Below are 144,179 nucleotides of genomic sequence, written 5' to 3' on the forward strand. Positions count from 1 at the left end.
GGTGACTTCAAAGGAACCCTTTCAAGTGTAGCACAAACCCCTTTCAACCCAGCCCTGGCTCAAGACATCAGCAGGGGGTAAATCAGCCCTTTGTGTGAGGCAGGGACACAGACTATTGACATGTAAGGTGTGAACAATTTCTCCTGCTCTCAGCCCAGAAGACAATAAGTATTTAGATGGATGCAGATGCCTCTCTTGCCATACCCAGAAATTCCTGTGTTGTGGCTGTCTGAAAAGTGTAGCCAAAATGTAACTATCACTCTGCCCTAGACGTGGATTGGAGTTAGGCTGCAAAAACAGAAAGCACAGAAAAAAAGCCTACTTTCTAAAAGTGGCATTTCTAAAATAGTAATGTAAAATCCAACTACACCAGTAAGCATGAGTTTTCACTACCATTGCAAACAAACCAAACATGCCCATGCTACTCCTTTCAGATCATAAATTATCACCTAAATGTATTTAAGGTAATTCCCACTGCTAATTTATGCTATAAGGGCACATATAAAATAGATTAGAATAATACAATGTAGATTACACATGTCTATTTATAGTCCTATTTGAATTCTGCATATGCAACGTGGGGGGGTTCTGCTCATCAAAAATATGAGTTAACTTCTTATTAATTGTGAACTGCGCATTTGTATTAATCTATAGTTCTGTACAGCACATTGATTTTATCAGAGTCCCTTAAACAGAAAAACCGTTTTAGACTGAAATTAAGTTTATAAAGCAACCTCAGTGTGGCTCAGCATCATGGGAGTAGCCATACAAATAAAATATCCCCCACTTTGAACCAAAGCACATATGGCACCAACCAAACGAAGCAAGTCATCATGACCCTCCAGCATCTATCCATTCTATACTTCCATCCACCTGCTGATAGCCACAATTTCACCTCTACATTCTGAAGTCCATTCATTCTTTCATTTAGTCTTTCAATAGACATCTGCCCATCCATGTCCAAACCTATGCACTCCTCTCCAAACCCATCCATCCATCCATCCTTTCAGTTATCCATCTCTCCACCCACCCTTTCACTTATCCATCCATCCTTTCAGTCATTCATCCTTCATCAATCTTTTCAGTCAATCATCCTCCATCCATCCTTTCTGTCCTCTATCCATCCATCTATCCATCCTTTCACTACATCCTTTAATCCTTCTACTTTTCATTCTCCCTTTTACTCATTCATCCATCCTCTCACTCAGCCATCCAAACATCCATCCTTTTACTCATCCTTTCACCCAACCACTCATCCATCCATCCATTTACTCTTGCAATCATCCATCCATCCACTCCCTCATCCATCCATGCTTTCACTCATCTGTCCATCCAGAAACCCTTGCTTTCACTCATCCATCCATCCATCCATTCAACAATCCACCATCTCCTTCACTCACCCATTCTTTCACTCACCCATCCACCTTCCATCTATCCTTCCACCCTCCCTTTCGCTCATCCACTCTTTCATTCATCCATCCTTTCTCTCATCTATCTATCCATCCTTTCATGCATCCATTCATCCACTCTTTCACTCAATCTATCTGTGCATCCTCCCTTTCACTCATCCCATCCATCAATCTATCCAACCTTTTTTCACTCAGCCATCCATCCTTTCTCTCATCCATTCATCCATCCATTGTCTCATCATCCATCCACCATTTCACTTGTCATTCTGTCTATTCATCCATATGTCCACCCTCCCTTTCACCTATCCATTTTTTCACTCATCCATCCCTCCATCCATTTATCCACCCTTTCACCCCACTCATCCAGCTACCCTTTTTCATCATCCATCCACCCTTTCACTCATCCATCCACCTTTTCATCCATTCACCTTCTTTTCCATTCATTTATCCATTCTTTCACTTATCCATCCACCCCCTTTCACTCATCCACCTCTTCACTCATCCATGGACCCTTTCAATCACACACCTATCCATCTATCCTTTCACTTACTCAACCAACCCACCACCCATTCTTTCACGTTATTTATGAGCCGAGCTGCAGAAAGAAGGGGCCCATGAAGAATTCCACCCCCACTTTATCTGCCACAGCGAAGGGGGGGGGGGTAACAATGCCCCTGCCGAGCAGTGATAACAACAAGTAGCTGCAAATGGAGAATATGTCACTTTTGAGAGACGAATCTGCTATTCTTAACTTCCCAATGGTTAAAGCGGCTTTTATGTCAGTTCAGATATGAGTGGGCAATCACCGACAGTCTTTTTGACGATCTCACTCACCTTGCTCCTTTGTAACACAAGAAGAGATAGCAACATTCAAAACTATCCAAGCTTCATTGAAGAGAACCTCATCAAGCTTTGAGAGCAGTTTATTTGCCTCTTTTGTTGAGTTCAATTACTTTTATTAGGTTATCGTGACAACAAACAGGTACATAACAATGATCAAGAGGGTACATGGTGATGAATAGCGATAAGTAATGATTCAAGGTCAACATGTCACTCAAAAACCTACGTGGTGCATCACTGAATATTTCGATATGAAACTTGACATCTTTAAACAAGTTAGTAAACTCGAGTAGAATAAGGATTGATTTCTTGACTGTGATGTGTTCTGTTCAGACCTCAGGTCGTTGATTATTATATTGTGTATCACTTCTAGCCTGGAGAGTGCAGAAAGGAATGTGCAACCAGATAACTGCGGGGGATTTAAGTTAGCTGGGTGGAGAAATACTGGGGTGGGCGCGGTGGTAAGTAGGTAAGTATAAGTGACCTGATTTGACTTGGTAGGTTGACCTTTGGTGGGGTGTACGTACGATTTAGGATTCTGTTCCGGTAAAGTGGTTTAATTTGCTTTCTATAAAGTGGTTTAATGTGCGCCATATTGCACTTGAGGTATTGGGCATAAGGTACATCGTGTCAGTTTATTTGTGCCTCTAAGGTATGTTACCCTTCCCACTATGAATAGGGAGAGATATATTTAAAGGATTTCCATTCTGATAGAATAGCTTTTTTCGCTATTGACAGAAGGAGATCCAACATAGTCATGCCATTTTCAGTGAGATTGAGGGTCTCTGGGCTGCTGCACCGGCCCAACATAATTAGTGACTGAAAGGAGTTTCAACATCTATGTGGACAGGAACTTTAAGTCATGCAATGCAACTGGATGCATAAAGACAGCAAAAATGGGTGTGAATGATGCAGCCATGAATGATTTAAAACCAGCTTAAACAAGGCACTAAAGATAATCGAAGACTTGGACACAGAATCATAGCTAAGTACTGGGTGCGATAGAGCTGTTGACTATTGTAACTGCTAGATGGCTGTAGGCGGCAAGAAAGACCATTATTTGTTTTCATACTGATGGACTATCACACAATCACATCGTTGCCAAATGATCTGTCAATAGAAAGAGTTACAAAAGTTTAGGAAATAGGAAAAGCGTTCAGTTATACTACAGTGAAAGAGTAATACTGTGATAATAACACAAATAAGGATTGACTAGCAAATTAGGCCGGACCTTAAAAGGCAGAGTCTTTGGCTTTGTAATAGATTATTTGCAGTAGCTTGAAATAATTCCGAAATCATTACTGGTGAGTGATAATGCATGCAGTGGTCAAGACTTTATGGTATGAATGCCAATGCCGTCCCCGTGACTCCCCGTGAGTCCAACTAAACCTATTGATAGAACATGCACTATTCATGAGACTCTGAGGGAAAATGTGGCACCCCACCAGCCTGCCAGTGTACCTTTTGGCCATGCTCTTCTTCTTGGAGGCACTTTGGGAGACAGCCTCAATGTCTCCTTACTGCACTTTCTTTTTTGTCCGTGAGTCCTCTGGTTAAGACCTCTAGGATTAGTTATACTGCCCTCTGCAAGTTTGTGGCTCTTCCATTGATCTCTATAGGAATGGCACAATCCCATGTGATAGTCTTAATCCCTATGAGGTTTTTCCCATCCAGTACCTATTTAAGGAGGGATTTCTTTTTGTGCCTTGTATCACAATGCTTCCAGGTCTTCTGTGGTGGGTTCCAGTTCCCCTCATACTTCCTTCAGGATTTGTCTGTCTCCATCCTGTTGATTTGCTGTTTTCTCAAATCATCTTCTGCTGGCTGGATCCTTATTTGCATTCACCATGGGTCCTGACCTGAAGTCGATTCAGCTCTCTGAAGTCACCTTTGAGGTATCTTGCCCTCTAGATTTTCTTATGCAAGTAGCTCATAGGACTAACCACTGGAACCTAAAAGTAAGATGACAATCACATTATGAGTAAACACAGCAGTAACCAACACAGAGATTAGGAGCCGATGGTAGCAGTCGGGTTCTAGCAACATGTTTGTAGTGATAGTATACTAAAGCAAAGTGGTGCAGAGGTTATGCAGGACATCCCAAGGGTAACCAAAGGGAGAAACAAAAACATAAAGGTTAAAGAGAAGGCTGGAAGTGAACTGCTACAACAGTGAAGTAAATTTAAAAAAACACACAGTTGTGAGGCATGGGGCTAGATTTACAGGGCCCTATCGCTACCAGAGCATCACTTTTTGTGATGCTCTGGTGGCACAATGCTCTGTGCCGCATTTACAAGGGGGCGATAAGTCACTTTTGTTGGCCTGATGCAACCTTGAAAATACGGCCCTGTTCACCTGCACCACTTTGCGTGGAAGGGGCATGAAATGGGTGTTGCTGTAGGCATGCCACAGCAACACCCATTGCATATTTATGCTGCCTCAGATTTATGATATTTTGTAAATCTGAGGTAGTGCCAAAATCTAACGCCACCCCAAGGGGTGGCCTTAGCATGGTGCAATATACAGAAATGCTTTCATTCTGCAGCACACATAGAAAGAGCTAATCACCATTTAAGATTGTTTTTGTGCAGAAAGATGTCCATTCCTGCACAAAAACAATCTCCCCCTCAACGCAGCCATCGTTGCACCATGGTGCAAGGGTGGCTGTGTTTGCACTCCACAGCCAATTTAGCACTGGCAAAGGGCGAAGCACAGGGGGTTGTGCCATATTCTATTAAATACGGTGCATCCCTGCATTTTGAAAATGATGGAGCACTGCCGAATTTGGCACAGCACCTCGCTTTGTCATTTTCTAGTAAATCTGAGCCCAATTGTTTACAGTTGGCCTAAGTTAAATACGGTTCCTTTCCCACTTGACCACGAAGTACAACTTGCTCATCCTAAATTGGAAAGACATTGTACTATTAAATTAAATATATATGAAGATGAAATGAGGAGCACACCAACATTCTAACATCTTCAGCACCTTTAGCATTGTGATATGGGTCTCCACAGTCTCCTTGTCATGTTATCATGTCTGTGAAGTCTGATATGTCCCAAAATTGGTTATTACTCATTCTAACACTTACAGTAGATGCATGGGCGGGCATCTTGGAATGGGTTTTGTAATGAAGTAAAACCATTTCAAGATTGCCACTGATACATGCGTATGCAATGCAATGCATTCATATCCATATATTTTGATGCATAGCCAACAGCCATTTTAGAACAGCAAATTCAAAATGAAAGCAATAGACCACAGGAGCTTAGGAAAAAAGCATTGCAGAAAGAAATTAAAATGAGACACGGGAAGTTTGAAGGTAAATGGATGAGGAAATGAGGAGACCATCAGCCCTGTGCATCTTCTGGGCCCCTGTAGGATATAATTAATTAAAAACGGGCAGGGAAGGGCATAGAAGGGCATAGAGCAACACATTTAAGGCAAGCAGCTTGGCAGCAGTGTGCTGCTGTCTGGCCCTCACACAAGCAATACTGAAAGAATATTCATTATGAAAAGTGGGTGCTGAGTGGCGAGGAGCAATGGATGAGTGGTTTGGTGTATTAAGAGGTGAAAGACAGTGGTAATAGAGAGGAGAAAGACAATGAACTCCCAAACAGAGCAGAAACTAAACTAATTAAGTTGTTGCATCATACCAGCAGAGGAAAGAAACAAGTCAACCAATTAGAAACATGGCTAAGCAGAAACAGTCCAAGAGGAGAACAAACAAACAATAAGGGGCAAATGGCATGAGATAAGGGGCAGGGAACTGAGAGATGAGAACACCATCCAACTGTGAACAAGGTGTTGACCCAATGGCCACTTTATTTAGTGTACTGTAGACAATAGGTCATTGACAAGCGACAGTTAAAACTGTCTATAGGTGAAACACAAAAAAAATTAAAAGACTAAGGTCCTCATTACAACCCTGGCGGTTGGTGATAAAGTGGCGGTATTACCGCTAACAGGCCAGCGGTCAAAAAAATGGAATTACGACCATGGCGGAAACCACCAACACAAACAACCACTTTAACACTCTGACCGCCACGGCAGTAGAAACAAACACAGCGGTGGTAACCACCAACAGACAGGCAGAACATAATGTACCGCCCACACTATTACAAGGCACCAATCCGCCAGCTTTTCCGGGGCGGTTCCAATGCCATTAAAAGCACAGCAGAAACAGGAATTGGAAGGGAAACCACTCCCCTCTCGACACTCAACGATGAACCAGGACACCATGTTGTTGTATCTATTCATACATGATGAAGTGGAAAGAAGGCGGCGGCGGCGACCACAGTGAGTACTGCACCTAGCTCACAGGGGAGGGGAGGAGGGAAAAGAGAGTGACACACACAAGCAAAACGCAACACCTCCACCTCCCACCCACAACACACACACATATCCAAAAACATCACAGATACACCATGTCACCCCCTGGAAGAATGCAAGGTCAAAAACAAAATAAGTTGAACTAGTGTAATATACAAATATTCAGATATAGGAAGAGATAATCAAGATATACAAATATGTACAGCAAGTAAACAAGTCCGTAAACTGTCCCATGAAATGGCTGTGGACCAGTGGTCCCAAAAAGCATGGGCGAAGCCCACACATGACACCTGCCTCAAAACAGAGAGAACACTGCAGGGTCATCAGGTTGAAAAAAAACAGACACCTCAGGGGGAAGGGGAGGGGGGGCACCTCAGCGGGATGATGGTATGACGCCACTGATCCTCGAGGGGGCTCCATGCCCACTGTTTGGTCCTGGGGAGTGCAAAGCCACAGTCTCTTAAGTCTCTCAAGTGGGTGGTTTGCCCACAGTTTGGTCCTGGGGAGTGCAAAGCCACAGTCTCTCAAGTCACTCAAGTGGGTGGTTTGCGCACTTTTTGGTCCTGGGGAGTGCAAAGCCACAGTCTCTCAAGTCACTCAAGTGGATGGTTTGCCCACTGTTTGGTCCTGGGGAGTGCAAAACCACAGTTTCTCAAGTCGGTGACATGTTCCACTGGTTCTGGAGGGGGTTTTGTGCCCGGAGTGCTTCATTCTGCCAAGGACTGGGTTAGTGGATGCTTTTCTCCACTGGTTCTGGAGGGGGCTTTGTGCCCAGAGTGCTTCATCCTGCCAAGGACTGGGTTAGTGGATGCTTTTCTCCACTGGTTCTGGAGGGGGCATGGTGCCCAGTGATGCTGCACCTGGGGTGCGGCAGTTCCCATTCCCTCACCTGGGTGTCTGAGCTACGAGATTTTCAGGGAACAGGTAACATGATACTCCATGGAGGCAGAGCCACACTCCACCCTGCGGCGACTTAGGGTGCAAACTGCTGGTAGTGCCAGTGCTGGTGCCTCATGTAGTGTGTGCAGGGTCCATGGCGTCTCCAGCAGCCTCGGACAGCTGCCCACTGGGGATGCTGCTGATGTCCGCAGTAGTGGCACTGGCTGGGCACGTGGTGGTGGCTGCGGCAGTGTCAGTGGCAGAGATGCTGCGGGTGCTGCCCGTGGTGCAGGTGTCTGTAGTAGTGGAGGCGAACACCAGGCCGTCTCCAGCAGCCTCGGACGGCTGCCCACTGGGGTTGATGCTGGTGACTGTAGTTGTGGCAGCTGCCGTGCAGGTGGCTGTGCAGATTGCGGTGCAGGTGGCGGGGCAGGTGGCAGTCGTTGCGGTGGTGCTCACTGTGGTACAGGTTGCTGGCCTGTCATGAGAAATGGGGGTCACCAGTCCCTCACCAGGAGGCTCTGTGCCCTGAGGTGACTTTCCTTTGCTTTTGTGTCCCTCCCCCACCTTGGTACTCGCTGCTGGGACCTTGCCTCTCCTCTTTGGTTCTGGATGAGGCCTTGCTGGGTGGGTGGTGCGTCTTTTCCCTTCTGCATGCTGGCCCCTTCTTTACCTTGGCAGGTGGCGGAATCAGGTGGTCCTTAGCTTCAGTAGTTGGCACCCTGGCAGCCCTGATGGGTGCCCCCTTCGATCCTCACAGACTTGCAGGGACCACAGTGGACGCCAATTTGGTGGCTGAGGTGCTGGTCTGGGCTCTAGACATCCTGGCCATAGGGGAAGGAAGGGGGGAGGTGTAGGGAAGAGGTCAATGTTAGCCAGGAAAGGTTTCTTTGACACACTGGCACGGGAAGATGGAGGGGTTGTGGGAGTGGAGGAAGAGGAAGTGGTTGTAGGAGGTGTACGTCTGCTGAGTTTGGGTGAAGATGCATGGGTTGGAGGCTGTTGTGAGGTGGATGGCTGTTGGGTGGGTGTGTGCCTGCGTTTGTGTACTTTGGAAGGAGGGCTCACAGACACACTGGGAGAGGACACAGGGGACGTGTGCATGGTTGTGGGGGTGGTGATTGCTCGTGAGTGGTGTGTTGTGATGGGCGTGCTGGTGATGGAGGCAGTGGCTGATGATGTAGTGCATGCAGGTGTGAGTGGAGACGAGACAGGGAGGTAGGTGGAGGACGTGGAGGAGGTGGACACAGGGACACAGTGGAGGAAATAGATGTTGGTGTGTCAGCATGGGTATGGTGCTCGTGTGAGTGCCTGTGGGATGTGTGGTGCTTATGTTTGCCTGAGCCACTTTTGTGTGTTGATGTGTGTGCATGCTGGTCTGGAGGTGTGCTTGGGATAGGCAGAGGTAGAGAGGGTTAGGTCTGGGTAGTGGAAGTTGGAGGGGGGAGGATTGACACAGGGACAATGGCTGCCATCAGTGCTGAGGCCAGAGCCTTAAATGCTCTCTGTTGGGCCGCCTCGCCAGAGTGAATGCCCTCCAAGTATGCATTTGTTTGTTGCAAATGCCTCTTGACACCTTGGATGGCATTCAGTATGGTTGACTGCCCAACAGTGAGGGATCTCAGGAGGTCAATAGCCTCCTCACTGAGCGCAGCAGGGCTGACTGTGGTAGGGCCTGAGGTGCCTGGGGCAAAGCAGATGCCCACCCTCCTGGGTGAGCGGGCACGGGAAACTCGATGATGAGCTGCTGGGAGGGTAGTGCTGGTGGGGGGGGGGGGGGCGGCTGTACCTGTTGTTGGGGTGGGCACAGAGGTGCCCGCCACCGCAAGGGAGCTCCCATCAGAGGAGGAGTCGTTGGTGTCCCCTCCTGTCCCAATCGTGGAGCTCCCCTCGCCCTCTGTCCCACTGGTGCCTTCAGCCTCTGTAGATTCACTCTCCAGGGCCATGTGGGATGCAGCTCCCTCCGCCTCCGGTGCCTCTGCTCCTCCGCTAGATGATGCTAATGCACACAAGGCCAGGGTGACAAAACAAGATGGGGGGGGAAAGACAGAGGAGACACATGGTAAATGCCAGCAACACCACTACAGTTTGCGGACACAACACACAGGGAGCAGCACTCCCTATGCACTAGGCCATGCTCTAGCAGTTAGTAGGAAAAACCCTGCCCATGGGGGACTATGCCTAACCCCTTTTGCTGCACACCTGGAACCCACAGGAGGCTGATTACTTGTAGACGGCCACTACCACTATTGGGGTTGGAGTGCCACAGAGCCTGGCTAACAAGGGACGTACACTACCAAGTTCGCCCTGGCCTAGGGGAACCAACAGCCCACATCCCCCACCCAGACACCTCGTAATGCGCACTGAGTCAGCTGAATGAGACTGTACTCACCCCCTTGTGGCTGCTGTGATGCCTTCAAGCACCCATCCAATTCCGGGTATGCCACCACCAGGATCCGGAACATCAGGGGGCCATGTTGGGATGCCATCCCCAGTTAGGCCTTTGCTGTCTTCTTGCTCCAGCGGCGTAGGTCCTCCCATCTCTTGCAGCAGTGGGTGCTCCGTCTATGGTCCGCACTTCCTTGGTGATGGCACACCAAATACCCTTCTTCTGGTGGGCGCTGACCTATAGGAAAGGTAAAGGATGAAAGGAAATTACTCCCCCGTCTGGTTCATCATACTCATTGCCCACCACTTCCCACCCATGCCCTGACACACATACACTCACCATCCTCTCATGCAGGCCTCAGCCCCCAACCCCACATGTATCTTCCATCCACACCACTCCATACATTCATGTCCCATGCATCATGCTCACAGTGTACTCACCTGTTTGTCTGGAGGACCGTAGAGTAGCATGTACTGGGGGAGGACCCCATCCACTAGTCTCTCCAACTACTCCGAAGTGAAGGCAGGGGCCCTTTTCCCAGACACTCGAGCCATTGTCGCTTCCAAGACACAGGTCACAGCAGCACTTGCCTTGTAGGTCCTCTCCTGTTGATAGTCAGGTATCAAGTGAGTGAACAGATAGAAAATGGCTGTCACGTCCGTGGTGGTGCGTACCGCCACCGCCGGCATACATCGTCATTGGCTCCTGGAACCCATAGTGCCCAATGATAACCAATGCTGAATTGCAAGGCGGTCTTTGACCGCCTACCGCGACGCTGCACAACGCCAGCGCAGTTACCTCATTTCCCCTTGTCCCTCCTTACAGGTCAGACAGCCGCCATTTCAGGGTGGCACATAGCATGGCACCTAACTGCATCACCGCACATTTGGGCAAAAATACGGACAAACAATGCCACACACGAATTTACTCACATTACAGCAAAAACACTTGTGCAACCTGTGTGGTACATGACCCTCTGCTCACCATTCTCCTCCATAGGGCACATCCGCTGGGGCAGATGATGAGATGGAGTCATCCTCCAGTGTACAGACCCCTGGTGGACCTGTCAACAATGGAAGACAGACACATCATTACCACCTACAGACTTGATCGTGCCACAATCCAAGAACTGTGTGCCCAACTGGAGTCTGACCCAATGTCAGCTATCCTCTATCCCACAGGTATACACCTCTAGTGCAGGTCCTGTCAGTGCTCCATTTCCTGCCAAGTGGTTCCTTCCAAACAACAGTGGCCATGGCATCAGGGATGTCTCAGCTAATGTTCTCTAACATGTTGACCAGAGTGTTATGTGCCCTGCTGAAACACATGCGCAGCTACATCGTTTTCCCCCAGGTGGAGGATTTGGCCACAGTGAAAGCTGACTTCTATGCCCTGGGACATATCCCCAACATAATTGGTGCCATTGATGGTACACATGTGGCATTTGTCCCCCCCGCAGGAATGAACAGGTGTACAGAAATCGAAAAAGCTACCATTCAATGAATGTGCAGATGGTGTGTTTGGCAGACCAGTAGTCTCTCATGTGAATGCCAAGTATCCTGGCTCTGTGCATGACGCTTACATTTTGAGGAATAGCAGCATCCCTTATGTGATGGGGCAACTCCAGAGGCACCGGGTGTGGCTAATAGGTGAGGCCAAGGTCCCCACACAGTATGAATAGGTGTCTGGGTACGGTGTAGTCCTTAATGGTTAGTGTGTGTCTCAAAGATTTCCCTCGACATTTGCAGGTGACCCTAACCTCTCATGGTTACTGACACCAGTGAGGAATGCCAGGACAAGGGTAGAGGAACCCTACAATGAGGCACATGTGTGAACTAGGTGTATTATTGAGCAGACGTTCGGCCTCCTGAAGGCCAGATTCTGGTGCCTCCATCTAACAGGTGGCTCCCTATACTACTCAGCGAAGAAGGTGTGCCAAATAATCGTGGCATGCTGCATGTTGCACAACCTGGCTTTGCGACGCCAGGGGCCTTTTCTGCAGGAGGATGGGCTTTATGATGTTATTGTGGCAGCTGTGGAGCCTGTGGACAGTGAGGAAGAGGAGGCAGAGGAAGAAGATAATGACAACCGAAACAACATCATCATGCAGTACTTCCAGTGAGACACAGGCAAGAGACTGGCACTGCTCATCTCACATCTGACTACTGTAGGACATTGTATAAGTCAGCTTCTTAACCTCTGTGTATGGGCCCTGACAGTTTACTTTGGCTTTCCATTTCACAGATCTGGGTACCTCATTCTGCCTTCTGCTATGTTTACTGCTGCCCAGCAACTGTCATACATTGGTATGTGCAAATGAACATTAACATTGATATATGTGGAAGAAGTTGTAATAATACATTTGTGAAAGAACAGACTGACTACAGATTGTTTTGTGATTCAAGGGTGTTTATTTAAGTGCTAATAAGTAGAGGGGGATGTGCAATGGACTGGGGATATGGTGAAGGAATGTCCATGGTAGAGTCCAGTCTCTTGGTATCACAGGTGCATTGTCCAAGGGGGCATAGGAAGTGGAGCAATGGCAGTTCAAGGTGAACAGGGTCACAGAGTGGGACATAAGGGTGACAATCAGGAGAGTCTTATTTCCTGGCGGGGTCTTGGCAATGTTCTCTGTCTTGTGCCTGGATTGCAGGGACCGTTTGCAGGGTGGTTCTCCTTCTGCAGGGGCAGGGGTGCTGGTGGCCTGTTGGACCTGTGGCAGGACTTCCTCTCCACTAGCGCCGGCGGATGTGGAAGGCTGTTCATCGTTCGGGCTGGTGTCAGGGGCCCGATGGTATGTCACTGTCTCCCTCATGGTGTTGGCCATGTCTGCCAGCACCCCTGCAATAGTGACCAGGGTGGTGTTAATGGACCTCAAGTCCTGCCTGATCCCCAGGTATTGTTCCTCCTGCAGACGCTGGGTCTGCTGAAACTTGGCCAGTACTGTGCCCATGGTCTCCTGGAAATGGTGGTATGCTCCCATGATGTTGGAGAGTGCATTGTGGAGAGTGGCTTCCCTGGGTCTTTCCTCCCCCTGTCGCACAGCAGTCTTTCCAGCTTCCCTGTTGTCCTGTGCCTCTGTCCCCAGAACTGTGTGCCTACTGCAACTGACCCCAGGTCCCTGATCATCCTGTGTTAGTGGGTTTCCCTGGGGTCTCTGTAGTGGTGGACACTCTGCTGATTGACGTGTTCTGGGGACAGTGGCATGGGCCCGCTGGGTTGGTGCTGTGCTGGTGTTTCCTGAGGGGGGAGGATCAGTGGTGGTTTGGGATTGTTGCAGGGGAACCGACTGTCCAGAGGTCCCTGATGAGCCGGGCTGGTCATCTTGATCTAGGCGTGCAGAGCTGCTGTTGTCACTGTGGGCCTCTTCTGTGGAGGGACTGGATATGGCTGGCACCTCCTGTCCGGTGACGTTGTGTATGGGTCCTGTTGGGGTGTAAATGCATTGTTATTGTATCTGTGTGTGCCATCTTGTGCAATGCATGTGTTTCCCTCTACTACTGTGCTTGCAATATCACCTTGGACCTTGTGTGAGTGGTGATTGGGTGCCTTGGGTGAGTCTCTCCCTTGGACATACCTTGGTGATGGGTGTCCATGCAGGTCTGTGATGGGTGTCCATGCACTGTTGTCACATGCAGGGCTTGGTTTTGGGATGTGTGGGTTGTGATAGTGGGGTATATGTAAGGTGTTGGAGTGATGGGTGTGAGGACAGGGGTTGGAGTTCGTGATGGCATGCAGGTAGGGAGGGGATATCATAGTTAAGATATGACTTACCAGAGTCCAGTCCTCCTGCTACTCCTGCGAGACCCTCAGGATGCATAATCACCAAGACTTGCTCCTTCCATGTTGTTAGTTGTGGGGGAGGAGGTGGGGATCCGCCGCCAGTCCTCTGTACAGCTACCTGGTGTCTGGTTATCACAGAATGTACCTTCCCCTGTAGGTCGTTCCACCTCTTCCTGATGTCATCTCGTGTTCTTGGATGCTGTCCCACTGCATTGACCCTGTCGACAATTCTCCGCCATAGCTCCATCTTCCTTGCAATGGATGTCTGCTGCACCTGTGATCCGAATAGCTGTGGCTCTACCCGGATGATTTCCTCCACCATGACCCTGAGCTCCTCCTCAGAAAACCTGGGGTGTCTTTAAGGTGGCATGGTGTGGTGTGAGTGATGTGTGAGATGATGTGTGATGTGAAGTGTGGGGTGATGTTTTGGGGTGTGTGGTGTGTTGTGCGTGGATGGTGTATAAGTGATGGTGGTGTGCCTCTGGATGCTGTTGTTTCTTTTCTTTTCTGTCTCTCTTTTTCTTCCAAAAATTTCGCAGTAAAGCATTGTGGGTAATGTGGGTGTGTGTTTTATAGTGGTGTGTGAGTGTGGTGTGTGTATGTGTGTCAGGTGTGTGTATTTTGAATTTTCCAATGTGGTTGTGTTTTGTAAGTGTGTGTGTATTTTGAGCGCGGCAGTGTGTACCGCCAATGGTTTACTGCGGTTGAAAGACTACTGCATTGGTTCGTGGGTTGTGATAGTATGGGCGTAGTCCTGTTGGCGTGATGGTATGGGTTATGGTACCGCCAGTTTATCACTGACCTTTGGTGTGGTAGACTTGTGTGGGTGTCTGTATTGTGGAGGATTTCTAATTGTGGGACATAATACCTCTAGCGGATTTCTGCCGCCGATACGGTATATTGGTGGCCGTCAGCACGGCGGTCAGTGGACGTTACCGCCAGGGTTGTAATGAGGGCCTAAATTACATATCCTAAGGTGTTCAACACAAAGAATATTGGTCAACCAATCAAAAATAGAGAGGAAATATAAAAAACAGGAATATTAATGGCATAATGGCATTCCAGAAGAAACTAAGAAAATACATTGCTGCAAAGCCATGCTAGATTCCACTTGAAACTGCTGAGCTTGAAATCTCATATTAAAATGATAATTCAGCACACTCACAAATAGAATGTATGATGGAACAACACATGCCTTAACAACACGATCGGAACAACAACCTCATTGTCACCACTCATGCCTTTACCACGCCTGGCTTAACAACAGTTTTTCGTTTTAAAGGTATACCATTTGTGGGAACAGCATGCGTGGTTCTATCATGCCATAAGGCCCAAATGTACCCCACCCCTAATACTTAAACTACCCTGACCCCCCACCTGCCCTAAAAAACAAAACTATATGACCCCCCACCCCACCCCTAACAACAGAACTACCGCCACCTCCCACCGCCCTAAGGCCCACAAGTACCCCACCACTAATTCTTAAAATACCCCAACCCTCCACCTGCCCTAAAAACAAATCTACAATGACCCCCGCACCCCTTAACCCCTAAAAGCAAAACTACCCTGACCCCCTCACCTGCCCTAAAAACAAAAGAAGCCCAAAAAAAGCCCACCCACCCTAAAAACAAACCTAGCCGACCACCTCCCACCCACCCCTAAAAACAAAACTACCCTGGCCCCCCCACCCCTGCCTCTAATAACATAACTACCCTGACACACCCATCTACCCTGAGCCCTAAAACCTTCCCTGACTCCCCCACCCGCCCTGAAAACAAACAGCCCTCCAAACCCCTAAATATAAAACTACCCCAACACCCCACCCTCATCCCTAAAAACAACACTATGCCAACTCCCCCACTGGCCCTAAAAATTAAATTACCCCGACCCCCCAACCCTGCCCCTAAAAAAAATAGTACAACCCCCCCCAAGCCCTTAATCCACCCCACCCCTAAAACCTGCCCCCAACCCTACCTCAGCCCCAGTACCTAACCTTGCCCTCTCCCAATCCACCCTAAAAAAAAAAACCATCCCGCACCACACCCCAAAAAGAAATAGCCCCCCCAACCCAAGCCCTTTATCCACCCTACCTCTAAAAACAACATCAACCCTGACCGACCCCCCCCACCCTGAGCACTACCCTTAACAAAATCCCAAACACCCCCACCCCACCCCTAAAAACAAATAACCTAACCCCCACACCAAGCCCTTTATCCACCACCACCCCTAAAACCTACCCCCAGCCCCACTTACCTGACCGCGTCCTATCCCAATCCTCTCTGCCTTTTTCTCTGCCCTCACCACACATATGTGTATTTCAGAACATGCGTGGTTAAGGCAGAGAAAAAGTCATGTGTTGTTCCGGTAAGTGTGGTTACGCTTGTGTAAGAAATGTCCACGTTGTTCTCAATGCGTTGTTCAGGACGTTTCCCTCACAAATAGCATTCCAGATGATCCATTCAATTCTCTACCTATCCTTGTGTACAACCAAAGTGCCATCAATTCATCCATGAACATAACCAGCCTCTACCTCTGTTTTCAAGTCCCTGTACCTCAAGATTCTTATTGTACATGTGTGGGCACATATGCGTATTGTTAATATGCCTGCATGTGTTTTTAAATCCCAATATCACTACAAGGAATCCAGGTCGGAGGGTCCAACTGCTGACAGGGGTTACTGGGCCTGAATTGTAACAGAGAGTGACCTTTGTAACTTTTGTCCTGTATTTCCATTACTGAAGGACTCCAGCAGGGAACTATGTACCCACTTTTATAAAGGATATTAAGGCGGAGAAGTCCAAGACTTGCTGTGGGCTATTGAGTCAGAACTTAGCAAGGGAACAAACAACACTCAATAATTTGCTGTCCAGCAAATAATTTTTCTTATAAAAAGGACTTTAATGTACACACTACTAAGTACTATACACACATAAACAAATATGTACAAACCTGACAGGTGGAAATCCCAATGGTAACACCCTCTAAAGAGTCTCAGCCACAACCGACCGGGCATTCACACAAAGGAAAAAGCCCACATATCAACTAATCCTCTTAAGGCACCTACACTGGAAGTATCTTTAATGTTCTGTGCATCAGCAAGCCCAGAATCCTAAAAATCTATATGTCCCAAAAGACTAACACAACATGAGGAGTGAATATAATACAAAATCAGGCCACCTGTCTAGGACAGGTTGATGCCAAAATAGTAGTTAAAGGCATATTTATAGAGTCAAAACAAAGAGTAATCAATATTAGGTTGTCGGTATGTCCAGCAAGATATAAGGGGTCCCGCTTCAAGGTTACCTACCATGCAACCTTGCCTGCTGCTCTCTCTCCTCAGGAGTCCCCAGCAAGGCCATTCTCTACTGTTCCCTAGAAGGAGTGGCATGGCTAGCGTTAATGGCCCTGGAGACACAGGTACAACAGAGTCCAAGTCAATACTAGTCTAGAGTGTCTCTTACCTCAAGATATGGGTTTTTCCTTACAGGGTCAGTCTATCATTGTTTTCAGAAGATTCCAGCACTCCGCAGAGTGCACAGGTTTAGAAGTGGAGGTAGTGAGTTCTAAAAAGTAGGCATCTCTGCCCAAGCCACAGATGCCATATGACCTCCCTGAGCACGCTTATTCACCTCTCTCCTCTGCATTTTGGAATTCTGCAAAATGGTGAATTCAAGCTTTGGTCAAGCCTAGCTCAACCTGTAGATCCCCCCTTCCTCACACATATGTGTCACAGCAAGCTGACCTTTTCCCTCCAAATCCACATAGGGCACCCCCTCCTGTTAATGGTGCCAGAGATCTGGCTGCTGTCTATTGTCACTTTGAGAAAGTACATACCCAGGCATGTCAGTGTGGCTTCATTGGTCCATGCATATTTTTAGGGGTGGGTGGAACTCCCAGAATTATACTTCACGGAATTCCGCTGGGTTACCTAAAAACTCCATGGAATTATGAGGAGTTCTGCATGCAGCAGAATTCCGGTCCGCTGTTCTGTTACCTCAGTGACAATTGCTCCTAGTCCTCTTAAGCATTTGTTAGGAAGTAGTGCACTTCTTTCACGTGTACTGACAGACAGTAACTCACACAGTAATCCTCACTCTTCTGGGCTCAGTTATTGAAGTTCCTTTCTTTAATGATGGCTCGACCAAGCCTGCTTGCTGCTACCTTTTTCTGGCAGCCCACCGGTTTCTGTGGACTGACTGCCAGACTGTTATCAGGGTGGGGGTGATTCTTATCTGCCCGCAGGCTCCCCAGACATGGCCCTAGGCTCTTCACGTGCTCCTGTGAAGCCCTAGTTGTCAAGGCCTGGCCAGGTTTGTTTCGTGCTTTGGCAGTGTATTAACGGTGGTCACAACTCAGCTCGTTTCACTAGAGGGCTTCTGGGCGCACCGAAAGAATACCGGCAAACTACGTACCCACGGGCAGGACCTCGAAGCACAGTAGCTGCAACTCTCTGTCCACACACTCCCCATAGTTCACTGCCGAGCCCTAATAATTTTTCCCCACCCTCTTCTTCTCCCAGGATAACACTTAATACACCACAAATGAACCTATTGTTTGGAGGAGGTTTTACCCTGCCTGCTGGCCTTCAAGTGAGCTAATATCACCTAGCATGACTGTCCAGAACGTGCATGTTATTAGGGGCTGTCTCAGGAAAATACTCAGCACTCAAATCACATTCCACCTGGGAACATTTTTAACTTATAGCGAGAAAAGTTCATCTTTTCTATAGGTTAAGCCAGTGGTTCCCAACCTTTTGACTTCAGTGGACCCCCACTTTATCATTACTGGTACCCGGGGACCCCCACTCAATCATTATAGGAAACCGAGGACCCCCCACTGAGTCGTTACTGAAAGCTAGGGACCTAATCTGTTAATATTATTCCATTTTCCAAGCAGTCACGGACCCCCTAAGGAGGCTTCGCGGACCCCCAGGACCACAGGTTGGGAACCACTGGGTTAAGCCAATACAAAGTTGATATATTGGTGCAGCTTTCACGTACAGTGTGAATACAGTAAAAACACTACATACTACAGTGAAGTATTACAGGCTCAAAGAAAAGTACTTCAGGTCGGCCTGTAGTGAAATATAGTCTATTTGGATGGCCACTTTTAAATATTAAATTGTGAGGCCTGTACAGGCCACTAGCAATGTATTACAGGCCTCATCTGTGAGCGACCACCTTTCTGCGGACACTGGGCTAACTTAGACATTAGCCTGCTCTCCATGCCCCCACATAGCTGCTCAGCCATGTGCACATGTGGGCATCATTAACCAGTGCAGATGCACATATTCCAGCTGCGCAGCAGTAGACATTATTTTAAGAAGCGGACATGGCGGTTAATACTCAAAGCCCTTTTACCTGAGTTTAAAGTGAATGAGACTTAGTGAACCTCACAGAGGGCAAGCCAAAAACATGGTGGCCCAAAATAAAATAAACTAGAATGGGCTTGAACCCAATCCCTCATTATTATCACATAACAATATAAACGAGTTATAACAAAAAAATGCGACAATCCGGATCTATTGACAATGCTTGCTTTTGCTAGTGCTTAGTTTTTTTTGTTTTTACAAAAACGATTGTGTTGGACAATCTTTGTGTGTGTGTGTGCATGTGTGCGTAAATGTGTATGCGATGTGCTTTCAGATTATTTTAACATTTAACTTTTATCACAGTTTGGTGTTACATTTGTCGTTTAACGTTGGTGCTACAACATTCCCTTTATATTCCCAGATAGAGTAATGCATGTCAAATTAGTAAGGGTTGCACATGCATTATAGAAAAGAAACCGACTTATTCAGAAAAAAACGAATATATCACTTTTTCTATAGAAAACTTGCATGCTCATTTCGACAAAACTATTGTTTCCAATAATCTATGTGTATGTGAGCTAAGAGCTTTCTAAGAAAAACGCCTGTATTCTTCTTCTGATACACCTGAAAGGTGATTTATACATCATAGGATGCCACAAAAAGCCACACGACTCCCTACGACATAAATGTATTTAACTTCGAAACATAAATGTAAAGGCTTAAGCCCGCTGCACTGTTATTAGAACTTCAAATTGAGATAAAATGGAACCTGCTGTCAATCCAGGTGATGATTAGATGTTTGAATGTTCTTGTCAGTCTTGTGTTTTAGTGTCATATGCGCAAAGAGGGGGTATGTAAATTGGTATAATTGCACACTTCCTGGAATCAATTACGTTTTCAGATTTCAACAGGAAAATCGCTCTTGTCACACACATAATATTATACAGCCCTGGTTCTTGCCTTGTACATCTCTGCAGAGAACTGTCTGTCTTGCCAGAAATCCAAAATGTCTGGAGAGTCTCTATGGAAATATGCGCAGCGCTTCCTCCAGAGCTGCAGCAATGAACAGAAATCACAACAGGCTTTTTTCTCCTCCGGGCCCAAAATACTTACAGCACTAGGACCTCGTATTTAACCTAAAAAATGACTCAAAGTTAAAACCTTTTTTCATGTCTCGAGGACAGCTGGTCAGGACTCTGGGCTATGCGCATGTAGTTTGATTGCTAATAAAAGCTCAGTTATAAATATGGAAAGTTTGTTCCAGTAAGTGAGATTTATTTACATGCTCCCTGAAATTGGAAGTCTAGGATAGGGTGAGGTTTTCTTCCAGAAACTGGAAGGCATTGAAACATTTTGTAATAATGAGATTTGTTTTCTGGTGAATGCTATGAATATTGAGTGACTAGTGTGATATTTATGTCACCAAAACCGATTTAGAAATATGACAACACAATTTTTCTTCTGGTCAATGCATTCTACTGGAGGCTCGCTTTTAAGGTAGCGATGCAGCTAGCAATGCGGCACCAGGTGTAGCCACAAGGGGGTTCAGCAGTGTGATGGGCTCACCGCACCCTAAATAAGGCAGCATTTCACTACCCAACACGGACGGTGAATGGGCTCACTGCACCCTAAATAAGGCAGCCTTTCATTACCCAACAATTGTTGGAACAATTAATTGCATTCTTCTCACGCTTTTGGCTCTCATAATTATGATAATCAGCTTTAATATAAACCTTTCCCGATTTCTAAAATCTAAATACATGTATATCTCCACTTACTAAAAATCATATTCTAGTCCTCCAAAAATACGTTACTAACATATATAACTACAGCAAAAAAATCAGAACGTTTGCTCCTGTTTTTAAACATAGACAAACAATACGACGACTGACTTCAACAAAATGTAACCTGCGACGTGTCCTTTTTAAGTCTCAATAAAGACAACTTAAGCTACCTATAGGCAAGACCTATTAATTCCAATATACTTAGGATATGCTTTGAGTCTTCTCCTTGCTCTTGATTAGATCTGGGTAGAATTGAAATTACAATGGCATAATTTACCTAATAGCAGGAATTTTACTATATTCGTATTACGCAAAATTCCAGGAACTATGGTATTAGCCCACTTCACATAATTATACGCCATAAAAATTTACAGTGAAATGCACCACTTGTGGAAAAAGCTTACTGCAAACGCAAGCGAACAACAGAACGTGAGCGGCTGTTGTTTGAAGGACTTTGTTTGTGCATCCTTATGCCAAAAATTGAGGCAAGGATGCATAATGAGATATTATGTAGGTCCTGCCCTCGAGGATGTAATCCCTCCTGCATGGTGAGTCTGGCGAATCGCGGGGTTAATGTGAGAGCGATGAAGCACAAGTTACATGAATTGGGAAAACAAATATATTAAGGGCATACCAGTGGTGGGGAAGAACCATTACAACTGAACTGTCTCTAGGTAATGGCTCATAATTAAACAATTAGGGCCTGATTTGAAAAAAGTGATGCTGCACCCAGTGCAGCGCCACTTGTCTTGCGCCCCAACGCCACCATGTGTGTGCCGTATCTAAGATAAGGCACACCATGTTGGTGGTTAGGGATCTAGCGTCAAACATTGTTGACGCTAGTTTGAAGTTTTACAGGACTAGCGTCAAACATTTTTGCGCTAATCCTGCAAAGCCCATTGAGGCCCATTGTAAACAATGGTGTGCCTCCTTTTAATGCCTGCTCTGAGCATCTTTTAGTAAAGTTGGTTTTGAGATTATGTGTTTGAAAATGCCGCTTTTAGAAAGTGGGCATTTTCTTACTTAAAGCATTCTGTGACTCTCCCTGTTAGTGGATTCCCTGTCTGGGTCAGTTTGACAGTTGGGCTGTTTGCACCTTTCTCTAGACAGTGACACAAAAGAAGCTGGGGTGTAGCCTGCATATCCTGATGAGCCATCTGTGTTAGGAGGGAGAGGAGGAGTGGTCACTCACACCTGAAAGGACTGTGCTTACCCTCACACAATGCAATCTCCAACCCCCTGGTGTGTGTCTGAGTCCTGGCCTGGGCAAGGCAGGATTTCACAAGCAAGAGGGACTTTCCTTTGAGGTAAGCCTACTTCAAAGGCCAAAATGGGTACGAGCACCCAAACTCAGTCATCAAGAGGAACCTCTGCCTGGAGAAGGGCTGAAGAGCTGAGGAGAAGTGCTGCCATGCCTGAGACTATGCTTTGTGGCGCTATCCTGCAGTTGCTGCTTCTGGCTGTGCCAGGGAACAAAGACTGGAATTTGTGTGCCTTCCTGCTTGTGAAGAAATCTCCAAGAACTTGTCCTGAGCTTGCCTCCTGTTGTTGAAGTCTCAGGGCCATCAAAGACTTCTCCTGCCAGCACATGGATTCTTTGCTGAGAGTCCTGCCCTGCCAAGTGGTGCCCTATCCAGTTCCTGTGGCTTTGGAAGGGAAAGCTGGCAGACCAAGACTAAAAATCCATGCACACACCGGCGTGCGGGAAAAATATGGATGCACCTTCCGAGGCGCGGCTGAAAAACAATGCGCCGCCGGCTTCGCGGCAGAAATCGATGCTCCACCTGCATCGCGGCTTGAAAATCGATGCACGTAGCTGGAAGAACGACGCGCAACACCCGCGGACAGAAGCTGATAACGTCGCAACCCACATTGCGTGGTTTCGCTGATATTGTGTGGCAGGATTTTCAACGCAAACTTTGCTGGGTGCAGAAAAACGACAGAATGCCTGCCCAGACCCGAATGCTGCCTGGATCGATGCATCGCTCCCCTGCGGGGAGGAAAAACGACGCATGCCGACCCGACCGGAGAAGGGGAAACGACACACAGTCTTGCTTGTGGGTGAGAAATCGACTCTCCACTTACCTTTTTTGACGCACACTCACCTGTGCGTGTTATTTTGATGCTACCGAGGTACTTTTCAATGATAACAGTGTTTTTACTGTTTTCTCAAGAATTTAAGACTCTTTTGCTTTTAAAATTAATAACTTGACTTGTGTATGTTGGATTTTTGTCATTTTGGTCTCTTTTTGTTTAAATACATATATCCTACTTTCTAAACATGTGTTGTGTCATTTTGTAGAATTGGGCACTTGTGGTGTGGGAGACTGAGTCTGACCCGCTACAGGTGACACCTGTTGCTCCAATCCGGGTTTTGCTCTGGCTAACTAGCAGTGGCATGCCTAGTATGTTGAAAATAACGTGCACGGAGCTATAACTAAAATGACTACACAACACCCTCTCCTTGTCGGTTGAAGGTGGTTCAAAGCCTAAATATGTATAAAAGCTATTAAAAACTCAATCTAAGATATATATGTAAAAAATGTCAATAATGACAAGTTAAAGGGACACATGAGCATATATAAAAGGACAATTTTAAATGTTCACATGTGGCATAAAAAGGACCGAATTTCAAGGGTCACAGTTATTTTGAGTATTTCCAATCGATTCCGGGACAATGGAGGACAGGAAATCTTTCACTTCGTCTGGTGTTAAAGTTGGAAAAGCTTTGCCGAGAAGGACCAACATGCAGTTGTGTTCCATAGCCTGAGCCTCAGCCAAGGCAGCAGCATTCCGTGGTGTGCGTTATGATGAGTTAGGAGCCACATCCTCCAGGAAGGGCAACTCATAAGTAGCTTCCCGTAGCAAATGCACACTCAACGCGCATGACTGGTAATGAGCCCTCAGCGAGAACATCAACAGATCAGCGTCCAATGAAAGCAAGCGCTGCCTAGAAAGACAAACTTCCAGTGCATGTTCAAAAGAGCACCAGAGGCACCAAAACATGGACTGCACACAATGCAAGACCGGTCTGAATGACCGAGACCAGTCACACTCCAATTGCTCCAGGAGTGTTGCTCCAAAATACTGCATCATGCGTTCACGACACAGCTGCGCCGATGGAAGTGCTTTCATACCTCCTTGATGCGCCGGGACAGCAATTGTGCTTAAAAAATAACAACAGCAAAACGCCAACTATTATCTCCAAAGTTATTGGAAATCCCCCGAATATACTGGGGAATATTGAGTGGATGGCTGATGGTATTAATCTGACTATGGAGGAAAAGGTGTGAACGAAACCAGAACCAACAGCCTTAAAGACATTTGTGATTCCAGTAGTACTGGATGCATTAAATATTCATCCCACAAGTTCACCAAAGTGTCTCAGAAAGTTGGTACTTAAAAGGGACTATGGGGGTCATTCTGACCCTGGCGGTCCATGACCGCCATGGCGGAGGGCGGCAGATGCACCGCCAACAGGCTGGTGGTGCTTCCTGGGCGATTCTGACCGTGGCGGTAAAGCCGCGGTCAGAAAAGGGGAGCCGGCGGTTTCCCGCCGGTTTCCCGCTGGCCCAGGGTATCCGCCATGGCGGCGCTGCTTGCAGCACCGCCATGGGGATTCCGACCGCCTTCCCGCCAGCCTGTTTCTGGCGGTGTCCACCGCCAGAACCAGGATGGCGGGAACGGGTGCCGTGGGGCCCCTGGGGGCCCCTGCACTGCCCATGCCACTGGCATGGGCAGTGCAGGGGCCCCCTAACAGGGCCCCACAAAGATTTTCACTGTCTGCTTTGCAGACAGTGAAAATCGCGACGGGTGCCACTGCACACGTCGCACCCCTGCAACTCCGCCGGCTCCATTCCGAGCCGGCTTCATTGTTGAAGGGGCTTTCCCACTGGGCCGGCCGGCGGTCTTCTGGCGGTCGCCCGCCGGCCCAGCGGGAAAGCCAGAATGGCCGCCGCGGTCTTTTGACCGCGGAGCGGTCTTTCGGCGTGAACCGCTTGGCAGGCGGCGACCGCCGACCGCCGCGGTCAGAATGACCGCCTATATTTTTGCTGACGACCTTGCCACCTGAAGTGCATAGGTCTTGTGTACAGATGTGAGAGCCACATGCTTTTGAAACAATAAAGCCTTGAGTCTGCTCAACTTGTCAAAATACACATTAGAAGTAGCAATATGAGGCCAAATGTCTGCTACCTCTTTTATTTTAGTGGGAGGAAAAAGTACATTCCTGCATCATGAAATGAAATAAACTATTCCGGCTCGCATCCAACAACAGGCTTCACCATTGAGGAGAACATAGCTGCAGTTTGAAAGCACCTCAAAAGTATGTCTAATCAAGGGGACTCGAACTCCCTTCAGATAACAAGCCAAGTTTGCTGCAGAAGCGTTGCACGCCCCATGCAAGGACAGCTGTTTACAAACCATTGAATGGCTGACAGAAGTCTTGCATTCACTTCCGCTAAGAAAGACTTATTTCATGCCACTGAGACATTTGTACGAGAAGGGAAGCTCCCACATCTCATGGATGTAACTATCTTCCAGCCTTTCATATCTGCCTACCGGAATGTGTTTTTAACAGGAGGTGAATTGAAGTGTGGAAATAGAAAGATTAATAACCCCGTGTATTAACCCCTCAGCAGATGGTACTTCAGCCATAGTAAAAGGCAACTTTTCTAACTTTTCGATGTTTAGTCACTTCTTTCTTAGCCGTTAGTTGTTGTTGCTGCGTTAAATTAAAGGTAGATTTTTTTTTGCCAGGGAACGCAACCCGCCTTCAGTGTTTGAAGTGTCCAACCTAAATGCTTAATGGATCTTACTTGACTCTGCCCATGGTGTAATGAAGACATCTCTGTTTGTATAATGTCTGTTGCAGAAGAGACAATGTTATTTAGGGTGTATATTATGTCGGACAGGGTGTTAATCCCGTTATCCACAACAGCTAATGCCTTCTGTAAATTTTCCTGGTCTATTTGCCTTAACCGGGCAGCAGCTTCTTGTTGTGAAAGCTTCCAAATTTCATTATATACTTCAGATAAGAAGCACTTTCTGCGTTGTTTTCTGGGGCCTAACCGGAAGTCCTGTAAGTCAGTGTTATTAGACAGGAGACTGAGGTCTTCTCTAACCAAATCTAGTGAGGAACTCTTCAACCATTGCTGGCATAGTTTCCCTACACTGTATGTTGTTACTATAACCGCATGTTTGCTTCAGTCGGGGCGGCACCAATAGATGTATCGATGTAGTTGGTCAAAGCTATTGATTGGGAAGTAAAGGAAGTGATTAAGGATCCTCATGGCAGGTGGCTTTGGCTGATGGTAATGGCCCATGGTTCCCCCCTCAATTTGGTGAACTACTATGGACCTCTTAGTGATGAGATCGAGCCCTTACTATTCATCTATAATATTTCTATGGGGCAGAGGGCTTGTTGATCTTGGGAGCAGACGTTAATTTCATTCAGGACCTTTTTTTTAGATTCATCTATGAGGCTAAAAACGGCTCAATCCCAAGGTCTAAGAAAGTGATTTCTGTGCTAAAGAAGGATTTTAGGATTGTGGATCCTTGGAAGCCTGCACATCCTAATATGGCACAGTTCACTTGCTTCTCCTAATGTTTTAAAACTGCTTCCCGTCTTGATTTTTCCTTGGTCTCCCAGTCCCTTAAGAGAGGTGGGTCGGTCCCTTGGTTAAATGCTTTCTCGGGTCATTCAGTGGTTTCAATTTCTATAGAATTAATTACCCCCACAAGATCAAAGCCTAGGTGGCAACTTGATAGGCCTAGTGAAAAATTAGGAACGGTTGCAAGACAACCATGCATTTATATCTGAGTTTTTCGTAATTAATAGAAAAACGGCCTCGCTTTTTCTATTTGGAAAGCTTTCAAAGCCACGGCACAAGGGCGTATCATCACTTATAAAGTCAATCCGAATTAAGAAAGCAATAGGTAAGGGACCCTCAGTGAAAGATTTGGAGAAGATGAAACAAAACCTAAAAAATGTTTTTATATTAGAAGAAATTAATAATTCCAAAACCAAAATCAGAAACAATGTTATGAGGAAAGTCATCAAATAAAAAAATTCATAGCTTGGTGCACTCGGAGTAAGCAAGATAAACCAGTGATTAGGAAAATTGTGGAGCGAGTCACGCAAGGCATGGCATTAGAGAAAGATGGCGTGGCTTTGGTCTTTTATACCATTATTGACAGCTATAAGAAACTACATTTCAGGTCTCCTCCTTTTGCATAGCGCAGTATTTTAGTTTGTTAACTCTACCACAACTCTCTGACTCATTGGCTAAGGCAGTAATGGGGAAAATAACAGAGTCAGAGGTTTTTAAAGTTTTAGCTAGAATGCCCAATGCTAAAGCCTGTGGTAATGATGGCTGTTCCTCTGAATATTATAAGCAATGTGCACAGCAGCTGGTGCCTTTTCTAACTTTGCTATTTAACTATATAAAGGAGGGTGGGGCAGATCCCCCCTCTTTTAAGGTATCTAGTATTGTCAGTTTTCTTGAAAAAGGTATGTCTCCATCGCATGTCAACTCTTACAAACCCATTAGTCTGCTTAATGCTGATTATAAGCTTCTGATTAAATATGATCCACACTTATCACCTCCGCAGGCCAAGCATTGATCCACAAGGATCTGCAGCTGCATTGCCAATAATCTCATTGATGTGAACACAATTTTTTTCCTAATGCAATACATTATCTTACATGCAATCAAATGCCTGCAGCAGTAATTATGGTTGACGCCGAGAAGGCGTTTGACCTGGTCAACTGGGATGCTTGATTCCTCAGTGCTGAAGAACGCGTACCAAGGAGTGCAGGACAAGGTAGTAGTCACTCCAGGGTAGTAGGTAAAGTGTGAATTAATGGGGGAACCAATCAGGGATGTCCCCTGACCACTGCCTTTTTTACCCACTCATTAGCACATAAATTACGTAGTGTACCTGGGATAAAAGCACCGATGGAGGGGATGTTCAAATTAAAGTTTTTGCAGACAGTATGAGCCTGTATCTCAAGTCTGATAACGCAAATGTGGAGGAAGCTTTTGATCTACTAGATGAATATACAGGCATTGGGGGTCAAAAGGTGAACCAAAGTAAGACAAAACTTTTGCTTTTTAATGTATCGCTGAAATAATAACTGGTATTCTTTCAACATCTGGCTAGGGCTCAAGCCAGTCAGGTATTTAGGTATATATGTTACTAGTAATTCATTCCAGCTATTCCAGCTAAACTATGTTGTTATGTGGAGAAAGGCACAAGAATTACTGGATAGATTGTCTCTCCTCCCATTGACAGTTATTGGGAGGGTGACATTAGTTAAGATGCCAATATTACCCTTATTTCTGTTTTTGTGCTCCAATATCGCTATCAAAATTAATAGTAGATATTATCAGGACCTAGATTCCCTTTTCAGAAGTCTCAAGTTGAATAAAAAGGCCCCAAGGGCTAAATTTGCCATTTTACAGCTGGAGAACGCTCAGGGAGGCCTGGAGCTTCCGCATATGCGGTCGTTCTATCAAGAAGCATCTTGATTTAGTTGAAAGATTACTGGAAGGTAGTGGGGTTCTTTTCTCCAGATTCTGGAATTTAACCATTTCAGCCTATCTATCGAAGGTCGTGGTGTCATTTTGGGTATCTCACAGCTTTAAGGAGCTAGGAGATTTTTCTATAAGAGGTAATTTGATAACCTGGGTCAGGGTTATGATGAGGTCCGAGGACCAAGGTAATAGTTTTACGTGGAGCTTTATTAAACTAACCCATTTTTTAAAATTCTATGATTTAAGTCAGGAACCACACAAGGCTATGCATTCATTGATCAAGAGTAGCCGTACAGATACTGGGAACTGGTACAGGTTGCTGGGCAGCACGTCGACCTAGAATATTACTCCTAGATTTCTCAAAAGAATTTATGTGAAAACTCAATAAAGACTTATAGAGGATGATTGGTACGTTATCTCCGTGATGGGGGACAAGTCATTGAGAGCAGCAAATTTTAAGAGAATTGCCTTTCTCTCTAGATGTTTTTGCTGCCAATGGTCTCAGATGCCAACTTATTACTATTTTGGGTGTTGAATGAGAGTCAGGGAATCAATAAGGCAGGGCAGTTGTTTATCTCAACAGTGCTAACAGTAGCCCGGTCCTTAATTCTTTAAACTTGGAGGCTTAACCTGGTCCCTGTATTACAGAGATGGTGGAAGAAAATGTCAAGAACAAAAATATTCGTAGAAGCCTATTCATAATTTGTTGGGGGCTCTAAGAGGTTTGCAGCAACTTGGTCCCATTTTGAGCTCCTTGAATCTTTTTTGGGCTGTTCAAACCTCACTTCTCTTGACCTATATCAGATCAGGTTTGAACTGCCCCGTTAGGAGCTCCTGCCAAGTGTTCGGGCACAACATTTCATTTCTCCCTAGTAACATCCAGTACATCGCACCTGAACTTCCTTCATGCTCGTTTGAATACAAGTAGCAATTTAAAAGCTCTGGGGAAATCATGTGGCACATGGCACTTTATTCTACTAAATTTTAATCAGAACTTTGATCGTTAGCTGTATTCTTAATCATTGTGATGGTTGCATTTTATTGTAATTAATCATTTGTCGACTTATCTGCACATAGCACAATGGCAATTGCTCCTAGTTGTTAAATAAGGTTTTTCAAAACCATTCTGGATTCCTTGATGAATGTTTTTTTCTTGTATGAACTCAATAAACAAAAAGATTTGCATCTGAGTAAATACACATCATTTTACTGAACGTTTGCATGAAATTGTGAAACAAATTTGCCTGAATTTTGAACCCCTCTTTGTCTTGATTGTACAGCATTGATGTCTTTTACAGTTGCCTACTGCTGATTCAATAGCTTTCCTCCCTATTATTGTGTTTGTCTGAGGGGTATCATTTTCTATGTTGTTGATTGTACTTCAGGTGAGTGCATTTGTTTCCTTACTAGGGCACCATTTTCCTCCCTGGCCACCTGCATGCTTTTGTCCTATTCCTATAAAGTGCTGATGGGTTATTTGCTTTTATATTTCCCCCATGCCTACCTGCCCCACCCAATATTATTTTTTTGTATCTTTTTTACCAGCAAATGGGCAAATACTTCACTTTTTTGCACATTTAGCACCTTCTTTTACCTTTTTTAAAATGTTAATTTACCAATCTATGAGGCTGCTTGCCATGCTATATAAATACATTTAAATGGCTGCCAATGTTATGACTCACATATAGGCCTATATTTATACTTTTTGACGCAAACCAGCGCCGGCGCTGGTTTGCGCCAAAAAGTTTACCGCCAGCTAACGCCATTCCTACGCGCCATGCGGGTGCCTTATTTAAGGAATGATGTTAGCCGGCGCTGCAGACTGGTCAGAGTCAAAAAAATGACACAAACCAGGCAGCTCCGGCGTAGGGGAAAATGGGGGTTGTGCGTCAAAAAATGGTGCAAGCCAGGTTTGAGCCAAAATCATGCCTCAAACCGGACCTTCACTATTTCTTGACGCACAACCCCATTGAAATGACTCCTGTCTCAGCAAAGACAGGAGTCATGCCCCCTTGCCCAATGGCCATGCCCAGGGGATTTCTGTCCCCTGGGCATGGTCATTGGGCAAAGTGGCATGTAGGGGAGCCCAAATTAGCCCCCCCCCATGCCACTTTCCCCCCAAAAAATACTTACCTCAACTTACCTGGGATGGGTCCCTCCATCCATGGGTGTCCTCCAGGGTGGGCGAGGCTGGCAGGGGGTGTCCCTGGGGGCAGGGAAGGGCACCTCTGGACTCCTTCCAGACCATGGAAGTGAGCCCAGAGGTCCCTTAATGCCTGCCCTCTCCCAGGTGTTCAAAAACGGCGCACATTAGGCTGTGCGCCATTTTTTAAGGCCCGCCCCCTCCTGTGCGTCAAAATGACGCACAAGTATAAATAAGGCGCACAGGCCTTAAAGTCATTTTTTGGGTGGGAACGCCTACCTTGAATGTCATTAACGCAAGGCAGTTTCCCGCATCCAAAAAATGACGCACACGGAGGAATTTTGACGTCCGCAACATCAAAGTTTAAATATGGAGCACAGTTTGCGCTGAATGTGCGTAAAAAAATTTGATACACATTCGGCGCAAACAGAGTATAAATATGCCCCATATTTTGTGTGTATGTGTGCCTGTATCATGAAACACCTGTCATGAAGCATATCAAGCCCTATCTTGGAATAGGTTTTTCTTTAATAGAAATAGACAATTTATTACAAAACCCATCCAAGTATTGCCAGCCATGCATGTGCATTCATGTAATTTGATAACAAGCATTGACATATGAAAAGGCTTAGGCCCTCATTACAACCCTGGCGGTCGGTGATAAAGCGGTGGTAATACTGCCAACAGCCTGGTGGTAAAAAAAATTGAATCATGACTACGGCGGAAACCGACAACACAGACAGCCACTTTAACACTCCGACCGCCACAGCGGTAGCAACACTGCAGCAGTAACCGCCAAAAGCCAGGTGGAAGACAATGTACCGCCCACTGTATTACAACACGCCTATCTGCAACCTTTTCCGGGGCAGTACCACCGACATCAAAAGCATGGTGGAAACAGTACTCTGAAGGGAAATAACTCACCTCTCAAAACTAAAGGAAGAACCACAACGCCATGGATCCCGAGCTGCACTTCTTCCCAATGCTGGTGTACCTTCTCTTACACCAGGGACACGAACGCCGGCGAAGACGACCACGGTGACTACTGCACCTAGCACACAAGGGAGGGGGGGAGGAAAAAGAGAGTGACACCCCCACCCCCACCCCTAACATCATACACACAAGCAGATGCAACAACATTACATATAAACCCCGTAACCCTCAGGAATAACAGAAGGACAAAAGGAATGGAATAAAATGAGTGTAATAGTACAGTTTTAGAAAAATACATACTAAGATCAATAAGCAGTATGTACAATACTTACAATATATACAAAAGGAGGGACAATGCCCACTCCAAAATGTCCATGGCCAACTGGGCCAAAAGACATAGGCCAAGGCCACACTTGGCTGCTGCCTCAATACGGAGAGAGCACTGCAGGGGCATCAGGTCGAAAACACACAGGCACCTCAGGGGGACTGGGAATGGGGGGGCACCTCAGCCAGAAGATGGTACAACACCACTGCTCCTGGAGGGGGCTACATGCCCACTGCTTGGTCCTGGGGAGTGCAAAGCCACAGTCTCTCTAGTGGGTGGGTTGCCCACTGCTTGGTCCTGGGGATTGCAAAGCCACAGTCTCTCAAGTGGGTGGGTTGCCCACTGCTTGGTCCTGGGGAGTGCAAAGCCACAGTCTCTCTAGTGGGTGGGTTGCCCACTACTTGGTCCTGGGGAGTGCAAAGGCACAGTCTCTCAAGTGGGTGGGTTGCCCTCTGCTTGGTCCTGGGGAGTGCAAAGCCACAGTCTCTCAAGTGGGTGGGTTGCCCACTGCTTGGTCCTGGGGAGTGCAAAGCCACAGTCTCTCTAGTGGGTGGGTTGTTCACTGCTTAGTTCTGGGGAGAGCAAGGCCACAGTCTCTCTAGTGGATGTTTTCAACCACTGGTTCTGGAGGGGGCCTGGTGCCCAGTGTGTTTCATCCTGGCAAGGAGGGGTTGAGTGGATGCCTTCTTTCACTGGTTCTGGAGGGGGCCTGGTGCCCAGTGTGTTCATCCTGCCAAGGAGGGGCTGAGTGGATGCCTTCTTCCACTGGTTCTGGAGGGGGCTTGGTGCCCAGTGTGCTTTATCCAGGATGCGGCAAGGTCACAGTTTCTCACCTGTGTGTCACACCAACAGGTGTTGCAGGGGCCAGGATGCACTGCAGCCCATGTAGTAACCACTACACACTGCACCCCAGAGGTGACAGCTGCTCAGTGGATTCCAGTTGTGCTGCAGGTGGCAGTGCTGGCAGTGGTGGTGGTTGCCTCCAGGCCTTCACCTGCAGCCTCGGATGGCTGCACACTGGGGCTGCTGCTGCTGGCAGTAGTCCTAGTGGCCCTGGTGCAGGTGGCGTTGCTGGCCGCGGTGCATGTGGCGGTGCTGGCCGCGGTGCAGGTGGCGGTGTTGACAGTGGTGGTGGTTGCTTCCAGGCCTTCACCTGCAACCTCTGACAGCTGCCCACTGGGGCTGCTGGCAGTGGTGTAGGTGGCCGCGGAGCAGGTAGCGGTGCTGGCCGCAGTGCAGGTGGCGGTGCTGACAGTGGTGGTGGTTGCCTCCAGGCCTTCACCTGCAGCCTCGGACGGCTGAAGTGCCATGGCTGGTGTTCTGTGCCCCTTCCTGCCCTTGGCACATGGTAGTGCCTCCTTGCTTCTGCCAGCTGGTGCCTTTTTCTTGCCCTTTCTGGCTGGTGGTGCCTCCTTCCCCTTGCTGGCTGGTGTCCTCTTCTTGCCCTTGCTAGGTGGCGGACCCTTCTTGGCCTTGGCAGGTGGTGCTGGCATACTGGCTGGGATGACGGGTGCCCCCTTGGAGCTTCTCACACCTGCAGTGGCTGCAGAAACCATACTGGCTGTGGACTGGGTGGCTGAGGTGCTGGGCTGGGTTCTGGCCACCCTGGCCCAAAGTGAAGTACGGGCGGGGGAGGGGTAGGGAATATGTCTAGGGTGGCAAGGAAAAGCTTCTTAGGGACACTGGGGCAGGAAGATGGTGAAGGTTTGGGAATGGAGGAAGAGGGAGTGGTTGTAGAAGGTGTCAGTCTGCTGTGTTTGGGTGCAGGTACACAGGCTAGATGCTGTTGTGAGGTGGATGGCTGTTGGGTGTCTGTGTGCTTGCGTTTGTGTACTTTGGGAGGAGGGGTCACAGACAAAGTGGGAGGTGACGTGTGGATGGATGTGGGGTGGTGACTGCCAGTGAGGGGCGTGTAGTGATAGGCATTCCAGTGATGGAGGTAGTGCATGCAGGTGTGAGTGGAGACGCTACTGGGAGGTAGGTGGATGAGGAGGAGGAGGGGGACACAGTGGAGGCAGTGGATGTTGGTGTGTCTGCATGTGGATGGTGCTTGTGTAAGTGCCTGTGAGATGAAGTGTGGTGCTTTTGTTTGCCTGAGCCACTTCTGTGTGTTGATTTGGGTTATTGATGGTCTGAAGGTGTGCTTGGGATAGGCTGGGCTGGAGGGGGTTAGGACTGGGTAGAGGAAGCTGGAGGGGGAGGCTGGAGACAGGGACAATGGTGGCCATCAGTGTGTTGACCAGAGCCTGGAATGCTCTCTCGTGGGCCGCCACATCAGAGCGAATGCCCTCCAGGTATGCATTTATTTGCTGCAAATGCCCTGCTACATCCTGGATGGCATTCAGTATAGTTGACTGCCCAACAGAGAGGGATCTCAGGAGGTCAATAGCCTCCTCACTGAGGGCAGTAGGGCTGACAGGGGCAGGGCCTGAGGTGCCTGAGGCAAAGGAGTTGCCCAACCTCTGGGTGAGCGGGAACAGGAAACACACTGAGGAGCTGCTAGGAGGGCGGTGCTGGTACGGGGGTGGTGGCTGTACCTGTAGTTTGGGTGGGCACAGAGGTGTCTGCCACCGCCAGAGAGCTGCCATCGGAGGAGGTGTTGCTGTTGGTAATGTCCCCTCCTGTCTCTGTCGTGGTTCTCCCCTCCGCCCTCGGTCCCACTGGTGCCCTCACCGTCAGTGGATGCGGCCTTCAGGCCCATGTGGGATGCAGCTCCCTCCGTCGCCGGTGCCTCTGCTCCTCCGCCAGATGATGCTAATGCACACAAGGACAGGGTGACAAAACAAAAAGAGTGGGGAGACAGAGGATACACTTGGTCATTGCCAGCAACAACACTACTGTTGGCGTACACAACTCACAGGGAACAGTCCTATGCACTAGGCCATGCACTACCTGTTACAATGCTAGTCACCAGACCATGGGGTACAATGCCTTACGCCATTAGCTGCACACCTGAAACCCACATGACCCTGCCCAGTAGTAGATGCCCACTAACATTATTGGGGTTGGAGTGCATCTGAGCTTGCCCTGCCATGTTCGCTCTGGCCTAGGGACACCCACAGCCCACAGCCCCCACCCAGGTAAAACATGCGCAAAGTCATGATTCTGAATCTGTACTCACCCCCTTGTGGCTGCTGTGATGCCTTCAAGTGCCCATACAACTCCGGATAGGCCACTGCCAGGATGCAGAATATCAGGGGGGTCAGGGTACGACGGGCACCCCTTCCTCATTGGGAGGCCAGCCCCAGTTGGGCCACCGATGCCTTCCATGCCCAGAGGCACAGGTCCTCCCACTGTTTGCAGCAGTGGGTGCTCCGCCTGTCAATGACCCCTAAGGTCCGCACCTCCTTGGCGATGGCACGCCAAATACCCTTTTTCTGATGGGCACTGACCTTCAGAAAAAATACAGCAGTAAAGGTATTAGTCATACCGTCCGGACTGTTATACTCATGGCCCAACGTATCCCCCATCCCCTTACGCACATACATTGCCCACCATACATGCAGCACTCTGCCCAGGACCACTCAGACCCCACCCTACACGAGGCTTACACACACAGTAATCCATACATTCATGCCCCACTCATCATGCTCACAGTGTACTCACCTGTTTGTCTGGAGGACCATAGAGTAAAGTGTACTGGGGTAGGACCCCATCCACCAGTCTCTCCAACTCCTCCGAAGTGAAGGCAGGGGCCCTTTCCCCAGACATTCGAGCCATTGTCACTTCCAGACACAGGTCACAGCAGCACTTGCAGTGTAGTTCCTCTCCTGTTGAAGGTCAGGTAGCAAGTGAGTGCATAGATAGAAAATGGTGGTCATGTCCGAACATCGCCATTGGCACCTGGAACCCATAGGGCCCAATGATAACTAATTCGGTGTTGCATGGCGGTCGTCAACCGCCGACAGCAATGGCGCACAATGCCAGCGGAATTACCTCATTTCCGCTTGGCTCTCCTCACCTGTTAGGCAGCCGCCATTTCAGTGGGGCACAGGCCATGGCACCTAACGCCGTCACAGCAGACATTGGCACATCAACTGACTTACGAGTACACATACTGTTTCTGTAAAGCAAAAATTGCATTTGAATTTTGACATATGTGTGAATATGACCTTCTGCTCACCGTTTTCCACCCTAGAGTTCAACTGCTGGGGATGAATAGGAGATGGAGACTCCCGTGTACAGACCCCTGGTTGACCTGGCGACAATGGAGGACAGGCACATTATCCTGACATACAGACTTGATAGGGCCACAATCCAAGAACTGTGTGCCCAATTTTACCTGATTTCAGCTATCCGCCACCCCACAGGCATCCCCCTCTAGTGCAGGTCCTGTCAGCGCTCCATTTCCTGGAAAGTGGTTCTTTCCAAGCGACAGTGGCCATGGCATCAGGGATGTCACAGCCTAGGTTCTCAAACGTGCTGACCAGAGTGTTGTCTGCTATGCTGACACACATGCGCAGCAACATCGTTTTCCCCCAGGTGGAGGGTTTGGCCACAGTGAAGGCTGACTTTTATGCACTGGGACATATCCCCAAAATCATTGGTGCCATTGATGGTACGCATGTTGCATTTGTCCCCCCCTGGAGAAATGAACAATTGTTCAGAAATAGGAAAAGCTTTCACTCACTGAATGTGCAGATGGTGTGTTTGGCGGACCAGGACATCTCCTGTGTCAATGCCAAGTATCCTGGCTCTGTGCATGATGCCTTTATCTTGAGGAACAGTAGCATCCCATATGTGATGTCTCAATTCCAGAGGCACCGGGTGTGGCTAATAGGTGAGCCCATGGTACCCACCCAGTTGATGTAGGTATATGGGTGTGGGTTGGGCCCTAAGGGTGAGTGTGTGGCTAACAGGTATCCCTCGAATAGTTGCAGCTGACTCTGGTTACCCCAACCACTCATGGCTACTGACCCATTGAGGAATGCCAGGACAAGGGCAGAGGAACGTTACAATGAGGCACATGGGCGAACAAGGAGGATCATTGAGAGAACCTTTGGCCTCCTGAAGGCCAGATTCCGGTGCCTCCATCTGACAGGTGGATCCCTGTACTACTCACCCAAGAAGGTCTGCCAGATCATCGTTGCATGTTGCATGTTGCACGATCTGGCCTTGAGACGCCAGGTGCCTTTTCTGCAGGAGGATGAGCCTGGGGTTGGTCGTGTGGCAGCGGTGGAGCCTGTGGACAGTGACAAAGAGGAGGCAGAGGAAGAAGATGTGGACAACAGAACTACACTGATTCAACAGTACTTTCAGTGACACACAGGTGAGACACTGTAACTTCACTTTCCATTGCAGTTTTGTGTTTGACATTGAACATGGCAGCCTGATTTCCCTATTTCTATGGCTACTTACTGTACCCTTTGGCATCTCTATTTTCAGATCTCTGTGCCCCACTTTGGCTCTTGGTTTGTTTACTGCTGCCCACTACAGGTCATACCTATGTAAATATTACAGAACATTTGAATTGCAATGTTTACAGTTTGTGAAACTAATACATTTGACAAACAATGGCCAGACTCCATATTTTATTTTTTTCCAAGGGTTTTTTTTCTGTGATAATAAGTGTAGGGGTTATTACAATGGGCTGGGTTGCTGATGGAGGAAAGTCTAAGGTAGAGTCCAGTCTTTTTGTATCCCAGATGCATTGTCCAAGGGGGCATAGGAAGGGGAGCAATGGCAGTTCAAGGTGGACAGGGTGACAGAGTGGGACAGAAGGGTGACAATCAGGAGAACCTTATTTCCTGGCGGGAGTCTTGGCAATGTTCTCTGGCTTCTGCCTGGATCACAGGGGCTGTTTGTGGGGTGGTTCTCCTTCTGCAGGGGGTGGGGCGCTGGTGGCCTGTTGTTCCTGGGGCTGGCCTCCTGTCCACTAGCGTCGGTGGAGGTGGAGGGCTGTTCTTCGGTTTGGCTAGTTTCAGGGACCCGTTTGTGTGCTACTGCCTCCCTCATGGTGTTGGTCATATCAGCCAGCACCCCTGCAATGGTGACCAGCTTGCTGTGGATGTTCTTCAGGTCCTCCCTGATCCCCAGGTACTGTCCCTCCTGTAGCCGCTGGGTCTCCTGCAGCTTGGCCAGTATCTGGCCCATGGTCTCCTGAGAATGGTGGTATGCTCCCAGGATGTTAGTGAGTGCCTCGTGGAGAGTCGGTTCCCTGGGCTAGTCCTCCCCCTGCCGCACAGCATTTCTCCCTGCTTCCCTGTTGTCCAGTGCCTCTGTCCTCTGAACCGTGTGCCCACTGCCACTGACCCCAGGTCCCTGATCATTCTGTGTTTGTGGGGTTGCCAGGGGTCCCTGTAGTGGTGGACACACTGCTGATTGACGTGTCCTGGGGACAGAAGGATGGACCTGCTGGGTGGGTGCTGTGGTGGTGTTTCCTGAGGGGGAGGCTCTGTAGTAGGTTGGGACTGTTCCTACGTTGCTGACTGTCCAGAAGTCCCTGATGGGCCAGGTTGGTCATTGTGATCCAGGCGTGCAGAGCTGCTGTCATCACTGTGGGCCTCTTCGGGGGGGGACTGGATGTTGCTCGCACCTCCTCTCCGGTGAAGTTGAGTGGGGGTCCTGTGGGGATGTAAATGCAGTGTTATTGTATCTGCGTGTGCCATCTTGTGCATGGAGATGTTTCCCTCTATGCTTGTTATTAGCAAGTCAGCTTTGGCTTGTGTGAGTTGTGCTTGGTTTGGCTAAGTGATTGTCACTAGTGTGCATGCTGGGGTGATAGGTGTCCATGCAGGTCTGTGATGGGGGTCCATGCATTGATGTTGCATGCAGGACTTGGTATTGGGGTGGGTGGGTTGTGATGGTGGGTTATATGTGAGGTGGTGGGGTGATGGGGTGAGGGTAGGAGTTGTTGTTTGTGATGGTATGTAGGTAGGGTGGGGGATAAAGTAGTAAAGATTTGACTTGCCTGAGTCCAGTCCTCCTGCTACTCCTGCCAGGCCCTCAGGATGCATGATCTCCAAGACTTACTCCTCCCATGTTGTTAGTTGTTGGGGAGGAGGTGGGGGTCCACCGCCAGTCCTCTGTACTGCTATCTGGTGCCTTGCTACCACAGAATGTACCTTCCCCCCTAGGTTGTTCCACCTCCTCCTGATGTCATCCCTTGTTCTTGGGTACTGTCCCACCTCGTTGACCCTGTCCGTGACTCTCCGGCATAGCTCCATCTTACTTGCAATAGATGTCTGCTACACCTGTGATTTGAATAGCTTTGGCTCTACCCGGATGATTTCCTCCACCATGGCCCTTATCTCCTGCTCTGAGAACCTGGGGTGTCTCTGTGGTGCCATGGGTGTAGTGTGAGTGGTATGTGTTTGGGTGTGTGGGGTGATGTGTTGGGGTGTGTGCTGTGAGGTGCACGTGTATGGGTGATGGTGTTTTGTGGCTCAGATTCAGTGGGTGCTCCTGGCTTGTCTCTCTCTCACTTGCCAAAATCTTTGGGTCATAAAGGGTTGTGGGTACTGTGTGTGTGTGTGTGTTTTATATTGGTGTTGGTGTGTGGGTGTGGTGTGTGTATGTGTGTCAGGTGTGTGTATTTTTAATTGTCCAATGTGGTGTTGTTTTGTTAGTGACTGTGTATTTTGAGCGCAGCGGTGTGTACCGCCAATGGTTTACCATGGTTGAATGACCACCGCAGTGATTCGTGGGTCATGATTCCATGGGTGTATTTCTGTTGGCGTAACGGTATGGGTTTTGGTACCGCCATTTCATCACTTACCTTTGGGCTGGCGGACTTTTGTGTGTGTCTGTATAGTGGCGGATTTCTATGTGTGGGTCATAATACGGGTAGCGGTATACCGCCGCGGTCACAGTATGTTGGTGGCAGTCAGCATGGCGGTAAGCAACACTTACCACCAATGTTGTAATGAGGGCCTTAGTATTTTAGAGCTGGGACTCTGGGCAATACCGTTGCTATTTCTGTCATTATAGATGTTGAAGGCAGGGGAACTTCTGAAAATAAAGTAGACCTTGAAAGCTCTTTTTACTTTTATAGTTTCCATTCATTGCCCCTCTCCTATCCTATTATCAAAACATAAGATTCTGTTTGGGTTCTGAGGATGATGCAAGATTGGTCTATGATGTCATCAGTGGTCAAACATTACATATGATGGGTTTTTCCCCCTAAAGCATGTTGATGAGTTGGCATCTGTGCAGTCCTTAATTTATATAAAAAATGGCAGGTTCTGCCATGCTCACATATACGTTTTTTGTCCCGGTGTTTGTGAGTATGCTTTAAGGCCTTGGATACTGACCCCATACCTAGCCCCAGAGTACCAAAAGGAAGGAGGTACAACATTGCTCATCAACGCTCCAGGGTGGTGATTGAAAGAATATATGGCATGCTCAAATAGAGATTTTAGAGCCTGCACAGGCATGGAGGTGCACAACAGTATGCCCCTGAGCCTGAGACAGCCTGTTAAATTAGGGGAAACTTGTCATGACAAAGTGACCAGGTGCAAACTATCAATCACTTTTGAGGACAGATTCTGAAGATGAGGATCCAGAACTACCTCTTCAGCAGCCTGAAGACCAGAGTATAGCAGTGGAGGGGGGATGCTAATGGGATCACATTGCAACCAATTATTTCTCAAGGTAAGTTCTAATGTGACACTACACTCACTTAAATGATGAAAGCAGAGTTAATGCAGAAAACTAACTCAGTCTTTAATGCCAGGCTACTGTATCCATAGTTTAATTTCTTAACTGTGTAAGAAGCAAGTGGTCAGTAAAGTACAAACAAATGTTGGTTCTATCAACAAAATAACTACAACCATGCAAATTCAATCAAAGTCAATCAAATCAGAATTTATAAAGTACAAATACTCACCTGTAAGGGTCTCAAGACATGCCAATATGAAAGACAAATTTGGTGGAAAGGAATGGAGGAAATACACCCTGGATTCGGTGAAAACTCTAGGATAAAAGCCTTTCCCTACCTCGGAACGTATTTAGTGAAATGGTTCATGGGCCACTTTTTTAAAAGCTAAAAGGAATGCTAAGGCTGGGGCAGTGGCCTTAGTGTTTGACTTTGCTATCCATTTGGAGGCCAAGCTTATCAAGGCATTTATCAAAATTGACCATTTTAAATGTATCTCCTTGGCATCTTACAGCAGTGATATCAGGGGCTATAAAGAGGCCCCAGTGTTACGGATAATCGAGAATACGTTTTTCTGATGCCTACTTTCGATGCCCCAATCTGCTGCTTCCTTTGTTGTGTATGATGAGTTAGGGGTGAGATACATCTCTGATCTGTTAACTTTGTGACCCTTACTTAAATGGATCTCAATATGGGTAAACCCAGAGCTGTAGCTGAACAAGGCAACCTTGAAGGCCTATATGCATCTCAACATGGATGATCAAATTCCATGGCTAGGTTATATTGGATCAGCTTTTAGGAATTTGGGACAAGCAGATTTATATGATGGCCCTAATAAGATTTCCCAAAGAGATCTTATGTGGGTTAAAAAACATAATTTTTCTGTAGTGCAAGCATCCAGGGAGAGCAGAAATTCATGGAAGCCGTCTTTACGTGTACATGTTATCACACAAACTTGTCGGTATATAGAGCCCTATCTTACATTTGTCGCAAATTCTCATCATTTAGGATGAACTTGCTACATTGGACTTTGGCTGAGCCAGAGGGCTGGAACATAGTTGAAAGTTTTTGCCCATTTGTAGTTGTGATTGTTTTTCCAATCAAGACAGAAAGCACTTTGATTTATTTTGTGAAACTTTTCTACTACTCATATCCAAATGATTTTTCCTTTCGTAAGAGGGAACAATTTATGTGAGCTAGACCAACCCTAACCTTCTTACATATGGTGCAAATTAATTATGTTTGTTTGAATGTAGCCAACTTTGTATTAGGTGCAAATAGAGTTAGAAAGAGAAGAGGATAATAGTGACTTAACAGGCTAAATATTTTAGTTTTTAAGACAATGTTGATTTAATTGTACTTTTGTTTTATTCTTAGCCCGTATCAATTTTGAAAGGATTTTAGTATGATTACCTCATTTTTATTGTTTACATGACTTTGCAATAATGTATTGTGCTTTTTGTTTGTTTCTTTTATTGTTTTAAGTAACCTAATAAACATTTTGTTGATGATGATGATGATGATGATGGCATAACAATATGATGTGTCCATCACAGCTTTCTGTGGCTACATCCAACATGGCCAGTCTCTGCTGGCTCTCCGGCAGGAGTATTGCTGGTGCTGCATTGCCTGGCACGTGCATCACTGGCAGTGATGCTGCTATCACTTGAGATCCTCACTATCCTGTGGGTCATCTCGAACATCACCTGCTATCTGTGAGTTTTGTGCTACTTCAACTGCAGACGTGATCTGCCCTCTGGCAAGGTCACCACTAAAGTGTCCCATTTTCACTTGTAGTGTAACTGTTCTACTTGATAGAGTGGAAGTGGCATTTGGCAAACAACTAATGGAACGTGTTAGGGCTTCCATCCTAGCCACAGTGCTACCATCACAATGCCTTTGATGGACATGGTCAGACTCCATGTGCTAGCATAATTTCTGTATGTTGGATGGTGTTCATGGTTGCCAATTTTGTCCCACTGTTATCAAATCCAAATGATATGCATTGCTGATTTTCATCTGCTTGTGTTGCAGACTTTGAAGTTGGATAAGGACACCTCAAGGCCATCCAAACAACTGTGCATCTGAAATGTAATATGCCTCACGGCGTTGACTGCACCCATGTCCTGAAACATGCGGATGTTGTTGCCTCACACGTAGGTACTGGATGGTACTGGCCTGCAAAATGACATTGTCTTCCTCCAATGATGCTGCCTGTGATGACAGTGAGGCAATGCCACCTTGGGCTGGTGTTGTGTTTGGTTGACTAGGAATGGGAATGGGTTCCTCAGCTGCCATGTTTGCGTCCTTCACTCCTCCACATTGGTGTCAGCTGCCTGTCCCTCAGGGAGATCTGTGGGAAATAATGAGATTCTCTTCACTTATTGATATTATGAGATATTAATGTGTACCTTTTGATAGCACCACCCCAATACATGTGTACATGTGACTTCTATGCTGAAGTTTGACTCCATGCTCCATAATGCACTATAATGGTACTTTTTCAACTAACTTGGGAAACAACCACCTGATGTATGCTGCAGTTCTATGTGGACTTGGCCACAAGGTCTGAGATGTGACTATGTTGGAAAATGGGTTACTGGTAAGGGCAGGTAGGTACCTACACTTAGCAATAGGCCACTAACCTCCACTAAGGTCCAGTTAGGTCTCAGTAAATTAAACCCAGCTCAACCCTTGGTAGCTTCGCAACGAGCGTCAAGGCTTAACTTAGGAGACAGAGTGGGGAAACATCCTTTTTTACGACTTTGTTTTTACGAAAGTCGTGGTTAACGAAAGCGCAATAACGCTTTTTTTAACCACGACTCCGTTATTTTGTGCCTTAACTACGTATGTTCTGAACAACGAACATGCGTGGTTAAGGTACAAAGAAGGGAGTTGGCGAAGGAGGACGACGCAGGTGAGAAGGGGTCGACTAAGGTAAGTGGTGGGTTTAGGTTTTGGGGAGGGGGTGGGGGGGTTTTAGGTTTTGGGGTGGGGTTGGGGGGGTGGGGCGCTTTTGGTTTTGGGGAGGGGGTAGGGGGTTAGGGGGTTTTAGGTTTTGGGGTGGGGTTGGGGGGGTGGGGCGTTTTTGGTTTTGGGGAGGGGGTGGGGGGTCAGGGGGTTTTAGGTTTTGGGGTGGGGTTGGGGGGGTGGGGCGTTTTTGGTTTTGGGGAGGGGGTGGTGGGTCAGGGGATTTTAGGTTTTGGGGTGGGGTTGGGGGGTGGGGCGTTTTTGGTTTTGGGGAGGGGGTGGGGGGTCAGGGGGTTTTAGGTTTTGGGGTGGGGTTGGGGAGGTGGGGCGTTTTTGGTTTTGGGGAGGGGGTGGGGGTCAGGGGGTTTTAGGTTTTGGGGTGGGGTAGGGGTTGGGGCGTTTTTGGTTTTGGGGAGGGGGTGGGGGGTCAGGGGGTTTTAGGTTTTGGGGTGGGGTTGAGGGGGTGGGGCGTTTTTGGTTTTGGGGAGGGGGTGGGGGGTCAGGGGGTTTTAGGTTTTGGGGAGGGGTTGGGGGGGTGGGGCATTTTTGGTTTTGGAGAGGGGGTGGGGGTTAGGGGGTTTTAGGTTTTGGGGTGGGGTTTGGGGGGGTGGGGCGTTTTTGGTTTTGGGGAGGGGGTGGGGGTTAGGGTGTTTTAGGTTTTGGGGTGGGGTTTGGGGGGGTTGGGCGTTTTTGGTTTTGGGGAGGGGTGGGGGTCAGGGGGTTTTAGGTTTTGGGGTGGGTTTAGGGGGTGGGGCGTTTTTGGTTTTGGGGAGGGGGTGGGGGTTAGGGGGTTTTAGGTTTTGGGGTGGGGTTGGGGGGGTGGGGCGTTTTTGGTTTTGGGGAGGGGGTGGGGGGGTCAGGGGGTTTTAGGTTTTGGGGTGAGGTTGGGGGGGTGGGGCATTTTTGGGTGTTCCGACCTCGTTGTTAAGGCACTAGTTGTTTAGGAACCGACAGAGTGTAAAGCATTCAAATATCACAAAACAGTAATTAAATAAAACACAGGAAACAGTTTAAACATCCAAAACCAATTTATAAATATAGATTATATTTTTATCTTTAAAATGACGCCAAAACGAATAAAATCAGATAAGGGGAACCGGAGATATGAATTTTTTAAGAATTATTATTTTTTTAGCACCTAGAAACAAAAAGCGCCAATCGGGTCATCTGGTTGCACCTCGACCTAGGCAAAGTAAAAGTTTCAGGCCGACCGCCATGGAGCCCTGCTCGGCTACAGGCCGCGGGAGGCCTCAGTTAAAAGTTTACCTTCACACTTAGGGGGTCATTCTGACCCTGGCGGTCATGGACCGCCAGGGCCAACGACTGCGGAAGCACTGCCAACAGGCTGGCGGTGCTTCCATGGGCATTCTGACCGCGGCGGTACAGCCGCGGTCAGAAACGGGAAACCGGCGGTGTCCCGCCGGTTTCCCGCTGCCCCAGGGAATCCTCCACGGCGGCGCTGCAAGCAGCGCCGCCATGGGGATTCCGACCCCCTTCCCGCCAGCCTGGTTCTGGCGGTTTTCACCGCCAGAACCTGGCTGCCAGGAACGGGTGTCGTGGGGTCCCTGGGGGCCCCTGCAGTGCCCATGCCATTGGGCATGGGCACTGCATGGGCCCCCTAACAGGGCCCCACATAGATTTTCAGTGTCTGCGTGGCAGACAATGAAAATCGCGACGGGTGCAACTGCACCCGTCGCACCCCTTCCACTCCGCCGGCTCCATTCGGAGCCGGCATCCTCGTGGAAGGGGGTTTCCCGCTGGGCGGGCGGGCGGCCTTCTGGCGGTCGCCCGCCAGCCCAGCGGGAAACTCAGAATGACCGCCGCGGTGCGGTCATTCGGCGGCTCCCGACGGGCGTGCGGTTACCGCCGCGGGCGGGAGTCGGAATGACCCCCTTAGTCTCTTTTTCGAAGATTTTCTTCAGCGGGAGGAACCTCCCAGTCCAATCCGACCTCCTGGAGCCTTTCTCCGGATACGCGATGCTGGAATCCTCGGTGGAGATTTTTACCTTCGGACGTAGTCGTTTTTTCGAGGTGAAAATCCTTCGACCGGGGTAAACCTGGATCTTGATCCGACGTCCATGGAGCCCTCCTCGGATACGCTGGCTGGGAGGTCCCGGTCAACTTTTTACCTTCGGACTTAGTCTCTTTTTCGGAGATTTTCTTTACCGGGACGAACCAGCAAATCAGGCCGGGTCGCGGTTGAGCTTTTTTTACAAAAGTTGTCCAAACTTCTCCAAACTTCTGGGGCTTCTCCCAGATGTTCTTTTAAGGCTCTTTTGAGGTCCACAGCTCACCCCAAGAGTCCAGAAGTTCTGAGATGGTCCTTGGGGGGTGCGGACTACAACTCCCAGAATGCACCTGGCGCAAACTCCTTTTTGGCCACTGGACAGTGGTCAGCTGGTCGCTTTCTTCAGGAGTTGGTGCAGGGGACTCTGGATAGCATTTTTTCACCTGTAGCAAACAGGGAGTCCCTCCTTGAACCAGTTGAAGCCAGGCAAAGCCCTTCTTGTGGTGAAGCCCAAGTGTGTAGCTGGTGCAGTCCTTCTGAGTGCAGGTTCCAGGTGCAGGCCAGGGGTCCAGCAGGGCAGTCCTTATTCTTCTGTTGTTCTTCTTTGTTGGATGTGGTAGGGAACTGAGGTGTGGGTGCAGGTCTGCTAGTTTTATCCTTGCTCCTGGCTGAAAAGCAGGGGGGTCCTGGTTCTCCAATCAGGTGCAGGGTCCTTCCCCCTGTGATGACCACTTCCTGGGAAGTGTGGCAAAAATCAATCCCAGGAGGCAACATTCTCCAAAAATCCATCATGGCTGAATCTGATTTTTTGAGGTTACATCTGGCTGAGCCCACCCACTGGTGTGGCTAAAAATCATAAACACACCCCTCTCCTGCCCTCTCCTAATCTAATCAAGGGGGCACCTAGTTGTCTGGGGTTGCAGGATGTGGGGGTGTTGCTGGTTGCTCCAAATGTCCTTCTCTGTCTTTGAAGACCAGTTTGGCACCCCTCCCCCTTCCTGCCTCACCATCTGCTGAGGGGAGATTCCCTCCCACAGGCACATTCCTTTGTGTGAAGCCAGGCCACTTCACACCTCATCAAGGCAGCCTGGCTAGGCTTGCTAGAGGCTGGCCAATCAGAGCACAGCAGCAAAAACAATGCAGGGCTGAAATTGGCAACTTTTCAGGTAAAGTTTAAAACTCTTTACCTGAACAAGTTATATTAAATCCCACAACTGGAAGTTGTGGGATTTAGTACAACAATTAATTTGATACCAAACTCTTGGTAAGCATCATTTAAGGAGACTTTAAAAATTAAAAGAAAGTCTCCCCATTCTAGCCTATGAAGGCCATTTACTACAATGAGGGAAAAACGAATTTGGCTGTTTTTACCTCACCAGGGCTTATAAAACTATTTTTATAAGGTTCCTGCTTATAGTTACATGGCACCCAGCCCTAGGGGCACATAGGGCACACCTTAGGAATGACATATATGTAAAAATAAGGTAGTTTAAGACTTTGGAACTACTTTTAATTCCAAAGTCGAATTTGCATATAACTTAAATTTAAAAGCAGCCAGCAAGGCAGGCCTGCCTTTAAAATGACACTGGGCACCTCTGCAGTGCACCTATGGGTGCACTACCTATGCAGTGGTCCCTAAACCTACATGCCCTAGCTTATAGTAGGGACTTATAGGTAGGTTAACTTAGCCAATTATAATTAGCCTAATTTGCATATCCATTTTACACAGAGCACAGGCCCTGGGACTGGTTAGCAGTACCCAGGGCACCATCAGAGTCAGGAAAACACCAGCAAAAAGTGGAAAATGGGGGCAAAAAGTTAGGGGGCCTCTGCAATCAGCCCTGTTCTCTCACACAAGCCCCCCCCCCAGCCCACACGCCCAGGAGACTCAGCCCAACCATGGGAGAGTCTTCCTGGCTTGTTAGGCGAGGAAAACAGTGAAGAAAACTGGCTGTCCCTTTGCAGGGCCTACTCTGCCTTACATCCTCCTGTCATGGTCACTCCCTCTGGGTAGTGAAGGCATCCCAACAGTGAAAGGACCCATCTCAAACTGAAACTTCCCTCTATGGGGGTCTTCCTCCTCTCTCTCTGCCAACTTGGGTAGTGAGGTGCCCACCTCCCCTACTCCTAACTTTGCTAGGGCAACACCTAGCTTACCCAAAGAGGTCACCCAACACTTGAGCAACCCTACCATGACCAACAGGGTCAGGGGGCCTACTTTGCTTTTGGCCCTGGGGTCTGCCTCCTAGGCCAAGTGCAGTGCTGCCAGGTAGGCTAGCACCCAGCAGAGGCTACTGACAGCTGTCAGTACCCAGAACCACACCCTAAGCTCTCCACTGACAGGTGGCTGAGCTGCTTTAGGAGCAACTGTGGGGTCCTGGCACCCCTCTTGCTGTCTAGAGTGGGGGGCTACCACCTCCTGTGGCAGACCCTCCTTCCACTCTCACTTCTGTCAGTGCAGGGGCAACACCCTGCATCTGGACAGCTGCCTGACTACTCAGGACTTCCTTGGGGTCAGGTGAGGCCTCACCAGTGCCATCTCTGGGCTCCCCCCCACAGGGGCAGAAGGCCTTTGGCTCCCTGGAACTCTCTTTAAGAGTGGCCTACCCTTCCTTTTCTTCTTTCCTTTTCTTGGGGACCCCTGTCTCCTAACTGTAGGGACTGACTCCCCAGTACTTTGGGTAGAGGTGGCGCCCTGGGTGACCACCCCATCTGGGACCAGACTCACCTCTGGGAGGTCATTGCCCAGGATACAATCTAGGGGGAGGTCAGCACCGACTACCACCCTAAACCAGTCAAGGATACCCTCCCTCTCTAGGGGCACTATGGCTACAGGTTTGGAGGTGACCTCCCCTGTGGATAACCTGATTTTCCTGGTCTCTCCTAGAACATACATGTCTGGGGTCACTAACCGGTCACTCACTATAGTGTGACTGGCACAGGTGTCTCTCAGGCCAGTGGTAGGGATCCCATTCACCTGAATGGGGTGAAAGTGCCTACTCCCACCCTCAGGGATCACCAGCTTACCATCTGGTCCTGTCTCCCAGCTCAATGCTAGGAGGACTTCATCATCTGAGGAGTCCTCCTCCATGTCTACAATGGACAGCCCAGTGCTAACCACCTTCTTTGGACAGGCTGCATCTCCTCTGAAATGACCTGTCTGCTGACAGTCAAAGCAAGCCTTACTGTCCAAGAGCTTTTTTAACCCTGGGTCTCCTTGTCTCTGCTTGTCAGAGTGAGAGTGGGATTTACTCTCCTCCTTCTTAGGGTTCTGGGGTACAGAGGGAGTCTCTGTGGTGGGCTTACCACCTCCCTCCTTAGGTTTTTGGGGACCTGACCCCGCTTCTTGGAGTCTCCCCCCTGGGACTTGAGAACCACCCTGGTTCTCAACCACTCATCAGCTGCCTCCCCTAGCTCTCTAGGGTTGGTCAGCTTAGAGTCCACTAGATGCTGGCGTAACCTTTCTTGGGTACAATTGGTCAAGATGTGCTCTCTCATGATCAGATTGTATAACCCCTCATAAGTATTTACTTTGTTACCAATAATCCAGCCCTCTAGTGCCTTAAGAGAGGTGTCTACAAAGTCAACCCAAGACTGGGTACTGACCTTCTGGGTGTACCTGAACTTCATTCTATACTGCTCTGGGGTCAGACCAAACTTCTTGGTTAAGCACCTCTTCATACTACGGTATGAATCTGCCTCCTCCCCCCTTAAGGTCAGAAGCCTATCCCTCCCTGAGTTGGGGACCAACTCCCACAAAAGGGAACCCCAGTATTGAGGCCTAACCCTTCTCATTTGGAGTGCCCTCTGAAAGGCCTCCAACCACTTGTCTATATCATCTCCCTCTACTTAAGCAGGAACCACCCCCTTGGGTAATCTGGAGCAAACCCCCCCCACCCATGGACACCTCAACTTCTCTGTCGCTGCCACCATCGGTTTTTTCTCTCTTTGCCCACTTTTTCTTTTCTAGGGCCAGCTTCTGTGCTTCCAAAGCTATAAATGCTAGCTGGGCCTCCAGCTCTCTTTCTCTGAGGGACAGGTTCTCTCCTCCTGAAGGGACCCCCTTCCCCCAACTAGCTTTGGGACTGCCCCTAGTGACTGTATGTAATGAGGACCGGTCTTCCTCATCCTCACTTAGGCTCAGATGCCCTCCCTCCCCTGAGTGTTTAGAGCTAGCATCCTCCCCTGCTTCTCCCTCCTCTGGAGCTTCCTCTGGGTCTACCTCTTGGGCCTCAGCCCATGCTGTCAGGGATTTGATCAGGACATGCTTCCTGAGGTCAGTGGTTGCAGGCAACCCTCTTTCAGTACACAACCCCCTAAGCTGGTCTACTGTCAGTGTGGGTAGGCTAGCCAGATCAAGCTCCATGGTTCCCTAGTTTTGTGTCAACAAAAACGTTTTGCAAAAATTGGAAACAAGAATTTAGAAAAATCACAAAAATTCAATAATTGAAATTAATCCAAATTAAAAATTAAAAAACAATTTTTGCACTAGGACAATTTAAAGGATTTTTAATTTGTTTTACTTAAAACTGTAACGTGATACTGACACAAGTACAGGATCCCAACACTGCTCACCAAAAATGTTGGAAAATGGGTTATTGGTAAGGGCAGGTAGGTACCTACACTTAGCAATAGCCCACTAACCTCCACTAAGGTCCAGTTAGGTCTCAGTAAATTAAACGGAGCTCAACCCTTGGTAGCTTGGCAACGAGCGTCAAGGCTTAACTTAGGAGACAGAGTACCTAGAAACAAAAAGCGCCAATCGGGTCATCTGGTTGCACCTCGACCGGGGCAAAGTCAAAGTTTCAGGCTGACCGCCATGGAGCCCTGCTCGGCTACAGGCCGCGGGAGGCCTCGGTTAAAAGTTTACCTTCACACTTAGGGGGTCATTCTGACCCCGGCGGTCTCAGACCGCCGGGGCCAGGGTCGGCGGGAGCACCGCCGACAGACCGGCGGTGCCCCGCAGGGCATTCTGACCGCGGCGGTTCGGCCGCGGTCAGACTAGGAAAACCGGCGGTCTCCCGCCGGTTTTCCGCTGCCCTACAGAATCCTCCATGGCGGCGGAGCGCGCTCCGCCGCCATGGGAATTCTGACACCCCCTACCGCCATCCTGTTCCTGGCGGGTCTCCCGCCAGGAACAGGATGGCGGTAGGGGGTGCCGCGGGGCCCCCGTAAGAGGGCCCCACTTTGTATTTCAGTGTCTGCTTTGCAGACACTGAAATACGCGACGGGTGCCACTGCACCCGTCGCACCTTCCCACTACGCCGGCTCAATTCTGAGCCGGCGTCCTCGTGGGAAGGTTGATTTGCCCTGGGCTGGCGGGCGGCCTTTTGGCGGTCGCCCGCCAGCCCAGGGCAAATCCCAAAATACCCTCAGCGGTCTTTCGACCGCGGAGCGGTATTTTGGTGGGGGAAGTCTGGCGGGCGGCCTCCGCCGCCCGCCGGACTTAGAATCACCCCCTTAGTCTCTTTTTCGAAGATTTTCTTCAGCGGGACGAACCTGCCAGTCCAATCCGACCTCCTGGAGCCCTTCTCCAGATACGCGATGCTGGAATCCTCGGTGGAGATTTTTTAACTTCGGTCGTAGTCGTTTTTTCGAGGTGAAAATCCTTCGACCAGGGTAAACCTGGATCTTGATCTGACGTCCATGGAGCCCTCCTCGGATACGCTGGCTGGGAGGTCCCGGTCAAATTTTTACCTTCGGACTTAGGGGGTCATTCCGACCCTGGCGGTCATGGACCGCCAGGGCCGGGGACGGAGGAAGCACCGCCAACAGGCTGGCGGTGCTTCAGGGGTAATTCTGACCGCGGCGGTAAAGCCGCGGTCTGAAAAGGGAAACCGGCGGTTTCCCGCCGGTTTTCCCCTGCCCCAGGGAATCCTCCACGGCGGCGCTGCAAGCAGCGCCGCCATGGGGATTCCGACCCCCTTCCCGCCAGCCTGTTCCTGGTGGTTTACACCGCCAGGAAGAGGCTGGCGGGAACGGGTGTCATGGGGCCCCTGGGGGCCCCTGCAGTGCCCATGCCACTGGCATGGGCACTGCAGGTGCCCCCTAACAGGGCCCCATTAAGATTTTCAATGTCTGCAAAGCAGACACTGAAAATCGCGACGGGCGCCACTGCACCCGTCGCACACCAGCAACTCCGGCTTCATCGTTGCTGGGGCTTTCCCGCTGGGCGGGCGGCCTTTTGGCGGTCGCCCGCCCGCCCAGCGGGAAAGTCAGAATGACCGCCGCGGTCATTTGACCGCGGTACGGTCTTCTGGCGGGGGAACTTTGGCGGGCGGCCTCCGCCGCCCGCCAAAGTTGGAATGACCTCCCTAGTCTCTTTTTCTGAGATTTTCTTTACCGGGACGAACCAGCAAATCAGGCCGGGTCGCGGTTGAGGCAAGCCGGCTAGAGTTGCCGTGGCGGGTCGGTCCCTCTATGGAGCTTTTTTTTACAAACGTTGTCCAAACTTCTCCAAACTTCTGGGGCTTCTCCCAGCTGTCCTTTTAAGGTTCTTTTGAGGTCCACAGCTCACCCCAAGGGTCCAGAAGTTCTGAGATGGTCCTTGGGGGGTGCGGACTACAACTCCCAGAATGCACCTGGCGCAAACTCCTTTTTGGCCACTGGACAGTGGTCAGCTGGTCGCTTTCTTCAGGAGTTGGTGCAGGGGACTCTGGATAGCAATTTTTCACCTGTAGCAAACAGGGAGTCCCTCCTTGAACCAGTTGAAGCCAGGCAAAGCCCTTCTTGTGGTGAAGCCCAAGTGTGCAGCTGGTGCAGTCCTTCTGAGTGCAGGTTCCAGGTGCAGGCCAGGGGTCCAGCAGGGCAGTCCTTCTTCTTCTGTTGTTCTTCTTTGTTGGATGTGGTAGGGAACTGAGGTGTGGGTGCAGGTCTGCCTGTTTTATCCTTGCTCCTGGCTGAAAAGCAGGGGGGTCCTGGTTCTCCAATCAGGTGCAGGGTCCTTCCCCCTGTGATGACCACTTCCTGGGAAGTGTGGCAAAAATCAATCCCAGGAGGCAACATTCTCCAAAAATCCATCATGGCTGAATCTGATTTTTTGAGGTTACATCTGGCTGAGCCCACCCACTGGTGTGGCTAAAAATCATAAACACACCCCTCTCCTGCCCTCTCCTAATCTAATCAAGGGGGCACCTAGTTGTCTGGGGTTGCAGGATGTGGGGGTGTTGCTGGTTGCTCCAAATGTCCTTCTCTGCCTTTGAAGACCAGTTTGGCAGCCCTCCCCCTTCCTGCCTCACCATCTGTTGAGGGGAGATTCCCTCCCACAGGCACATTCCTTTGTGTGTCCCTGACGGGTACATAGTGCGCTTTATAAATGTAATGATTGATTGATTGATTGATTGTGTGAAGCCAGGCCACTTCACACCTCATCAAGGCAGCCTGGCTAGGCTTGCTAGAGGCTGGCCAATCAGAGCACAGCAGCAAAAACAATGCAGGGCTGAAATTGGCAACTTTTCAGGTAAAGTTTAAAACTCTTTACCTGAACAAGTTATATTAAATCCCACAACTGGAAGTTGTGGGATTTATTACAACAATTAATTTGATACCAAACTCTTGGTAAGCACCATTTAAGGAGACTTTAAAAATTAAAAGAAAGTCTCCCCATTCTAGCCTATGAAGGCCATTTACTACAATGAGGGAAAAACAAATTTGGCTGTTTTTACCTCACCAGGGCTTATAAAACTATTTTTACAAGGTCCCTGCTTATAATTACATGGCACCCAGCCCTAGGGGCACATAGGGCACACCTTAGGAATGACTTATATGTAAAAATAAGGTAGTTTAAGACTTTGGAACTACTTTTAATTCCAAAGTCGAATTTGCATATAACTTTAATTTAAAAGCAGCCAGCAAGGCAGGCCTGCCTTTAAAATTACACTGGGCACCTCAGCAGTGCACCTATGGGTGCACTACCTATGCAGTGGTCCCTAAACCTACATGCCCTAGCATATACTAGGGACTTATAGGTAGGTTAACTTAGCCAATTATAATTAGCCTAATTTGCATATCCATTTTACACAGAGCACAGGCCCTGGGACTGGTTAGCAGTACCCAGGGCACCATCAGAGTCTGGAAAACACCAGCAAAAAGTGGAAAATGGGGGCAAAAAGTTAGGGGGCCTCTGCAATCAGCCCTGTTTTCTCACAGACTATAGTAAAGAATTAATACTTACTTTGTGAGGTTTCAGGTGCTGATCTGTCAATGTTCCCTATTTCCACAACAGCCTCGGCCTCCAGGGTGGTCTCACCCACGGTCTCCAGTGCAGCGGGTGGGTGGGAATACAGTGGGTGTGGGGGTCCACCACCTGTTGTCTGGGATTCAGACAGTCACATTCCATCTTTCTTTAGTGCGCGACCTCAGGTCATACCACCTCTGACAGATCTCAACTATACATCGGTGGGTGGCACCAAAGGCATGGAGTTCAGCCTGCATTTCCTGCCAGATCTCTTTCTTCAGTTAGTACGAGACTGCCATGGATGCCCTTTCAAAATGTACCTCATGGCTCTCACAACACTCCTCAGTCAGGATCTCCAACTTCTTTTCAGAAATGTACATTTTGTTTTCCTATCTCCAGCATCATGTTCTCCACTTTGGCTGGTCACTGGTGCAGATGGAGCTTCTTTGTGTTTTTAATACCTGTGCTGGAAATGGCAGCTGCACTCCACCTCTCCTCCACATCCACTCCGGCTGGCCTCCAGGTAGGTACTGTGATGCACCTCCTGGTTCAGAAGTGATTACCCATGACCAGCAGGTGCTTTTTCTCTCTTTACAGTCGTGTTCACAATTCATGATTCCAGTTGCAATTTTGGAAATCACAAATCCAAAACTGCAATGTGACTTAGTAGCAACTTTTAATTTGTGGGCTCAAATTGTGCATACATATGGAATTGCAATGTCCTATTTGCAATTAGCAGAAATTCACAATCGGGAATTGCAAATGTATTCATTTGTACATCTGGCCCAAAGTCTCCCTTCTCAAACTGCTGAAAATACCATACACACTGCCTGACATTAATTTTACTCATATAATGTGGGTAATATGCTCAAAACAATGGAGGAACTGTGGCATAATGGCCAGAGCTGCCAAATGTGGCAAAAGGTAAATCCAGACTTGAGTTTAAGCATTGTTGCACCATTCTGTGATACTGAGCAAATCTCTTTTTCTTCCTGTGTCAAAAACAAAACAAATATGAAGCTGACCTTGCATAATGTAATCTGGTGTTCATGTAAAACACACTAAGGGCCTCATAATGACCTTGGCGGTCTGGCCGCCATGCCAGTGGTGGCGGTAAATACCACCATCTGTCATGGCGGGCCAGACCGCCATATGATGACCCGCCCAAAACCCCACGGCGGAATACACCGTCAGCGGTAATGCTGGCAGGGGCAGTGTATTCCAATCCGACAGGGCAGCGCTGCTCTGGATAACGATAGCCATTCCGCCAGCCTTTTCCCAGCGGTTCACCCTACCAGGGAAAGAATGGTGGAATGGGTATCTTGGGGCGATTTGGGGGCCCCCTGGTGGCCCCTGCACTGCCCTTGCACCTGTGCAGTGCCCCATCGTGCGGGCACTGATCTGATTATGGGGATGATTTTTACCAAGACTTCTAAATGACATCAAATAGACAACAAGAGCCACTTTTTTATTACCCATCTACAATTTTATTTTATGTATGGTCCCCAAAAGCATCTGCCCCTACATTCAACTACTATGAAGGGGCATAGAAGTAATGGGAGAGCCATAGATAAGATGACCTCTGTTTTGTGTCCAAAAATATAAAAAAGCACTGATTCCCAAAGCGCTCTGCCACCTCTTCTCCAGAAGCTGTGCTCTCTCATTTTTAGCACTGCTCTGACAGGCTCTTAGAGAGCCCAGCCAGAGCATCTTGGAATTCTCCTATGATGTAGTAACAGTGGGTAACAGCTTTTGTTAAGAACTGTTGCTAAGTCATAGCAGTGAGTTATTGCTTTTGAATCCAATTATTCATGTTAGTAGAGCTCTACGAGAGCCATACATAACATAAGGTATTACAATACTGGCTAAATCAGGACTGATTGCATTGTTTTACAAATCTTGGGTGTGAGTAGGGTAAAACAGGAGGCTGAAATATTTGAATCAAACCAATCTTGTTGAACATTTCCAAGAAGGATCTGTTGGCTACATTTTGTGAAACCTCAGTACAAAAGCTAAATGTGTTTTCTACCAACAAGCTCAAGCATGCAACAGCAGTAGCAAAAGCAAGGCTTGAGTATTTTTAAATTACTTTTTTCATGTGTTGAGCAGATGTGCAAAAATATTGCTGTCATTGTAGAGTGAAAGATAAAGCTATAGACTCATAAAAAAAATTATATGTTTACACTGGTTATTTAAAACCTAGAAAGGGTCCAGATTTGCAGCGTTTTCAATTCGTAAGATTTGCTGGCAGAGGTCTTTGGTCCTGTTTGCAGAATTCATGGGCTGGATGCCATGTTAATGATTTGTGAAATTGCCAACAATAGTTAGTTGATAGAGTTAGCATATATATATATAGTATAATAATGCTGCCACTTGAATAAAAGCTGAGGGTGATGGTGAAATCAGGCTTCAGTCTTTTCTTTTCTTGTAATGGTGGGATATGAATGGGTCATTCCATCCCCCGTGGTCTGAGGCCGCCCTGCAGGGTTTGAGGCTCCTAGAAGATGGAAACTCATGGTTTGGATGTAATTTATGGAGCATGACCCACCTGCCTTCTATGTTGTGAAATGGATTAAGCCAGTTATTTAAATACATGGAGGTGAGCAAGGGAGACGACATGGGAACTTGGCCCCTGTCGATGATTCCACTTTACCGAAGCTTGTGAGCTACAATGTGTGACAGCAAATCCGAGCAAAGATTATAAAGAATGATTTAAATAATTTTCACACGTGGTTATTGAAATAACAAAGATTTACACATGCATCTGAGGACAGTAAATGACATTTCAGATGCATTGTGGGACTTTTATACTATATAAAATCAAGTGTTGGAGTGAGAACATAAATATGAAAATATCTGGCTTACCTGTGAACAAGGTTGCAGATGAACAGCCGAAACGCGTAAGGAAGTGTAATGCTGCCACTTTAATAAAAGCTGAGGGTGATGGTGAAATCAGGCTTATAGTCTTTTCTTTTCTTGTAATGGTGGGATATGTACGGGATGTTCCGTCCCCCATGGTCTGAGGCTGACCTGCAGGGTTGGAGGCTCCTAGAGGATGGAAACTCGTGATTTGGATGTATATATATATATGTTTTAGCTACAGATATATTTGATCAGAACTCCTCAGTGCCTATTCAGAAATTGCATTTCATAGTACTACAGTAGTACTACTAATGTATTACAAAATGTTCTTTGCAAACCTATGGACAGAGACCTTCATCTGTGCCTGGACTATCTTCCTGTGCTGATAGCCCCAAAATGGTGGCTAAAATCTCCACACACACAGATATGCATTTCAGTAGTAAAATGGGGTGACAAGAGAGAGTGACTGGAAAATAGGGAATTCCTCTTAGGTATTAGGGGTTTAGGGAAAGTTAAGGATTGGCTTAGGAAGGGACATGCTAATACAAACACAAACCTATAAATAAGAACATTGCTATTCCCAAATTACAATTCTAAAGTTTCTCCAAGAGTGCAGGTGTCAAAACAGATACAAGTGTACTCCTTCCCAGCATTGTACTAAGTCAGTGGCCTCACATGGGCACTCAATGGTGCTACAACACACTCCCTTAGAAAAGAGTGGAGGCAGGAAAATCGAATGACACTCCATAGAAACTAATGTTCAATTACTTATGTATATTTTCTTTACTGTTAGCAGTATATAATTATTAAATAATATTATTATTTGAAAAATGAATAGCAAGCTAAATACAATTAGATTTAATTTTAACGTTTATATTTAAAACCTTAAAACTCATTAATGTTCACTAAACCCATCATTAACAAAAATTGCTACATATTATATTAAAGAAATTCTAATATATATATATTTTTAACTATGGTTTGACAACTATTATTTATAAATTAAACTAATATATTGAAATTAATCAATTATTTAGACAAACATAGTGGGTGTTTTAGAAATAAGGAAAGGCGCTCACCCACCCAAATCACAGCAATCAATTGTTAGTATTTACGGTGCTCCTGGAGGGGAAGAAACACCCCACTCCCCCAAAATTCCAAATAGGAAAACTGAAGCAAAAAATGTCCAAGGCACTCGTATATATTAAAGATTTTCAGTCCACAGATCCATAGATGAAAAGTTATCTTGTATTTATTGCAGCTTCCTTCTTCAACCTCATCCAAAACCAGCCAACACGTGTTTCGTCACGCGACCAATCCTCGCATTGACTTCATCAAGGCTGCAATTGATCAATTTAATTCCTATATGTTATCAAAAGCAAATAACCAATACAATTGACGTTTATAATTGTGCTACCCAGTGCTCACGCAATAGTACTCGTGATACAATATCCAATTATAAGTGCCACCAATATAGCAAAACAGCCAAGTGTGAAGAAAAAATGGTGGGTAATGAAACCATTAATGGTGACAAATAATGATTACAATAAAAAGCCACATGTATTCCAAAATAGTGCAAATTATTGTCCATGTGCTGTATCCAAGAAAAAATGCCACCCACTAAACAAAACCAATACACCCCCCCATGTGTGGAACTGAACAAAGCACAAGTAAAAGAATACCATGTAAACTTGCCTCTACTGATTGAAATGAGTCAATAAACCATTGATTCCAAAATTTTCTCATAAATCAATTCACCAGTCTCTTGCAGAACTATGTAGTGTGTAGTCAGTAAAAATCGATTTAATACCTAAAGTCCATATCAAAATTATATAAATGTGAACTATGTTAAAATCAAATATGATAGCGTCATAGAAATGGTTCTTCAATTAAGTAATAACAGCAATATAAAATTCCTCTAAGAATTACTAGTATACCTACTCTCAATGAAAAAAGAACCCCACATCAAATTAGCACAAACATAGTATTCGTAAATAAACAAAGTACGTTACGTAAAAAACACTAAAATATAACCTGACCCTCAATGTATCATAAACTTTATTAGTATGGAGTGGTCATTGTCATTCGACCATGTGTATTAACAAAAATATACAATAAACCATTAGAGCATTAAAAGTACCGGAACTCATGTTTAAATCATATGAAGTCAATATACGTGAATGACAAAAAATTGATTGTAAGCTAGATTAAGTCCATTAGAAACAACCAGTCGCTTGATCAATGAAGATCGAAGCAAGATGCAGAGGCTCAGCTTAACTCCAAAACGGTGTCAGTAAACCGTATCTCTCAAACCAACAGCGTGCACGCTACAATATCCGTCAAATCGCACTCCCCACGCATCCACTTATACGTGTGAAAGCAATAAACTAGAAAGCGGACTGATCGAACAAAAAATATCTGCCATTATTGTAATTCCTAATTCATCGTATCAAAAACGCGATGTATTTAAGAGCAAAGTAACTAAAAAAAGGTATAAAAAATAGTTCAAAATATGATTCATTCGCAAAAAATATCAATCCCTATTAAGTACATTCTCTCAGAACCCATAAAGTACATTATACGATCGGACAGAGGTCCGTAGAACAAACTATCTCCTGCAAAAAAATCATAAACCTAAACAAAAAATACAAGCCACAGCCATGAAAAATAACAGGGGAACGAACATAAAATACGATTACAAACCACAAAACTAATTTAAAAGGTTGGTTACCATTCTCCATGGAAACAGCACGTGTAGCATTCTCTCATAAATACATAATGTATTCAACCAGTATAATGACAATATAGTCAGTTCTAGTAGCATAACAAAAGCAATCAATATTCATATTGCGCAAATACATTCAGCCCCCAATTAAATGTGTCATGATCGTACAACCAAAACCAATATAAAATACATATTAGTCTCCCAAAAGAAACTCCAATTCATGGTTAGTATTTAGACCTTCCTCAACCGTTCTAAGTCTCAATCTCCAAACACATTCTCTTTTACTGAGGCATAATTCCCTATTGCCCCCGCGAGGGTCCGATGGTACGTGCTCCAGGCCAAAAAAGTGAAAATTTTTGGTATGACCTTGTGCTGGACATTGTTTCATGTGTGAAGTCATAGGATACCTGACATCATCTTGTCTATCAGCCCTATAGTGTTCACTAATCCTCAATTTCAAAGCTCTAATTGTACTCCCAACATACATTCGATCACAATTACAAACAATCGCATAGACCACATATTTACTATTGCAAGTAATATTTGATTGAATCTGAAAATCCTCCCCAATACTGTTTTTGAATGAGCAAATTCCATTTCTTGCCCACCTACACATACTGCAGTGCCCACATTTAAAGAAACTTTTGTTCCTCATTGTCAACCAGTCGTTGGGATACAGTGTCTTGGGGTAGTTTGGACAAAGTATATTTTTCAAACTCCTACCCCTACGATAAGTGAAACATGGACGATCAGAAAAGTATTTACTTAGATTTTTGTTTGCACGTAATATGTGCCAATGTTTGTACATGCATTTAAGTAAATCACTAGATGCCTGAGTACAATCTACTACACATCTTATCAGATCATTTTTAGTTTTCGGAATATATGTAAGAGTATCCTTCCTGTCCACTCGCAGAACCTTCTTACGAGCTTTATTGATGATCGATATCTCATAACCCCATTGTACAAAGCGTCTACTCATATCCTCCGTACATTGTTGAAAGTCCTCATCCTTGCTACAGTTACGTCTCGCACGTATTAGTTCCCCATAGGGGATTGAATTAATTTGATGCTTGGGGTGTGCACTTGCCACATGTAACAAAGAATTGAATGCTGTGCTCTTGCGATATAGAAGATTATGAATTTTCTGATCATCCATATAAAGTTCTACATCCCAAAATTTAATAAGTGTACTACTGTGCTCACATGTAAATCTAATATTGGCCTGATTTGAATTCAAATAATCACAAAATTGATTTAATTCCCAAAGTGTCCCTGTCCAGATCATCAAGAAATTATCAATGTATCTGCCCCAGTATAGAATGTGACTATTCCATTTCGCACCCCAAGGGCCCCAAATTAGCTCTTGCTCCAAGTAATCCATAAACAAATTAGCATAGGACGGAGAAAACCTCGATCCCATCGCTACACCCTGTTTTTGCTTATACCAATCAGTCTTAAAAAGAAAGAAATTGTTATGAAGTATTATTTCTGTCATAGTTATTAACATCTTCATATGTTCTAATAGACTTGCAGACCTCTTATTCAGAAAGTATTTGAGAGCCGAAATACCCAAGTCGTGTTGTATACTAGTATACAGTGAGTCTACATCCAGTGTGACCATGATCATCCCTGGCTCCCAATTGACATCCATCAGAATATTCAAAATGTGTTTAGTATCCTTTATAAATGAAGGAAAATTACGTACAAATGGTTGTAAAAAAATGTCCTCAAATTGTGACAATTTCTCAGTTGGGCCCCCTATACCTGATACTACTGGTCTACCCGGTGGAAACTGTAGGTTTTTATGAACCTTAGGCAATGTGTACATGCATGGATATTCTGGTCGAAAGACCAATAGGTACTTATATTCTTCTTCATTAAGTAAACCTCTTTCAAACCAACATTTGAGAAATTTACTGATGGTACCTGTAAGTTCATATATAGGATTATGAGTACATTTTTCATAACAAACTTGATCTGCTAATTGCGCATAAATTTCTCTATCATAATCCCATGTATTCATGATTACAATGTTCCCACCTTTATCTGCTTCCTTTATGGTGACATCATCCTAACGTTGCATACTTTTTAGAGCCTCTCTTCCTTGATAACTAAGATTTCTATTTGAAAATCGATTCCTATATCTTGCCTTTTTTTCAAGCTTATCAAGATCATTCTAAACCAGTTTATAGAAAGTGTCAATGGAGTTCCCACTAGTCAGGTGAGGTGTCCATTTGGATTTAATTTTGAGACCACTAGCAGCTGCACTAGTATCGATATCTAAATCTGAAAGTAGTTGCGGAATAGTAATAGAGTCATCATCAAAGTCCGTTATGGGCATCGAAGTCATAGTATCAAATAAATCCTGGCTGGTAAGGTACCAATGTGATGTAATTGTTGTCTTAAAAAATTCCCCCCCTCTATCCAGCACATTAGTGTTAAAATGTTTCTTAAGTTTAAGACGTCTAATGAATTTAAATAAATCAATCTTAGATTTGTAGAATTCCCCCCTATTCTCAGGACAGAAACCCAAACCTTTATTGAGAAGTGATGTATTACTGCTAGACAGTGTCTTGTTGGAAAAATTAATTATATTAATGGTATCATCCTCAGTACCTACTGTTTCCCTTGACCCCAGATCTTGTTCTCATTCCTTTCTTTTCTCCCGTTGTTCCCTCCCTTCTTACCCATCCTTGTTCTACTGTATTGTCTCTTCTCCAATTCAATTCCCGATGTCCTTGTTTGATTCTCTGCCCCGTCCTTAAAAAAGAGGGAACAGTCTCACCCCAAGGTATCAGATGCAATGAAGTACCAACATTATCTGAATCACCATCACTAGTAGATGGGGCACTCATCGATGTCACTTCTGAACTTGTCAACACTGATCCTGTGTCTGATTTCTTAAGGTCTGTTCTAACTAAATGGTCATATTTTTTAGAAAAAGTAAATATTCTACCATTTTTGTAGTCTAACTCATCTCTTTTTAGTTTCCTGGCTTTCTTTTGTGTGATTTCACTCTGATGTTTATCAATTATGTCTTCTAATTTTGCATAGTTCTTGGTTGTTGGCTCCACTAAATTAAGTTCCTTAATTTCATTCTCAAGAGCTGAAATTTCTATATGCAGAGCAGATACTTTTCTATCCGCACTTCTAATTAAAATCTCTATCAGTCTCATGGAGCTCCTAGTCAATTCATTTTTTCAGCAGGCCAAATGATCTGCATCCAAGTCATCAAAGGTAGGGAAAATCTGGGACCTAAGCCCCCTTGGTATACTATTGAGTTTGACATATTGGCGCAACATTGCTCCAACCCAGCATTACGATATTTCCTGTTTCTTCAGTCTCTCCAAACGTATGAATTTGTCTCTTAAACTGTCCTTTGCTTTATATATTGTCAACTGATTTCTAGCCATCATTTCATCACCTCTCTCAAGACTATTAAAAAGTGCTTCTGCTATTTTAGAGCGATCCATAATTAATAATCAATACGGTGTACGGAGCTGCCCTCCTAATAACCAGATAGACAAACAAAGTGGGTGTTTTAGAAATAAGGAACGGCGCTCACTTATATCCCACCCAAATCACAGCAATCAATTGTTAGTATTTACGGTGCTCCTGGAGGGGAAGAAAACACCCTACTCCCCCAAAATTCCAAATTAGAAAACTGAAGCAAAAAATGTCCAAGGCACTTGTATATATTAAAGAATTTCAGTCCACAGATCCATAGATGAAAGGTTATCTTGTATTTATTGCCGCTTCTATCTTCAACCTCACCCAAAACCAGCCAACACATGTTTCATCACGTGACCAATCCTCGCATTGACTTCATCAAGGCTGCAATTGATAAATTTAAATTCTATAAGTTATCAAAAACAAATAACCAATACAATTAAAGTTTATAATAGTGCTACCCAGTGCTCACGCAATAGTACTCGCGATACAATATCCAATTATAAGTGCCAACAATATAACAAAACAGCCAAATGTGAAGAAATAATGGTGTGTAATGAAACCATTAATGGTGACAAATAATGATTACAATAAAAAGCCACATGCAATCCAAAATAGTGCAAATTATTCGATTAAATTGATTTCTACAGACTACGCACTACATAGTTCTGCAAGAGACTGGTGAATTGATTTATCTGAAAATTTTGGAATCAATGATTTTTTTGACTCGTTTCAATCAGTAGAGGCAAGTTTACATGGTTTTCTTTTACTTGTGCTTTGCTCAGTTCCACACATGGGGGGGTGTATTGGTTTTGTTTAGTGGGTGGCATTTTTTTATGGATACCGCACGTGGACAATAATTTGCACTATTTTGGAATACATGTGGTAATATATACAGGCATGTATACTGGGTATATATTCTGGGTCAGTGACCCCCCTCAAATCAGACACTTCTGGACCTCCTACTGGACTCAGTCAAAAGGACTGCAGTGCTGTCCACATGACTCATTTGGACTGCTTTACTGAAAGGATTGCTATCCTGCTTGCTGGTAAGACTTTGTCCCCTCCCTATAAATGATCTCCAAGGACTTCTTAGCTTGCCTCCTTTTAAGATGTCTTAGGGCCATCAAAGACTTCACCTAAGAGAGAAACTCCACTGTGCCGGAAAAATCAACGCAATACCAGCAAAATCAATGCAGTGCCTGTCTCACAGCTGAAAAACCAATGCAGTTTGGAGCATTACCTCCCCATGCCAGAAAAAGTGATGCATTGCTTTACTTTCCGATGCCTCATCTCTTCTCTAGCCTGCAGAGTTGTCATTTTTGATGCACCCCAGGTACATTGTGCTAAAGATATACAGCCATTAATTCCTATAGATCAAGGGGTAGATTATGAGTCTGGTGGTCACAAGACCACCAGACTCATGGTGGCGGTCGGACTGCCGTGGCTATGGCAATCTGACTGCCACATTATGAGGTTGGCAGGCAGACCTGCAAACCTACACTGTCCCCATCAGGATCCAAGATCTCAACGGGCTGACAGCGGTCCCAGTTGTAATCAGCCAGGGTGGCACTGAACTCAGCGCTGCCCTGCTGATTACAACCTTGTTCTCTGCCAGCCTATTCATGGTGGTTTCACCATCATGAAAAGGCTGGCGAAGAACAACTGCCCTTGCCTGTGGCATGGGCAGCACAGGGGTCCCCCTCCCCAGCGCCCTCAAAATGTGCACTGTCTGCTGTGCGCATTTCAAGTGTGCTGGTGTACCTTGCATGCAGCAACATCTCTGCCGGATCAATTATGAGCCAGGAACAATGCTATCACACCTTTCTCACAGGGCTGGCTTCCGCTGGTCAGCCCAGTGGGAAAGTTGTAATAGGGCCAGTGGGGAGACTGCCAGAACTGCGGCGGTCTCCTTGTCAGGAGTTTAGTGAATGCATTTTTCCATCCACCAAACTCCTAATGACAACCTAAGACTACTTAGGGCCAGATGTAGCAAAAATAATAATTGCGACTCGCATTTTGCGAGTCGATGCGACTCGCAAAATGCGAGTCGCAATTTGGTATGCCAGGAAATTAACCGGTCCGATTTTGCGACTCGCAGCCGGACTCGCAACGCTGTGTGCGAGTCCGCAGATTGCGAGGTCGCTGTTTGCGAGTGTGCAAAAAACGAACTCGCAATTAGCGAGTGGTTGTCGCAAATTGCGACTTCCTTCAAAATTGCTTGCAGGTGCAGCAGAACACTCCAGAAAGCACACCAGAACACTCTGGAAACACTTCCTGGCACATGATGATGACATCACAGCCAGGAAGTTTACAAATACACCTGGGAGGAGGCTGGACCACACCCTTTTATAACTGCCAGTCTTCACACTGAACAAGCAGCAGCAGCCATGGAGGGAACCCCACGCAAAAGGAAAATGAAATTTTCTGAGAGGGAGCTTGAGGTGCTGACCAAGGAATGTTGTCAGCACCATGATGAGCTCTTTGGGAGAGCAGCCCTTACTGTTCCTGAGGCCACCAAAAAGAAAATCTGGCAGGAAATGCAAGACAAAATAAATTCCCTGGGTGTCAGCCACAGGACAATTGAGGACATAAGGAAGAGGTGGTATGACCTCCGCTCCCGGACCAAGGAGAGGGTGGCAGAAAGGCTCCGGGAGATGAGAGGCACTGGAGGGGGACCATCATCTGTGCCACCACCCTCACCCCTTGAAGAAAGGATTGACGAAACATTTGAGGTGGAGGCAGTGTGTGGATTTGGGGACCTGGACACCTCAGAGCCCAGCACATCAACCGGTGAGTACCATGTGATAAGCCTGTACCCCTATCAATGTCATACCCCACCCACCATGTACACAGGTGCATGCACAACCAAATTAGCTCCATTTCAGGGTAGAAAAAGCCAGAATGATGCATTTTGGGAAATGTAGTCAAATAGGCAGGTCATAGGCAAATGTTTATTAGGAATTGTGCAATAGATACTAGACACTGACAGTGTGTTCCCCATGTCCCACAGGTCTCAAGCAAGACACCCCCAACACCCCAAGCACCCAGGCCCAGGAGGACACCCAGGGACCCTCCAGCACCCCCACCTGCACAGTCAGCAGCATTCCTGCAGTGGTAACGCCTGCTGCAACAACAACGCCAGGAGCTGCCCCAGCAACAGCCAGGGAGGATACAGGTGGGAGCACAGGGCAGCCACCACTGCGCAGGCGTCGCAGGGCAAGAGCATCTGGATCCCGGATACTTCCTCCAACCAGCAGTGAGGCACATCTGCTGCGGGGTCAGCGCCTGCAGAACACAATATTGGGCAGGATTAGTGGGGTGCTGCACCGCTTTGTTAGACACAACCATGCAAGCATGCAGCACCTCAACAGACGCATGGACCTGATGTGCCAGAACACTGGGGACATTGCCTTTGCCATCAGGGAACTGGCGGCCGGACTGCTGGGCCAGGCAGAGGCTGGGCGGCGCAGAGATCGCCAGATAATGTTAAGACTGGACAGGATGGCCTCATCGATCGGCAGGCTAGCCATGAATACAACAGGCCTGTCGAGGAGGACAGTTGGCCTGCAAATAGAGATGGGCCATTTTGCTGGGGATGTTGCCAGGGGCCTGGGACGTCTCACACACATTATTGAACTAATCGAGACACGGGAGATGTCGAGGGCCACCGGGGAAACACCCCAAGACAGTGAGGAGGGCTCCACAGTGAGCAGTGTCTCTGCCACTGACAGTAGGGTGCTAAGGAGTGGTAGGCAGAGCACCATGGACGCAGCAGGGACCAGCCAGGCTGGCAGGAGGGGCAGGAGATCTTAGAAAACAGCCAGGTGGAATAAATGTAGCACATGGCGTTAATGTGCCACATGACTGGTTGGCATTTTCCTGCCCATGGACAATTTAATCTTGTATATAGTTCATTCATTACATTAATAAAACAGTTATTTTTCTTCCACTTAACAAAAGGAGTGTTTGGTTAATGGGTGAGTATGGTGGGAGTTTACACGTACTGTCCAAAGTATTGGGTTGCAATGTGGTCCCGTCTCAGTCTGCCTTGATTAGCTACACTCCTATCCCCATGATGGCGATGTGGTTGTTCTTGCTCTTCATCATCCGGATCTGGGTCTGCAGGGGTGAGAGGTAGCCCACGTCTGGTGGCTATGTTGTGGAGGATGGCGCATGCGACCACTAATTTGAAAGCGGTAATGGGGGTGTATTGGAGGGCGCCTCCACTGCGGTGGAGGCATCTGAATCTTGCCTTCAGGAGACCTAAGGTGCGCTCGATCAGGTTCCTGGTCCTCTTATGCGCACTGTTGTATTGCCTCTCAGATTCAGTTCTTGGGGTTAAAAACGGAGTCATGATCCAAGGCCTTAGGGCATATGCACTGTCACCTGTTGGGCACAAAAGTACACTGTTAGGAAGTCCAGATAGTCGTGCACATTTACCTGTGTGTATGTCTGCAAGTGTCTGTGGCTCTACCTAGGAGGTAGCCGTCTCCGAATTCCCCACGTTCCAGGCGTTGATGTATCCCACTATGCCTAAAAATGTATGAGTCATGGGTACTGCCTGGAAACTTAGCTACGATGTCCGTGATGACGTAATGGGCATCACAAACAACCTGTATGTTGAGTGAGTGGGTACACTTTCTGTTGCGGAAAATATGTTCCAGATTAGCAGGGGGGCATATTTGAATGTGTGTCCCATCTACACATCCAATGACATGGGGAAAGTGGGCAATGCGGTAAAAGTCCAGCTTGGTGCTGTTCATTTCTGCCTCATTCCTTGGTAAGTATATGAAGTGAGACATCTGCGTGACTAAGGCATCTAGGAAGGCCCTGAGGAACCTTGACACTGCACTTTGGGATACCCCACCTGCCACAGCAATGACCCCCTGATAGCTCCCTGAGGCCAAGAGGTGCAGTGCGCATAGTACTTGCACATGCGTAGGGATGGCGCAGCCATGCAGAGTCTTGTGTTCTAGCTGTGGTTTGAGTAAATCTATTAATTCTAGAATGGCTGCGCTGCTAAGGCGGTATTTATCATAGATCTCCTCTTCAGTTTGCTGAAAAAGAGTCTGCCTGGTTCTATATATCTTCTCCTGTCTGTGGCGCCTCCTCCTCCTCTGCTGGGCTGCGTAGACTCTCCTCCTCACTGCTATCAGGTATATGTCCGCCATGTTGAGTAACCCAGATGGCTTCTGGGTCTCCTTTTATACTTTGGTAATGGTTACCACCTGCTCTGAGTTAGTGGTAAATGGGACATGCAAACGGGGCTTTTTGCGACTAGTCGCAATTTGCGAGTTGCAATTGCATAAGGTTTGCGACTCGCAAATTGCGACTTGCTAATTGCGGGTCACAAAATGGGGTCGCAACAGATGCGAGTCGCAAACGGGTCCCATCGCTTTTTGCGAGTCGGAAATGGGCTTTTTGCATCCCATTTCCAATTTTGCACTGTCGCAAATTGCGAATCGGCCCGTTTGCGAGTCGCAAACGTTTGCTACATCTGGCCATTAATCCTTTAAAAAGTGGAATCTTGACTTCTTAATATTGGATTTGTTTCATTTTGGTCTTGCTTGATTCATATAAATAATATATCTTTTCCTAAGCTGGTGTGGTGTAATGTTTGTGGTGTTTTCACTGTGCTACTGTATGAGTTAGTGCAGTAATACTTAACACATTGCCTACTAATTTATGCCTGCCTGCTCCGTGCCAAGGTACCTGAGGGTAAAAAAAGGATAAGTTAGGTTGTGTTGAGGCTTACCCTGACTAGGATTGCGGTCTCTACTGCATACCTCTGCCAACTAGAGACCCAATTTCTAACAATGCACATTTAATTTGTGGAGGTACTGTGTATAACATTTTATTTTGTTACTTTTAGGTTGAAAATAAATATTTAAAATGAATTTATATTTATATTTTACATGAAAAACATGCAATAACTTTATATAATGAATATAAAAGTATAATACGTTTCACTCCACTGTGCCATAGGCAGATTACCCCCACGGTTGCAGAGATGTCCACCTAGCAGTGCAAAGTTACTAGTAGTAAGCTTATATTTGTATAGTCTGTTGTCGGAGGCTCCATCCACTGATCTGAGGTTTGGGGGTATTGGGGCGCTGTAGTGTAATCCCCGTCAAAGAACCAGCTCTTCAGTCTCTTTCTAAAGTCTGCCAGTGAGGGTGCAGTTCGGAGACTGATGGATTGGTCATTCCAGGTCGTGACAGGGATGTAGGAAAAGGTGTGCCTGCTGCTATGGCTGTTCAGGATATTGGGTGTGTGTGCGAGGGCCAGAGAGGAGGAGCTCATATATCTGGTGTTTTGGTGGAAGTGTAGAAGGTGGTTGATGTAGTCCAGTCCTGGATCATGTAGGGTTTTGTTGGAATGTGTGAGGAGCTTGAAATGACATCTCTTCCGGGTGGAGAGCCATCAGAGGATTCTGAGGTGGGGTTATGTGGGTGCGCCATGGAAGATCCAGGATGAATCTGGCTGTGGTGTTCTATATTGTCTGGAGTCTCTTTAGGAGCTGGGAGGATATACCAGCAAAGAGAGTGTTGCTTTAGTTGAGATGGCTGGTAACAAATGCCTAGGTGGTAGTTTACCTGTGTTGGCTGGCATCCATCTGAAGATTCTGCATTGCATTAAAAGGGTGTGGAAGCAGGAGGAGGTGAATGCATTGACTTACCCCTAAATGGTCATCTCACTGTCAAGGATGCAAGCATGGTCTGGTGGCATGGGCGTGGGTCTGAGTTTAACTGACCACAATCTAAGGTCCCAAATGGAGGTGTTTTTCACTGAAGATCAGGACTTCCATCTTGTCAGAGTTGAGCAGTTAGCGTTCTTCCAGTTGGCTATGGTGGTCATGGCATTGCGGACGTTGGTTCTGGAGGTGGAGGGGTCTTCAATAAGTAAGAGGATCATTTGAGTATTGTCTGCATAGGAGATAATGGGATCGAGTCAGTGGGATCTAATAATGTTAGACAGGGGGGTCATGTAGGTATTGAACAAAGTGGGGCTGAGGGATGAACCTCAGGGCACGCCGTAAATGATGGTCTTGGGTGCAGAGGTGAAAGGGGTAGTCGAACGCTCTGAGTGCATCCCATCAGGAAGGAGGCGGTCCATTGAGGGTTTTGTTTTGTATTCAAATGATGTGGAGTCTGTTGATGAGGGTGTGATAGGAAGTAAGCCTACATCTAGGTGTAACCCTGCACTCAGAAACGGTGAATAGCAAAACAATGTTGACTTATATCTAGGTATAATAGTAAATATAAAGGAGTACAATACGTATGTATAGTTACCTTTGTGAATAAGGCCTCAGTCTCCCTTCATGATTGGTTTAATGGACGTACCACACACAGCATGCAGGTCTTTACACCATTGTGAACCCTTCGTGAACAAAAAGGTATGGGGTATAAGTCTTCTTGATGAGTTTATTTGGAATGCAGTATTCCTGTAAATATTGTGTGCTAGACTGAACTACAGCTCCTTGCTCTTTTGGTACAGAATGGTAATCATCCTTAAAATAGGATCACTAGTGGAGTTAAGTGTGCCCTGTCTGCTTGAAACAACATCTATACTTCAAGACCCATCAATGTTTTAAGATTGCATGTTTACCTTACTTTATAGAGCACATTATTCACCCACAGGTTAGTACTAGCAATGGCAGAGCAAAGCATAATGATACATCTCACAGCACACAAGTCATTAATATATTAAGAATGGCCCACTTTCCCAACATTTTCATCAATAATTCATATGCACATCCAGTGTTCCTCAAAGTAACACAACATATCATTGTCTTAATAAACAAGAATAGCAAATCCAATTGATCTCACCATTTTTAAAAAAGCAATGACATTTATATGTTCCTGCTCTTCTGAAGCTGCAATCAGTACTTTGTCTGTGAAGGGTGTGGAGGCCACTACTAGAGGTCCCTTGAGTTAGACATAAGGGCTTTCTGTAGCAAGCAGCAGTTCCTTAAGCTATCACTAAAGTTTCCATAGATATCGCGGAATTGGCAGTAAATTGGGAATGTCAGGTATGGTAGGTAGGCATGAAATGTTAGGTATGATAGGTAGGTTCGGTGTGGTAGGTTAGAAGAGTAAGTATGTATGGTAATTAGGTTCAGAATAGCAGGTGGGTATGCTCATGTAGCTGTACTGGGTAGATAAGTTATGGTAGTTAATATATTATAGCTTTGGTAGGTGGAATTGATGGATTAGGTATCATATATTAGGTATGGTAAGTAGGGGTGGGTGGAATTCATAGAATTTTACTCCATGGAATTGCACAGAGTTACATAAAAACTCAGTGAGATACTATGGAGTTCCACTAACGGTTGGACAATATGCATCTCATGATGCTTGTGCTGCTTGCTCTGAGATTTAGCGCAAGCAGCACAAGTAGCACTGAAAAATCAGCAGGAGCTGCTCCATGTGGTGCTCAAGAGCACACAGCTATTCAAGTTAATTTGTCTGCCTCTTAAGTAGACAATCTACTTGAGAAGCAGCCTTCTGTCCACGAGCAACTGCATTGGAAAATGGTGCTAGGGGATGCCAAATCTTGCTCGCACTTGCATTTTTGGAGACTCAGGAGAAAAAATTCCACTACACGCCGATTGCCAGAATTTGACTGTAACTCTGCATAGCAAGAGTAATGTAGAGTTGTTGAATTCTGCGAATTTCAAGAATGGAGTGAAACATTCCACCCACCCCTAATGGTAGGTAGGTATTGTAAGAATGGAAGATAAAGTAATTAGGTATGGTAGGTATGGTAGGTGAGGAAAAGTAGGTCAATGTCTGTAGGTATACTATGTAGTAGGTAGGTAAGTAGGTACAATAGGGAAGTGTAGTAGGTAGGTAACTATTATCGGCTTGCAATGCTAAGTAGGCATTGTACATTCGCTATTGATGGTAGGTTAGCTATGGTAGATAGGTATGGTAAGTATGGCAGGTTGATTTGTGAAGTTAGGTATGGTATGTATTGTAGTTTATGTATGGTAGGTTTAGTATGGTTGGTTAGGTTTGAGACAGTTGGTTACGTATCGTAGGACATAATCATGATTTTGTCTGATTTTTCAATGTTTGCACTATAAAAACCTTTCCTAACTTCTTGTTCACAACACAACACATGATTAATGAGAAACATACACATATCATGTTATTAATATTGCACATTTTTCTAAGATTATTGATGAGAGATTTGATGATCTAAATTATTTAGTCTTGTGACTTACAATTCACACCATGATATATAAAATACCAGTCCAGTAGGAGAAGAACGAGAATTGTTTACTATAAATTTAATTGCACATAGGTCCTTCTTTTCCTTCTTCTTCTTTTTATTATTAATGGCAATATTATTTATTATTGTTAATAAAAAAGGACCCCTTTGTGGAAAACACTGCATTAGCAGAGTTGGAAGAGTGTTATGAAACCAATATAAAAGACGAAGTTTGCAATTTGATAAAAAAAAAAATACAACATCATATTATCAAGACAGCGAAATAAAACAAATGAATGCTCAATGGTGCTTTTTTTTTTCTTTGTTTTTTTTTACACACAGCAGGGTACAGATTTCATCGTAAAACTTCATCAGTTACAACAGACAATTAGGATTTGGCCAGTAATAAGTGAAGCAGGTGCAAATTCATTAATCATACAGTTACTGATCTGTCCTCTAAAACCCTTTGGAGCCATGATGACAAAGGGGCCCAAATTTTCAAACCCCTTTTCCTAGACGTGGTGCCCTTGATCATATATAAACGGGTTTCCAAATGGTACACAGATAAGAGCCGCATAAGCCATTGGTTCCAGGAAGGGGGTTCAGATTTCAACCAATCAGATGTAATACAGCCATGCATCACTGACATTGCCAGAAAGAGAAAATATCGCAATTGGTTCCAAATGTAGGAGGCTGGCCTGGTTTGTAGTGGGTACCTTGGGTACTTACACCTTATACCAGGTCCAGTTATCCCTTATTAGTGGAATGTCGTAGTGTTCTAGCAGCTTAGGCTGATAGAGATAGCTATAGCAGAGCAGCTTAGGCTGAACTAGGAGACATGCAAAGCTCATGCAATACCACTTAAAGTTACACAGTACTTACACACAAGTAAAGACAATACTCAGTGTTACCAAAAATAAAGGTATTTATTTGAGTGACACAGTACCAAAAATATCTTGGAGAAAATACTCCTTCTGGAGGTAAGTATTATACACAATATATACACTAGAAACCAAAATTAGACAAGTAAATAGTCACAGAACAATGCAAACAATAGGAAATGCTATAGAATGCAATGGGAAAAAATAGGTCTAGGGGCAACCCATACCATATACTAAGAAAGTGGAATGGGAAATCACAAATTCCCCCCAGACAAGTGTAGTGTGTGCAGAATCGCTGGGAGAGTAAGAATACAGTAAAGGTAAGTAAATTACCCCACCCCAGACCCAGAAAAATAGGAGTAAAGTACTGCAAGTTTCCTTAGGACAACCTACACCTCGTGATGGGGATTATGCAGTAACCAACAAGGCTTCAAACAACAACTGATGGATTCCTGGACTTGAAGACCTACAAAAGAAGGGGCCCAAGTCTATAAGCCAAAAAAAGTTCCAGGAAGGACAGGAGCCCCTGCCAACCCAGAAAAGGGTACAAAAAAAGAGTCCACAGTTAGTCGAAGACTGCAGAAATGCACCCTAGGAAGATGCCAACAGGTTCCTGTGTGATGCAAAGGATGTCCCACTACGTGAAGATGGATGCAGATGTGATTTTGTGTTGGAAGTCACCAACAAGTCTTGGTTATGACAAAAGTGCATTTTGCATCAAAATGGCACTGGCTAGACCCAGGAGGGACCTGGGGGCCTCAACTCTCTATGAGGAGGAAGAGGGGTCTTCCAGCACTTTAGAGAGCCCTCAGGATGCCAGGCAGCACCCATGGGAGTCCTAGGACACGGGGACAAAGAAGGTGCAAAACACGGTTGGTGCAGCACGACAAAGGAAGGTCCCACACCGCCGGAGAACAACTCAGCGAGTTGAGCGCCGAAGGATGGAGTGCTGGGGACCTGGGCCAGGCTGTGCATGAAGGAATTTTTCCAATAGTGCACAGAGGCCTTAGGAGGTGAAGAAGACGCAGTACACAGGGGTACCATCGCTCTCAGGGAAGACAAGGTTTTACCTCCTCCAAATTGCGTCATAAGGACCTCAGGACAGTCTATGTCAAAGGAGTCCAACCTCTGTGTCCTTGGGAGCATGCCCGTTGCTGTGAGAGTAGTCCACGGGTACCGGTCGACGTCTTAGAAGGTGCCTGCTGGAGCATGGGAGGGACTCCGTCACCCCACGGAAGATTTCTTTGGTCGTTTTAGTGCAGAATGAAGACAGGGAGTCCTCAGAGCGTGCACACCATGGAAACTGTTGCAGTTGCTGACTGGAGCTGACGTTGCAGTGAAAAAGTATGCCTTGTGGATACTTTGTTGCTGTTACAGCAGTTCCTGGAGCAGGCTGCGGTTGATCCGAGGTCAGAGGATGATGAAGTAGTTGCAGAGGATTCCTGAAGGAAACTTGTAAGCAGAATCTGAAGAGAACCCACAGGAGATACCCTAAATAGCCCTGAGAGGGGGATTGGCTACCTTATCAGTAAAGGACCTATCAGGAGGGGTCCCTGACATCACCTGCTGGCACTGGCCACTCAGAGCCCTCCAGAGTGCCCCCATACCTTGCAAAGCAAGATGGCTGAAGTCTGGGACACAATGGAGGAGCTCTGGGCACCACCCCTAGGGTGGTGAAGGACAGGGGAGTGGTCACTCCCCTTTCCTTTGTCTAATTTCACGCCAGAGCAGGGGATAAAGGGTCCCTGAACTGGTGTAGACTGGCTTATGCAAGGAGGGAACCGTCTGTGCCCTTCAAAGGATTTCTAGAGGCTGGGGAGGCTACCCCTCCCCAGCCTGTAACATCTATTTCCAAATGGAGAGGGTGTAACACCCTGCTCTCAGAGGAGATGCTTTGTTCTGTCTTCCTGGGACTGCACTGCTCAGACCCCAGGAGGGCAGAAACCTATCTGTGAGGTGGCAACAGCTGTAGCTGCAGTGCAAACCTCAGAGAGCTGGTTTGGTTTTACTGGGGGTCCATGGTGGAGCCCCCAGGATGCATGGAATTGGCTCCCCAGTACCAGATTTGGAATGGGGGGACAATTCCACGATCTTAGACATGTTACATGGCTATATTCGGAGTTACCATTGTGAAGCTACATATAGGTATTGACCTATATGTAGTGCACATGTGTAATGGCATCCCTGCACTCACAAAGTCCTGGGAAATGGCCCTGGACTATGTGGAGGCACCCTTGCTAGTGCAAGGGTGCCCTCACACTTAGTAACTTTGCACCTAACCTTCAGCAAGTGAAGTTTAGACATACAGGTGACTTATAAGTTTACTTAAGTGCAGTGAAAATTGGTGTGAAACAACATGTGCATTATTTCACTCAGGCTGCAATGGCAGGCCTGTGCAAGAGCTTGTCCGAGCTCCCTATGGCTGGCAAAAGAAATGCTGCAGCCCATATGGATCTCCTGGAACCCCAATGCCCTGGGTCCCTAGGTACCATATACTAGGGACTTATAATGGGGTCCATTGTGTCAATTGAAATTGGTAAATGAAGTCACTAGCCTACAGTGACAAATTTAAAAGCAGAGAGAGCATAAGCACTGAAGTTCTGGTTAGCAGAGCCTCAGTGACACAGTCAAGTACTACTGATAATACACACATTAGGCCACAAACTATGAGCACTGGGGTCCTGGCTAGCAGGATCTCAGTGAGACATGCAAAACTCACTGACATATAGGTTTTTATCTATGAGCAGTGAGGTCCTGGCTACCGGGATCCCAGTGACACAGTAAAACCACACTGACATACACTCACAAACAGGCCAACAGTGAGGGTAACCATGCTAGAAAGAGGCTACTTTCTCACACAGCCCCACCCCCCAAACGAAGGACAATAAGGTTAACCTTGGCCAGTTGAAACTTTATTGTCTAAGTAGTGATAAGTGGAGGGTAGATCTGCAATAGAGTGGTTACTCCCTTTATCATCCACTATATTGTTACTTCCCTGTGGGGATGTAAACCACCCCGTTTGGAGATTTTTACCTAACCACCAGTGTGAGTGTAAATTCTCAGAGTTCTTATGAGTATGTTTTAAAGTTGGGTAGTGAGATTGGTCTACTGGGCCTATGCCCAATTCAGGAAATGCTAGACAGGTATGATGTCTCAATAAAGCCATAGCTGGGCAAAGACTTTGTCCATATGGCTGTAAGAGAGAGAAGGGTTGCTGTTTCTCTTGAGTTGGAGCAGAGCAGGGCTGCTGTCCTTCAAGCCCCACACTAGGACAGGGCTGCTGCCCTAAGTGTCTAGAGGCAGTGCATGGCTGCTGCACCAGAGTTTCTCTGGGAGGGTTGGAGGGATGCTCCATATTTACTAAAATGGTGCAATTTTGCACATCAGGATTAGTAGTTACACAGAGAGGTACTTTTACCTCTGGGAGTCCCGCAGTGGTAGCTGAGGGCTCTTTTGGAACAGGTTCCACCCCAGGAGAGGTTTCTCCCACCACAGGAATGGTATCCTTAGTGGCAGGGTGGGGAAGGGATACTTTGATACCCTTCTTACCTGTTGGTGGAGAGGAATCCTGAGATTTCAGGCCCTTTTCTCTCCTTTGCTTTTTCATTTCACCAGAAATGAGAAGAAGCAATTCCTCAGGGATACACAGCATGGATGCATGGGTACTAAACTCTACCTCAGCCCAACCTGAGGCCTCTAGGCCATTCCCTAAGAGACAATCTACAGGTAATCTAGGTGATACCCCCACCTGCTTAGGACCAGTAACTCCACCTCAACTAAGTTGAACTACAGCTAAGGGGAGGTTATTGACATCAGTAACTTAGTACTTCTGTCCAAGGAGGTATTGTGCAGGTGATACTAGGTTTTCAGTCACGAAAGTGATACTGGCACCTGGGTCCCTGTAGGCCTGGGCCTGAACACCATTTATTAAGATTGACTGCCTGTACTTATCCATGTTAAGGGGACAAGCAGCCAATGGGTCAAGGCCAATGCCACCCGGTATGACAGAAACTGTCTTGAGTCTGTCTACCCAAGTTTCTATTATAGTCCCAAAAGTGAACCCAACTACGCCCTTAGTTTGACTATTGCCAGTAGTCCCACCACTATTATCACTACTGCTAGGGGCACTCTACACACATAGTACCAAGGCTTTTTCTGATTGTGTGAAGAGTTTGAAGAAGATGAAGAAGTTTTATCCCCACCCCCAGAGGAGCGTTTTGCACCTGAAGAAGGATCTTTGTGTTTACTTTTATCACCATGCTTGTCCTGGGATTTTTCACCATCTTTCTCTTTAATGTCTTTGTCACTCCCTATATGAGATTTTCTGCTCAACCTTGTTCTGACCCATTTGTCTGCCTTCTTTCCCTATTCTTGGGGAGAGGTCAGATCTGAGTCCACAAGATATTGATGAAACAAGTGAGACACACAATTATTCAAGATATGCTCACTCAGAATCAAGTTATACAGTCTTTCATAGTCATTCACCTTACTGCCATTTAACCAACCTTCTATGGCCTTCACAGAACAGTCTACAAAGTCTGTCCAGTCCTGTGATTACTCCTTTCTGGTCTCTCTGAACTTAAGTTGGTGCTGTTCAGTCTTTAAGCCCAGACCATCCAAGAGTGCACCTTTAAGAATTTGGTAATTATCTGCATCATCCTCTCGAACAATAAGAAGTGTCTCTCCCTTGCCAGAGAAGGATAACCAAAGGATAGCAGCCCACTGTACATGAGGGACTCTGAACTTTACAGGCCCTCTCAAGTGCAGCAAACCACTTGTAGATGGCATCACCATCCTTGTAAGGAGGGACAACTTTGTGCAGATTTCTAGAATCAAATGAAGGTTCCCTAAAATTTGTATTTCTAAAACTGCTGCTGCCACATGGGGAACTAACCCCAAACCCGGCCTCTCTTTCTCCACAGCCAGGAATTCCCTGTCTAAGGCCAACTGTTGCTACATTAGCCTCAGCCTGGTCTCCTCTAACCTTAGCTTTTTGAGTTCCCTTTCTAGGGACTGGTCCTCAGGGTTAGAATTATGTGAAGCCTCTGAAACAGAGGTAACATGAAAGTGTGCGGAGGCAGACCTACTGATAACAGGGGCCACTCTAGTGACCTGACCTCTAGGGATGAAGGAATTCCTACTTGTGTGTGAACCCCTCCCACTACCAGTTCTACTTGTGGGCTTATTGACAGATAGGTCTGTGGAAGGACCCTCCTCAGGATTGTCTTTCTGCTCCTCTAAGCCTTCCTGGTTGGAGTCATCCTCTACCTCTACCCCTCTCTGATCTGGACCAGTGCTGATTCCCTGGTCATCTTGGAGGAAAAGATTTAAGAGGAACTCCTTATTGGGGTTCTTCCCAATCCCTAAACCTCTTTCAATGCAGAAACTTCTCAAACTTTTAAAGTTTAGATTCTCATAAGTAGTATTGACAACTCTAGGGGTAGCTTCTACAGAAGACATATTGAAAGAAAAAAGTTTAAGGAAGTGAGTAAAAAGTTAGAAGAATAACAGATCTAATGTTTTAGAGAAAAGAAGAAAACTTTTCAAGACTTTGTAAAAACTTTTGCAAAGTTTAAAGAACTTTTTAGAAAGTTAGAAAATTGTTTCTCTGTATATATTATATATGCTTTAAGTATTGTATTGGAGCAAGCTTTTCTTGTGAAAAGCACAAATAACAAAGTGGTAAAGAAATTGCAAGTACTTATCCCACCGCTGCACCCCCGATGTAGGAGGCTGGCCTGGTTTGTAGTGGGTACCTTGGGTACTTAGACATTATACCAGTTCAAGTTATACCTTATTAGTGAAATGTAGTAGTGTTCTAGCAGCTTAGGCTGATAGAGGTAGCTATAGCAGAGCAGCCTAGGCTGAGCTAGGAGACATGCAAAGCTAATGCAATACCACTTATAGTTACACAGTACTTATACAAAAGTAAAGAAAATACTCAGTGTTATCAAAAATAAAGGTATTTATTTGGGTGACACAGTACCAAAAATATCTTAGAGACAATACTCCTTCTGGAGGTATTATACACAATATGTACACTAGACACCAAAATTATACAAGTAAAAAGTCATAGAACAATGCAAACATTAGGAAATGCTATAGAATGCAATGGGAGAAAATAGGTCAAGGGGCAACACAAACCATATACTAAGAAAGTGGAATGCGAATGTCAAATTCCCCCCTAGACAAGTGGAGTGTGTGTTGAATCATTGGGAGAGTAAAAATACAGCAAAGGTAAGTAAATTACCCCACCCCAGAGCCCAGAAAAAACGAGTAAAGTATTGCAGGTTTCCTTAGGACACACTACACCTCATGATTGGGATTATGCAATAACCAACCAAGGGGGTGATTCTCATTGAGGCGGGCGGCGGTAGCCGCCCGCCTCGCGGGAACCGCCATATGGCCGCTCCGCGGTCGAAAGACCGCGGAGGCCATTCAGGCTTTCCCGCTGGGCTGGCGGGCGACCGCCAGGAGGCCGCCCGCCAGCCCAGCGGGAAACCCCAACCCACGAGGAAGCCGGCTCCGAATGGAGCCGGCGGAGTGGGTATGTGCGACGGGTGCAGTTTGCACCCGTCGCGTATTTCAGTGTCTGCATTGCAGACACTGAAATACACAGTGGGGCCCTCTTACGGGGGCCCCTGCAGTGCCCATGCCATTGGCATGGGCACTTCAGGGGCCCCGCGGCACCCCCTACCGCCATCCTGTTCCTGGCGGGAGACCCGCCAGGAACAGGATGGCGGTAGGGGGTGTCAGAATCCCCATGGCGGCGGAGCGCGCTCCGCCGCCATGGAGGATTCCCCCGAGCAGCGGAAAGTCGGCGGGAGACCGCCGACTTTCCGCTTCTGACCGCGGCTGAACCGCCGCGGTCAGAATGCTCGTGGGAGCACCGCCAGCCTGTTGGCGGTGCTCCCGTGGTCGGTGGCCCTGGCGGCCACCGGCCGCCAGGGTCAGAATGACCCCCCAAGTCTGCAAACAACAACTGCTGGATTCCTGGACCTGAAGACCTGCAAAAGAAGGGGACCAAGTCCAGAAGTCGAAAGAAGTTCCAGGAAGGACAGGAGCCCCTGCCAACCCAGAAAAGGGTGCAAAAGAAGAGTCCACGGTTAGTCGGAAATTGCAGAAATGCACCCTAGGAAGATGCCAGCGGGGTCTTGTGTGATGCATAGGATGTCCCACCACGTGAAGATGGATGCAGACGTGATTTTGTGTTGGAAGTCACCAACAAGCCTTCATTATGACAAAAGTGTGTTTTGCGTCAAAATAGCACTGGCTGGACCCAGGAGGGACCTGGGGCCTCAGTTTGGGGGAGGAGGAATAGGGGACTCTCAGCACTCTAGAGAGCCCTCAGGATGCGAGGCAGCACCCACAGGAGTCCCAGGACACGGGGACAAAGAAGGTGCAAAATGCAGGGAAGGTCCCACGCCGCTGGAGAACAACTCAGTGAGTTGAGCGCTGCAGGATGGAGTGCTGGGGACCTGGGCCTGGCTGTGCACGAAGGAATTTCGCAAATAGTGCACAGAGGCCTAAGGAGGTGAAGAAGCCGCAGTACACAGGGGTACTGTCACTCTCAGGGAAGGCAAGGTCTTACCTCCTTCAAATTGTGTCAGCAGGACCACAGGACAGTCTATGTCGAAGGGGTCCAACCTCTGTGTCCTTATGAGCCCCCCGTCGCTGTGAGAGGAGGCCAAGGGTACCAGTCGTCATCTTAGAAGGTGCCTACTGGAGCAGGGGAGTGCCTCTGTCACCCTAGGGAGATTTCTTCAGTCCTTCTGGTGCAGGATGAAGACAGGGAGTCCTCAGAGCATGAACTCCATGGAAACTGTTGCAGTTGCTGGCTGGAGCTGAAGTTGCAGTGGAAAAGTACCCCTTGTGGATACTTTGTTGCTGTTACAGCGGTTTCTGGAGCAGGCTGCAGTTGATCTGAGGTCAGAGGATGACAAAGTAGTTGCAGAGGATCCCTGAAGGAAACTTGCAAGCAGAATCTGAAGAGAACCCACAGGAGAGACCCTAAATAGCCCTGAGAGGGGGATTGGCTACCTTATCGGGTAAGGTCCTATTAGGAGGGGTCTCTGATGTCACCTACTGGCACTGGCCACTCAGAGCCCTCCAGAGTGTCCTGACACCTTGCAAAGCAAGATGGCTGAAGTCAGGGACACACTGGAGGAGCTCTGGGCATCACCCCTAGGGTGGTGATGGACAGGGGAGTGGTCACTCCCCTTTCCTGTGTCAAGTTTCACACCAGAGCAGGGGACAAGGGGTCCCTGAACCGGTGTAGACTGGCTTATGAAAGGAGGGCACCATCTGTGCCCTTAAAAGCATTTCGAGAGGCTGGGGAGGCTACCCCTCCCCAGCCTGTAACACCTATTTCCAAATGGAGAGGGTGTAACACCCTGCTCTCAGAGGAAATGCTTTGTTCTGCCTTCTGGGACTGAGATGCTCAGACCCCAGGAGGGCAGACCCTGTCTGTGAAGTGGTAGCAGCTGTAGCTGCAGTTCAAACCTCAGAGAGCTGGTTTGGCAGTACTGGAGGTCCATGGTGGAGCCCCCAAGATGCATGGAATTGGCTCCCCAATACCAGATTTGGAATGTGGGGACAATTCCATGAGCTTAGACATGTTACATGACCATATTCAGAGTTACCATTGTGAAGCTACATATAGGTATTGACCTATATGTAGTGCACCCGTGTAATGGAGTTCCCACACTCACAAAGTCCTGGGAAATGGCCCTGAACTATGTGGGGGCACCTTTGCTAGTGCAAGGGTGCCCTCACTCTTAGTAACTTTGCACCTAACCTTCAGCAAGTGAAGGTTAGACATATAGGTGACTTATAAGTTACTTAAGTGCAGTGAAAATGGCTGTGAAATAACATGTGTGTTATTTCATGCATGTTGCAATGGCAGGCCTGTGCAAGGGTTTGTCTGAGCTCCCTATGGGTGGTAAAAGAAATGCTGAAGCCCATATGGATCTCCTGGAACCCCAATGCCCTGTGTACCTAGATACCATATACTAGGGACTTATAAGGGGGGTCCAGTGTGCCAATTAAAATTGGTAAATTAAGTCACTAGGCCACAGTGGCAAATGTAAAAGCAGAGAGAGCATACACACTGAGGTTCTGGTTAGCAGAGCCTCAGTGACACAGTCAAGCACTACTGACAATACACACATTAGGCCACAAACTATGAGCACTGGGGTCCTGGCTATCTCAGTGAAACAGGCAAAAAACACTGATATATAGGTTTTTATCTATGAGCACTGGGGGCCTGGCTAGCAGTATCCCAGTGACACAGTAAAAACACACTGACATACACTCACAAACAGGCCAAAAGTGGGGGTAACCATGCTAAAAAGAGGCTACTTTCTCACACCTACAAACTGTCTCATCAACTCCTAGCAACACCAATTGAGGTGTTAGGCTAACGTCCTGTCTCAACAGTTTTTTCAAGAATTCTGAAATATTGCTGACAAAGCCTTTTCACAGTTAACAAACATCTGACATAGATCAGCCATCAAGCTTTTACACCGGCGACAAGTAATACCTTCTGACCTTCCCCATCTAGCGATCTTGACAGGTGTGTAATATAAATTAAATAATACTTTATAGTGCCGGGCTTGTGGTCCAGCCGACAAAAACACACACTGAGCCATATATAAAGACTCTGGCCCTCATTCTGACCCTGGCGGTCGGTGATAAAGCGGCGGCCAAGCCGCCAACAGGCCGGCGGTCTAAAATATGCAATTCTGACCCTGGCGGGAACCGCCAACACAGCCCGCCGTATTAACACTCCGCCCGCCACGGCGGTACAAACAAACAGCGCGGCGGTCCCCGCCAACAGCCAGGCGGCAGACAAAGTACCGCCCACCCTATCACGACCCACCAATCCGCCACCTTTTCCGGGGGTGGGAGCACCGCCGATAAGAACACGGCGGAAACAGACTACGAACGGGAAAACGCTCACCTCTACGCACTCCACGCAAGATTCCGGCAGTATGGAACCAGAGTTGCAGGTCATCCCCGCACTCCTATACCTGCTCATATACCAGGATCACGCCCGGCGGCGCGGAAGACATTGGTGAGTACTGCACCTACGACACAGGGGAGGGAAAAGATTACCGGCACACACCCACCCACCCACACCCACTACAACACACACATCAATGCATTCCCACAGATCACTGTCACAACCCACAAACCACCCCCCTCCGAAATAATGCAAAGACCAAAAGAAGAGATCATAAACGGGCAGATATATTGAAATATGTACACCAGTAATCCCAATAAATAAATAAACTATGTACAAAATATACACAGCTACTAAATGTAGTCCAACCACTGTCCGTGGATCACAGGGGTCCTGTGCAAAGGGGCAAGGCCCAGTCCCACGACAAGAACTCCACGGAGAGAACACTGCAGGGGCATCAGAAAGAAAATAGGACAGGCACCTCAGGGGGAAGGGAAGGGGGGGCACCTCAGCCACTTGAGTACACGACGCCAGATCCACGAGGGGACTCCATGACCACTGGCCCATCCTGGGGAGTGCTAAGCCACAGTCCATACAGTCCATACAGTGGGTGGCCTGCCCACTGGGCCATCCTGGGGAGAGCAAAGCCACAGTCCAAACAGTCCATACAGTGGGTGGCCTGCCCACTGGGCCATCCTGGGGAGAGCAAAGCCACAGTCCATACAGTCCATACAGTGGGTGGCCTGCCCACTGGGCCATCCTGGGGAGAGCAAAGCCACAGTCCAAACAGTCCATACAGTGGGTGGCCTGCCCACTGGGCCATCCTGGGGAGAGCAAAGCCACAGTCCATACAGTCCATACAGTGGGTGGCCTGCCCACTGGGCCATCCTGGGGAGAGCAAAGCCACAGTCCATACAGTCCATACAGTGGGTGGCCTGCCCACTGGGCCATCCTGGGGAGAGCAAAGCCACAGTCCAAACAGTCCATACAGTGGGTGGCCTGCCCACTGGGCCATTCTGGGGAGTGCAAAGCCACAGTCCATACAGTCCATACAGTGGGTGGCCTGCCCACTGGGCCATCCTGGGGAGTGCAAAGCCACTGTCCATACAGTCCATACAGTGGGTGGCCTGTCCACTGGGCCATCCTGGGGAGAGCAAAGCCACTGTCCAAACAGTCTATACAGTGGGTGGCCTGCCCACTGGGCCATCCTGGGGAGAGCAAAGCCACAGTCGAAACAGTCCATACAGTGGGTGGCCTGCCCACTGGGCCATCCTGGGGAGAGCAAAGCCACAGTCCATACAGTCCATACAGTGGGTGGGCTGCCCACTGGGCCATCCTGGGGAGAGCAAAGCCACGGTCCAAACAGTCCATACAGTGGGTGGCCTGCCCACTGGGCCATCCTGGGGAGTGCAAAGCCACGGTCCATACAGTCCATAACAGACCCCACTGCCACTGGAGGAGGCAAGTTGGCCAGAGGACATCCTGCAGCCCTGCCCGAGATAGATCCTGCCCTGCCACGTCTGCCAAAGGGCCAGCGGTTCTTGCCTTGAAGGGCCCAGTTCAGCGGTTCTTGAGACGGCGGGGCCCAGTTAAGCGCTCCTTGCCTTGAAGGGCCCAGTTCAGCGGTTCTTGAGACGGCGGGGCCCAGCGGAGCGGTGCGTGAGACGGCGGGGCCCAGTTCAGCGGTTCTGGAGACGGCGGGGCCCAGTTCAGCGCTCCTTGCCTTGAAGGGCCCAGTTCAGCGGTTCTTGAGACGGCGGGGCCCAGCGGAGCGGTGCGTGAGACGGCGGGGCCCAGTTCAGCGGTTCTGGAGACGGCGGGGCCCAGTTCAGCGCTCCTTGCCTTGAAGGGCCCAGTTCAGCGGTTCTTGAGACGGCGGGGCCCAGCGGAGCGGTGCGTGAGACGGCGGGGCCCAGTTCAGCGGTTCTGGAGACGGCGGGGCCCAGTTCAGCGCTCCTTGCCTTGAAGGGCCCAGTTCAGCGGTTCTTGAGACGGCGGGGCCCAGCGGAGCGGTGCGTGAGACGGCGGGGCCCAGTTCAGCGGTTCTGGAGACGGCGGGGCCCAGTTCAGCGCTCCTTGCCTTGAAGGGCCCAGTTCAGCGGTTCTTGAGACGGCGGGGCCCAGCGGAGCGGTGCGTGAGACGGCGGGGCCCAGTTCAGCGGTTCTGGAGACGGCGGGGCCCAGTTCAGCGCTCCTTGCCTTGAAGGGCCCAGTTCAGCGGTTCTTGAGACGGCGGGGCCCAGCGGAGCGGTGCGTGAGACGGCGGGGCCCAGTTCAGCGGTTCTGGAGACGGCGGGGCCCAGTTCAGCGCTCCTTGCCTTGAAGGGCCCAGTTCAGCGGTTCTTGAGACGGCGGGGCCCAGCGGAGCGGTGCTTGAGACGGCGGGGCCCAGTTCAGCGGTTCTGGAGACGGCGGGGCCCAGTTCAGCGGTTCTGGAGACGGCGGCCGGTCTATGGCCAACTGCTCATTGCCTGGTGGTGCCCTCCTGGGCAGCGGGGATGGTGCTCCTTCAATGCCCACCTGGGCTGTGGGTGGTGGGGCCCTCCTGGCCAGCTGGGCTGGGTCCTCCCTGGGCAGCGGCTATGGGGGTGGTGGGCTCTCCCGGGGCAGCTGTGCCGGTTCCTCCCGGGGCAGCGGCTATGGGGGTTGTGGGCTCCTCCTGGGCAGCAGGCCTGCTGCCTGACCTCTCCGACTTGCTGCCCTTGCCCTCCTTAGTCGTGGGCCTGTGGCCCTTTCCTCCCTTTGGAGCTGTGGCTGGTGACTGTCTCTGAGTGGTGTCCGGGGGGGATGTAGAAGGCGGGCTCCTGCGGCGCCCCTTCCGCCTTCTGCTCCTCTTCCCAGGGGGTGGGCTGGCTGTCCCCTTGCTGCTGGGCGAAGATCCAGACATGCGGGCTGGCGGGCTCCAATACCCCTGCACCCTTGTCAAGGGGGCTGCAGGGCTGGTGGTGGCTGAGGTGCTCTTCTTACCCCGACGAGAAGGAGGGGGGGGCTCAGGGTCAGGAAAGAAGTTAGTAGTGGCGAGGAAGAGTTTCTTGGGACAATGGAGAGTGGGAGGTACAGTGGGAATGGGAGTGGAGGGAGAGGATGTGGTTGTAGGTGAGTCACGTTTGCTGTCTTTGGGTGCAGGTGCAGGAGGGATAGGCTGTCGTGAGGTGGATGGCTGTTGGGTGGGTGGGTGGCTGCGTTTGTGTGGTGTGGAAGAGGGGGTGACAGACACAGTGGGAGAGGACACAGGGGACGTGTAAATGGCAGTGGGGGTGGTGACTGCACGTGTGCGGACTGGAGTGGAGGGTGTGCTGGTGATGGAAACACTGGCTGATGGTGAGGTGAATGGAGGTGTGAGTGTAGACGTCACAGGGAGGGAGGAGGGAGACGAGGAGGTGGGGGTCACAGAGGTGGTAGTGACTGTTGGCATGTCTGCATCGGAATGTTGCGTGTGTGAATGTCTGCGTGATCTGTGGTGCTTATGTTTGGATGAGCTTCTCTTGGGTGTTGAGGTGTGTGCAGGCTGGTCTGATGGTGTGGGTGGGACAGGCAGAGGAACAGGAGACTGGGAGGAGGGAGTTAGTAGAGGGAGGCAGGAGACAGGGACAATGGCTGCCGTCAGTGCTGAGGCCAGGGCCTGGAACCATCGCTGATGGGCAGCCTGACCCGAATGAATGCCCTCCAGGTACGCATTGCTGCGATGAACCTCCCTCTCCACCCCCTGGATGGCATTCAAAAGGGTAGTCTGCCCAACAATGAGCGTTCGGAGGAGGTCAATGACCTCCTCACTGAGGGCAGCGGGGGTAACAGGGGCAGGGCCTGAGGTGCCTGGGGCGAAGGAGATGCCCGGCTTCCTGGCAGAGCGGGCACGGGGCGAACGCTGAGGGGCTGCTGGGAGGGCGGAGATGGTGCGCTGGGTGGCGGCTGTACCTGTAATGGCGGGGGGCACGGATGGTGCCACCCCCGCAAGGGAGCCCCCTTCCGAGGACGTGTCCGTGTTGCTGCAGGGTCCAGTCGTCCCCGTCGTGGAGCTCCCCTCGCCCTCCGTCTCACTGGTCCAGTCTGACTCTGTGGCATGGCCCTCCTGGGCCATGTGAGATGCAGCTCCCTCCTGCCCCGATGCCACTTCTCCTCCGCCTGATGATGCTGATGCACACAAGCACAGAAAGACAAACAAAAAGGGGGGGGAGAGAGAAATAAAGGGATATTGAGTACATGGATCTCCGGTACAGTTAGCGGACATGACAGACACAGATGCCCCCTGCACTAAGTTGCGCACTTGGGGTCCGCTACGCATTCCGTGGAACATGCCCTACACGCCTAGAGTTGACAACTGCACCCATGGATGACACGGCCCAGGGATGGCTGTACTGACAAACTACTGAGGGTGGTGGCTGGGGACACAGGGGCTTACGGGGGTGCCCAGCCTACAGATATCGCCCTGGCCTAGGGGGACCCCCAGCCCTCCTCCCCCACCCAGACACCTCCACTGCGTGACAACAGAGTAGATAATGCTTGTACTCACCCCCTTGTGTCTGCTGTGCTGCCCTCACGCGCCCATCCAAATCATGGTAGGCCACCGCCAGGATCCGGAACATCAGGGGGCTCAGTTGACGGCAGGCACCCCGCCTACGTTGGGAGGCCATCCCCAGCAGAGACTCGGCGGTCTTCTTGGTCCCGCGGCGTATGTCCTCCCACCTCTTGCGGCAGTGGGTGCCCCGTCGATGGTGGACCCCCAGGGTCCGGACTTCCTTGGCGATGGCACGCCAAATCCCGATCTTCTCATGGGCGCGGACCTATGTGACACGTACAGGGAGGGAGAAATACCACGTTCAAGTTTGTCAGCATTTTCCTTGCCAGTGGCCCAACATGCCCCCCATCCCCGCCAGGCCCCCCGCCATGCCCAACATGCCCCCCATCCCCGCCAGGCCCCCCGCCAGGCCTAACATGCCCCCCATCCCCACCAGGCCCCCCGCCATGCCCAACATGCCCCCCATCCCCGCCAGGCCCCCCGCCAGGCCCCCCGCCATGCCCAACATGCCCCCCATCCCCGCCAGGCCCCCCGCCATGCCCAACATGCACCCCATCCCCGCCAGGCCCCCCGCCAGGCCCAACATGCCCCCCATCCCCGCCAGGCCCCCCGCCATGCCCAACATGCCCCCCATCCCCGCCAGGCCCCCCGCCAGGCCCAACATGCCCCCCATCCCCGCCAGGCCCCCCGCCAGGCCCCCCGCCAGGCCCCCCGCCATGCCCAACATGCCCCCCATCCCCGCCAGGCCCCCTGCCATGCCCAACATGCCCCCCATCCCCGCCAGGCCCCCCGCCATGCCCCCCGCCAGTTCCAACATGCCCCCCATCCCCGCCAGGCCCCCCGCCAGGCCCCCGAGCCAGCCAGTGGCCCCAAATCTAGATTGAATTAAACTCACTTGTTGGTCTGGAGGACCGTAGAGTAGCGCATACTGGGGGAGGACCCCATCCACAAGTTTCTCCAACTCCTCTCCAGTGAAGGCAGGGGCCCTTTCCCCAGGCGCAGCAGCCATTGTCCCTTCCAGACCGAGTTCACAGCAACACTTGCAGTATAGGTCCTCTCCTGTGAAAGTTCAAGTCGCAAGTGGAAAAGTAGATAGAAAATGGCGGTCACGTCCGCGGCGGTGCGTACCGCGGCGGTGCGTCCCGCCACCGCCGGCGCCCTTCGCCATTGGCTCCTGTAACCCATAGGCTTCAATGTTAACCAATGCGGCTTCGCGCCGCGGTCTTCGCCCGCCGCCCGCCGCGGTGTGCCACGCCAGCGCATTGACCTCACATCCCATTGTCACACTTCACAGGTCAGGCAGCCGCCATTTCCAGGGCCCACATGGCTCAATTTCCACTGCGTCACACAGGCCTAGGCCTTGCATAGCCACTCAGACACGCCATTCACTGCATAGAGAATCGTTTACTGTGCTAGCTGTGAGTACGTACCTGTGGGTTGCTTGACTGTGTGCTCCATGTTGTCCTTCCTAGGCACCGTCCGCTGGGTTGGGCGAGGAGACGGATGAATCCTCCCGTGTACCGACCGCTGGTGGACCTGTCGACAATGGAAGAACGCCACATTATCCTGACCTACCGTCTTAACCGTGCCACTATCCATGAACTGTGTGCCCAGCTGGAGCCCGACCTGATGTCCCCCATCCGCCAACCCACAGGGATTCCCCCTCTGGTGCAGGTCATGTCAGTACTCCATTTCTTGGCAAGTGGGTCATTTCAGACAACAGTGGGAATTGCTTCTGGGATGTCTCAGCCCATGTTTTCGAAGGTGTTATCCAGAGTGTTGTCTGCCCTGATGAAATCCGTGAGGAGCTACATCATTTTCCCTGAGGTGGGCGAATTGGCTACAGTGAAGGGTGATTTCTACGCCCTTGGACATATTCCCAACGTAATTGGTGCCATTGATGGGACCCATGTGGCTTTGGTTCCCCCAAGAGACAGGGAGCAGGTGTACAGGAACAGAAAAAATTACCATTCAATGAACATCCAGGTGGTGTGTTTGGCTGACCAGTACATCTCGCATGTCAATGCCAAATTCCCAGGGTCAGTGCATGACGCCTACATCCTCAGGAATAGCAGCATCCCTTACGTGATGGAACAGCTACAGAGACACCGTGTATGGCTAGTGGGGGACTCTGGGTACCCCAACCTGTCGTGGCTACTGACCCCAGTAAGGAATCCCCGGACCAGGGCAGAGGAACGGTACAATGAGGCCCATGGGCGTACTAGGAGGGTGATCGAACGCACCTTTGGCCTCCTAAAGGCCAGGTTTAGGTGCCTGCATATGACAGGTGGATCCCTAATGTACTCACCTAAGAAGGTGTGTCACATCATCGTGGCCTGCTGCATGCTTCACAACCTGGCTTTGCGCCGCCAGGTGCCTTTCCTGCAGGAGGATGGTCGAGACGGTGGTGTTGTGGCAGCGGTGGAACCTGAGGAGAGTGACGAGGAGGAAGACGACGGGGCTGAAACAGACAACAGGGACAGAATCATTGAACAGTACTTCCAATAGGACACAGGTAACATTTCAAAGATAATTTAGTAACTGTTAACTACTCTCCTGCATCTCTGCTGCCTGTCTATTTGCCCCAGTGTATGATGACTGAGTTTTGGCTTTTCCCTCCCTATTTCAGATCTGGGGTCCCCACTACGAGTCCTGTGCTTCGTTTCCCCATGGACTACAGCTTTGTGGCAGCTGTTTGTTGACTTCACCATGTACAAGGACATATTTGCACTGTCATGTCAATTACAATATATTGAAATCACAGCCAGACTCCAGATAGTTTTGTGCAAAATTGGTGTTTATTTAAGTGCTCAAAATGGGATGGGTGGTTTCAAGTGGGTGGGGGCTATGGTGAAGGAATGTCCATGGCAGAGTCCAGAGTAACAGTCACACAGGTGCATTGTCCAGAGGCCTGTGGAGAGATGGAGCATGGGCAGTTCAAGGATGGACAGGGTGACAATGTGGGACAGTGGGATGACATCAGGTGGTATCCATTGCTGGCGGGGGTCTTGACATCCTACTCTGTCTTGCGAGATCTCAGGGCCCTCTTGCGGGGTGGTTCTTCTCCTGCAGGAGGTGGGGGTCTGGTGGGCTGCTGCTGTGCGGGGGCCTCCTGTCCACTAGCGCCGGCGGAGGTGGTTGGCTGTTCTTGGTCCAGGCTAGTGGCAGGGGCCCTTGGGTGTTGTTGAGTGTCCGCCCTGGTGTTGACGAGGTCCTGCAGCAGCCCTACCATGGTAACCAGGGTGGTGTTGATGGCTCTGATGTCCTCCCTGTACCCCCGATAGTGTTCCTCCTGCAGTACCTGGATCTCCTGGAACCGGGCCAGTACCGTCGCCATCGTCTCCTGGGAGCGGTTGTATGCTCCCATGATGGTGGTGAGGACCTCGTGGAGAGTGGGTTCCCTGGGCCCGTCCCCCCCCTGTCGCACAGCTGCCCTCCGAGTTGCCCTGTTTCCCTGGGCCTCTGCCCCCTGGCCGGTGTGCCCACTACCACTGCCCCCAGGTGCCTGTTGTTGTTGGGGTGGTGGGTTATCCTGGGTGCCCTGTAGTGGTAGACACACCGCAGATTGACGCGCCCTGGAGACAGAGGCATGGGCCCGCTGGGTGGGAGCTGTGCTGGTGTTCCCAGAGGGGTTTGGGGCTGTAGTGGCCTGGGCCTGTGTGAGGGGAACCGACTGTCCAGAGGTCCCCGATGGTCCGGGCTGGTCATCGGTGTCCAGGTCGACAGAGCTGCTGTCATCGCTGACGGCCTCTTGGGTGGGGGGTGTGGAGAATTCTGGCCCCTCCGCCGCGGTGTGTTGACGGTCGGGTCCTGCAGGGGTATAGAGGTATGGTTATAGTTTCAATGTGTGGCATATGGGTGTATCTATGGGTTCTCGTGTCCCCAAGTGCTGGCATTCGTGTGTGGGGGCTTTGGTGAGGGTGGCTTGTGGGGGGGATGTGTATATGCATTGGGCATGCTTTGGTGATGGGTGTCCATGCTTAGTGGACGCATGCAGGCCTAGGTTTTGGGATGTGTGGGTTGTGATGGTGAGACATTGGCGGGGAATAGGTGTGCTGGGGGTGGGGGTGAGGATGGTGGTGGGGGTGAGGGTGGGGGTGAGGATGGGGGTGGGGGTGAGGGTGGGGTTCGAGGATGGGGGTGAGGGTTGGGGTATGATTTGGCATGCAGGTGGGGGGGAAGCAGTGGTGAAGCTTCAACTTACCAGTATCCATTCCTCCGCCGACTCCTGCGAGGCCGTCAGGATGCAGGATGTTCAAGACTTCCTCCTCCCATGATGTGAATTGTGGGGGTTGAGGTGGGGGTCCTCCGCCAGTCTTCTGCACGGCGATGTTGTGCCTGGATACCATGGAACGCACCTTCCCCCGTAGGTCGTTCCATCGCTTCCTGATGTCTTCCCGATTTCTGGGGTGCTGTCCCACTGCGTTGACCCTGTCGACAATCCTCTGCCATAGCTCCGTCCTCCGGGCAATGCTGGTGTATTGTATCTGTGTGCCGAACAGCTGGGGCTCTACCCGAACGATTTCCTCCACCATGACCCTGAGTTCTTCGTCTGTGAAGCGGGGTTGTCTTTGGGGTGCCATGGGGTGGTGTGTATGATGTGTGGGGTGGAGTATGTGTAGTTAAGTGTGTTGAGTGTGGTGGTGTGTGTTGTTTTGTGTGTGGATAGTGTGTGGGTGATGGTGTTGAGTGGCTGTGGCTGTTAGTTTGTGGATGCTGGTGTCTCGCTCTGGCCTTCTTTCAGAATTTTTTTGCGTAGGGGTTTGTGGGTGATGTGGGTGGGTGTTTTATATTGTATTGTGTGTGTGGGAGTGGTGTGTGTATGTGTATCAGGTGTGTGGGATTCAAATCGTCCAATGTGGCTGAGTTTTGTTCGTTTGTGTGTATTCTGACCGCGGCGGTGTGTCCCGCCAATGGAATACCGCGTTTGAATGACCGCCGTGTGGATTCGTGGGTCGTAATGGCATGGGCGTATTTCTGTTGGCGTGGCGGTGGAGGTTTGGTCACCTCCACCTTTCCGCCCTCCCGCTGGTCTGGCGGTCGGTTGTGGCTGTCGGATTTTCGGAGGTTTGGCTGCTGCAGGTCAGAATGACCGTGGCGGGTTACCGCGACCGCGGCGGGATTATGGAGGATTTCTGACCGGCGGTAGGCGCCTTTTACCGCCGAGGTCAGAATGACCCCCTCTATGTCCGCAGCTTCACTGGCCCCTATCCGCCATTCCCAATTTGTGACAAGGTTTCCCAAATCGTCTTGCATCGAATCTGCCAAAAGCGGGTTAGAGATTGCTAATGGTACAAAATGTTACGTTACCCAAAACATCCATTAGCCTGATCTTTTCCCCCACACGAATTGTCCTTGGAGATGGTCAGTAAGAAATTCCTGATCTGTAAGAATTTAAAAAAATCCTTATTATCCAGGGTAAACTCCTCTTTCAGGTCCCCAAATGCCTTTAAGTGGCAGCCCTTATGAAAGAAATCACTCAGTTTCTGAACCCCATGATTAGCCCATTTTAAACAATATTTATCCTTAAAAATCCCGGGAGCACTGGAGTACTCCAGAGCGGCGTATAGTAACAAACCAGCCAACTACCCATCCTCCATTTGGTCTGAACCCAAACTTGAAAGGCAGGTCTAATCGTCTTGAATTTAACTTTCTTGAAGTAACAAGGTTCCACTGTTCTTAAAAAGGCTGCTTCAGCCTCCTCGCCCCAAATCAGTGCATATGGACGGGGGGTATCTCAAAGAGCTCTACCAAGAATTCACGTTGAACATAATGTCTGTGCATATTGTAAGAGCGCCACCGAATAATATAGCTTAAAACTGGGGAGCGCACACCCCCTCTCTCTCTTGGTAATTTTAAATAGTGAAAAGCCCGGCGTGTTTTAGAAAAGTACGATATAAAGCTGTTAGTCAAATCCTCCATCTGTTTAAACCAATCCTGTCCTATTTCCAACAGTATAGTCCTAAAAAGATACCTCACCCTAGTTTAAGAGGGTCATTTTGATCAAACTATTAATATGGCACAGTTCTTTCTTAGCGTTTGCTAAACCAGAGCCAAATCGATTCCAACCACTTCATCCAAGTTGGGTGACAGCCTGACCCCTAAATACTTAACCTGTGTCATCTTATACTTGTCCTCTTTGCTTATCCATGCATTAGTCAGGATTTGACATTTAGCCTTATTTAACAAATATCCAGAGACTCTCCCAAATCGTGCTGTCTCTTGCTCTATCTCTGTTATACCAGCCACTGGGTCAGATGTTACAACTGCGATGTCGTCAGCATAAGCCAATATTTCAGTGCTTCCCTCTACCAACTCTAATGGCTTAATTACCTTATTATCTAGCAGTTTTCTAATAAATGTGTCAATATATATGGCAAACAGCAACGGTGAGCACGGGCACCCCTGCCTTGTACCCCTCAAAATAAAAATAGGATCCGATTTTGCATAGTGGCCGTGGGGTTTCGGTATAAATTTGGAATAGCCCTGATGAACCCAGGGCCAATATTATCTTTACGCAAAACTGCCCATACAAATGTCCAATGCACCCGGTCAAAAGCTTTCTTCGCATCGAGCAATATCACGGCCATCGGCAGCTTTGCCACTTCCAAGGCGTCCAATAGTCTAATTACACGTCTAGCATGATCGGCCATGCCTTTCCCTGGAATAAACCAACGTTGCCAGGGAGAGACTAAATTAATAATCTCTGAGTTTATGCGAGTAGCTAGAACCTTGGCATAGATTTTGGCATCGCTTTTTATTAAGGAGATAGGGCAATATGACCCCAGCATTCGCGGATCCTTATCTTTTTTCAAAAAGACTATCATATTCGCCTCTGCCCACGATGCAGGTAATTGAGTCCCTGCTTGCATCTCCAAAAATAGAGAGAGGAGCTCTTCCCTTAACTCCCCCCAAAAACCGTAAAAATATTTGAGGGGGATCTTATCTGGGCCTGCAGCCTGGCCATTTGAAAGAGCCTTAACAGCTACTCTGATCTTCTTATCCGACAGAGGGGCTTCTAGCTAATTTTTTCCCCTTCTTGCAACTATCCCACCAAAATATTAGCCATATACTGAATTACTTCATCCTCTTCTGGGTAGATTTCTTGTGAATACAGTTTCTGATAAAATTCCCTAAGCACTCTTAAGACTTCTAAGTTATTGCTGACCAATTGACCATCTTCATCTTCAAGTGTGTTGATGCTGCCATAAGTTGCCTCCTGCCTTATTTTTAAAGCCAGCAGCTTACTGACCCTTTCGCTATATTCATAACATTGCTGTCGGTGTACCAGGAACTTAGCCACTGCCGTTTCCATATATATTTTCATAATCTCAGATTTTACCACTGTAATTCTGTTTAAAATATCCGACATCGCTGAATCATTTGTGGGCGCCTCCCCTAACCGCCGTTCAGCTAGTGCCAGTTTTACTTGTACTGCCTCCAGCTGTTAAGATGCGTGCCCTCTCTTTGCTACCACATATCTCAGCGTCTCTAATTTAATAGCATCTTTGAGCAGGTCCCATACTATGTGACCGGGAGCGGTACCCTGATTTGTCTCCAAAAACTCAGAGATCCAAGCCCTCATATGTTGGACATAGGCTGGATCACCTAGCAACCCTCTATCGAATGACCAGGTCCTAGCCTGAGTACCATTGCTCCCCAAACACACTTCCAAAACCAGAGGGTTATGGTCCGAAATTATTCTTGGATACCTCTCGACCCATAAGCCCTCTTGCAAAGTAGCCAACACAAAAAAATAGCCCAACCTCACTGACTTCTCATGCTGGAAGGAAAAAAAACATATGGCCTAGTTCTAGAGGTCTACAATTCTGCCAGGCATCAACCATACCATGGTTAGTATTAGTGTCTGTAGTGCGTCAAAAACCTTAGGTCTCCTCCCCTGATATATTGTTTGATCTTAAATAGGGCATTCATTATCTAGATGTATATTTAAGTCTCCGCATACTATCACCAGAGCCGACCAAGACGCAAGCTCCCTGTTAACAAGGTCCATCACAGATCATCTACATTCAAACCATAAATTGAACAGATTGTGAATTTCGACCCCACAGTTAGACACTCCAACAACACCAATCGGCTGGCTTTGTCCCTGAAGCATTTTAGAAACTTCAATGCTCTAATACATGTGATTATGGCTACCCCTCTAGTGGTTGTGCCTTGGCTAGTATATGCCACCAGCCTCCAGCCAGGAAATTCCAGCAGATGTTTCTGTGAGCCTGCGACAAGTATCTCTTGCATACACACTATGTCAGCCTTAAAAGGTTTTAGCCCTTCCCTTACCAGTTGCCGTTTTTTACCATTATTGAGCCCAGAAATATTCACAGTTACTATATGCACTTTGCTTTTCTGACCCATGTTCTCCATTTTAAACTGCTCCTTAACTGTATCACCGATTTATACTTTCCACACACTGCACATGTCTGAGATCCGCTATTAGTAATGTTCCCCCACTGTGTGTCCACAGAAGAAACACCCCACTACCTTGACCATAGGCCACAAACCACCCACCGCAACATAGCCCTACCCTAACTTAACCCCCCCATCCTACTAAGTGAGACTGCCAGACCACAAGGTCCGTAAGATGGAAGTCGTCCTACCCCCCACACAGGTCGCTGCATGGCTACCATTGGAAAAGATCACCTTCAAAGCTACCACTACTACCCATCCACACACAGACACATTGTAAACTTCGACCAACCCCCTAAGCTACAAGTGTATTTTTCCTCCTGGTTCCACAGTTCCAGAGTTCAATTTAGCCCTCCACCAATACTCCTGTCTTTCAGCTGTGCCAGATATCCCCTGGCCTTAATCTCTGAGGTAAAAAAACGTACTGCACCCTTATATATAATCTTTAAGCAGGCAGGACTTAGGAGATATGCCTCCGCCCCTTTCTCCTGAAATAGCGCAATCAATTGCCTCAGCCGCCAATGCCTCTCTACTGTGGCTTGCACAAAACCTGGGCGGGAATAAAAAGATACCCCATCCACACTTATCATTGAGTTACGGCTGGCTTTTTAAAACACCGCTTGACGAAGCAAAAAGTTGCTAAAGTATATAATGATGGCCCTGGGGTATCTCCGACCATCATTAACGCCTGCCTCCTATTTCTTCTTAAAAAGTGGAAACCGGTGCGCTCTCTGTATCTCCACATCCCAGTTCCAACCAGCAAAGACCGGAAAGGCCTTTTAAAACAATGAGACTATATAGGCCCTTGTATCCTGCCCTTTCATCCCTTCCTTTATGACCAAAATCCAAAGATTACTACGGCGTTGGCGATTTTCTGTATCTTCCAGTTTCAGTTGAATGTCTGAGATCTGCGATTCCTGCACAACTGACTGCTTAATTGCAGCCTTAACTTTTGTTTCAAGTGCGTCAGTACTGTCTCCATTGTAATAATGTGCACACTTATATGGCAAGATTTTGCAGCTCTTTTGATTGAAGTCTGTAGTTGTTTATTTGCTATCTTAGCTTTCCAGCTGTCTCTTTGTGCTTGCTCATGATGCTGCACCATTGTACGATAAATAAGCTCGAGAGAGGGTGGTTTTAAGTGCTCTGGGGACCAGCCATTGGACTTGCAGGGAGATTAACAACATTATCTGTACTCAGATATGTCTGCTGGTTTGCCGTATAATCCCATTGCATCTCCCCTGCTCCTCCCCTATTGTCCAATGCACCTAGCACACAGGGGAGGGGAGGAGGGAAAAGAGAGTGACACACACACCCAACACACAACACCCCCCCACCCTCACCCACAACACCATACACACAAATACATGCATCAACATAACATTTACACCCCGTCACCCACGTCACCTTTTCCCTGTTAGCTCTCCTCTGGCTGCATGCATCGCTGAGCTGTGGAAGTTTCAGTTTCCTTCTGCAAGTTAGCTTGCTCGATCCAAATATACTAGTGGTGAAACTTTCTACTGAGTCTATTTCTATCAACGAGGTATCTTCGTCTGACTCTTTCGACTGATCCGATAAAGAGAAAAAATTCTCAGCTATCTCCGTTTTCCTGGCTCCCCACCTCTTGTCGCTTTTGCTCCCAGAGAGCGCACCCTTGGATTTCCCAAGACACCCAGCAGGTTGTCATCATTCCCCTCCTGACTGATAGCAGATAAAATAACTTTTAGCTACTGGGGATGCCTTTCTGCCCCCAATTGTAACCTCATGCAGCGCATCCTATTGGCTTAAACAACTAAATCCAGCTATGTTGGCTGCCACCCCCCAGATCAGCTCTTTCACCAGCCACTGCCTGTGGGGAAGCTGCCAGCCGACTACCCTGCAGGGAGTCAGAATCGCTAATCCGAAGAGCCCCTAGTAACAAAGTCATGCCTGTTTCTTCCTGGTTTTCCTGGTTTTGTGCTGCCCCAGCTGTGCTCGTTATGCTGTCATGCACATTCCCATTGTGTGTTAGAGTCTGGGCATTTTGCACTACCCAATTTCCAGATATTTAGGGAGTCGCACATTTTGTCCTCAGGGGCTGTTTGAACATCTCAGGGATCTGTAGTCCCACCTCCTCCGCAGCCACGTCTTTGCTACCATCCTCCTGTGACAGCCCACTTGCCTGTAACGGCTGTTTCTCCATCGGCAAGCCACTCTGCCATCTTATTTGCTACTCGCTGACTCAGGTTATTTGCGGTGCAGGGAAGATGTTTCTGGTCCCTCCTTTCCATACTTGTTGCCAGACCAGGTTTTCCCCGAGACACTTGGGCAGCCTTAGGTGTTCTCACCACTTTAGCGGCCATTACAAACCAGCCAGATGCCACTGTAAGTCTAGCTCGACCGCAGGTAACGAGAAGTTGGCTTAAACAAGTAAATCCAGCTGCGTCGGCTGCCACCCCCCCCAGATCAGCTCTTTCATCAGCCACTGCCTGTGGGTAAGCTGCCAGCCGACTATCCTGCAGGGAGTCAGAATCGGTAATCCAAAGAGCCCCAAGTAACAAAGTCATACCTGTTCCTTCCTGGTTTTCCTGGTTTTGTGCTGCCCCACCTGTGCTCATTATACTGTCATGCACATTCCCATTGTGTGCTAGAGACCGGGCATTTTGCACTACCTAATTTCCAGATATTTGGGGAGTCGCACATTTTGTCCTCAGGGGCTGTTGGAACATCTCAGGGATCTATAGTCCCACCTCCTCCGCAGCCACGTCTTTGCTACCATTCTCCTGTGACAGCCCACTTGCCTGTAACGGCTGTTTCTCCATCGGCAAGCCACTCTGCTGTCTTATTTACTACTCGCTGACTCGAGTTGTTTGGGGTGCAGGGGAGATGTTTCTGGTCCCTCCTTTCCATACTTGTCACCAGACCAGGCATTCCCCGAGACACTTGGGGAGCCTTAGGCGCTCTCACCACTTTAGAGGCCATTTCAAGCCAGCCAGATGCCACAGTAAGTCTGGCTTGACCGCAGGTACCGAGAAGCATTTCCCCACGTATCCATGAGCCGGTTCACGCCGCTCACTCCACTCTTTACCGTAATTCCCCAGCTCCGTGCTCTGCGCCGCGCTATCCAGGACCACGAAACCGCAACTACGATACTGCCTCCACTCATCCTGGGGAAGCACACAGCAGGAGGCAGTAGCATTTCTCAGTCCGAGCGGCGAGCAGAGTGGTGGCGTAGGTCCGAATCGGCTGGTCAGTCGGCCGCCATCTTGTCTCTCAATAGTGCTTAATGAATGGCATTGTATCTTTATTTTAGGACAGGCTATGGCATAAAAATACTGATTGAATACCAATTCTGTGAAGCTTGAGACAACTGACACACATGGCACCCACTCGGGGATCAGCAGATATCCTCTCTCATGTGGCTCAGCTGGACAGAGTGGGTGCCACTATTTGCATGGCTTGGAAATGCACCACCTACATAGTAAAGCAGCGGGCATTTCTGTATTTTGTGCATTGTATGCAATGATTGGGTAGATGTACACACATGTCTGGACTGTGAAAGAGGCGCTTCATTTATAGACAATGAGTCCTCCCCTAAGTCGATATGAGTATCCATCTCTTCTCCAAGCACAGACCAAGGCGGACCACAGGTGATAAACTCAGCTTCAACCTCGACAGATCATAAAAATCTGCAGTACACATATCTGTTTGAGCATGACTTGGGCCCCCGCTACAAACACCTAAGGTTTACCTGTATTGTGTGATTTAGGCCCTCATTACAACCCTGGCGGTCGGTATTAAAGCGGCGGTAAGACCACCAACAGGCCGGCGGTAAAAAAAATGGAATCACGACCATGGCGGAAACTGCCAACATAGACAGCCACTTTAACACTCAGACCACCACGGCGGTAGGAACAAACATCGCGGCGGTAACCACCAAAAGACAGGCAGAACACAATGTACCGCCCACCGTATTACAAGGCACCAATCCGCCAGCTTTTCCAGAGCGGTACCAATGCCATCAAAAGCACGGCGGAAACAGTCTGTGGAACGGAAACCACTCACCTCTCAACACCCAACGAGGAACCAAGACGCTATGGAACCCGAGTTACAGGTCCTTCCCATGTTGGTTTACCTCCTCTTCTATCAGGAGCAGCAAAGGCGCCGGCGATGACCACGGTAAGTAATGCACCTAGCACACAGGGGAGGGGAGGAGGGAAAAGAGAGTGACACACACACGCAACACCCCCCCACCCTCACCCACAACACCATACACACAATACATGCATCAACATAACATTTACACCCCGTCACCCCCCTGGAATAACGCGAGGACAAAATGAAATGATTGTAACAAATGTAATCATAGAAAAATCAGATAGGCCAAAATTAAAGTCTTCAGTATATACAAATATGTACACCAACTACCCAAGTCCAGATAGTAATGAAATCATTGTCCGTGGACCAGTGGTCCAGTGGTCCCAAAATGCATGGGCGAAGCCCAAACATGATACCTGACTCGAAATGGGTAGAACACTGCTGGGGCATCAGATCGAAAATAAACAGGCACCTCAGGGGGAGGGGGGGCACCTCACCCGGATGAACGGACAACGCCACTGCTCCACGAGGGGGCTCCATGCCCACAGTTTGGTCCTGGGGAGTGCAAAGCCACAGTCTCTCAAGTCTCTTCAGTGGGTGCTTTGCTCACTGCTTTATCCTGGGGACTGCAAAGCCACAGTCTCTCAAGTCTCTCCAGTGGGTGGTTTGTCCACTACTTTATCCTGGGGAGTGCAAAGCCACAGTCTCTCAAGTCTCTCAAGTGGGTGGTTTGCCTACTGCTATATCCTGGGGAGTGCAAAGCCACAGTCTCTCTAGTCTCTCCAATGGGTGGTTTGCCCACTGCTTTATCCTGGGGAGTGCAAAGCCACAGTCTCTCAAGTCTCTCCGGTGGGTGTTTTTCCCACTGCTTTATCCTGGGGAGTGCAAAGCCACAGTCTCTCAAGTGGATGTCAGTCTCCACTGGTTCTGGAGGGGGCATTGTGCCCAGAGTGCTTCATCCTGCCAAGGACTGGGGTAGTGGATGCTTTTCTCCACTGGTTCTGGAGGGGGCATTGTGCCCAGAGTGCTTCATCCTGCCAAGGATAGGCTAAGTGGATGCTTTTCTCCACTGTTTCTGGAGGGAGCATTGTGCCCAGAGTGCTTCATCCTGCCAAGGATAGGGTGAGTGGATGCTTTTCTCCACTGTTTCTGGAGGGGGCATTGTGCCCAGAGTGCTTCACATGCAGTGTGGCAGGTCCCATTCTCTCACCTGGGTGTGTGTGCCACGAGATTGCCTGGGAACAGGTAGCATGATACTCCATGGAGGCAGAGACACACTCCACCCTGCTGCGACTGCCTGCCACCTGCAGGTACAAACAGTGCTAGGTGTTGTGCCTCATGTGAGTTGTGCAGGGTCCAGGACGTTTCCTGCATCCATGTCGGCTGTGGTGGCTATGTCTGAGCACGTTGCGGGCTGGTGGCGGTGGTTGAGGCTGTGTCTGTGGCGGAGATGCTGGCAGTGGTGAACGTGTCAGCACCTGTGGAGGGACACAGCAGGACATCTCCTGCAGCCTCAGATGGCTGCCCACTGGGAATGATCTTGGGGACTGTTGCTGAGGCAGCAGACATGCAGGTGGCAGTGCAGGTGGCGGTGCAGGTGGCAGTGTCCACCGCTGTAAGATTGCTGTTCTGGTTGCCAGAAAGGGTGACTCTGGTCCCTCAGCCGGAGGCTCCATGCCCTGTCCTGACTTGCCCTTTGCCTTGTGCCCCTTCACCACCTTTGATGTCGCTGCTGGTCCCGTGGCACTGTCCCCTTTTGGCTTGGAGGAGCCCTTGCTGGGTGGTTGGTGCGGCTTCTCCCTAGGGCATGTGGGCACCTTCTTCACCTTCATTATGCAATACTTCCAGTGAGACATAGGTAAGAGGATGGCACTGCTTCACACATGTCATACTACTGTAGGACATAGCATAAATCTGCCTTTTTACCTCTGTGTATGGACCCTGACATGTCAGTTTGCCTTTCCATTTCACAGATCTGGGTCCCACTTTGTGCACTCGGTTATGTTTACTGCTGCCCAACAACTGTGTAGCATTGGTATGTGAACATGAACATTTACATTGCTATATTTCAGAGAGGTTGCAATTACACATTTGTGAAAGTACAGACTGATTCCAGATTGATTTGTGATTCAAGGGTGTTTATTTCTGTGCTACTAAGTGGAGGGGGTGTGCAATGGGCCGGGATGATGGTGAAGGAATGTCGATGGTAGAGTTCAGTTTCTTGGTCTCCAGGTGCATTGTCCATGGGGGCACAGGAAGTGGAGCAATGGCAGTTTAAGGTGGACAGGGTGACAAAGTAGGACAGAAGGGTGACAATGAGGAGGGTCTTATTTCCTGGCGGGGGTCTTGGCAATGTTCTCTGTCTTGTTTCTGGATCTCAGGGACCGTTTGCGGGGTGGTTCTCCTTCTGCAGGGGGTGGGTGCTGGTGGCCTGTTGTTCCTGTGTCGGTGCCTCCTGTCTACTAGCGCCGGCGGAGGTGGAGGGCTGTTCATCGTCTAGGCTAGTGTCAGGGACCAGTTTGTGTCCCACTGTGTCCCTCATGGTGTTGGCCAGGTCTGCCAGCACCCCTGCAATGGTGACCAGGGTGGTGTTAATGGACTTCAAGTCCTCCCTGATCCCAAGGTAGTTTTCCTCCTGCAGCCGCTGGGTTTCCTGAAACTTGGCCAGTACCATGCCCATGGTCTCCTGGGAACGGTGGTAAGCTCCCATGATGTTGGTGAGTGCCTCTTGGAGACTTGGTTCCCTGGGCCTGTCCTCCCCCTGTTGCACAGCAGTCCTCCCAGCTTCCCTGTTGTCCTGTGCCTCTGTCCCCTGAACCGTGTGCCCACAGCCACTGACCACAGGTCCCTGATTGTCTTGGGTTGGTGGGTTTGCCTGGGGTCCCTGTAGTGGTGGAGACACTTCTGATTGACGTGTCCTGGGGACAGTGGCATGGGCCTGCTGGGTGGGTGCTGTGGTGGTGTTTCCTGAGGGGGAGGGTCTGTGGTGGCTTGTGACTGTGGCAGGGGAACCAACCGTCCAGAGGTCCCTGATGGGCTGGGGTTGGTCATCTTGATCCAGGTGTGCAAAGCTGCTGTCATCACTATGGGCCTCTTCTGTGGGGGGACTGGATATGTCTGGCACCTCCTGTCTGGTGACGTTGAGTATGGGTCCTGTTGGGGTGTAAATGCAGGGTTTTAGTATCTGTGTGTGCCAGCTTGTGCATTGGGTGAGTGACCCTCTACTCCTGTGCTTGCACTATTGTGTTTGCCCTTGTGTGATTAGTGTTTTGGAGTCTGTGTGGGTATCTGTACTGGTCATGCTTTGCCAATGGGTGTACATGCGTTGGTGATGCATGCAGGGCTTGGTATTGGGATGTGTGGGTTGTGATAGTGGGGCATATGTGAGGTGTTGGAGTGATGGGGGTGAGGGGTGGTGGGGGTATGTGATGGCATGCAGGTATGGTGATGGGGATATAGTAGTAAAGATTTGACTTACAAGAGTCCAGTCCTCCTGCTACTCCTGCGAGGCCCAGTATTGCCAAGACTTGCTCCTCCCATGTTGTTAGTTGTGGGGGAGGAGGTGGGGGTTTCACCGCCAGTCCTCTGTACAGCAATCTGGTGTCTGGATACCACTGAACGCACCTTTCCCCGTAGGTCGTTCCACCTCTTCCTGATGTCATCCCGTGTTCTTGGATGCTGTCCCACTGCGTTGACCCTGTCGATGATTCCTTGCCATAGCTCCATCCTCCTAGCAATAGAGGTGTGCTGCACTTGTGATCCGAATAGCTGTGGCTCTACCGGGATGATTTCCTCCACCACGACCCTGAGCTCCTCCTCAGAAAACCTGGGGTGTCTTTGAGGTGCCATAGTGTGGTCTGGGTGATGTGTGAGGTGATGTTTGCTGTGCTGTGTGATGTGTTGGGGTGTGTTGTTTGTGGTGCGTGGATGTTGTATGAGTGATGTTGTGGTGTGCCTGTGGATGCTGGTGTTGTGTTTGCTATTCTCTCTCTCTCTGCTTTTTCAAAAAAATGTCATTGTAAGGGTTTGTGAGTAATGTGGGTGTGTGTTTTATAGTGGTGTGGGTGTGTGGGTGTGGTGTGTGTATGTGTATCAGGTGTGTGTATTTCAAATTGTCCAGTGTTGTTGTATTTTGTAAGTGTGTGTGTATTTTGAGCGCAGCGGCGTGTACCGCCAATGGATTACCACAGTTGAAAGACCGCTGCGTTGATTCATGGGTCATGATAGCGTGGGCGTATTCTTGTTGGCGTGATGCTGTAGGTTTTGCTATCGTCAGTTTATCACTGACCTTTGGTGTGGCGGACTTGTGTGGGTGTCTGTATTGTGGCAGATTACGAGATGTGGGTCGTAATACCTGTAGCGGATTTCGGCCACCACCATGGTATGTTGGCGGCCTTCAGCACGGCGATAAGCGGGATTTACCACCAGGATTGTAATGAGGGCCTTAGTCTTCTGGAGAAGACCTACCAAGGGGCTGTATTCCAGGATTCAACATTTGTTTTGCACATGGCAACACCTATATTACTAGAGCTGATGAGTTCTCTGCCAATCCAGTGATCTCATTTTCTGGGCCAATACTGAGTCCTTTCACATTGTTCATCTCCAGGTAGTGGTGTTGCTGAGTGGAGCGAGCACATCAGGTTCTGGCTGAAACCAGATAGGTAGCTGCTTGTCACTGAGGTATTATCTGGCAAATCAAGAAAAGACCAGTTGTCACAGCTCCCATGCACTAGGTCTGAGACAAACTTGGCATCCATATATAAGGAACTAGCACCAATCACGCTGTTCATTACGGTAGTACATACTAATACGGCTGATGTGAATGCTATATTAAAATCAATGTGAGCTGATATTTCTTCCTTCCAAGTGATGCTAGAAAACACTAAAAGGTGTCTCATTCCAATTGAGGACCATTAGGCACTGATGGTCAAGATGCCAGTCTGGGGCAGAAACTGAGGGTGCTGCAAAGGAATGCAGTGGACTTTGATGACAGGATTTGCCAAGATATATTAGAATATCTGGGCTTTTGGAAGAATGGTGGTGACATGCTATCGTTCTTAAATCCTTTTATCACATTCCTCATGGAAGAACCTTCTCACCATCACTGGAGTTTTGAAGAGCACAGACAGTGCACTCAATATGCACACTGAAAGTGAAATCCCCATACCTCATTCTGGTGTGCCTATCCCGACAAAACAAATAATAACAGCTGCAATGAGAAAGAATGACCCTTCGCATACAAAGATCTCAAAATCCTCATTGTGGTTGACTTTTCTTACAAAACACAGTGAACAAAATGTATAGCTCTCTGCTCGTGCACAGAAAATAGGACATGTGCTTTAGGCTCCAATATTTTATTCAGAATGTATAGTAAAGTATAGAAAAGACTAAGAGGCATATTTATGAGCCCCTTTGTGTCGCTCTAACACCATGCAATGTGGTGCAAGAGCGACGCAAAGGAAAAATGAGATTTATGAAACCACACAAGGTCACCTTGTGTGGCCCTGTGTGGCTTCATAAATCTCGAGAAATGTAGCGTAGCGCAGATTGTTGTGTTGCATTACTCTGCCCCAGGGAGGCATTGATATGGGAGTTGCATGGGTGTTCCCATGCAACATCCAATGGATTTTGATGCATTCCCAGATTTACAAGAACAGGTAAACTTTGGAATGTGCCAAAAAGATATGCCTCCCCAGAAAAAGTATAACAAGGAGCAATATCTTTATTTCTCCTTGTTTTCTTCCTCTTTCGATGTGTGCTGTATTCTGCAGCACACATAGAAAGAAGAAAAATACTGTTTGGATTGTTTTTGTGCTGGAAGGTGCCACTTCCTGTACAAAAACAATCCTGCATATAACACAGGCACCCTTGCACCATGGTCCAAGGTTTCTAGGGTTGGTGCTAGATAACCCATTGTGTGCAAGCGCAGGGGAAAGGACAGAAATGCACCTTATGGCCTTAAGTACTGCACATTTCTGCTCTTTCCCAGTGGTGCAGTGCAGTACAATAAGATGACTTACTGCACTGTGCTACTTTTTTATAAATATGGCTCTAAGCACCTGATTTAGAGTTTGGTGGTCAGAGTACTCCATCGCAAGTATGCTATCCACCAAACCTATGGTTCACCAGCCTAATTTAGAGACTGGTGGACTGTAAATACACTGTCAGTGAAGGCTCCATTTTGTTGGGCCGGTAGACTATAGGCTGTCAGAGGAAGAACATTACACCATCCACCATTTTATTTAGGACAGATAGTGTATTACCTTTTTTCCCATCCGTCACCATCAGGAAACACTTGGCCTTGAAGGACAAGATAAAATCAATAATGACCCCCATATCCTGAAAGAAAGCATCTAGAGTGTGGGGGCCATTAGTTTTTTTTGTTTTGGTAAACAAACTCATGCTTTGGGAGTTTGTTTCTGAAAAACAAAAAGCGTTTTAAAGCCCATTACTGCGGGTAGTACCATCTGCCAAATTTTTCACACTTTGTCAGGAAACATTCTGATGATGATTCCTGTCGATATAGAGATGTGATGGACCCTAATGCATCCTCCATACCCTAATTCAGACCCGAAGAATTCTTTGAACCATAAATCTTTGAGATATTCTTGGAGTCCCTCAACCAAGATGGTCTGGACATGAGCATATTGCACAGGACTGCTAACTGCACCTCTAACTCTCATCATACTACAGTCACAAATAATGGATCCTTTTTCAGTGACATATCTGCAGGAAAGAGGTAGATTGGAATCTGTCACTAATAAATCATTTTTTAAAGAATTCTTGATGGATGAATGAGCAAGTAGGGAAAAAAACGAAAAAAGGGTTCTCAAGCAAACTGTGATCAGTGTCCAGGCAGCTCCTGCTCTGCGACTTCCTGGTGTTCCATATCATGCTGGACGTCACTAATAGCGTAATGGTCCACTTCAGATCAGAATTATTTTAATGTGCATTTAATGAATGCCAAAAAATGTCTCAGGATGATGTTGACTACTGTGTTTGTTGAAAAGCGACAACTCCCCTTATTTTGTGTCTCCACAAGTTGTAGAACTGCAGTTACCCACTATCACTTAAAGGGACGTACATGATGGGCTTACTTCTCTCATCACCTATATTGTGTTGTATTGTACCATTTATATAGTGCATTTATATAGTGCACACAAACTCTAGGTGGAGCAATGAAGTGCTTGCCTATGAGGGTAGCAAGCTACACTGTAAAGGGTGTATGCTTTGAAGTGTCCTGTCTTTGGTTTGACCCTATGGAGGAAGTATATTATCTGCATCAACATGTTTCTTTTTGTTTTATTTCTGCTGCCACACACACTGTTTAACCTCTCTCTCCTGGGTGGAAGGTGGGTGGTGGGCAGGTAGAGTCTCAATATTTAGCACCCCAAACCACATTTGCAGTGCAAGGCTTACTTTGAGTTTGTAGGGTCTATTGTTCTTTTAGGATCTAGGAATCTCCATAGGTTTTCTCCCTCTAATTGCCCTTTTGCTCAATTTGGTCGTATTTCCATACCTCAATACCTGCCAATATCTCTGGCACCCGGTCCCACACATCTGGCTATACCTTAGGCTATTTTTAAATGTGCCCCCACAGCACAGATGAGGGTAGTTCATATTACACTTATATAAACCCAAATCCTGTTAAAGATGGTGTAAACTACCCCTTTTACCATAGTGGTGTGCCTAACTGTTCTGCACTCCTTTCATGCACTTTTATGATGCCTCTTTATCCTGGGACATTATGACATATGCTGTGTGAATGTCCACCACATAGGGTACCTCATTCTTTTAAAACACATAAGTTATATTGCTAAACATCAGTTGACTGGCCTACTATGCGAAGAGCAATAAAATACTGCCCTTCCTCTCTATGAAGGTGCCTGTTCAACAAGACAACGTTGTCACCAACAAAATCCACAAAATTAATGAGCAATTAAGAAGGCATGGTGGCTTCATAGTGTGCGTCTTTTATGCCCTGGGCCACAAAGCACAGGATACTACTACCTTCTAGAATGGATGAGTGGCCTTCCTTTTCAGAAAATTACCATCAGTCTCAGACACTTGTAAAAATATCAATGCTTTGATTAGTGCTGATCTTGGGCTATGTATGTGACTCTAACGGCAATGATCCTTTCTTTTGTCCTGATTGCTCAGGATTATAACAGAGTTTGCTTAAGTCATGACTGTGGTTCTGCAGAGATCTAAGAAGAGCAACCTCATGGTTCGAGGTCTAGTCCTGTACCTCATGTCTGAACACACTTTAGTAGATGTTTAGAGTCTGTTTCACCATAAGGACAGGACATTTACCTTTGTTTTTTGTGTGAATGATACCTGCAGTCATATTGAATTTCTCCTTACCTTAACATGTGCATTACTGCTAGTTTCATCTGATTCTATCTTTGAAGGAGACATCTTGGACAGTGCCCTAATACAGTTATAGCTGGATCTAGGTATTGTTTCACTTGCCTTATCATTGTCAGATGAATGCATTCAAGTTCAGACTACCCCTAGAGAAGAATGGTCTACAATCCTACTTAAAAATGTGTTGCCTTTAGAATGGGGGCTCTCAGTCATCTCTGACAAGAACCTGTGGCCACCAAATAAGTCACTTGTAAGGCATTAGATGAGAAGAGACTTTGCATTATACAACAGAGCCCTATGATACCCAGGTTGATCTAGAGGCTTCAAAAAGGGATTTTCCTGATGAGGGAGAGAGTGCTTCTTGTGGAGTTTTCTGTCTAAAATTGATTTGGTCTTAAACTACTCTGTAACTCATTTAAAGACGTCAAACACACTGGAAGCCTGCTCCAGGCATTAAGCCTGCAATAATAGGCATTTGCTGTCTGCTACGAGAGATCTGAATCAACTCTGCAGTGGAAAATAAGTATCCGTGGGGGCCCCAAATTTGATCATGGAAGCCACTCTGTAGCCTGATATACCATTTACAAGGTCTGAGGTGTAAACTGTCAGATTCATTTGCACATCCCTTTGTGGAGTATTATGGGATTTAGGATTAGGGCAGGAGGTATTCTAGACTGACAGAGAATGTGGGTGTCTCCACTATTAAAAACGTGCTAGATTATGGAGATAACATCAACTCACCTACTGTGTGCATTCTACATCAGGAAGGCAGGCCCTCCATATACTCTAGCCATGAATACCTACATATATGGGGCAATTTTAGTGGTCTGTTCTCTGGGTTATACAATACTAGTATAGTCAATCTCTTCTCCACCACAATGTTTATTCCATTATGACCGGGTGACAAGTGAAACTCTCATTACAATTCATGGATGAAAAATGGTCTTTGACACCATTCTATTTCATAATCTTAGGAAACAAGTTTGGCTATTTTGAGATCATGAATGAATGGGAATAGACTCATGTAAACCATACTAACCCAAGGAGACCTTCCTCTCTCTGCTGAAGATGCAGGCAACAAGGCTGCCACATTCTTCATGCTCTAAGTTTCTGCCCTAAACTTGCCCAAATATTTAAAAAAAAATTAAAAATATATGTTTACAAATGCATATTAGACACCAGAGTGTGGCATTTACTATTTCGACTCTAATCTAAACCAATTTAGGGAAGGTTTTGGACACTAAATGGGTGACACTTACTATTCCCACTCCCATCTAAACCAACTTGGGGGAGGCATTGGACACTAAAGGGGTAAGGTTTAGTCACATTCCAATATAAGGCTATTTGAAGAAGTGTTGGAGTCTAAAGAAATGAATTTTGCACTATTCGCCTCCAAATAAAACTTTTTGCACAAGGTAATACATATTAAAAATGTTACATCGACAATAAAAACTCCATAATCACACATTTTCTATATACAAAACTAAAATGCTATCTAAAACACACTAATCTGAACTATAAAACTTTATATATATTTTACACTGCTAAATATAAAATTAATACATTAATTACTATGAGAAATATATTTATTTATTTTAGAAATATTTCCTATCACTCATAAAAAACTGAAAATCATATTATAATACAAAATGTGCAATCTTGAATAAAAAATAGGTAAATAAATGTGATGTTTAAAAAAAGTATTAAAAAGTAATTAAAATGAAATTGTTAAACTAAAAAAGTCATTTGTTCATACAATTTTATTTTTTTGAAATGTAAAATTTCACCCTGAAATATTTATACATTTTCTACTTTGTGAAAATATTTTGTTTTGAAATTTAATAAGAATAATTTCCTATGTAATAATATATTTAGTACTGTCAATAAATATCTTGATTCACATTAAATAAATTCTATTAAAAATATTACTACTCCAAAACAAACTAACATTTTCAAAAGTATTTATTTGCGTATGTAAAAATTATTTCCTTGAAAGTTTAATTTAAAACATATATTTTAAAAAAATCTTGCCACCCTTATCACCTAAAAAAAAATATTCCACTGCTAAAAAAAAAAATCCACGATTAATTTTATACATTAATACAAGTAAAAATGCTAATTTCAATAATTTCATCACGTGAAAATGATCTTACTAAAAAATAAGAATAAAATAATATATTTATAATAGACTGTCAAACACGCTAGGAAAAATTACATACTAACACTTACATATGTTATTAAATACAATGATATTTTACTCATTGATATTTTTTACAACAATATTACCCCTTTGCTGCAAGGCTTTTCCCCTCTCCAGTCTTTTTCGGCTAAATGGGCAGTTCGCGCTTACGTCCTCATAACTTTTTGTCCATATAAGCTATCCACGCAAATTTGCATCCTTTTTTCATAGCATTCTGGGGATTCTAAAGGCACTCCAAGCTTTTGTGTTTCCCTGGAGGAGACCAAGAAATTAGCTAAAATACAACTAAAATATGGGCTTTTTGAGAAAAAAGTGCAGCAGAAGAAAGCATAAAATCACCAACTTCCAAGCTTTTAGATACAGACATACTTGAATCAGAAAAACACATTTTTCAACACAGTTTTGGCATTTTACTGGGACATGCTCTATTTTTCCTCTTTTTGTGCTTTCTGACTGCTTCCAGTTAGTGACAAAAATGAATGTGAAACCGATAGTAGACCCTGGACAGATAAAGATTTCTGTAAAATAGACATAATTCTGAATTCAGCAAGAGGTCATTTGTGCAGATCCTTCAAGGTTTTCCAATAGAAAGTAACAGTTGAAATAAAGAAATATTGGAACTGAGTTGAAAAAACAGCAATTTCTGTTTGTTTTCTTCTGGAACTTTTTCCAGCCATGGCACATTTTTTAAAGCAATATACCGTTATTTCTGCTAGACTTTTCTGGTTCTGGGATTTAATGGGCTTGCAGGTTAATGTAGAACACAGGGTACCCAGAACCAATACATGAACTACAACTTGCAATTGTTTTTCATTGTATACCGGGTATATAGCAATTCAAACTGTAAAATATAAAGAGTGAAAAATAGGTATCAAAGAAACCCATATATTTCTGAAATGGGCACAAGAAAAGGAGTTTAGAAGCAGTGGTTATTTGCACATCTCTGAATTCGGGGATCACCATACTAGCATTTGAATTAAAGGTCACAAGATAAGGAGTTTAGAAGCAGTGGTTATTTGCACATCTCTGAATTCAGGGATCACCATACTAGCATTTGAATTAAAGGGCCTTTCATAAAATGACTTCTTTCTTACACACTGTCTTACACTTGGAAGGCAAAAATTGTAGAGAAAGGCAATTAGCAATGACACCTATTCTTTGGTGTTGTGTTGCCTTCAAGTCACCTAATAAAAATGGTACCTCACTTGTGTGGGGAGGCCTGCAATTTTTGGAAAGTAGACACCTAGGGGAATCTAGCATGGGGTGACTTGTGGGGATCTCACTGGCTGCTGTCATCCAGAATCCTTTCCAAACCTCAAAATTCAGCTAAAAAAATGTCTTTCTCATATTCCGGTGCTGCAAGTTCTGGAATCTGAAGGAAGTCACAAACTTCCTTCCACCCAGCATTCCCCCAAGTCTCTCACTAAAAATGGTATCTCACTTGTGTGAGTAGGCCTAGTGCCTGCAACAGGGAATGCTTGAAACACAATGTGGACACATCACATTTTTCCAATGAAAACCGACGTGTTTTTGCAAAGTGCCTAGCAGTGTATTTTGGCCTCTAGCTCAGCTGGCACGTACGGAAACCTACCAAACCTGTACATTTGTTTAAAGTAGACACCTAGGGAAACCCAGAATGGTGTGGCTTGTGGGCCTCTAATTGGGGTCTGTCACCCAGCATCCTTTGCAAACCTGAAAACTGGGCTAATAACACTTTCTCCTTACATTTTGGTGCAGCAAAGTTGTGGAATCTGAGGGTAGTCACAAACTTTTCTCCACTCAGCATTTACCTAAGTCTCCTGATAAAAATGGTACCCCACTTTTGTTGGTAGGCCTAGTGCCTGCTTTAAGAAATGCTCCAAAACACAACATGGACAAATCACATTTTTCCAATGAAAACAGAAGTGTTTTTTGCAAAGTGCCTTGCTGTGGAATTTTGCGTCTAGCTCAGCTGGCACCTATGGAAACCTACCAAACCTGTACATTTTTGGAAAGTAAACACGTGAGGGAATTCAGGATGGGGTGAGGTGTGGGATTCTCATTGGCTGCTATCACCCTGAATCCTTTGCAAACCTCAAAATTGAGCTAAAAAAACACTTCTTCCTCATAGTTTGGTCCTGTAAAGTTCTGGAAGCTGAGGGGAGCCACAAACTTCCATGTACTCAGCATTCCCCTAAGTCTCCTGATAAAAATGGTAGCCCACTTGTGCGGGTAGGCCTAGTGCCCGCAACAGGAAATGCCCCAAAACACAACATGGACACATCACATTTTTCCAATGAAAACAGACGTGTTTTTTGCAAAGTGCCTAGCTGTGGATTGTGGCCACTAGCTCAGCTGGCACCTAAGGAAACCTACCAAACCTCACTCGATGGAGTCCAGGAAGGTCTGGCTTGCATGGATCCTCCAAAGTTTTGTTACCCAGAATCCCCTGAACACCTTAAACTTAGCTAAAAAAAAAACACATTTTCTCACATTTTTATAGAGAATCACTGCACAGGCACAAATTTCCCATTACCTATTATTCCCCTCAGTCTCCTGATACAAATGATACCTCAATTGTGTGGGTGACACAAGTGCCAGCAACAGAGAAGGGCCAACGATTTGATAAGCAGAATTCTTTTTTTAGATGTTTTTAGGCAGACTTTGCTTTGGGCAACCACACAAGTGAGGAATCATTTTACTTGAGAGACTGAGAGGAAAGCTGGATGGTAGAAAAGTTGTGCCTGTGCAGTGATACCACACAGAAAAGTGAGGGAAATGTGTTTTTTTAGTAAAATTGAGGTTTGCAGTGGAGTATGAGTAAGAAAATGTTGGGGGATTCACGCAAGCCACATCTCCTTAGACTCCCTCAGGTGTCTAGTTTTCAGAAATGTCTGGGTGTGGTGTGGTAGTGTTCCCTAGATGGCCACTGAGCCTGAGACCAAAAACGCAGGTGCCCCCCCACAAAAACAGGTAGTTTTGTAATAGATCATTTTGATGTGTCCACATTGTGTTTTGGCCCTTTCACGGTCACTTGGCGCACCCACACAAGTGAGGTAACTTTTTTATCAGGAGACCTGGGGTAACGGTGGGTTTTAGGAAGTTTCTGTTTTATTTTTACTTCTGGAAGAACATGGAACAGAAACGCAAGAAACATGTGGGATTATAGTCACAATTTGAAGTTTACAGGGCCTTGTGGCTAAGAAACTTGTTGGGATCCACAAGAGGCACACCACCCTGTACTCCACCAGGTGTCTAGTTTTCAAACTTGTGCAGAGATGGTACATTTTCCCTAGAGAAGAAGCAAATGTGCTACCAAGACTTTTACTTTTGTGATGTTCCAAACACTCAAATCGTGAAAAGAAACACCCTTAGGTTTTTTTAAAAAGACCCCTCACCCACCATACTAGTTGGTGGCATGCTTCTTCATTGGGGTCCGACTTGTGACATCTAGCATGTCACAGGTGTGCTTCCACACCTGATTACAGTGGAGTGTTTTTTTGTCGGTTTGTTTTTCCACACACATACCTGTTGGATTTGGCAGGCGGGTGAGTGCTGGTTCAATAGATCAAATTTTCTTAACAAGATATTTCACAAAAATGCAACGCACTGTTAATAAATGAAAGGCCCAAAAACTGAACCAATGACACACAGATCATGAGCTGTAAAGCCACTTCATGTCACCAACCGCTTTACAGTCCATTCACATACCTTTAATATGTGACATGCACAAGACCATTCACGCCGCAGGCCCAACACATTACAATACTCACATCAACAGACAGTAACATCCAAAGGCCCAGCACTTTCATATGCCCACGTGACTGACACAGCAATCACACCAGCTGATGGAGTCTGTGGACTGCCGTTTGGCTAGCAGTGTGTTGTAGTGACCAACAGCAAGTCACTATTCATACCACCAGTCAACCGCCAGCTCACACACACCACCAGACAAGCAACACCCATGCACACCACCACACAACACCACTCCACGCCCCCGCCAGCCAAGCACCACTCCACACACACCACAAGCGAAGCACCACTCCACGCAAACAGACAGCCAAGCGCCACTCCATGCACACCACCAGCTAAGCACCACTCCAAGCATACCGCCAGCCAAGCACCACTCCACGCACACCAACATCACTTATTTTAACAAAAAATAAACAGTAACTAATTTTAAGTAAGTACAAAAATTCAAACACAAAAGCTCAAACTAAATACAGTAATGCAAACTGTGAAGCTGAACACAAAATGTAAATCAATGCAAAACAGGCAGTTCACTTTCACAATACTTTCCAATAATTCTTCTGTTTGTGGTAAATCATGAAACAGCCAGCCACACACAGCCCATGCTTAGAAGGACAATCAGGGCAGTACATACAAGTCTCACTCCGGATACCTCTTTGTGCACAGACTCTACATTTCTTAGCGGGAAAGTCTTTTTTGGATGTGGGAGCAATGTGATCAGTAAAGTGGTGATTTTTCAATCTAGTCACATCCTCCACCAATGCTTCTCAAGGAACTCTTGCCTGTTCCACTGCAACAAGGCTCTCTATCACAGACTCCTAAAACTTAACAAATATCATCTTTGACTCAGGAGAACAATCTTTGAACACAGCATAAAATATTGCTAATTGGAAGAGATGTACAGCCAACTTCTTATACCAACCATAAGCCTTACGAACAGCAGTGTAAGGTTCCAACCTTTGCTCTACTCTATCTACACCACCCATTTGCCTATTGTAGTCTAAAATGCACGTAGGTTTGTACACTTCAGCAACCTGACCCCAAACAGTCACAGGTGAAGTACACTCATCATGGATGGTAGTTAGCATGTAGCCATCTGTTTTGTCTGCAAATTTCACAGCTAACAGATCATCATTACGCAAGGCCCTGCACTGTCCCCTCTCAAGATTTTCTTACACAAAAGCTCCCTTGGACAGCCTTTATGGTTAAAATAGATTGTGTCACAAGCAACAGTGTCCACTTTGAGTAATTCCCTGAACAATTGCACACCTTTGGCACAAATGGTGACCTTTGTTAAATAGTCATCTACCAAGTTTCTACACAATTTTCTCACTAGCTCCAAAAGTGAACAGACAACCAGGGGATTAATACTGAAATCTCTACCAGTGTAGACCCAGAAATTATAGACATATCCTGTACTACTCTCAGACAGCATATACATCTTAATTCCATAACGTGTCCTCTTGCTACAAATGTACAGCCAAAAAACCAAACGACCCTTGAACAGGACCAAAGACTAGTCCACAGCTGTCTTTTTCCCTGGAACATAGATCCCTGAAAAATGTTCTACAAAGTGATCAAGGACAGGCTGTAACTTAAAAAGATGGTCACAATTAGGGTGATCTCGTGAAAATGCTAAAGCATTATCAACAAAATGCAGCATCCGAAGAAGAAGCAAATACCGATTACGACTCATGGTTACAGGAAATATAGTCGTTGCCATCAAGGGACTAGTAGGCCAGCATGAAGACAGTGACAGCTTCGTTATTGCTCCATCAAAAAATTTAAACCTAAGAACTTCTTCAACTCTTCCAGATTTGTGGAAATCCACAGGGTAGCTCTAGATTCTGGCCTAAGTCTGGCACTGTAGACCCTCAAATACTGTTCAGCATCACAAATTAGTCTGCTCAACAATCTCATCCAAAAATACATCGTCCATAAACAACTGAAAGAAATGTATAGGCAAAAGGTTTTCTGTATTCACTCTACACCCTACAATACCATTAAAGGCAGGCAACACTGGCTGCACCATTTTTGGGGCAACCCAGAGCCCAGCACTTCCAATAGGAAGCCTTTCAGCCCCACGCTGCAATCCGGGTGCCTCTTGCTTCACTATTGGCTCATCGGTGTCTTCATCTAAAGCAGCATTTCATCCACACTGAGAGTGCCTTCATCATCAGATGATTCTTCTCAGACAGAAAATGTACTGCCAAAATTGTGGCCTTTCTCCTCTGCCTCAGATGCAGAGTCAGTCTCATAATCATGGTCAGAGGAAGGCTAGAAAAGCATATCAACAACCTGTTGAGCGATCATCTTGTGGCTAGCCATGATCCTTACTGGAATAAGTAACGTAAAATAAAGTCAATAATACCCACACTGTGTAAAATAAGTAATAAACAAAGTGTGGCTTGAACAAACAAAAAGTACAACTACTGGCATATAGCAATTGCATGGTAAGGTCAAACAAATCAAAGCACCCAAACACCTATACACTGTAAATACCACTCACTTGCCAGAGACAGCTAGACTCACCAGCACCTACTCTGCACAGACAGAGCAAGCACCAATGATATCCCACTAGAAAGGAAAAAGAAAATAAAATTACACATAAGACACACAATACACATTGTGCACAAATACAAGGGAAATTTCACACACATTAAAACAGCGGCTAAATATTCTGCTATTATTACTTTTCCAAAAACCACATTCATGCAGTCATTGGTACTCATTTGGAGTAAACAGTAAAAAAAAACAGGTTTTCTTACCAAATATTTGCAACTACACAAACTGCAGATCTGCTAGTGCTGAAACCGCAAGCATGAGTCACACCAAAGGAGAGCAAAAGAATTGCACTAGAATTGAAAGGGGAAATAAAACATTATTATCCCAAATGATGACAAAAAATAAAACAGTTAACATTATAAAACACTATGAAGTCTGCCAATCACCATTCAAATGTCAGCCACATACATAGTTAGCCAAACGTCAGTCCACTCACACTGCCCATCAAGCATCACTTCACACACACCCCCAGCCAAGGGCCAGTACTTGCACGCCGCTAGCCAATCGCTAGCCCATACACACCAAGTACATGCAGACCATCAGCTGAACTCCAGCACACACACACACACAAACTTTACCAGATATCTTGAGGTACCCCCCCCCGGGCAGTTGGGCCTTAAAATATAGCTGATCTGCCACCAAGAGGGCAGAAATGACCAAAATATATAGCCCCTCAGGGGAGCGACACTAGGGCAACCGGGCCACTACCCAAAACATTATGTGCCAGATATATTAAAATCCCTGATGGTCTATTCCCCTTTGGGGCAGGTGGACCTAAAAATATAAGGCCGATAGAAATGGCCAAAACATTTGGCCCCATAAGGGGAGAGACTCTTGCCCAATAGGTCGCTCCCCGTAATCATTATACATAGACTCCATAGCTTCTGGTAGGTTTTGACACCCCCTTCAGGGGCTAGATAAGCCTGAAAAATGGGTGATCTAGTGCCGGGGGAGGGAGCGAAACAAAGAAAAAAATGTGCCCCCAGAGCAGCGACCCCTGCTCAAGGTGTCACTGCCCTAAAAAGAACCATCAGCAAAAAAATCTTTGGCATCTAGTGGGTTTTGAGCCCGCCGGGGGCAGACTGGCAAAAAAATAAAACAGCTGATGTAGCTCCCAGGGGTGCCAAAACAGAAAAAACATTTCGTCCCCAGGGCAGCGACCGTTGCCCAAGGGGTCACTGCCCTAAAAGAAAATCATTAGCAAAAGGATTAGCGTCTATTGGGTGTTGCCGCTGATTGTCAAAAAAAAGTTTGATCTAGCCTCTGGGGAAGGGCAAAAGAAGAAAAAACATTTAGCTCCCAGGGCAGTGCCCCTTTCCCAAGGGGTCGCTGCCCTAAATGTACAAAAAAACAATCATCACTGTTGCCTAGTGGATTCTGCCCCCCGCCCCTGGGGGCCTAATTGGCCAAAAAAATGTCTGATCTAGCTGGAACACTTATTGCCCCAGGGCAGCGACCCTTGCCCAATGGGTCACTGCCCCACAAAATCATTAGAAAAATAAATCTCTGGTGCTAGTGCATTTGGACCCCCCAGGGAGGCAGAATGGCAACAAAAACAGCTGATGTAGCTCCCAGGGGGTGCCAAAACAAGAAAAAACATTTTGCCCCCAGGGCAGCGACTGTTGCCCAAGGGGTCACTGCCCTATATGTAAAAACAAATCCTGGTGCCTAATGGGTTTCGCCCCCACCCCGAGGGTCAGATCGGCCAAAAAAAAGGCCGATCTAGCCCCTGGGGGGACGTAACACAGAGAAACATATTGCCCCCAGGGCAGGGACCCTTGCCCAAGGGGTCGCAGCCCTAAAAAATAAATTAAAAATAATCCACAGCGCTTAGTGGGTTTTAACCTCCCAGGGGCAGATCAGCCAAAAAACTAACCGATCTAGCCCCGGGGGGGGGGGTAAAACATATATCTAATGTTCCCCCCAGGGAGTGATCCTTGACTAAGGGGACACTCTGCTAAATAAACAAAAAACACCCCTGGTTCCTAGTGGAATCCATTCAAAACAGGCACAGGGTGAAGGAAAAAGTATTTCCTTTTCCCCTTTTTCTGTTTTCCCCACATCAATCATCCCTGGGAGAAGGACTTACCAAAAAGGAGTCCTCTCTCTCTCTCTCCTCGATGCTCTGGAAGCAAATGATTCCAGCACATCCTTGGTAGCATGTGATGATGTGGGCGTGCCGTGAGCGCGCTGACATCATCAGATCGTCGAGGGAAGGGGGTCGGGGTTTCAGCGGAAGGTCTTCCACTGCCATTCCCGGTGGGAGTTTGTGGGTGGGTGGTCCAAGGGGGAGCACTAGCAGCACTGCAGCTGAGGACGTAACCGTTATGTCTATGGCACCCAAGGGGTTAAAAACAACACTACCAACAATATTTTGATCTTTGATATTCTTGTTGACAACATTTTTGATATCCCAATATTCTTTACTCAATATTTTTGTCCCATAATATTTTTCCTGATATTTTATCCAAACACCCTAGTAGGCGAGTAGAAAAACACTGGAAAGTTACTAAAGCTACCGCTCTGTAGGCATGGTAGGCAGACCTGATGGAGTGGGCACTGGCAGAGAAAGTAACATATCAGGCAGACCCAGAGGGATGGTAAGGTGTAAAAGGACCTGGCGACATAGGGAGAGATGCTTAGAAGAGTCACGGACCATTGCCGGAGGGAACATGATGAGAGAGACAGCTGATTCAGCCAGAAGATGGATCTGTTGGGATTCCAGACCTGGGGAAGGAGGTTTGCTAGGTAGGGTAAGAATGAATGTTGGCAGGTCTTGGATGAAATGTGAATCACTTGTATTTCTTGACTTTAGGCTGGCTCGAGACACAATGCTGTACTTGTCACTGTTTAAAACCTTAATAAATACAATTACAAAAAAGTATCAGTATGCCTTAGTTCTCAACTCACCTGCTTTTGCTAGATCACACCTACCCTGGTGGTCTTACATGTGCTTACTTTACACCCACTCCCCTGCTATTCTCCCATTTTCATCCATCCTGACACTTGGTAAAACGGGATGAGTGCAGTGCTTATACCAGCAATAGATAGAATAGATTCTCAGCTGGAAGAAAACTACAGAAGACAGTCCCAAGAGCAATACTTTGTTTAAATGCCTTCAGGCTTGAAAACTGTTTGCCTTTGGAAAAAGGAATAAAATAGGTAACTTAAACAGGTACTTAGGGCTTGATTAAGAATATGGCAGAGTTGGATGTGCTGTCAAAAACAGTTGGTCAACTGTCTGCAACCATGGAGGTCCATCTGCTCTATTTGGAGTTTGGATGTTGGATGAACAAAAGTCTATCATCCATCCTCTGCTGCATATTTCTTACTCCATCAACAGTCATATACCCTAAGCACTACAGATAGAAAGTCAATATTTCATCCATGACATTTTGACTACAACTTGCATCAACAGAAACATGGTAGCTAATCCTCTACATCTGTGTTGGAGGAAAAAGACTATAAATAGCCCAACCGTTTCTACAACTTTGGCACAACCAATTCAATCACAAAGTCCCTCTGACAACAAGCAGTAGGACACTATCTGACAGTGGTGGGGAAACAACAAGGCTATACAAAACAAAGAAGACAATAAATACATATTTCGAAACTTTTAAATGCATTACATTAACTACGTCTCCCTGTCTGTCCACATGCCTCACACTATCTACCCATACAAAATACTTATATATATTAATTGTACTATCCCCACATCTTATTGTTATGTGTTAGAAATGGGGTCTTTGGTTGGCAGTCAGTGGACCCCCCTTTCCAAGCAAGGATCATCACTCTAGTCAGGGTAAGTCACACACAATTCAAATTATCCTGTGCCCACCCTCTGGTAGCTTGGCACTGAGCAGTCAGACTTAACATAGAAGGCAATGTGTAAAGTATTTGTGCAATAAATCATTCAATAACACAGTAGAGCACCACAAAAATACACCACACAGTGTTTAGAAAAATATATAATATTTATCTGTTAAGATGCAGGTCCAAATGATTAAAATGCAATAAGTATATGTTGAGATATCACTGTTAAAGTGAAATAAAGTGTTTTTAGTCTTTGAAAGGCAACAAATGTCTCTTTCAAGCACAAAGTACCTGGTTTGTGTACAAAATCTCCACAAAGAACTGGAAACAGAGGGGGTATGTGTCGATTTCTCGGGCCGCACACGGCGATGTGTTGTTTAGTTTTCACGCAGGGATGTCTGTGCGTCAAGTTCCGGCCCTCGGTCATGGATCCTCTTTGGGTTGCAGGGTTTTCGGACGACCCGGGGACATTGCGTGGATTTCTGGTGCTGACAGGTCCCTGTCACAGGGGCTACATTGATTCTGTGGGTGTTGCATGGAAATTTTTACCACACAGCAGGTGCTGCGTCTATCCCTCTCTGGAAGTCGGGAAGTCGGGCCGCATCATTCTGGCTCGGCTGTGTGTCGTTCCAGTGGGCTGTGCGTCAAATTTCTGGTCGCTACGCTGGTGTTGTGTGGATCTTCTCATTGCGAAGTCGGGCTGCATCATTCCGGTTCAGCGTGCAGTGAATTTTCCACCACGTTGCAGGCTGTGCGTCATTTCTGGCAGGCTGTGCATCGATTTTGCCCGCACAAGGAATCCTTCTTGCATAGATGAATTCTTTTTGGTCCTGAGATTTCTGGGAACAGGAGGCAAGCTCTATCCAAGCCCTTGGAGAGCACTTCTCACCGCAGCCAGAGTGCAGCAAGTCAGCAGGTCAACAGCAAGGCAGCAGTCCTTCACAGAAAGCAGACAGGTGAGTCCTTTGGGCCGCCAGGCAGTTCTTCTTGGCAGGATGCAAGTTCTGGGTCAGGTTCTCTTCTCCAGGAAGTGTCTGAGTTGGTATGGGCAGAGGCCCCATTTAAATACCTAAATGTGCCTTTGAAGTGGGGGAGACTTCAAAGAGTGGCTTAGAAGTCCCCTTTCAGTTCTATCCTGTCTGCCAGGGTCCCAGTAGGGAGTGTGGCAGTCCTTTGTGCGAGGGCAGGCTACTATCCTTTTATATGCAAGTGTCGGGCTCTCCACCCTCCCAGCCCAGGAATACCCATTCAAAATGCAGATGTATGCAAGTGAGGCTGCGCATCCTGTTTTTGGGGTGTGTGTGAGTGAATGCACAAGGGAGCTGTCAACTAAACCGAGCCAGATGTGGATTGTGAGGCACAGAAGGATTTAGTGCAGAGGAATGCTCACTTTCTAAAAGTAGCATTTCTAAAATAGTAATATTAAATCCAACTTCACCAGTCAGCAGGATTTTGTATCACCATTCTGGCCATACTAAATATGACCTTCCTACTCCTTTCAGATCAGGAGCTACCACTCAAACAGTATATGAGGGTAGCCCCAATGTTAGCCTATGAAGGGAGCAGGCCTCACAGCAGTGTAAAAACAAATTTAGGAGTTTTACACTACCAGGACATGTCCTGCCTTTTGCCTACACAGCACCCTGACCTAAGGGTTACCTAGGGCATACCTTAGAGGTGACTTATATGTAGAACAAGCATTTGCAATGCATTAGGGTCTCGCATTTCTCCGAGTTACACTTATTAGCAGTTGTAAACTCCCAACCGGATTTTTCTTTCCACACTGAAAGAAAAAGACAACGCGATCGCGCTGCTACAGTTCACACGTAATGGAACCTATTGGCAAAAGTGCAATTATCTACGTAACCGGCAAAAGTGAAATTAACTATGTAACAGGGTCGATGTTATGCAAAGCGCTCGACTTCTGCCAAGCGAGATCGCACTGTGAACAAAAGATAAAAAGTAGCCCACAAACCTGACGGGAAACAGCAAGCCTCGCATGTTTTCAGTACTTGGTCGCTGCACTCGAGGAGGGCTAACCACTGGAAAAGGCATGACGTATGGGTGGCTTCCACTAATGAAAGCAAGCAGATTTCAACAGGCAAGCCCACAAACCAATGAAAGACACTGACGTGACGCCAGCAAGGCTCCGAGCCCTTTTCTGACTCCTAAAGGGTCTTGCAAGCGAAATGCATGCGCAAGCACATGCGAAGCAAGGCTCGACCCTAAAAAGGGGGTTTTAGACTTGACAAGTACTTTTAAATGCCAAGTCGAATTGGCAGTGAACCTGCTCACACATGCCTTGCAATGGCAGGCCTGAGACAAGGTTAAGGAGCTACTTAAGTGGGTGGCACAATCAGTGCTGCAGGTAGGATTTAATCTACAGGTGCTGGGCACACATAGTGCACTTTACTAGGGACTTAAAAGTAAATAATCCAATTGGGTATGATCCAATGTTACCATGTTTAAAGGGAGAGAGCATATGCATGTTAGCACTGGTTAGCAGTGGTAAAGTGCGCAGTCTTAAAACCAACAAAAACAGTATCTAAAAAGTTGAGGGAGGCAGGCAAAAAAGTTAGGGGTGACCATCCTAAGGCTGTCAGGTCTAACTTTATGGTATTGTACATTTAAAAAAAATTAAATGGGCAGTCATGTAAACAGACTATAAATTGTATATTTTTAAAACTAATGTATTTGTAGACTTGTAATGATTCCAAACAGAGCAGATTTGATTACAAAGCACACCTAATATGAAGCTTCCTTTGATTCCGGTCCACACACAAACCTCACACCACACAATCATAGTAAATTCAAATGTACCCTAAGTAGATAACACCACAATCCACCCAATGCTATATTATGTTTTTGAATAGTGCTCATAATGTCAAGGGAGGATATATAGTCACATTACAGGCATTGCACGAATATACAGAACATATCTGTGTGCAGATTTGATAAATGACGTCATTTATGTGAACCACAATACTTGAAGGTATACCTTCATTTTGATATCCATGTAACATGATAGTTATACACTCCTCCAGTCTGCATGCCACAATTCCAGTCCCATTGACACTTATGGAAAAACAATTACCTATATCTGTCACAGTGTACCACCTAGGAACTCACAAGACCTGGGGATTGAATGAAATGTTTGTATAACAAACATATTGAAGCATGTAAATATTTAAATATTTTCATTGATAAACATGGTAAGAACAAAAAAGACCTGAAAGGCTTACATTACATTTTTTTATGTAAGCATTTAAATATGGTAACCATAATCTTCATTATATGAGTAAAATATTCCAACAAAAATACAAATACATAAAAATGATAAAGAATAAAAGTCGAGGGGATAGTGTCTTATCATAGTTCAAACTTTTAACAAGGCACCAACGTCTGTTCTTGAATCCCAACATTCGGCTTCAATTCCTTCTTAGAGGGGCTCTCCATTCTCACGTGTATATAGTAATCAGGGAATCTGTCCTGTGAGAGAAGGGTTTTGAGGACTTTAGTTGGAAGGACAGGGCCTGGTTGCTCAATTGAAGAAGGTCTTGGGGCATTGTGAGGTCATGTGGCATGCGGAATAATAGAGTGAGTTGGAAGAATTGGGACTTCTGAGAAAATTGGGGGGGTGTGGTGAATTTTGGGCAAGAGGTAGAATTGAGGCAGTTGGATGAATTGGAGCAAGAACATGACTAAGAGTAGGTGTTCTGGAAGCGCTGGTGCCTGAGGAGCCACTGCCACAGACAGGCCATCTCTGTGGGACAGATATGGCAGTGTTCTCAGTCAAATATGTGGCATCAATTCTGGATGGGAGATCAGCCACGTCTGTGCAGGTGTATCCAATTTGTCAAACTCAGATTTAGGCCTATATTAATATTATATTTATTTTTTTAGTTTTGTGACAGCAGTGTCCTCTTCACATGGTACAGTCCTAACCCATTCCTTTTATTCACAAGTGTATCTGTTATCACATTGTACTGACTACATGGATGTACCCTCAAACAAAACTCATATGTTTGTGAAAGCATAAGCCTGCTTAGTGACAATAGTCTGGTCAACACTTTCCTATAACCTTGTATGTCTACAACTAACATGCTCACAAGTAGTGACCAAAGGATATTGTCCATGTCACAGTGTAGTGTTGTTTTATGCTGTAGTTCCAGCTCATCATGTTTTGTGGAGATTTGAGAATGCCCACTACTTTTTACATGTACCACAGGAGTGAAAGCCTATTGGGCCACAAGATGAATAGTCGGATTTAAAGTCTGGTGAAAGAGATTCTCTGTAACTCATGTGGCAGATATCCCATCAGCTATATTTGCAGGTGCCTATGTCACTTGTAATATAGTAAATGAGATAGACCTCACATTTGCAAAGCTGTATCCAATCCACAAAATATAAATTAGTACTCCCCTGCCCAGCACCCTTGGAATGCACACTGTCTGCTCTGTAGACAGTGTGCATTTTGAGAGTGCTGTTGTGCTCCAGTATTAGCCTTGGCTCTCTTAAGAAAGTTGAGACCAATACTGTGGCACATGTCCCACCTGGCTGACCAGTGGGAAAGTCGAAATACAATGTCATCGCCCGTCAGCCTGGTGGGGAAATCGTAATACGGTGGGGAGTGAGGCCGCTTGGTTGATGGTGATCTCAGTTCTGCGACTTTGGTGGTTGGCTCGTTTGACCGCCAAACTCATAATCAGGCCCATAGTCCTGAGTCCTATCAAAGCGTGAAACAAGACATAAGGGGGAAGGTATTTCTTTTTTAATTCCTGTGAACTTGTGGAGGATCCATGAATTTTCAGCAAAATATTTTTAAAAGCTTCTTTAAAAAAAAACTCTGGGGTGGGCCAGGGGCAGCAGGGCCGTGCAAGTTATTTTTTGCGGGAGAGACCATGTGACTCATCTCCCTGAGCCTTGTTGGGGCCCATCCCACAGGGCCAAGGTAGAAAATGGAGGAAGGGGGGCATTAGACCCCCTCCTAAAGTCTTACTAGGCTCAGGAGACCCCATCCGCTGGGCGCAAAATGCAGAAAAAAGAGGAGTGGTGGGGGGCGTTGCCGGCAGCCTATGAGGCTGCAAGCTTAGTGCGGAGCTCTGGAGCTGGATCGGGGCCCGGCCGGTATATATACCGCACTGAACCCAACAATTTAACAGCGGACCACCGTGGGCCCTTCCGGAGTTCGGCGGGACCTAGAGGTGCTGCTTTTTCTTTAGTATTGCACTCTGTTAGAGGAGAGTTTTGTGAAACTCTTGTTCAGCCGGAGAAAATAGCGCAAAAACAAAATGGCGACCGCGTCATACGCGGCGCACATGGAAGGCCAGAGAACGAGGGGAAACTTCTGAGCAAGCGGAGCAACCGGAGCCCGAAGCCGAGTCCAAAAAAGTGCAACAAAGAACCCGGTGAGTGAATGAGGGCATGCGCAAAAGAGAGCGGAGCAGCGCCGTCAGAGAACGGGGAGAGCGCGGAGGGCCGCCTTCGGAGTTGGGGTATGAAAAAGAAAAGAAACAGCTGATCACCGGGACCAGTTTGACACATTGGAAGACTCGGGGGGGCGCCGTCGCATTCCCACTCTGCGCTGAGCTGAGATCACTCGTTACTGGCTCGGAGAGATGGGGGAAAAAAACAGAACTATCCCATCGTAGAGACCCGGGGGAAAATAGGACCGCTAACACCCGGAAGCACAGCGGGGACCCCCCATTTTAAGAATCGGACCTGCGAGCCACTACACCCGCATGACTCAGTAGCTGAAGAAGGGTCAGGGGTGCCGGAACAAGGTACCCCCGCTTCGGGGACCACGCGTTAAGGAACCTGAGACACTACTTACCGGGGCGAACCCGCGACCCGCGGGACCTCCTACCTGACTCACCGCTCTGATTCAGAACCTCGTGCTGGCCTCACCGAGAAACAAACGCACTGACGAGAGGTTAGGCACCGCAGCGTGTCCCAAACGCGGCCCTCGGATCCCTGTCTGAGGGTTGGTGCCGACCCCCCTGGAGGCACACTAGATAACCGACGCGTCAAAGCCAGGGGAGTAATCATTAACAGCAGAGGGTCTACACTGAAGGATCTCAATGGTAAACAGCTATAAAACACCTGGTACACCCCAACCTGCACCGCAAAACCTTGCCCCGGATGAACACCCCAAGCAGAACGCGCAAGAGGGCGTAGAGTGAGGGGCGGGGAAGACCCGAGCACCCCCCCTGTCAATGATAGAAACTTGTGGACAGTGATAATTGGATGGGGAAGAAGACAGGCAACTTGAGCAGAAACCGCTAAGTTAGACCCCTGCACTGGTAAAATTTGCACAACTCACTCTCTTTATCCATAGCACAGTTCCAGCCATGGGGAAACCCAAGAAGTGAGATGATCAGGCCCAAACGGAATGTACAAATGTGAATCAATCCTCCCAGTTCTCCAGCCAGAACCCCTCACACTGCCCTACCACTCAAGAAGCAACGTTAGACACGGTACTCCTGGCTATCAAAGAATCCCGTGAAGCACTTGAGGGGAAAATCGACCACCTCTCATCTGAACTCTCACTACTCAGAGACGACCACCGCAATTGAAAGAAAGAGTGGACACGAGTGAAAAATCTTTAACCAATATCGACCTCAAGCAACAAACTGCATCCAAAGAAATGGTACATTTGGCTTCCTGAATTAAGGCATTAGAAACCAGAGCGGAAGATGCCGAAAACCTAGCACCTAGGAATAACCTTAGACTTATTGGAATACCAGAAGGCATTGAGTCCTCAGCAACCAGCACTGAAGCCTTTCTGGAGGAGTGGATGAGAACCAGTATGGCCTGGCGGCTTACTTCGCAATAGAAAGAGCACATAGGATCCCAAACAAAGCACCACCCCCGGGAGCTAGACCACGCACAATCATTGCTAAACTGTTGCACTACAAAGAACGAGACTACATCCTCGCACAGTCAAGACAACTAGGCAAAATACTATGCAACAACCAACGGGTCATGACCTTCCCAGACTTTTCGAGAGAGACCCAGATGCAGAGGGCTTCCTTCTACGGGCACAAGCGCACTCCAAGAGACAATGGGATTAAATATGCAATGCTCTTCCCTGCCAAGCTCAGAATAGAACACGAAGGCAAAACACATTTTTTCTCTTCGCCACAGCTGGTGGAGGAATGGCTAGAGTCACTGAACCTAGCCTCGTCGACGATGCCCTCCAGCCCCCTCAACGAACCGAAGAAGAAGCGCAGCCGCTCATCTAAACAGATCACGGAGGCGGCCCCTCCTAAGCACCAATCCTTACGGGAGATGCGAGATGCTGTAGAAGCGGCAGCATCCCTCAGCAAGGGAACTAACCCTAGACACCGAACATCGAGCAATCTGTCAGATCCTGACTCCAGCTGCGGGGGCTCATCCATATCCTCTCGAGACACGGCCACTAGCCTACCTAGAATAACTCCAGGAACATCTGAAGAAATCATCTGACGCTAACAAGAGTGGGTCCTCTGATCCGTGAGTACTTAACAGAAAAACTTATAAACCTGGCTAGGATCCTTACCCAGCAGTTGGGCCGGGGCAATAATTATTAATTCTTGGGATAAAAGAGTGCATAACTTTGATCCTACCATATTGAGGCCGGGCCCCAGGAAAAGCCCGGGACACGCACTCTCGGTCCTTACCACGCCACCCTCCTATAGGATTATAGAACTGGAATGCTATCAGTTTGGACAGGAAGAGTTTTTGTAACCGGTCCTGGGGAGTGGGAGTTGGGATTTCTGTTTTTTCAATTAGTTATACTGGAACTTCGTGCACTGAGGCCTAGAATGGAAGATATATCTAGTCCCAAACATTTACTAGAAAGTTGTAGCGAAAAAGCACCCCTGAACCACACCTACATTATCCACCAACAACCAGTGAACCAAGTCCATGACTTCAAACTACAAGCTAATAACCTGGAATGTTAGGGGGTTAAATAATATAGCCAAGCGATATAAAGTACACAGCTACATCAAATGCCGAGGGGCACATATTGCTATATTACAGGAAACCCATTTGCTAGAGCAGGAAGTCACTGCACTGCAAAAAAGGTGGAGAGGCCAAATATTTGCCACTAACTACTCCTACTCGGCATTTGCGAGAGGGGTACTAGTTTGGATACGCCCTGGCATCCGTTTTCAAGCATTACATACATACATAGATAAAGATGGTAGATATGTAGTCATCTCGGGCAGACTAGATGGGAGAGAAATAACCATCGGAGGCCTCTATGCCCCGAACCAAGACCAGAAGAAATTCTTTGACAAAATGTCTGGGGAGTTGAGTCCGATTCTGGCGAATCCAAAAATAATAGGAGGTGACTTTAATTGCATCTCTGATATTACGATGGAAAGATCACAACCCCCCCCCCCCCCAGCCTCAATCTATAAAAGCAGCTAAGGCCTTTTCAGAATGGCAACAAGGCTGGCAAATCAGAGACTGCTGGAGACACCTCTACCCACATAATAGAAAATATTCCTTTTATTCCGTGGTTCATGACCTACACGTAAGATTAGATACCATACTAGTCTCTCTGGAGCTAGAACCCGTTGTAACCTCAGCTGAATACCTGAGCCGTACCATCTCAGATCACAACCCCTTATTAATCTCAATTAATTGGCATAAAGAAAAAACAGTAATATGCACTTGGAGACTCAGTATTGAGATATTAGAGGACGAGGCCTTTAAACATCACCTCCTCAATAGTATCAAAGAATACTTCAAACTAAATGCAGGAACTGCATCCTCTAGAGCACTAGAATGGGAAACCTTTAAAATAGTAACTAGGGGTAACTGTATTGGGAAAAGTATTGGAGTGTGCAGATCTATCGAAACAGAGCTTAATAAATTAGAAGACTCCCTAAGAGATACTGAGTGCAAGCTCCCCTCTAACCCTGAACTGTCCTCTCTTTTGAGGGAAACTAAAACGAAAATAATAGAGGAGAACATTAGACTCTCTCGCTTCAACTATGAGCAATACCTAAGTAGACAGCATGCGGAAGGGGATAAAGCAAGCGTTCTTCTGGCTTGGCTAGCTAAACCCCCCAAACATCAAACTATTATCCTTGAAATAGAGATAGATCCAGAGATTAGAGTACTTAGCCAAAAAGAAATTAATAATTGCTTCTTTGAATACTACTCCTCTCTATATGCTCCACCCTCCGAAACAATTAATTGTACCCAGATCGCGGAACTGGAGTCACTGAGGCGCCCTAGATTGGAAGCTAAAGAAAGCACAACCCTAGCAGCCCCTATCTCGATTGCAGAAATCAAAACTGCAATACAAAGCATGGCAAAGGGTAAAGTACCGGGAGCAGACGGCCTCCCGTCAGAGTTCTATCAGCTATATCAGGACACTTTAGCACCCAGACTTTGCACACTATATATGGAAGCTTGGCAAAATAACAAATTACCGCATTCCACTAATGAGGCCATAATGATTCCCTTATTAAAACCAGAGAAACCTGCTACCGATGTCCGCTCATACCGACCGCTTTCAATGCTGAATTTAGACTATAAAATATTAAGTAGAGTACTAGCTAACAGACTTTTACCACACATGACCTCTTTCATTCACCAGGATCAATCGGGATTTATCCCACTACGCAGCACAGCGCTAAATATCAGGCGATTAATATCACTTCTTCATTCCCTACCTAATACCTTATCGGAAGCTGCTGTAATCTCAATAGACATCGAAAAATCATTTGACAGCCTGAGATGGGATTACCTGGAGCAAGTCATGTTAAAAGCTGGACTGGGAGAGGGCTTCGTCCGCTGGACGAAATTACTATACACAAACCCCACAGCAAGAGTACGTACGGGCAACACCTTCTCTGAGCCCTTCACGGTGGGAAGAGGGACTAGACAAGGCTGCCCACTCTCCCCTCTTTTATTTGCAATCGCTGTAGAACCCCTTGTACAAACTGCAAGATCCAAAGGTCACTTGGAAGGCATCCCAATTAACAATTGGACACATCACATCGCCCTATATGCCGATGACATGCTATTATTTCTTAAAAACTTGGTGGCGGATCTCCCTGGAGTGATAGAAATGCTAGATAATTTCGGCTTGGCCTCGGTACTCAGGATTAATTGGAGAAAATCCTCCATTTTCCCAACCTCCAAAGACACCCCGAAACCCCCTGACACTAAGGGCTTACCCTGGGCCTCATCCACCTTCAAATATCTTGGAGTCAATATCTATCATTCAGTAGAAGATTTACTAGAAGGGAACATACAAAGCACAATCAGGGGAATTAAAGCTAGCATGCAATTCTGGAGCATCTTACCCCTTACAGTCGCTGGAAGAATTGCACTGATTAAAATGATAGTACTGCCCAGGCTTTTATACTTCTTCTCCACGCTACCTCTAATAATTCCCTGCTCAATATTTAAAAGTTCTGAGTCATTAATTGCAAGCTTCATTTGGGGTTCCAGTAGACACAGAATAGCACTTCAGACCATACAAAGAACTACCTCGGAGGGAGGACTAGCTGCGCCTAACTTAGAAATCTACTATTGGGCGGGACAAATGCAATGGTTAGCAAGACTGATTAACAAACCCCGAATCGTAGCTGACTTACAAATACCCTTAACCTGCCCATTAAGCAAAATCCTGCACATAATACTGATCCCCAGGAAACAGAAAGAGCCGCTTCCTATAGAATGGGAATCCATCAGACACTGCTGGGAACAATACCTTAAACACCTCTCGTTTTAAAACACCTTACGCTCCTGAAATCCCCTTGGAAGCTCTGAATTGCTTCCCAAATAAATAAATCTTCAAACATATTAACAAACTGACCCCGTTCAACATCACGAAAATAGGTGAGCTATATGATAATGGGAAACTTTGTTCCTTTGTGGAGCTGCAAAACCAGTTTGATCTCCCTCCTGGATTGTTTCTCACACATACTGCCATTGTAAGAATCATTCAAAAAATGTGGGGTAAGGGCACCTGTGAACCCCCAGCCCATAAGGGATGCGAACTCCTATGCTCAATGGGCGAGCAGAGGAGGTTAATCTCTGGTATATATAAACTCATGCAAGGCGACACCTGCACTCCACTAAATAAACTCAAGACAAAATGGCAAAATGACCTTGACATGATACTAGAAGACAATCAATGGGACAGAATTACATCCCACATTTACACTACCTCTAGAAATGCAAGATTTAAATTGATAAATTTATATATTTTCCACAGAGCTTACCTAACTCCTAAAAGGATAGCCAAAATATATAATACAAATAAATCTGATTGCCCGCGTTGCTCTGATCCGGCAGCAGACATAATACATATGTTTTGGAAATGCCCCCTAATTAGTGCATACTGGTCGGAAGTATTCGGGAAGATAGCTGGCTGCACTGAAAGAACGCTATCACCTACCCCGATAGCAGCAATCCTGGGGGACTTCCCATGCCCATCGACACTTAAGATGTCAAACAAATTCATAGACCTAGCTTTGATTTTAGCGAGGAGAGAAATAACATTACATTGGAAGGACCCAGGTGGCCCACTTATAATTAGATGGCTAGGTGCACTAGAAAAATGGGCCAAAATAGAGAGCACAGTACTTATGAAAGAAGCATCCCGAGGCCTAAGACCCATAGAGAGTGTTACGCAATGGGACTTACTGCTTGAAAACTTAAAACTGGCTGATGCCCCCCCCCCTCGGATGAAGACAACTCTTTATCGAACTCAGACTCCGAACACGCCGGAGCGTTGACCTACCTCAAGACTTTTGAGACTTTTCATCATAAGAAATATATTGAAGGACTTAGTGCACGATGGGGGGCGGTAGGGTTTAAGTTGCCGGGAATTATCACAACGTGTTTTGATCCATGTTATCACCCTTATAAAAGTAATAAAAGATATATTTTTTTAAAAAAAGAGGAGTGGTGGCTGCACATCCTCCTCCCTGGGCCTAAAAAGGACCCAGGGACCCCATCTCTGGGGCTGTAACGTAATTGGGAAGGAAGAGCTGCTATGTGTTTTCCCCTACCAAATCTCTAAATGCCCTGGTACCCCATCCTCTCGGGGCTAGCTCACTTACTCTAGGAACCATATGTTTGCTTCTGCCTAGCAGCAGCATTTTAAATCTCCCATCAGGCAGCAGCAAACATGCGTTCCCTACCTCCATAAATGTGGGCAGGGATGGCATGTCTGCTCCCACCCTGAGAGAGCTTTAAACATGCTCCCACCAGGTGAGAGCAGACTTTTGTTTCCCTGCTGGGCGTCTCCAGGAAAGAGAACAGTAATTGTTACCACTCTGAGGAAGCCAGCAAAAACAGCTGCTCCCTGTGGGTGTGAGGAATCCTTGCTCTAAAACCATGAAGGGAGCCAGCTGGGACAACTGGGGCCTTGAGGCCCTGGGGGCTCCCCAAACAGCCTACTGTGTGGTGCTTGATGGGTCCCCTGGTGGACCCGGAAGAAGGTATCCCCGGGGGAACAATAGGCTCCTGGAAGGGTCCACTTGGCCCCCTCCCCTTTTCTTTAGAGTTCTGCTCCAGAGGATTGTATCCCCAGGGTCAATTAAGGCTTTGGGAGGGGTCCATTCAGCCCCACTTCCATTTTTATTGGTATGTGGATCCAACGGGAAGGGCCCCTGGAGCCTATTAAGGCTCAGGTTGGGGCTGCAAGCCCCTCCCCTTAATGCATATGTTTTAGCCCTGGGGATGTGGTCCCCAAGCTACCATTGGATTGTGGCTGGGGGCTGTGCACCCCATACATATGTGGTTTCTCCTCAGGGTGGGATCCTTGAGCCACTATTGGCTCGGTAGGGGGGCTGTGCATCGCCACTGCCTTAAAATTCCCATCGGGTGGGATCACTGAGACTGCTTCTGGCTCAGGGAGGCGGAACCATGTGCCCCCTGTGCACCCTCCTCTTTACAAATATCATGTGGTCCCTGGCTCTGACCCCCGAAATGGCCCCCCTCACTATTAAAAAAATGCCCTGGTGATGGAGTCTCATTGGCCCAAATGCTAACCCTATGCCATGCACTCCAAATGCCATGAATGGCATAGAATTGGCTCTTTCAGGGGGTTTGGATGCAGGGCCAGGCTGCAGGCCAGGCCGTGTGGCCAACCCCACACCATGCCCAGCTAAGGGCCGTTGCACAATGTGGGGTTGGCTTCATCCAGTTGGTGGGTTGAATGCAGGGTCTGGCTGTTGGACGCAGGTCTGGCCCACCCCACTCCACACATGAACAAAGTGCATGCGGGGCATGAGGTGGGCTGCCTCTGGGTAGGTTGGTAAGCCAAAGGCTGTGTGTGGCAGGGGTTAGTCTTTACATTTGGTAACAAAATATCACTTTTTAATTAAAAAAATTCACTGAATACCACAAAAGTTATATAAAGTGACATTAATATTAGGAATTTCACTGCCTGCAGAGGGCCTCCTGCGAGCATCTAGGTTTGGAATCAGCATTCACCTTATCTACAATATTGACCCCGACTTATCCTTTCTGGCCCATGGATGTTGTCTGGACCAGTGCTACAGACAAATGGAGCTTGATTCTAATTACCTCATTCATCATCAGACGTAGCTAATATTCTGAGAATCTGGATTGGCTTATGCCAGCTATTTTGGAATATTGTCACACAGAAGCTCCAGTGCCCCTTGCATCTTATAAGCATCAAATGGTTTGAGGAGTCTCTTTTTTAGTGGGATTTGCAGGTGCTGTTGATGAGTTGATTTTTGAGCAGATGTTTGTTGACAAACACATTCATCAACATTGACCGACACTTTTGCCATCGGAAACCTCATCCACCATTGCTGTCCTCTGTCATGAGGGTCCCTCTGTCCGACTCTGATGGCAGGCATCTCTAAAGATGGTGGATGAATGTCTGCTATACCAACTTTGACAGAGGGCTCTCCTACAATGGTGGACAAGAGAAGTGATATCAGAGGTCTGAAGGACAGCCAACAGTTCTTCCTCTGTTATAATGGATGGCGGTCCATTAAACTAAATAAATACGACAGACAGCTAACTGCGGCCAGACCGATTTATCTGTTCGCAACGGGTAACAACTGTCCACCCACTAACCTCAAAATGTAGCCGTTGTTCTCATCTTGAAATTGGGAGTCTCTCCCACTAAGCTTCTGCCAAAGCTTGAGAGATCCGCAGTGTCACAACACAAAGTCCCACCTGGTCACACCACACAAAGACTTTCAACAGAATACATTAAATCGAAATTTTGAGAATCATTCACTATAGCCCAGATAAGGCTGTAGCTATCACGGTACCCAACAGAGCCCGTCATTAGCCAATCCCTTTCACAATTATACATTTGCAGGGCAACTTACGTTTACCGACCTAGAAGATACATAAGGAACTGAATTAATTCTTCGGTCACATTTCATAAATACCGAGATCAATGAATAGGGCATAGGCACCATACCGAACGGTATATGAAATAAAAACTGGAATCAGACACAGTCGATGACTCAGACTCCACTCTGTGATTGATTTCTCAGAAACGAGTTTAAAAGGAACCCGCATTCCTGATATTGCCGCAAGGCAATGCCGAGTGGCAGAATGAGCGCTAGTCAGAATTTTGTAACATAAACGAGTATAACAATATAAAGAAAAATTGCTATGAGGAAATGTACTACTCCCGCTCAAAGAAATCCAGTCTGCCATGTTTATTTCAGAACAAGGCATTTCCGAGCATGTGGGTTGATGTTCTCGTCTATTCCATTCTTGCCCTCTTTTTAGTTTTTGTTAAGTATAGATTTACTCGAGTTTAATTTGCAACCTAATGTTAGTTTCACCAATTATACTGGAAACGAAAGCAAATATTATTCCTTGTACTTTAGGGCATGCTGTCAAAAGTGGATAGGGAGAAGTAGGACCGATTACAACAAAGCAATACTTATAATGAAAGAATGAGTTACAATACTTTAACGTAATTTGACAATATATGACACGGACCAGCATTTTATCCTAAAAATATATATATTTCCATTTCATGAATTTTAATGGCAATGATCAAAAGGGTTTGGAGACATGGGTACTCAGTGGAATTTCTATAATACAACATTTTTTCTTTTGTAGGCCAAACTGTTCTGTGTCAGCCCAAGGCAGCGATCCGCTAGCTCCCTTGACGCTTAAATTGCACGCTTAATTATTAATTCAAGCGAAAAATGCAAATCTTTCTGCATTCTTGTGTATGTATTATACACAGTGGCTCGGGATTTTGAACGAAAGAAAAATGATGATGTTAAGACACGCGGGAAAGCAGCAGTCACATTTATAATGCAGTTTGAAGGTGAGGACATGCTCCCCATCTCAGGAGCAGCAAGCAGCCTTTCGGTTTGATCTATTTATAGCTCAGCATTTCCTTTGATCTAATAGCATCATTTTCTCGTGGTCTTAATCAGAAGTGAACAGTCTACGGCGTGTGGATAAGCAAAAGAAAGAATGTAAATAAAACCAAAAGAAACAGAATAGCTAAAAAGGTTATTCGAATCCATAAAATGTCCCAGAATTTTCAGAGGAAAATAAAATAACGCTATTTTGAATGTGATCAAAAACCTAATGCAGTATTTATCAAGAGGCTCTATCGTCAAGAACACAAAATATTAAGCAACAAATCATACATATAGCTTAATTAGATATATTTATGTATATTGACTGCCTGTGGTTTTCTTATGATCCTTCATCCTCTCATATATATATATATATATATATATATATATATATATATATATATATATATATATATAATTTCACTTAAAAACAGAGGTTACAGGGACGTTATAGTTAGGCTCACATTTTAAATGTACAAAACCATAGAAATTCACAAGTTATAGTAAGAGTTACATCAAGTAACTACAACTCAGGCCCTAAGGTAACTATAACTCGCGCCCTCACCATGCACAGGTTTTTTGTCCAACATTTTACTGCAAATATTACAGTGATATCAATGATGTTATCAAAGATGTAATGAGTGCCAAAATTGGTGGGGCTATTAGCAGTGCATGGCCAAGGCGCGAGTTATAGTTACCTTAGGGCATGAGTTACAGTTACTTGAGGCATCTCTAAATATACCTGGTGAATTTCTATGATTTTGTACATTTAAAATGTGAGCGTAACTATAATGTCCCTGTAACCTTTGTTTTCTAAGTGAATTTCTATGTTTTAAAAAAAATTCTATTTCCTGACTATAACATCCATGTAAGTTTTATTTTTTTCAGTGAATTTCTCTGTTTTTTTAAACTTATATTCATTTTAATTACTATACATTAATCCAGCCACTGTGTGCGGCGATGGTTGACCACCAGGCCCTGAGGCTAAACCCTGATAAGCACCCAACCTTGCATCATCCACAGCCTTCATCTGTTTTCAGTGTAGGTTGCTCGCAAGACCTAGCCTGCAGCCAGACCCTCTGGCCATTACCCCCTAACCACCCAAAACCATGCTGTGCACAGCCCTTTTGCTGTGCATGTCAGGAGTTAGTCACGGCTTCTCTGTGTGTGAAAACAGGTGTGAGAGGGTGTATCTGGGGATGAGAGTGGCTGTCAGATTGTCTGCTTGGGTGTGAGAGTGTGTATATCAGTATTTTAGTGGGTGTGTCAGTGTGTGTGTGCAAGTCTGTGAGTGGGTGCATTAGGGTGTAAGTGGGTCTTTGAGTGGGTGCATGAGTGTCTGAGTGGGTCTGAGAGTGGGTGCATGATTGTCTGAGTGGGTCTGTCAGTGGGTGAGTAAGGGTCTGAGTGTGTCTCTAAATGAGCGACATTGATTGAAAGAGGGACAGAAAGAGAGAAAGTAAGTGAGCCGGAAAGAGATGACGTTTTTTCAGGCTTTAATATCTCATATACTTAGAATGATATTTGTGTTTGATTTAAAATAAAAACAAAGGTTACAGGGACATTATAGTTAGGTTGATGTTTTATGTTTTACCCATACAAACTATAGAAATTCAGCAGTTATAGTTATACTTGTAGTTACGTCACTTTTAACGCCTGCTCAGAGCCTTTGTTTTTCCCAATTAAAAAAAATAATATATATATATATATATATATATATATATATACACACACACACATCTACATATGTATTTAAAGGTGTGTTTGTGTGTATATAAATATATATACATACATACATACATATGTACACATATATGTACATATACACACACACACCCCACACACACACATATATATATATATATATATATATATATATACATATATACATATATGCATATATGATGCATGTATGATGAATATATGCATATATACATATAAAACGGAGTGACATTTGCCACTGCGTAGTTCTGGTTAGGATAGACTTCAGACGTTCTATGGAAAAAGCCATTTTTTGCTTTGCTAAAAATGTTGCCACCATTTGACAATTGTTCATGAAACTATCCAGAAAAATGTTCCTCTGTTCTTTCCTCAGGCCATTTGCGGGAGTAAGTAGAGCTTAATGGGCAGGGAGGAGTGGGGTAGCAAGCTGCCCATATAGGCAGGCTGGAAGGGGCAGTAAGCTGTCCACAGAGGGATGATGGGTTGGGAAAGGGGCACCTGGGTAGTGAACAGGAGAAGGCAAAAGGGGGCAGGGTTGCAATCTGACCATGCTGAGCAAGTCTGCATGATCATGGAGTGCAGGAGAAAGGGGCAGGGGCATGCACATGGAGAATGAAGGACAGAGGTTGGGGCCAGGGGTGGCAAGCTAACCACAGAGGGCAGGCTGGCATGACCAGGGACAGCACAATGGACCATGGAGGACAAGTGGGAGATTTGGGAGCATGCACATGGAGAACAGATATGAGTGGGGAAAGCTACCACTGTGGGCATGTTGGAGGGCAGGGCATACAGCTGGAGAATGTAGGGTAAACAGGAGGACAGCATGAACAGTGGCAACAAGCTGACCATGGAAAGCAGGCTGCAGTGGGTTGGTCACCAGAAGAAGTATGGCCAGAGCCTGGTTGTGAATAGTAGAAGGCTAAAGGCTGTTTGTAGTGAAGGTGTTGGCTAAATATTGTCAAAAACCCTCGAAATTTACTGAAAAAAACAAAGGTTAAATAGACGTTATAGTCTGCTATGGTAATACCAATAAAAAAGCAGGAGGTTAGGGTTAGAGCCACCATGACACCCTGGACCTAGTGGGAGGAGTCCCAAATGGATCCTATGTTGCCAAATAAATAAAAGAATTAGGATTGTTACGATCCTGCAGGTCTATCGATGGAGGCAGCATGACCTGCCTCTCCTCAGTGAGAGCCTCAAGTGTTGGAAAAACAGGTAAAAGTATAGAAGGCTGAGTATCCATTTGAGCAGGCAAGGTCCTGGAGGCAATACCATTCCGTGCATATTTGAGGGTTGGGCGCTCACTGGGAGTTGAGCGCAGGCCCTGTGGTCACCTATAAGCCACCACAGCTGAACTCTGTATGCTGCAGGGTGTCAGCCATTGGGAGGTTTGATGCAGGGCCTGGCCACAGATCAAGAGCTGTGGGGGGCCAGCGGCCTGCATGGTGGAGGGAAAGGTAACAACATATTACTTTATGTTAACAAAACGAGAAAATTATGTTAAAAAACAAAGGAATATATATATATATATATATATTACTCGCATCAACAACATCCTATAGAAAACAGGATATCTCATGGCCACTGTTGACATGGTCTCACTCTATTCTTCAATTCAACATGCTGATGGTATGGAAGCTTGTAGGTACTATCTAAGATCTCGCTCTCTAAGTCATCTTGAGCACACCAGATGTTGTTAGACATGTTATATTTCTGTCTGACACATAAAAACTTGATGAAAAACATTATTTGCAGCTATGTGGAACAGCAACGGGGACATCTTTTGCTCCCACATATGCAAACTTTCCGATGGGCCATAAGGAGGCAGAGATGTTATGGACAGAATAGAATAACAGAAATTTGGAACATATTGTATTGTGGGCATGAATTATTGATGAGCTATCCCTTAAATGGGATGGAGATAAACAGGAACTGATATATTTAATTGAATAATGAAAGCATAATCCCGAGATTGAAATTTGCAAATGACATCAGTGCTGCCAGTATCACGTATCTAGATGTAACAGTGTACATCGATGAGGAGAAGGTATGTCCATCCATGCATAGGAAACCAACCAGCTGCAATAGCCTGCTCCATGCAAATAGTGGACATCCATAGGCCCTAAAATGGAGCATTCCATATGGAGAATTACTTCTTGCCAGGAGAAATTGCTCAGAAGAAAGTGATTTTCTACATGAGGAACAAGAGATGTGTGAAAGACTTAGGTTAGAGGTTATCTCAACAGTGTACTGCAAGGTGCCTCAGACAGGGCCTCCTCCCATAAGAGAGATGAGTTGCTTGCTGTAAAACAGAGAGCAATTAGAGAAGTGGGAGAATCGTCCTATAGCTACAAAACAAAATATGATCAATCTAGTGCTATTGTCAATAAGAGATTATCCAGTACATAGGCACATGCACAAAAGTCCCCGACACACATGTGAACTGGTTGAGACAAAGGCAAAAGGGCTTTTTGAGATGCCAAAGTACAAAGCTTGCGCTGATGTATGTAATACATGTGAATTTCAGTCTAGGACTATAAAGAAGCTCACTGTTAGAAGTAACATCACCTGTGAAACACCATATGTTGTGTATATCCGGTAGTGTAGATCTGGCAAGAAATATATAAAAAGTACTGTAAATAAGTTGAAACTTTGGATCTTGCAGCACACCCGAGCTATTCAGAACAGAGACATGTCACATGTTAAGGCAAAACACATATGGGAAGAACATAATGGGGATATTGCAGGTCTTTGTTACTTTGTCATTCATCATATCATGAAAGCTCAGAGAGGGGGAAATCGAGAATTGAGTCTTCATAAATCTGAGTCTAGATAGATCCTCTTAATGGGTATCAAGATACCGTGGAGATTGAACTGTGATGCAGAGCTTCATGTTTTTTTTTACATTGGGTATCTCCTTGAGCCTTATTGTATTTTTTAGGACAATAATGCCCTCATTATGACTTTGGCGGTCTTTTGAAAAGACCACTGAAGCCGTGGGCGCCAACATACCACCAGTGCTAACGGTATGTTTGGCACCACATTATGACATTTCCGCTGGGCCAGTGGACAGAAACAGTGTTTCCACCCACTGGCCCAGTGGAAAAGTCACCACAACATTGCAGCCGGCTTGTAATGGAGCACCCGTCGCGCACTCCACTGCCCGTAATGAGCATGGGCACTGCAGGGGCACCCAGGGGCCCTCCAAGTCACCCATACCACCAGCCTTTCCAGGCAGTGTTTTACCACCGTGGACAGGCTGGCGGATGGGGACTCATAATCCCCAGGACAGCTCTGCCCTGGCGGATTACACCCGCCGGGATCGCAAGGCTGCAAGCTGGCAGCAGCCTGGCAGTATCAGCGGTATTACCGGCACGGGACTGTGGCGGTAAGTACTGCCAGCCTGTTGGCGGTACTACCACCACATTATCGCCTCTTGCCGGGGACAAAATAACCCCCTAAGTCTGAAAGCTAAATTAAGCTGCATGACTATCTTTGAAGCTGTGATGTTGCTTTACTAATATGCAGTGGCTTGATCTAGGACTGATGAACTATATTTGCATAGGTTTGAGATGTGACACACAAAAGAAAAATCATGTTGAACTTTGATTTGATCACTTAAATGAGACTATAGGTTTGAGGATGTCTAATTAATAGACTAGTGAACTCTCAATAGGGCACTAGACCAAATACAGTGATTACCACTGTTCCTTGAAAGATGAGGAAAAGATGTACTTGTTTCGAATTGTGACACATACAGAAAAGGCTATGTTACAGTCTTGTTGCAAGCACCCAGTCCATGATTTATGATTAACCAACAGGAATCTCTTACGTGTTGAGATGTGTACACATATAAGAGTTACACTGAGACACTAGGGTAATTTACCATTATCAGTGATTAATTTCTCTAAATCTCCCCTTCTTCCTTTTAGCTGGAAAGGCTAAAATGATTATATTCAGAATGGGAATATCTATTTAGCAAGGTCTGAAACAAGAAATACATTTCTGAAATCCCTCTCTGTAATTGCATATAATATTAGTCATATGATACCCGGTGGAGGATGTTATAAATGAAGCAACAGTACAAATGGTGGGAAATCAATCTTAGAAGTTCAGGATTAATTTATTCATGGAAAAAATGTTTTCATTGAGAAATATATTTTTGTCATTGACTTCTTTGATTGTTTTGGTAAAACCGCGTGTCATAGAAATTCCCATTTTTTATATTTTTTGTCATCTTTATTTTTTGGGCGTTATTATGTACCTTATAAATTGTGCAGCATAAATTAATTAAGTTCACCTATTGCAAGTTGATTAAGTAGCTCTTCTGTTTCAATAGTTCTCAGGGGGTCATGTGACATGTTTGATATTTTTAAATCACCTTCATGAATGTTTAGGGTGGTCAGTAGAAGGCTTTGGAGCCGAAACGCGTTACCATTCTTGTCAGTTAAATGCACGTTTTTGAATTTTCATTTTATGAAAAAACTTTTTGAGGTAGGAATACTCACATGACAGACTTGGTTGTGCTGGCATTTTTCTCCTACAGCCTGCGTGAAAATACAGCGCTAAGGCATCTTACTGAGGGGATGTACTGTGAACAAGGTGAAGGGAGTTGAGATAATTTATGTGTATATATATATATATATATATATATATATCCAGCATTGACCTAAACATCACAAGATAACTTCCCCGCGATGAAAGCAACAAGCCAGGACTCAGTGCAGATTAACATGCTTTACTTAAACAAAATAAAAGAAAATCTAACGCGTTTCGGAGAGTTAACTCCTTGTTCACAGATCCAAATCACCTCTGTTTGTTACAAGTATTTAAATGTCCAAGAGCAGGCAACAGAAACTTAACATAGAAGAGGGACTCAAACACAAATTTGTCACACAAATAATCGCTCAGACCTGTTTAAATGAGTGAAAACTAAAGACTGTAAGGTCGGATAAACAATGTGGCGGGATTAACTATAACTATATATACATATAAGTGGATAATTGCGCATATCATTGTAAACGTGTGACAACGTGGGATCCCTGAGCAGTAGATAGACATTAAGTGGACATTAAGAAAGAGGCATATGGGGTGTGGATGTTGATGTTATTTCAAGTCCGCATGTGTAGACAAGTACGTGCTTAAACAAATAAAAGAATAATAGATATTCTGTTCCTTAACCCGAATAAAACAGGTTGAGTATTTTTCTTTTTTAGGTTATTTTTTTCCAAATTGCTTGTATTTTTGGAAATGTTGTCCAGCAGAGAACAGAGACAACAGGAGGCAGCTGCCAAATTATTTACACCCTCTGGTGAAATCTGGTGAACACAGTGAGGAAACAAACAAAAAACAATTATGGGATAGCTTATGGAAAACTGTGAAACGAGAACAAGCCAAATGGTGGGAGGCGACTACTCTCCAGAAATATCTGGAGGTTGATCGGATACCACGGGGATTACGAATCTTTATTTTACCTACAATTTTTAATCCTGATCCGCAGATGGTTGAGGAATGGGCAGAGAATAATCATCAGTGCTCGATTGGCATGCTTAAAATACTAATCAAATATGCAAATAAAGAAGTGGATAAGGCAGCGTTTGAAATGGACAGACTTACTAAAATATTACAAGAAAATTGTAGTACGGATGAATTTAGGCCTGAAATGGACAAAATTCAGTTGAGACTTGAAAAATTGGAAGGAGATATTACAGCCAAAAAACAACAAAAATTTCAACGTGATGAAGGTGATTACGAAAGAGGTCAGATTTTGACCTTTGCACGGAAATTTTAACATTTAAGGAATAGTGATGACAATAAGGTAACATCAACAACTAGATATGAATAAAATGATATCGGGTGGAGCATCGGGAGGTGCAAATGAGGAGATCCCGGCAGATACGACTGAAAGTGAGAATAGTGAAAGTGATGTCTCGAATGTATCTGAACCAGAAGGAGTAAAATCCCACATTTTAAAGGAGTTCAACCTGTGAACACAGGGAAGAGCGAAAGGCCAAAGCGTAAGAGGTGCAACAGGCTTCAGAGCTTGTGGAAGAGGAGGCAGAGGAGAAACAAGATCGAGTGGAATACGTCAAAGAGACATCAAGAGTGTGTGGGGAATTCATACGAGGGGTCAAACAGCCGTGAACCCCTGGGGTAACAGTGGTAAACTTATCGAATATTGTTTTATCGAAGACACAAGAAAAAGTACTATCTTTAGGTCTATCTTTTTGTCCCACAACATCTTTTGATTACACGCGTAGTAGAATAGACCTATTCTATTTCATTAGGAAACTGAAGCTTAAGTATTGGTTTGCAACAAAAGCACCGACGCAGCAATTAATTAGAGACAAACAGACAACTTTATCCTCTTTACAAATTGGGGATATTGACACACTTCAAGTGATGGGTCAGTTGGTGGGTGAAGAGGGTTGGGCCAGTGATCCCAAAGCCTTTTGGAAAGGGAAGGTTTTCGGACAAACTTAAATTGTGCAGCTATCAATGTCTTTAAACCTAGATCAACTTTCTGCCACCAAGTTACATCAGCATCAATTGATATTTTTGAAAAATGTGTCATTGGTGAATTTAAAAGATTAAATAAAAGGAAGACTACCAGCCCGGGATGTCATAATCTTAACAAAGATCAGTTGCAGGCTATTCAGGATTTGGAGATGAATAGAGATATAGTCATCAAACCTTCAGACAAGGGTGGGAATGTTGTAATGTGGCCTGTATCGAAATATCTGGAAGAAGGTCTAAGACAGTTGAGTGATAAAAGAAAATATGAGGTGACGTTTAAGAAACAATATTTTGTGGCTAATAAGGAATATGGAGACAAACTAAATGTATGGTTAAATGATCAGATAATTGTTAAGGAAGAGTATCTATTTTTAAAATATACCCATCCCAAATT

Source organism: Pleurodeles waltl, chromosome 11 (genome assembly GCF_031143425.1).
Source record: "Pleurodeles waltl isolate 20211129_DDA chromosome 11, aPleWal1.hap1.20221129, whole genome shotgun sequence".
NCBI lineage: Eukaryota > Metazoa > Chordata > Amphibia > Caudata > Salamandridae > Pleurodeles > Pleurodeles waltl.